Genomic DNA, 144,179 nt, shown 5'->3' with positions numbered 1-144,179 from the left:
AGAGTAACCGGGCAGAGGGCAATTCTGATCTGGAGACTGGCTCATTGTGGGAAGAGTTAAGCCACAAAGTGGTGAAGATCCCGGCCTTGAGGAGGAGGCCTTACAAACCTGTTGATTATGGGCAAAAGTCAGCAGCGGATGGACAAATATACTGAGGCCAAAGACAAGGCGCATGGACAGAATGGCCTGGACCGGCAGTCAGAGGAGAGATCCCTGGAGGGGGAGGGGAGTACAGTAACGTTGGTCTCTCTTATGGAGGCAATACAGGCCTCTAGAGCCTCTCTCCAAGAGAGTATTAAGGAGGTGGGGGTGGATGTTTCCTTGGTGAGAGCGGATCTCCGCAAGGTATGTGAGAGGGTTACGGAAGTGGAGCAAAGGGTTGGTATGGTTGAAGATAACGTCCAGAAGCTTAAAAACCAGGTGACGGGTCTGGTGGGGGTGACGCGAGTACTCGAGGTCGGGGAGGAGGAGGCGGAGGGCCGCTCCAGGCGATGTAACATCCGTTTGGTCAGAATAGCGGAAAGAAAAGAAGGTCTGAGTACAGAGTTGTATGTGGAGAACCTGATCCTGAAGGTATTGCGGATCAAGGGACTATCTAATCTCTTCATGTTGGAGAGGGCCCATAGAGTTCCCGGGTGGCCTCCCCCATCGGGTGCCCCACCAAGGGTGATGGTAGTTAAAATTATGAGTTTCTGGCAGGATGCCATCCTTCAGGACGCCCGCAGAGTGGGGTGCTATGAAATGGGGAGTGTGAAGGTGCGGTCATTTGTGCAGTGCGGGGCCGCTTACGAGAACTCAACTTTAAATATATGATGTTTTTCACAGCGAAGTTAAAGGTGTTGTCCGGAGGGAGGGCGTGGTTCTTTACATCTCCGAGGGAGGGATGGGACTGGTTAGATGCGAGGTCTCAAAAGGATCCCCGCGGGGGCCTGGATGGGTGGGCCCCCGGATGTGGTGGAGCAGGAATGAGACGACATAGGGGTGTGCATGAGTGGTCATTTCAAGACTGATCATCTGTAGTGAAGGAGGAGTGGGCCGGGGGAGTTATGACATAGGTGGGGTGGCACAGGAAGGGTGATGAAAACCCCCCCCTGCTTTAACGACGCTATTGGTTAATGAACCCAGGGGAGAGGTGCGTGAGGGGTTGGGTGAGCCAATGGGTCTACAGTTAAGGGGAGGAAGGGGAGGAGTTCAAGAGGGTTGGTCCCTGACTGGTAGTTGGGGGAGGAGCGGGTGGGAGGGGTGGAGAGTATGGGGGGAGAGAGGGATGTAGTGGAGGGAGGGCGGGAGGTGGGGGGAAGGGGAGTTAGGAGGGGTTATTTGGGGGGTAGAGCACCAGGCTGGGGACAGGCGCGTAGGGGTGGGGGTGGTCCACGAGAAGTGGAGGGAAGCTATGGTAAACTGCAGCAGGGCATGGGGTGTGGATGGAGCCGGTTTTGGGTACAGGTGGTAGGGATGCAAGAAGTGAGGAAGGGATAACCTGAGAGAGGATTGAGGTCTACGATGAGTAGGCTGGGGGATTTGAAGATTGGGACATGGAATATTCGAAGGTTGGGGAGCTACCAGAAGAGGTGGAGAGTGGGTGAGTTTTTGAAGAGGCAGAAGGTACAGGTGGCGCTGATACAGGAGACACATGCGGGGGTGGAAATGTTGGGGAAATTGGAGAAGATGTGGGGTGGACAAGTAATTGGCACAACATACTCAACTCAAGCCAGGGGGGTGCTTATATGGGTGGCGAGAGGAACGCCTCTGACAGTAGAGACGGTACTAAAGGACGAGGTAGGTAGAACGGTATTAGTGCAGGCATTGTGGGAGGGTAAGGTTGTTTGTCTAGTCAATTCATATGCGCCCAACGTGGATGACAGAGATTACTTCCCCTCGGTACTTCGCATGATGGGGACATATAGGGGGGAAATGATAATATGGGGTGGAGATTTTAATTGTCACTTGGATGAACGGTTGGATGGGTCGGGGCTAGAGGTGGACCTAAGAAGCATATGGTGGGGTCACTTCACAGGATAATGCAAGAACTGGATCTAGAGGAGGTCTGGAGGGAGAAACACAGGGAGGAGCGGTGCTATTCCTATTATTCCGGGGTGCATGGTTCATATTCGCGCTTGGACTACATTGTAACTGGTAGGGAGCACTGCCAGCATTTTGGGGAGGTGGAGTATTTGGGTTGCATCTTGTCGGACCACTCCCCCTTAGTGGCTACGTTATTTGGGGTTCATGAGAAGCCACTGCGGTGGCTCTGGCAATTGCATAGGGAGGCATTGCGAGATGGGGCTTTTGTGGGCGAGCTCAGGGAAGATATTAGGGAGTACTTTGAGCTGAACGAGTGTTTGATGGGCTCAAGGGGGGTGTTGTAGGAAGCCTTTAAGGCGACAATAAGAGGGAAGTGTTTGTCTATGATGGCGGGGAGGCATAAGGGCCGCCAAGATACTCTGCAACGTATAGAGGTAAAGGTGGCCGAGCTGAAGGGGGAAGCAGTAGGGGGGGCGGAGGTGGGGGAAGTACTGGCGCGGAAGTTGGAATATTATCAGGAAATCCTGGCGGAGTTGTCGAGTTTTGATAATAGTCGGCGGGATGTTAGATTGAATGGGGAAGGAGATAAGGCGGGTAAGCTGTTGGCTTGGTTGATCGGTAAGGAACACCCAAACCAGGTTATAACTCAGATTAGGACGAGTACGGGGGAGGTAGTTGGGACCCAGAAAGAGATTAATGACATCTTTAGGACATTCTACAGGGAGTTATATACGAGTGAGGGCGGGTATGTTGAGGTGGACGTTGAGGACCTTTTGGAGTCGTTAAGGCTTCCCAAACTGGGGGAGGATATGCGGGAGGGATTGGAGGCTCCGCTTGAGGAGGGGGACATTAGATGGGCGATCCGTACAATTAAGAAGGGCACGGCGCCGGGGAGTGATGGGCTCCCGGTGGAGTTTTACGCCATGTTTGCGGATTTGTTGGTGCCGCAGATCCACAGGGTGTATGAGGAGGCATTTCAGAATGGCTGTCTCCCGGGGTCAATGAGGGAGGCAGTCATCACAGTGCTTTTGAAGGATGGGAAAGACCCGAGGGACTGTGCGGCATATCGTCCCATCTCCCTGCTGAATGTTGATGGGAACATTTTGGGTAAAATTCTAGCCGCAAGACTGGCTGGGGTGGCACTGCTCTTGATCCACCCAGATCAGTGCGGGTTTGTTGGGGGAAGGAACGCATCGGGTAATCTCTCCCGTCTACATCATGTTATGGATCTGGTGAAGCTACAGAGGCGCGACATGGCAATAGCCTCGTTTGACGCCATGAAGGCTTTCGACTCCCTGGAGTGGAGGTGGCTGTTTCGGGTGTTGCAGGAGTTTGGGTTTGGGGAGAACATTTGCAGGTGGTTGGTGCTCCTCTATAAGAAACCGTTGGCAATGGTGAGGATGAATGACTGGGTGCCGGCAACATGGGAGCTGGGGAGAGGGACGCGGCAAGGGTGTGTGGCTTCCCTGATACTATTTGCCCTGGCCCTGGAGCCCGTGGCGGCGTTTTTAAGGCAGGACATGTCAGAGGCTGGTATCGAGGTGGGGGGTCGGAAACACATTCAGGCCGATTCATGGAATAATTAGCGCGGCGCAAGTGGCCAAAAACGTGTGATTCACAGTGGAATAGCGAAAATCGCAGTGCAAGTGCGAAAATCGCACGAAAAGCAGCGCACATCGATTCATGGAAGGCCGTGCGCGAGAAAACCATCGGATGTGCGCTAAAAAAAGTGCGCGGCGCACGTTGGCGCACAGGCCATCTAACGGTGTGCGCCAGGTCACAGCGAAAATCGCACAGGCCACAGCGAAAATCGCACATAGCGCGGCGCACACAACAAAAGTAGGTGGAACACGGGGAATAACACTCGGAATGGGGAACAACTTGCCAAAATGTGGGAGTCACGGGGGAAGTACAGGGTGCAAGTGCGCGGAACGCCCACACGCTCGCCTACAACACGTATTCATGGAATTGAATAGGGCAAAAAAGCGCACGGTCAAACCAGCGCACAGGCACAAACACGACCGCCACAAGAAAGCAGGCGGTAGCGTCTCTGCGCCTGTAATAAATGTGCGCCAAAAGGTGCGCCAACAAATAGCACCTATATACAGCCATGATGAATGTCCTATACTGTGGTCCTCCAGGACAAATGACGTGCAAAGGGGTACCCACAAACACGGACACCCGTTGACTGAAAAATAACGTGTGCGTGTATTCCGGGATGCGTGGGAACTTTCACACGCGATTTGGCAGGGTACGTGGATTTCAGGGGTGAGTGGGAAGTTCCACACGCGATTTGGCCGGGTACGTGTGCGGGAATTTCCACACGCGATTTGGCTGGGTACGTGGATCTCAGGGGTGCGCGGGAAGTCTCACACGCGATTTGGCAGGGTACGTGGATTTCAGGGGTGCGCGGGAAGTTCCACACGCGATTTGGCCGGGTACGTGCGCGGGAATTTCCACACGCGATTTGGCTGGGTACTTGGATCTCAGGGGTGCGCGGGAAGTCTCACACGCCATTTGGCAGGGTACGTGGATTTCAGGGGTGCGCGTGAAGTTCCACACGCGATTTGGCTGGGTACGTGCGCAGGAATTTCCACACGCGATTTGGCTGGGTACGTGGATCTCAGGGGTGCGCGGGAAGTCTCACACGCGATTTGGCAGGGTACGTGGATTTCAGGGGTGCGCGGGAAGTTCCACATGCGATTTGGCCGGGTACGTGCGCGGGAATTTCCACACGTGACTTGGCTGGGTATGTGGATCTCAGGGGTGCGCGGGAAGTCTCACACGCGATTTGGCAGGGTACGTGGATTTCAGGGGTGCGCGGGAAGTCCCACATGCGATTTGGCAGGGTACGTGGATTTCAGGGGTGCGCGGGAAGTTCCACACGCGATTTGGCCGGGTACGTGCGCGGGAATTTCCACACGCGACTTGGCTGGGTACGTGGATCTCAGCGGTGCGCCGGAAGTCCCACACGCGATTTGGCCGGGTACGTGCGCGTGAATTTCCACACGCGATTTGGCTGGGTATGTGTATGACAGGGTTACGCGGGAAATTCTACACGCGATTTGGCTGTGTGCTCCCAGGTATTCCCTGTACACCCTCCACGGCCCCTGCAGGCAGCCGACACCACAGGGGACTACCCTGCACACCTGCTCATGTCACCCAGCACCCCCACCCCCCAGCATCCAGGGGCACCCTCCACCAGGCCCCCACTCATGGCCCCTATCACCCCGACCCCCCAGCAGTGCAGGGGCAGCACCACCAGGCCCCCACTCATGTCCAACTCATGTCTCCCACCACCCCCACCCCCCAGCAGTGCAGGGGCACCCTCCACCAGGCCCCCACTCATGTCCCCCTGCACCCTCAACCCCAGCATCCAGGGGCACCCTCCACCAGGCCCCCACTCATGTCCAACTCATGTCTCCCACCACCCCAACCCCCCAGAAGTGCAGGGGCAGCACCACCAGGCCCCCACTCATGTCTCCCACCACCCCCACCCCCCAGCAGTGCAGGGGCACCCTCCACCAGGCCCCCACTCATGTCTCCCACCACCCCCACCCCCCAGCAGTGCAGGGGCACCCTCCACCAGGCCCCCACTCATGTCTCCCACCACCCACACCCCCCAGCAGTGCAGGGGCACCCTCCACCAGGCCCCCACTCATGGCCCCTATCACCCCCACCCCCCAGCAGTGCAGGGGCACCCTCCACCGGGCCCCCACTCATGTCCCCCTGCACCCCCACCCCCCAGCATCCAGGGGCACCCTCCACCAGGCCCCCACTTATGGCCCCTATCACCCCCAAACCCCAGCAGTGCAGGGGCAGCACCACCAGGCCCCCACTCATGTCCAACTCATGTCTCCCACCACCCCCACCCCCTAGCATCCAGGGGCACCCTCCACCAGGCCCCCACTCATGGCCCCTATCACCCCCACCCCCCAGCAGTGCAGGGGCACCCTCCACCAGGCCCCCACTCATGTCCCCCTGCACCCCCACCCCCCAGCATCCAGGGGCACCCTCCACCAGGCCCCCACTCATGTCTCCCACCACCCCCACCCCCCAGCAGTGCAGGGGCACCCTCCACCAGGCCCCCACTCATGGCCCCTATCACCCCCAACCCCCAGCAGTGCAGGGGCAGCACCACCAAGCCCCCACTCATGTCTCCCACCACCCCCACCCCCCAACAGTGCAGGGGCACCCTCCACCAGGCCCCCACTCATGTCTCCCACCACCCCACCCCCCAGCAGTGCAGGGGCACCCTCCACCAGGCCCCCACTCATGTCTCCCACCACCCCCACCCCCCAGCATCCAGGGGCACCCTCCACCAGGCCCCCACTCATGGCCCCTATCACCCCCACCCCCCAGCAGTGCAGGGTCACCCTCCACCAGGCCCCCACTCATGTCCCGCTGCACCCCCACCCCCCAGCAGTGCAGGGGCACCCTCCACCAGGCCCCCACTCATGTCTCCCACCACCCCCACCCCCCAGCATCCAGGGGCACCCTCCACCAGGCCCCCACTCATGGCCCCTATCACCCCTACCCCAAAGCATCCAGGGGCACCCTCCACCAGGCCCCCACTCATGGCCCCTATCACCCCCACCCCCCAGCAGTGCAGGGGCAGCACCACCAGGCCCCCACTCATGTCTCCCACCACCCCCACCCCCCAGCAGTGCAGGGGCACCCTCCACCAGGCCCCCACTCATGTCTCCCACCACCCCCACCCCCCAGCAGTGCAGGGGCACCCTCCACCAGGCCCCCACTCATGTCTCCCACCACCCCCACCCCCCAGCATCCAGGGGCACCCTCCACCAGGCCCCCACTCATGGCCCCTATCACCCCACCCCCCAGCATCCAGGGGCACCCTCCACCAGGCCCCCACTTATGGCCCCTATCACCCCCACCCCCCAGCAGTGCAGGGGCAGCACCACCAGGCCCCCACTCATGTCTCCCACCACCCCCAGCCCCCAGCAGTGCAGGGGCACCCTCCACCAGGCCCCCACTCATGTCTCCCACCACCCCCACCCCCCAGCAGTGCAGGGGCACCCTCCACCAGGCCCCTACTCATGTCTCCCACCACCCCCACCCCCCCACCCCCCAGCAGTGCAGGGGCACCCTCCACCAGGCCCCCACTCATGTCTCCCACCACCCCCACCCCCCAGCAGTGCAGGGGCACCCTCCACCAGGCCCCACTCATGCCTCCCATCACCCCCACCCCCCAGCATCCAGGGGCACCCTCCACCAGGCCCCCACTCATGGCCCCTATCACCCCCACCCCCGAGCATCCAGGGGCACCCTCCACCAGGCCCCCACTCATGGCCCCTATCACCCCCACCCCCCAGCAGTGCAGGGGCAGCCTCCACCAGGCCCCCACTCATGTCTCCCACCACCCCCACCCCCCAGCCACCAGGGGCAGCCGCCACCAGGCCCCCACTCATGTCGCCCACCCCCCCACCCCCCAGCAGTGCAGGGGCACCCTCCACCAGGCCCCCACTCATGTCCCCCTGCACCCAGGTCCTCACAATCCCCAATCATGTGCGTTATGGTCAGCCTCCACAGCCAAAAGGCCCTACCAAGTAACCCATTCACCCACATGGAAATGGAAATTACATGTTACACCCCCAATGTTCATAAAGCAAATGAACCCATGTCCGTCACACACAATGGTTGCAATTGAATGGGAAAACACCCAACATGACATGCATGAAACCAATGAGATGATACCACACAGTGAAGTATGAAAACAAAATTGTATTAAAAAAAATTGAATGCAAATGAAATGAAACAAACTACAATGGCAATGAAAAAAAGATAAGCTGCACGTCCGTCCAAAAAAATCAAAAATACAAATCCAAATCCAAAAAAATGTTGTCCAAAGTCACATTAAAAATAAAATCAATCCGAGAGAGAAAAATAAATGCAAAGACCATTGCTCCATGGTGAATAAATAAAAAAAAAAAAATCAAACAATCCAATGAAGAACTATGTATAAAACATCCAAGGGTCCATGAGCCCAACTGAACAAAGGAAACCTACAAAAAACCCTAACTAAAATGCAACTATGTACAAAAACTGGAGCAGTGTCCGTCGACTCCAAATCATAAGAAGAAACAAAGGAAACCTAAAACTAAAGAATTATATACAAAGGAGGCGAGCAAGTCCAGCGGCTCACTCCGTGGTGTTCCGGGCCAGTGCATCATCAAACTCCTCGTCTATGTCCCAGAGGCGGTCCTGTTCCATGGCCCCGAGGGTCCGCAGGGACGACGCCATCTGCTCCTCCAACCCCCTGCGGATTGCCTCGAGGCACTCGGCCCGCCTCAGGGCCCTCTGCATGGAGTTCTCCGCCCTGACCATCGTGAGCCGCGCCTCTTCCGCCCGCCGCCGCTCCGCACCTATCTGCTGGCCCAACCGCAGCCACACGGAAGACACTTCCTGTCCTGGGTCCTCCTGCCCTCCGGCCGATGCCTGCCCCTCCGATGTTGATGGCCCGAGCCATGATGCCTCCCACGTTGACTCTGCTGCTGCTTCCGACGCAACTGCCTCTGCCAGCACAACGGCATCCAGGCTGATGGAATCCACTGACGCCGTCGTGCACGTGCCCTGCCTGATGATGCCGGCACATCCTCCATCTTCTGGGGTACAGTTGCTGTGGTGTCCACCCCTGCTGGACCTCCGACTCCCGACTGTGGCAGGGATGGGATTCCCACCGAGCTGGCTGCATTGGTCAGGGCAGGTCCACAGGGGGCCCTGGTGGCATCTGGGCTGGAAGACGGCAAGGAGAACGACCGGCGTATAGCCTCCACAGAGGAGGAGAGGGCCGCCAGATTGGCCGACACATGCAGGAAACCCCCGAACATGGAAGATCCCAATTGGGCCACGTCGGCACGGTGCTCTTCGTGATGACGTGCGTGCTCCTCCCGGGAAGCACGCACGTCAGCACGAATTGCACCCGCGCGCATCGCGACCCCAATCAGGACCTTCTCCATACGGCCATGGGTCCCCTCATCCGCAGGTGGAGGGGAGTCAGGTGACATGGACATCCCCTCTACCTGCGGACGGGCCTGGGACGGGGCATCCCTGCTGGTGCATGGTGGTGCACTCACAGGGTCAGGGACAGCGACATGCATAGGCCCCTCCATGGTGACCTGTGCTGCCTCCTGCCCCTGCCCCTGGACTGCACCACTTGCACCAGCAGGGATGCCCCCACCAGGCCCCATGTGTGCTTCAGTGGCGGCCTCCTCCTCCTCTGTTTAAACCACCAACCTGGATGGCTCCTCACCGTCTTCCGCCGTAGCAGGCCCCTGTGGGGGCTCACCCACCCCTTCCGCTGCAGCCGCGGGGGCATCCCCGCCGCCTTGCTCCACAGCGCCATCTCCGCCCTCTTCTTCACTAGCCACTGCGTAGAGGGAGACATAGAACACAAGCATCAGGGTACTGTTCAATGGTCCCCTAGACAGGAAGCAATAGCAGATGAGTACCACTGTCAAAGTACACTTCCATCATGTCCCTCCACAACACATGGGTCAGTCCAGGCAAAACACACACAGTAACAGGCATGGTGCATGCCATGGACATTTCCATACATGTCCAATGGACTCTTGAAACATACAATGATATGGAACTCACATGCATCATGGGTCATGCCTATCACATGCATACACTACACCTCAGTCACATCCATCTGGCCTCATACACCCCAAACACAGCGGATACAAGGATAACTAGGCTGCATCAGTGAATCTGCGCATTGTCACACACATGTGTCATGCATCCATGGCATTCACAAGTCACAGACACGCAGGTCAGGCACACAGACATGGCTACCATATATGTACCTGGCATCAGCACCCATCCCTCACCCCCACCCATGTCCAGGAACAGAGACTGGCATGCTCTCATGTGTAAAATCTGCATAGGGCTCCCCATGTTGCATTTAAACACATGCAACAACCATGTGGTTCACAAATCACTGGTCGCACATGCATTACCATGATGTCCCTGCACACATACATGCATACATGGCCTATGTCACACATATAGGCAAGTATCAGACAACCAGCACACCACAACATGCCCTGTCTCACACAGCAATGCTTGGCCACTTACCGCTCAACTCCAGACGGGTCTCCCTCTCAAGAATCTGGGCGTGGAGCGCTGGACGTACGCGTTCCAGGACCCTCATCTCGATGGAACTCATGCGGCCCCGGCCCCCCTCCACGAGGCGCTGGGCCTTCACGAGGGTCCTGGACCTCAAGTCCTCCCAGCGCTTCTTGATCTTCTGGACGTCGCGGGTTGCCACCCCCTCCGCGTTGATGGCAACCACACAGTCGGCCCAGATCCTCTCCCTTCCTTCCTTGCTGGCGCGGGACGATCCAAAGAGGGCATCATACTGCCCCAGGACATGCTCCATCAGGACACCAACGTCGGTGGCAGTGAAGCTGGTGCCCCTCTGCCCCTCTGGCCTGGGGTTGGCACTGGTGCCAGATGTGGAAGTGCCCGACATGGCAACCCCAGAGGCAGGAGTGGGTGGGCAACTGGGTCCTGGGGCTGGGTTGTGGAGCGATGTTATCCCAGTCAGGAGTCTTCAGTTCCAGCAGGGGTGGACACAGCAACTGGACCCCTGCAGATGGCTGATGTGCAGGCACCAAATGGCAGGGCACGGTGGCAGCAGGCAGGCAGGCAGGCAACAGCAGCAGATGGCACGTGGGAGGCTGCCCCGGGCACTGGGGGGCAGTAATTCAGCCTTCTGGGCAGGAGAATGGTCTTCCGTGTGTTTTCGCGTGGCCAGCTTGATACGGAGTGATTTGGCACGTGAAAATCCTGCACGTCAGCGTGAAATTCGAGGAAAGGCCCTTAGCGCGTAAGCGCGTCAGCACGCATACGCGAATCTATTGGACCAAAGGCCCTCAGCGCGTAAGCGCCTCTGTGACGTGACCCGCACGGGTGTTTCCCTCATAGCACGTGATGACGGAGCACATGTGGAAAGACTGCACGTCAGAGTGTCATCGCGTGTAATTGGACAAAAGTGCGCGTACATGCGATTGGCCTATGTACGTGTATTTCAGGGGTGCGCGGGCACTTACACATGCGAGTACATCAGCGCACGTGTATTCCGGGGTGCGTGGGAATTTCCACACGCTATTGGCCTGGGTACTGGATTTCAGGGGTGCGCGGGAAGTTTCACACGCTCGCCTACAACACGCGCAAAGAAACACGTATGCCAGTAGGAAGCAGGCATACGTCGACCCGCGACGCAGAAATTTGCGCGAAAAAAAAATAACAAGCTCAGACGCCAGGATGAATATACCGTTCCTAGCAGCAGTGGCCGTGGGCTACCAAAGGAGGAGGAGGAGGATAGTCAGGGCCAGAATATTCACACCCAGAACCAGCCTTTTCGGGATGCCTGATGACCAGGTGTATGGGAGGTACAGGTTTCCACCACACATAATACTGGACCTGGTGAGTGAGTGGGAGGATGACCTCACATCACCCACCCTGTGCTCCCAAGCACTCAGCCCCCTGGAGAAGGTCCTCAATGTACTGCACTTCTTAGCCACTGGATCATTTCAGCGGACAAGTGCCATAGTGGGTGGGGTGTCACAGGCCACGCAGTCACACTGCCTACACCAGGTCTTGAACATCATCACTGCACGCCCATCAGTCCGCAGGCACATATACCTGCCCAGAACACCTGCAGAAAGGCATGCTGCCGCCCTGGATTTTTACGGTGTGGCACGATTCCCCAAAGTGCTAGGTGCCATCGACTGCACCCATGTGGCTCTACGTCCCCCCAGGGCATCTGAGCACATCTATAGGAACCGCAAGCACTGGCATTCCATCAACGTGCAGGTAGTATGTAATGCCAAGGGAATCATCACCTCAGTATATGCCAACTATCCCGGGTCCACGCACGACAGCTTCATTTACCGAATGTCCACCCTAAGCCGGGACCTAGAAGCTGGGCGGCATGGCGATACATGGCTGCTTGGTGAGTATGAATGCCACTGCACATGCATGCATATCAGATACTGAGCAAGGTCACAACCCCACCAATGATACCAATCACCACCTCCACAGGGGACAGTGCCTACCCTCTCAGCCCCCACATGATGACGCCAATTCGGAACCCCACCACGCCACCCGAGGTAAGATATAACACAGCTCACATTGCAACCCGGGGCATAGTGGAGCGCACATTCGGAGTGCTTAAGTCACGCTTTCGCTCCCTTGACCGTTCTGGCGGGCAGCTGTTATACGCTCCCCCAGTAGTGTGCAGGATCATAGTGGCAGCATGTGTCCTGCACAACGTTGCAACACGCCGGGGCCTGGCCGTGGACATGGTGGTGCCCCCACATCCCCAACCACATGCACGCCCGCTGCACATGGGAGGGGAAAGGGCACGGGGGGAGGCAGCCCGTAGACAGCTAGTGGCTAATTACTTCACATAGAAATCACACCCCTGTGGAGTGCACACTGCCCTGGCACATACCATCTGACAATCAATGATGACTCAACTGACACTGATCCTGAATGTCTGGAGAATCAACCGTCAAAACCATATCAGCCTGAGATTGTTCACCTGGAAGTGTTACAATGTGTGCATCCCTACCTACACAGACACCACCAATGCAGTTTAGTGAAAAAACACATTCATGCAGCTAAAATGAATACCCACTTGCAAAATGCAACATGAGGACAGTGCCATGTCACCCAACCCATCCCCAGCACCGCACACGACACACCGTGCCATGTCATGCTATGTGCAGGTAAACAAAGTAATCCCCACAACATGACACAAGTGTCACAATGTAGAGTGTCCCTAATTGAAACTCGCGACACCTGAAATACTCACAGTAATGCAGGACCAACAACACACTTGAGCAGGTATTTAGCAAAAACACTTATCAGCTACTGACCCTCAAAACTACCATTAACATGACATTACGAATGTAAGGAATTAGTAGTCTCACCACCTGGAAATGCCTGCACTCCTACCACTTCCAACTGTATAGTGTTGCCGCCATGTAGAGTTGTAGGTGCACTGCTGCCAACATGGACCCCATCTCCAAAGTAGAGGGCCTTGTGTAGACATGAGGAAAGGACCTGCAAATTAGAAGGTAGACACGGATGATGAGTTACACATCAATGCAACATGCAGTGTACAACACAACAGCAATATGCACTAGGAATGTATACACAGTATTGACTAGACTACCCACACATGTAGTGGGAGTCCAATGTCACCATGTACGTCAATGTCACTTGGGCACACCCTTTGCAAGCCCATGGAAACGGGAAGCAGGAGGGGTGTGTGTGACATAAACCCAAGCATCTGAACCAAATACATGACAAGCCTGCATGTGCCCAGCCACAATGCAGCGTATACCCACGGGAGCCACACAAGGCAACACATTGTCCCAAAAAAAAAAAAAAGAAATTAAAAAAAAAAAATCAAAAATGGCCATTAATGGGCCCGGGGGGGGGGGGGTTGGGGAGGCCACCCAGGAGGTCCGAGGACAGGTTGCCCACCAAAACCCACCTGTGTGGATCTTGCGAAAAAAAAACACCTCCATGGGCTCATGGCCCACACGGCTACCCTATTGTGGGAGTATCACTGCTGTCGCTATTATCACCCTGTGCAGCTGCATCCGGAGGTGGTTGCACTATGGGAGGCAGCCCACACAAGGCCCTAGTCTGTTCCTCCATGGCTGCAAGCATGCGGGTGTGGTAGGTCTCGTTCTGGAGGAGGAGTGTGCGGAGGTCCCCATGCAACAACTCACGGGATGCCTGGACCTCCGCCCTAGTTGCCTGCATCTCAGCTGAGAGCGTACGGGTGAGACGCTCCAGCTGCTGTTCTGTACTTCGGTTTGTTGAAGCCTCAAGCTCAACAAGAGTCGTCCTGAGGTGAAGGAGTTCCAGCCTCAGGGCTTCCCTGTGGCCCTGGGACTCTATGGAGATGGCTTCCTGCAGAGTCGCCAGTGCCGCCCGCCTGTCCCTGTTGGACGCCAACATGTCCTCCCTGTGTGACTGGCAGATGGAGTCGGTTGCCTGCTGTAGTCGCTCCATCAGCCTTTCGGGGGGGACAATGGAAGTGGCCACCCTATCCATGGCCTGAGCCATCATCTCTGATGATGCTGCCTGTTGGGTTGCCATACCGTAAATGGATTGCTCCCATGCGGTATTGCCAGGTGGCGTATGGCCACCACGTCGGCGGGCACCACACCTGTCTTGGGCAAGGCGAACTGTGCCTTGCTGTGCCGGCACTGCCTGAGGCTGCAGGACTGCATTCCCCCTCTGATCTGCTGGCCCAGGAACAGGATCAGATGTCGCAGAGTGTGACCCTGCATCCGTAACCACCAAAGGCGTAGCTGGCAACACTGACATCCCCATTGAGGGTTCTGACCTTGGTGCAGGTGGGTGGGACAGAACAGAATCCCTCCCAGGAACACTCACCTGCGACTGCACGTAGGTCTCATCATCCGAATCAACACCTGAGTACAGCTCGGGGGAGGTGCAGCCAGAGACACCCCTTGAGAGCACGACCTGCAGCAGTTGTGGGTTCTCACCCACCACCACACCACGTCCCTCACTGGTGGTCGGTTGGCCCTCGGACCCCTCCTGGGTCTGCACCATCTCCACAACCCCAGCAGTATCAGGTGCGTCTTCCCCTGCAAAGACATAAAGGCAAACAAATGGAAACAGGCATTAGCACCATGGCACACAATGAGGGCTGAGAAGCAACAGAACCAGTACTTGATTGACACATGTCCCACATGACTAAAACCCTCCCATGCATGCACCCACACTGCGTATGAAGGGCAGGCAAATGGCACACACTGATGACACCAAGATGGAAGGGGAACACATTTTCTGCATGCTGACTGGCAGTGGCATCACACATTGGCCTGTGATTGCCAGGTGAAATACACATGCCATCACACAGATGGCATGTACCATTGCTATTGAGTGAAGATGGAGAGGAGGGCAGCACTTATTCATTCAGTCCAGTTCCCTCATGTAATAGCTTTTCTAATTCAAACAGGTCTGATTTTTCACCTGGAGCTGCCAGTCCAAAATGGTCCGATTGCACAGGGACATGTCTAAACAAATGATATCTAGGTAACAAAGTCACTCCACTTTACCATAGCCATGTCAGACATGTGACTAGAGGACTGAGAAATGCCTAGTAAAAGTGGTGGAATGCAAACAATCTGCCTGAATGAACAGAGAAAAATAAGCAACAATGTTGTTGCAAGGTGACACTTCAAGGGCAACTGGCGTGCTGTTGGGCTATATGTCTACTGTTGGCAGAAGGGATACTGCTATGGCCAAATGCTGCTGCGCAGAATGTATTGCATGAAGCACATGGGTGACCCAAACGACTCAGGCGTACACACCCTCACCTGGCACACAAACAGAAGCCCTCACACACACACCATGCACATGGATGACACACACATGCATGTGCACTCACCGGACAATGCCTCATAATCAGGCAGATCTCCCATGCCTTGGATCTGTTCCTCCGTGACGTAGGTCCCAGCGACTGACTTATGTGGAGTGAGTTCCATGTCTTCTACTGGAGACCCACCTCCAGTCACTAGAGTTGCGGCATGACTTGAGGCCAGCTTATTCTTTGCCCTGCGCTTTAGGTCATTCCAGCGCGTATAGCAATCATTGGCTGTGCGCCTCACGATTCCAAGGGCACTCACGATTTCCGCAACGGTCTGCCAGTGTGCCTGGCGTTGTGCAGGTGTGGTCTTGGATCCTGCAACAATTACCATCTTGTTATCATGTGCGGACACATACTCGACAAGTGCATTCAGTTCGGCATCCGTGAAGCTGGGCTTCCTCGACCGGCCGGACTGTGTAGCCGTGTCTTGGGCATCAGCCTGTGCCGGACGAGCACTCTTCCTCTTCCGCTTGGAAGGTGGTGGTGATCCTGAGTGTCCTACGCCGCTCTGGACACTAGGGGCAGGAGCCCTGGTGGACTCTGTATCAGGAGTTTTGGATTGCACACTCAGCATGGGAGTCGGTGCAGGCATTGGCTCAAGTGTAATGGTGTCAGGGGGAATGTCAGCAGGATGGACTAGGACCGACACTGTCCTGGCTGGGTGTGTGAGAGCTGGGGTGGATGGAGCTGCAGCTGCCCCTGCAGCCTCTCCACCCTGCTTACTTGGGGCAGCAGATGACCTTGCTGCCCCTGATCCACGTGGCCTGATGACATCAACGTGCACCGGCGCACGTGTCATAGGCCTGCTGACCTGGAAGTCAGTCATGGAGTCAGCCAGGTCTGGTGCCACAATGGGCTGGTCCAACAAGGGCTGAGCATGGATGGTGTCAGCCACATCAGCCTCAACCAGGGGGGGGTTATGGGTGCCCTTGACTGGTCCTCCACACATGGGGGGACAGGGTCACCCTGCAAGTAACGGCCACGTCCCCTACCGGATCCACCACGGCCACCACTTGTGGCTCGTCCACCTTTGCCACCCTTACGGATTCCTCGCCTCCCAACCATGGCACTGATGTTAATGTGCATATGGGAGTGGCTGTAAACTATTGTCCTGGGCAATTGGGGGTCAAAGGGGTTGGGTACCAGATGGTAATTGTACCCTAGTGCTCTAGCAAGGCTGAATGTGACCCCTGGGGAAAGATGACGGGTCACGCAACGCACAGGAAGCCCAAAAAAGGGAGATGACGTGCACGCAACCCCTCCTAGACCACGTATGCGGAAAAAAAAACCTGCACTACGCTGTGGCACCCAGTAACACAAGAATGAACGTATGCGTGTCACACGCAGCCTAGAATGACCTCTGAAGGAGTAGGCTACACATGGGGCAAGCACAGATGTTAGATACGTGCGTGACTCACCGTCTGCCAGGAAAAAGAGCGTGAAAAAGAAGCGTGTGTGCGCGTTGGCAACACCCCCGCCAAAAGAAGAATTGTACGCTGTCTGAGGAGACAGGACAACAGTAGAAGGGAACGCTGTTTGAGGGAACAGGCCCAGGAAAACCAGAAAAAGAGAAAAAAGAGAAAAAGATGTCAGAGGTAACAGGGAGTACGAACTTGAAACGCCGTGAAGTAAATCGCGTGTGAAATGACAAAAAGTACAGATTGCACCCACTCGCTCTCCACGAAAAGCACGTACAAGGAAATGGTGTTCTACACATACCTTTTATGCAGGCCCACACGTCCAGCGTCATTTACGCGGCGTGTACGCGCTAGGGCCATTTCCATCAATTACACGCTTTGTCACTTCCGCGTGTAGGGCCATTTCCACCAATTACACGCTTTTTCACTTCCGCGTGTACGCGCTGAGGCCATTTCCACCAATTACACGCTTTGACACTCGGACGTGTCTTTCATTTTTTTAACACGCAACATTTCCAACGTGTGCCATATTCAACGTGCACGTGACTTCATAGACGCGCATACGCTAGTGGCCTTTGGGCCAATGAATGTACAGACGTGTGCTGACGCGTTTACACGCTAAGGGCCTTTCCTCGAATTACACGCAGACGTGTTGGATTTTCACGTGCAAAATCACTCCGTATCAAGCTGGCCACGCGTTCACACACGGAAGACCACGCTCCTGCCCAGAAGGCCAAATTACTCCCCCCAGAGCCCTGAGCATGCTCCCACCTGCCATCTGCTGCTGCCTGACTGCCTGCTGCCCATGTGCCCTGCCATTTGCTGCCTGCACATCAGCCAGGTGTGCTGTTGCTGTGACCACCCCTGCTGGAACCGAAGACTCCCGACTGCTTTTCCATCGCCCCACAGCCCAGCCCCAGGACCCAGTTGCCCACCCACTCCTGCCTCTGGGGTTGCCATGTCGGGCACTGCAACATCTGGCACCAGTGGCAACCCCCGGCCAAGGAGGCAGAGGGGCACCAGCTTCACTGCCACCGAAGTTGGTGTCCTGGTGGAGCATGTCCTGGGGCAGTATGATGCCCTCTTCGGAAGGTTGCGCGCAGACAAGGAAGGACGGACTCGGATCTGGATGGACATCGTGACTGCCATCAACGCGGAGGAGGTGGCAGTCTGCGACTACGAACGTGTCAGGAAGCGCTGGGAGGACTTCAGGTCCAGGACCCTCAACAAGGCCCGGCGCCCCCTGAAGGCAGCGGATGCTAAGGGGCGCCGGGGCCACTTGTCGGAAGATCAGATGAGGGTCCTGGAACGCATATCCCCAGCGCTCTACATCCAGGTCCTTGAGAAGCAGACCCGTCTGGAGTCGAGCGGTAAGTGTACATGCATACTGATTGTAAGCTGTGCGTGTGGTGGTGTGCCAGGAGTGTGCAGGTTGAACATGTATTTTTATGTGGGCAAGTAGGGGGGGTTACAGGGCCGTGAGGGTGACACATGCGAGGGGTCTCATGTGTGACACATGGATGGTGCTTGTGTGTGTGGGCTTGCATGGCACAGGTTGTGGAGGAATGATTGTCAGGTGTGACATGGATGTCGATCAAAACACTGCGAAGTTGGCGGAGGTGTACACATGCATGCAAGTTTGGTGGTGTGTGTGCATGTGTAGTGTACTCCCTATGTTGCATGTGATGTGTGGATGACCTTTGGCTGCTCATGCTGTTGTATGTGAATGGATGGTGCTGGCTGTTGCAATATGGCTGTGGTATGGCTCATGTGTGCAAGTTGAAATGACATGTGTGTTGGGGATTGTGATGCCATGTCTGAGGTTTACCAATGCCACTCACGTATAACTGTCATGTGTGTATGAGTCCATTTTACAGTGCCCTGATGCCTGTGTTTTCTTTCTCCCTGTCTGCAGCGTCAACTGATGAAGAGGGCGGAGAAGGTGCTGTGGAGCACAGTGGCAGGGGTCGCACCACCAGCCGGAGACGCAAGGCCCGGATCCCCTCCCAGGTTGTGATCTCGTCGGGGAGTGAGGAGTCTGGTGCCGTGTCCCAGGCCGCAGCTGCCGAGGGGAGGTCCAAGAGGTGGAGGTTGGAGTTGGACTCCTCGGCAGCAGAAGGGGCAGCTGGGACCCCACAGGGCCCAACGGAGGAAGATGGCACGGAGTCATCCAGGTTGGTGGGGGGTTTGGTGGAGGAGGAGGCCGTGCAAGCGACAGAGGCGGGGTCTGGAGGTGGGGTGCAGGATCAGGGACAGGAGGCAGCACAGGCCGCCGCGGAGGTGCCTGTGTGCAATCCTGTCCCTGCTCCTGTCACTGCATCATCTTGCACCAGCGGGGATGCCTACCTTCAGACCCGTTCTCAGGGAGAGGATTGGCTTACAACACCTGGCCTTCCTCTCCCTGCGGATGTGGCTATCCTGCACCAGGTTGAGCCTGTCCAGGGTGGGGTGGCGTTGCGTCAACGGGCCATGCGAGCTGACCTGCAGTCTTTTCATGATGAGTCTGCACGTCTTCTCGCATGGCTCGTTGACCGCGTTGACCCACTGGGACAGCTCACCAGGGCTGGATTCCTCCGTTTCCTGGACCTTGTTCCGACCCCCTTCTCCACAGAACCCTCTATGCCCCAGTCGTCCTCCATGCCATCTTCCCACCCATGTGTCACCTGGGTGCCCTGTGGAGCTGCCTCCGACCGTGCGGCCAGGCTGGTGGACAACAGATCCCTGCCACAGTCGGGAGTCGGACGTCCAGCAGGGGTGGCCACATCAACGACTGCACCCCAGCTGGAGGAGGATGTGCAGGCACCATCGGACAGGGTACATGGACAGCAGCAGCTGCAGCAGCAGGAGGCTGTAGGTGGGAGCCACGATAGCTCGGGGCCTTCAACATCGGAGGGGCAGGCATCGGCCGGAGGGCAGGAGGACCCTGGACGGGCAGTGTCTTCCGTGTGGCTGCGGTTGGGCCACGCCATAGATGCGGAGCGGCGGCGGGCGGAAGAGGCGCGGCTCATGATGGTCAGGGCGGAGAACTCCATGCGGAGGGCCCTGAGGCGGGCCGAGTGCCTCGAGGCAATCCGCAGGGAGTTGGAGCTGAACATGTCGGCGTCCCTGCGGACCCTCGGGCCATGGAACAGGACCGCCTCCGGGACATAGACGAGGAGTTCGATGATGCCCTGGCCCGGAACACAACTGAGTGAGCCGCTGGACTGGCCCGCCGCCATTGTATATAATTATTTAGTGATAGGTTTCCTTTATTGTTTATTTTTATTTGGAGTTGACGGACACTGCTTCACCTTTTGTATATAGTTCCATTTTAGATTAGGTTTTTTTGTAGGTTTCATTTCTTCTGTTGGGATGATGGACCCTGAATACTTTGTACATAGTTGAACTTTGCATTTGGATATTTTTTTTACTATGAATATTTTTTTCCATGGAGCAATGGTTTTCTATTTCTTTTTTCCCTTCATTTCCTTTTTATGGACTTGAACTTTGGAAGACATTTTTTTGGATTATCATTTATTGATTTTAATTTGAAAAGGGACAGCCAGCTTAATTTGCTTTATTTTATACTTGTGTATATTGTTTAATTTTGATTGCCATTACTGTTGTTTTTAATACATTATTTTGATTTTTTCATTCTTCAATGTGTGGTTTCATCTCATTGTTTTCATGCATGTCATGATATGGGTTTTCAGGTTCACTTGCAACCATTGTGTGTGTGTGAGACACATGTGTTCATTTACATTGTTTCCATTGGAGTAGTATCATGGGCGCATGTAATACTTGGCTGTGTCTTTGGGCTGTGGTGGCTGGCCATGAGGCCCATGCTTGAGGATTGTCAGGGCCTGTGGGCAGGGGGACATGAGTGGGGGCCTGGTGGAGGCTGCCCCTGCACTGCTGGGGGGTGGGGGTGGTGGGAGACATGAGTTGGACATGAGTGGGGGCCTGGTGGAGGGTGCCCCTGCACTGCAGGGGGGTGGTGGTGGTGGGAGACATGAGTGGGGGCCTGTTGGAGGCTGCCCCTGACTGCTGGGGGAGGGTGGGGGGTGGGAGACATGTGTGGGGGCCTGGTGGAGGGTGTTCCTGCACTGATGGGGGTGGGGGTGGTGGGAGACATGAGTGGGGGCCTGGTGGAGGGTGCCCCTGCACTGCTGGGGGGTGGGGGTGGTGGGAGACATGAGTGGGGGCCTGGTGGAGGCTGCCCCTGCACTGCTGGGGGTGGGGGTGGTGGGAGACATGAGTTGGACACGAGGAGTGGGGGCCTGGTGGAGGGTACCCAGCACTGCTGGGGGGTGGGGGTGGTGGGAGACATGAGTGGGGGCCTGTTGGAGGCTGCCCCTGACTGCTGGGGGGGTGGGGGGTGGGAGACATGTGTGGGGGCCTGGTGGAGGCTGCCCCTGCACTGCTAGGGGGTGGGGGTGGTGGGGGACATGAGTGGGGGCCTGGTGGAGGGTGCCCCTGCACTGCTGGGGGGCGGGGGTGATGGGAGACATGAGTGGGGGCCTGGTGGTGCTGCCCCTGCACTGCTAGGGGGTGGGACTGATAGGGGACATGAGTGGGTGCCTGGTGGCGGCTGCCCCTGGTGGCTGGGGGGTGGGGGTGGTGGGGGACATGAGTGGGGGCCTGGTGGAGGCTGCCCCTGGCGGCTGGGGGGTGGGGGTGGTGGGAGACATGAGTGGGGGCCTGGTGGAGGGTGCCCCTGCACTGCTAGGGGGTGGGGGTGGTGGGAGACATGAGTGGGGGCCTGGTGGAAGCTGCCCCTGCACTGCTGGGGGTGGGGGTGGTGGGAGACATGAGTTGGACATGAGTGGGGGCCTGGTGGAGGGCGCCCCTGCACTGCTAGGGGGTGGGGGTGGTGGAAGACATGAGTGGGGGCCTGGTGGAGGATGCCCCTGCACTGCTGGGGGTGGGGGTGGTGGGAGACATGAGTTGGACATGAGTGGGGGCCTGGTGGAGGGTGCCCCTGCACTGTTGGGGGGTGGGGGTGGTGGGAGACATGAGTGGGGGCCTGGTGGAGGCTGCCCCTGACTGCTGGGGGAGGTGGGGGTGGGAGACATGAGTGGGGGCCTGGTGGAGGGTGTCCCTGCACTGCTAGGGGGTGGGGGCGGTGGGAGACATGAGTGGGGGGCTGGTGGTGCTGCCCCTGCACTGCTAGGGGGTGGGGGTGATAGGGGACATGAGTGGGTGCCTGGTGGCGGCTGCCCCTGGTGGCTGGGGGGTGGGGGTGGTGGGGGACATGAGTGGGGGCCTGATGGAGGGTGTCCCTGCACTGCTAGGGGGTGGGGGTGGTGGGAGACATGAGTGGGGGCCTGGTGGAGGCTGCCCCTGCACTGCTGGGGGTGGGGGTGGTGGGGGACAGGAGTGGGGGCCTGGTGGAGGCTGCCCCTGCACTGCTGGGGGGTGGGGGTGATGGGAGACATGAGTGGGGGCCTGGTGGTGCTGCCCCTGCACTGCTAGGGGGTGGGGTGATAGGGGACATGTGTGGGTGCCTGGTGGAGGGTGCCCCTGCACTGCTAGGGGGTGGGGGTGGTGGGAGACATGAGTGGGGGCCTAGTGGAGGCTGCCCCTGCACTGCTGGGGGTGGGGGTGATGGGAGACATGAGTTGGACATGGGTGGGGGCCTGGTGGAGGGTGCACCTGCACTGCTGGGGGTGGGGGTGGTGGGAGACATGAGTTGGACATGATTGGGGGCCTGGTGGAGGGTGCCCCTGCACTGCTGGGGGGTGGGGGTGGTGGGAGACATGAGTGGGGGCCTGGTGGTGCTGCCCCTGCACTGCTGGGGGTTGGGGGTGAAGTGGAGGGAAGCTATGGTAAGCTGCAGCAGGGCATGGGGTGTGGATGGAGCCGGTTTTGGGTACAGGTGGTAGGGATGCAGGAAGTGAGGAAGGGATAACCTGAGAGAGGATTGAGGTCTACGATGAGTAGGCTGGGGGATTTGAAGATTGGGACATGGAATATTCGAGGGTTGGGGAGCTACCAGAAGAGGTGGAGAGTGGGTGAGTTTTTGAAGAGGCAGAAGGTACAGGTGGCGCTGATACAGGAGACACATGCGGGGGTGGAAATGTTGGGGAAATTGGAGAAGATGTGGGGTGGACAAGTAATTGGCACAACGTACTCAACTCAAGCCAGGGGGGTGCTTATATAGGTGGCGAGAGGAACGCCTCTGACAGTAGAGACGGTACTAAAGGACGAGGTAGGTAGAACGGTATTAGTGCAGGCATTGTGGGAGGGTAAGGTTGTTTGTCTAGTCAATTCATATGCGCCCAACGTGGATGACAGAGATTACTTCCCCTCGGTACTTCGCATGATGAGGACATATAGGGGGGAAATGATAATATGGGGTGGAGATTTTAAGTGTCACTTGGATGAACGGTTGGATGGGTCGGGGCTAGAGGTGGACCTAAGAAGCATATGGTGGGGTCGCTTCACAGGATAATGCAAGAACTGGATCTAGAGGAGGTCTGGAGGGAGAAACACAGGGAGGAGCGGTGCTATTCCTATTATTCCGGGGTGCATGGTTCATATTCGCGCTTGGACTACATTGTAACTGGTAGGGAGCACTGCCAGCATTTTGGGGAGGTGGAGTATTTGGGTTGCATCTTATCGGACCACTCCCCCTTAGTGGCTACGTTATTTGGGGTTCATGAGAAGCCACTGCGGTGGCTCTGGCAATTGCATAGGGAGGCATTGCGAGATGGGGCTTTTGTGGGTGAGCTCAGGGAAGATATTAGGGAGTACTTTGAGCTGAACGAGTGTTTGATGGGCTCAAGGGGGGTGTTGTAGGAAGCCTTTAAGGCGACAATAAGAGGGAAGAGTTTGTCTATGATGGCTGGGAGGCGTAAGGGCCGCCAAGACACTCTGCAACGTATAGAGGTAAAGGTGGCCGAGCTGGAGGGGGAAGCAGTAGGGGGGGCGGAGGTGGGGGAAGTACTGGCGCAGAAGTTGGAATATTATCAGGAAATCCTGGCGGAGTTGTCGAGTTTTGATAATAGTCGGCGGGATGTTAGATTGAATGGGGAAGGAGATAAGGCGGGTAAGCTGTTGGCTTGGTTGATCGGTAAGGAACACCCGAACCAGGTTATAACTCAGATTAGGACGAGTACGGGGGAGGTAGTTGGGACCCAGAAAGAGATTAATGACATCTTTAGGACATTCTACAGGGAGTTATATACGAGTGAGGGCGGGTATGTTGAGGTGGACGTTGAGGACCTTTTGGAGTCGTTAAGGCTTCCCAAACTGTGGGAGGATATGCGGGAGGGATTGGAGGCTCCGATTGAGGAGGGGGACATTAGATGGGCGATCCGTACAATGAAGAAGGGCACGGCGCCGGGCAGTGATGGGCTCCCGGTGGAGTTTTACGCAATGTTTGCGGATTTGTTGGTGCCGCAGATCCACAGGGTGTATGAGGAGGCATTTCAGAATGGCTGTCTCCCGGGGTCAATGAGGGAGGCAGTCATCACAGTGCTTTTGAAGGATGGGAAAGACCCGAGGGACTGTGCGGCATATCGTCCCATCTCCCTGCTGAATGTTGATGGGAACATTTTGGGTAAAATTCTAGCGACCCTCATCTGGATGGAACTCATGCGGCCCCGGCCCCCCTCCATGAGGCGCTGGGCCTTCAAGAGGGTCCTGGACCTCAAGTCCTCCCAGCGCTTCTTGATCTTCTGGACGTCGCGGGTTGCCACCCCCTCCGCGTTGATGGCAACCACACAGTCGGCCCAGATCCTCTCCCTTCCTTCCTTGCTGGCGCGGGACGATCCAAAGAGGGCATCATACTGCCCCAGGACATGCTCCACCAGGACACCAACTTCGGTGGCAGTGAAGCTGGTGCCCCTCTGCCCCTCTGGCCTGGGGTTGGCACTGGTGCCAGATGTGGAAGTGCCCGACATGGCAACCCCAGAGGCAGGAGTGGGTGGGCAACTGGGTCCTGGGGCTGGGCTGTGGAGCGATGTTATCCCAGTCGGGAGTCTTCAGTTCCAGCAGGGGTGGACACAGCAACTGGACCCCTGCAGATGGCTGATGTGCAGGCACCAAATGGCAGGGCACGGTGGCAGCAGGCAGGCAGGCAGGCAGGCAACAGCAGCAGATGGCACGTGGGAGGCTGCTCCGGGCACTGGGGGGCAGTAATTCAGCCTTCTGGGCAGGAGAATGGTCTTCCGTGTGTTTTCGCGTGGCCAGCTTGATACGGAGTGATTTGGCATGTGAAAATCCTGCACGTCAGCGTGAAATTCGAGGAAAGGCCCGTAGCGCGTAAGCGCGTCAGCACGCATACGCAAATCTATTGGACCAAAGGCCCTCAGCGCGTAAGCACGGGTGTTTCCCTCATAGCACGTGATGACGGAGCACACGTGGAAAGACTGCACGTCAGAGTGTCATCGCGTGTAATTGGACAAAAGTGCGCGTACATGCGATTGGCCTATGTACGTGTATTTCAGGGGTGCGCGGGCACTTACACATGCGAGTACATCAGCGCACGTGTATTCCGGGGTGCGCGGGAATTTCCACACGCTATTGGCCTGGGTACTGGATTTCAGGGGTGCGCGGGACGTTTCACACGCTCGCCTACAACACGCGCAAAGAAACATGTACGCCAGTAGGAAGCAGGCATACGTCGACCCGCGACGCATAAATTTGCGCGAAAAAAAAATAACAAGCTCAGACGCCAGGATGAATATACCGTTCCTAGCAGCAGTGGCCGTGGGCTACCAAAAGAGGAGGAGGAGGATAGTCAGGGCCAGAATATTCACACCCAGAACCAGCCTTTTCGGGATGCCTGATGACCAGGTGTATGGGAGGTACAGGTTTCCACCACACATAATACTGGACCTGGTGAGTGAGTGGGAGGATGACCTCACATCACCCACCCTGTGCTCCCAAGCACTCAGCCCCCTGGAGAAGGTCCTCAATGTACTGCACTTCTTAGCCACTGGATCATTTCAGCGGACAAGTGCCATAGTGGGTGGGGTGTCACAGGCCACGCAGTCACGCTGCCTACACCAGGTCTTGAACATCATCACTGCACGCCCATCAGTCCGCAGGCACATATACCTGCCCAGAACACCTGCAGAAAGGCATGCTGCCGCCCTGGATTTTTACGGTGTGGCACGATTCCCCAAAGTGCTAGGTGCCATCGACTGCACCCATGTGGCTCTACGTCCCCCCAGGGCATCTGAGCACATCTATAGGAACCGCAAGCACTGGCATTCCATCAACGTGCAGGTAGTATGTAATGCCAAGGGAATCATCACCTCAGTATATGCCAACTATCCCGGGTCCACCCACGACAGCTTCATTTACCGAATGTCCACCCTAAGCTGGGACCTAGAAGCTGGGCGGCATGGCGATACATGGCTGCTTGGTGAGTATGAATGCCACTGCACATGCATGCATGTCAGATACTGAGCAAGGTCACAACCCCACCAATGATACCAATCATCACCTCCACAGGGGACAGTGCCTACCCTCTCAGCCCCCACATGATGACGCCAATTCGGAACCCCTCCACGCCACCCGAGGTAAGATATAACACAGCTCACATTGCAACCCGGGGCATAGTGGAGCGCACATTCGGAGTGCTTAAGTCACGCTTTCGCTCCCTTGACCGTTCTGGCGGGCAGCTGTTATACGCTCCCCCAGTAGTGTGCAGGATCATAGTGGCAGCATGTGTCCTGCACAACGTTGCAACACGCCGGGGCCTGGCCGTGGACATGGTGGTGCCCCCACATCCCCAACCACATGCACGCCCGCTGCACATGGGAGGGGAAAGGGCACGGGGGGAGGCAGCCCGTACACAGCTAGTGGCTAATTACTTCACATAGAAATCACACCCCTGTGGAGTGCACACTGCCCTGGCACATACCATCTGACAATCAATGATGACTCAACTGACACTGATCCTGAATGTCTGGAGAATCAACCGTCAAAACCATATCAGCCTGAGATTGTTCACCTGGAAGTGTTACAATGTGTGCATCCCTACCTACACAGACGCCACCAATGCAGTTTAGTGAAAAAACACATTCATGCAGCTAAAATGAATACCCACTTGCAAAATGCAACATGAGGACAGTGCCATGTCACCCAACCCATCCCCAGCACCGCCACACGACACACCGTGCCATGTCATGCTATGTGCAGGTAAACAAAGTAATCCCCACAACATGACACAAGTGTCACAATGTACAGTGTCCCTAATTGAAACTCGTGACACCTGAAATGCTCACAGTAATGCAGGACCAACAACACACTTGAGCAGGTATTTAGCAAAAACACTTATCAGCTACTGACCCTCAAAACTACCATTAACATGACATTACGAATGTAAGGAATTAGTAGTCTCACCACCTGGAAATGCCTGCACTCCTACCACTTCCAACTGTATAGTGTTGCCGCCATGTAGAGTTGCAGGTGCACTGCTGCCAACATGGACCCCATCTCCAAAGTAGAGGGCCTTGTGTAGACATGAGGAAAGGACCTGCAAATTAGGAGGTAGACACGGATGATGAGTTACACATCAATGCAACATGCAGTGTACAACACAACAGCAATATGCACTAGGAATGTATACACAGTATTGACTAGACTACCCACACATGTAGTGGGAGTCCAATGTCACCATGTACGTCAATGTCACTTGGGCACACCCTTTGCAAGCCCATGGAAACGGGAAGCAGGAGGGGTGTGTGACATAAACCCAAGCATCTGAACCAAATACATGACAAGCCTGCATGTGCCCAGCCACAATGCAGCGTATGCCCACGGGAGCCACACAAGGCAACACATTGTCCCAAAAAAACAAAAAAAGAAATTTAAAAAAAAAAAATCAAAAATGGCCATTAATGGGCCCGGGGGGGTTGGGGAGGCCACCCAGGAGGTCCGAGGACAGGGTGCACACCAAAACCCACCTGTGTGGATCTTGCGAAAAAAAACACCTCCATGGGCTCATGGCCCCCACGGCTACCCTATTGTGGGAGTATCACTGCTGTCGCTATTATCACCCTGTGCAGCTGCATCCGGAGGTGGTTGCACTATGGGAGGCAGCCCACGCAAGGCCCTAGTCTGTTCCTCCATGGCTGCAAGCATGCGGGTGTGGTAGGTCTCGTTCTGGAGGATGAGTGTGCGGAGGTCCCCATGCAACAACTCACGGGATGCCCGGACCTCCGCCCTAGTTGCCTGCATCTCAGCTGAGAGCGTACGGGTGAGACGCTCCAGCTGCTGTTCTGTCCTTCGGTTTGTTGAAGCCTCAAGCTCAACAAGAGTCGTCCTGAGGTGAAGGAGTTCCAGCCTCAGGGCTTCCCTGTGGCCCTGGGACTCTATGGAGATGGCTTCCTGCAGAGTCGCCAGTGCCGCCCGCCTGTCCCTTTTGGACGCCAACATGTCCTCCCTGTGTGACTGGCAGATGGAGTCGGTTGCCTGCTGTAGTCGCTCCATCAGCCTTTCCGGGGGGACAATGGAAGTGGCCACCCTATCCATGGCCTGAGCCATCATCTCTGATGATGCTGCCTGTTGGGTTGCCATACCGTAAATGGATTGCTCCCATGCGGTATTGCCAGGTGGCGTATGGCCACCACGTCGGCGGGCACCACACCTGTCTGGGGCAAGGCGAACTGTGCCTTGCTGTGCCGGCACTGCCTGAGGCTGCAGGACTGCATTCCCCCTCTGATCTGCTGGCCCAGGAACAGGATCAGATGTCGCGGAGTGTGACCCTGCATCCGTAACCACCAAAGGCGTAGCTGGCAACACTGACATCCCCATTGAGGGTTCTGACCTTGGTGCAGGTGGGTGGGACAGAACAGAATCCCTCCCAGGAACACTCACCTGCGACTGCACGTAGGTCTCATCATCCGAATCAACACCTGAGTACAGCTCGGGGGAGGTGCAGCCAGAGACACCCCTTGAGAGCACGACCTGCAGCAGTTGTGGGTTCTCACCCACCACCACACCACGTCCCTCACTGGTGGTCGGTCAGCCCTCGGACCCCTCCTGGGTCTGCACCATCTCCACAACCCCAGCAGTATCAGGTGCGTCTTCCCCTGCAAAGACATAAAAGCAAACAAATGGAAACAGGCATTAGCACCATGGCACACAATGAGGGCTGAGAAGCAACAGAACCAGTACTTGATTGACACATGTCCCACATGACTAAAACCCTCCCATGCATGCACCCTCACTGCGTATGAAGGGCAGGCAAATGGCACACACTGATGACACCAAGATGGAAGGGGAACACATTTTCTGCATGCTGACTGGCAGTGGCATCACACATTGGCCTGTGATTGCCAGGTGAAATACACATGCCATCACACAGATGGCATGTACCATTGCTATTGAGTGAAGATGGAGAGGAGGGCAGCACTTATTCATTCAGTCCAGTTCCCTCATGTAATAGCTTTTCTAATTCAAACAGGTCTGATTTTTCACCTGGAGCTGCCAGTCCAAAATGGTCCGATTGCACAGGGACATGTCTAAACAAATGATATCCAGGTAACAAAGTCACTCCACTTTACCATAGCCATGTCAGACATGTGACTAGAGGACTGAGAAATGCCTAGTTAAAGTGGTGGAATGCAAACAATCTGCCTGAATGAACAGAGAAAAATAAGCAACAATGTTGTTGCAAGGTGACACTTCAAGGGCAACTGGCGTGCTGTTGGGCTATATGTCTACTGTTGGCAGAAGGGATACTGCTATGGCCAAATGCTGCTGCGCAGAATGTATTGCATGAAGCACATGGGTGACCCAAACGACTCAGGCGTACACACCCTCACCTGGCACACAAACAGAAGCCCTCACACACACACCATGCACATGGATGACACACACATGCATGTGCACTCACCGGACAATGCCTCATAATCAGGCAGTTCTCCCACGCCTTGGATCTGTTCCTCCGTGACGTAGGTCCCAGCGACTGACTCATGTGGAGTGAGTTCCATGTCTTCTACTGGAGACCCACCTCCAGTCACTAGAGTTGCGGCATGACTTGAGGCCAGCTTATTCTTTGCCCTGCGCTTTAGGTCATTCCAGCGCGTATAGCAATCATTGGCTGTGCGCCTCACGATTCCAAGGGCACTCACGATGTCCGCAACGGTCTGCCAGTGTGCCTGGCGTTGTGCAGGTGTGGTCTTGGATCCTGCAACAATGACCATCTCGTTATCATGTGCGGACACATACTCGACAAGTGCATTCAGTTCGGCATCCGTGAAGCTGGGCTTCCTCGACCGGCCGGACTGTGTAGCCGTGTCTTGGGCATCAGCCTGTGCCGGACGAGCACTCTTCCTCTTCCGCTTGGAAGGTGGTGGTGATCCTGAGTGTCCTACGCTGCTCTGGACACTAGGGGCAGGAGCCCTGGTGGACTCTGTATCAGGAGTGTTGGATTGCACACTCAGCATGGGAGTTGGTGCAGGCATTGGCTCAAGTGTAATGGTGTCAGGGGGAATGTCAGCAGGATGGACTAGGACCGACACTGTCCTGGCTGGGTGTGTGAGAGCTGGGGTGGATGGAGCTGCAGCTGCCCCTGCAGCCTCTCCACCCTGCCTACTTGGGGCAGCAGATGACCTTGCTGCCCCTGATCCACGTGGCCTGATGACATCAACGTGCACCGGCGCACGTGTCATAGGCCTGCTGACCTGGAAGTCAGTCATGGAGTTAGCCAGGTCTGGTGCCACAATGGGCTGGTCCAACAAGGGCTGAGCATGGATGGTGTCAGCCACATCAGCCTCAACCAGGGGGGGGGGGGTTATGGGTGCCCTTGACTGGTCCTCCACACATGGGGGGACAGGGTCACCCTACAAGTAACGGCCACGTCCCCTACCGGATCCACCACGGCCACCACTTGTGGCTCGTCCACCTTTGCCACCCTTACGGATTCCTCGCCTCCCAACCATGGCACTGATGTTAATGTGCATATGGGAGTGGCTGTAAACTATTGTCCTGGGCAATTGGGGGTCAAAGGGGTTGGGTACCAGATGGTAATTGTACCCTAGTGCTCTAGCAAGGCTGAATGTGACCCCTGGGGAAAGATGACGGTTCACGCAACGCACAGGAAGCCCAAAAAAGGGAGATGACGTGCACGCAACCCCTCCTAGACCACGTATGCGGAAAAAAAAACCTGCACTACGCTGTGGCACCCAGTAACACAAGAATGAACGTATCCGTGTCACACGCAGCCTAGAATGACCTCTGAAGGAGTAGGCTACACATGGGGCAAGCACAGATGTTAGATACGTGCGTGACTCACCGTCTGCCAGGAAAAAGAGCGTGAAAAAGAAGCGTGTGTGCGCGTTGGCAAAACCCCCGCCAAAAGAAGAATTGTACGCTGTCTGAGGAGACAGGACAACAGTAGAAGGGAACGCTGTTTGAGGGAACAGGCCCAGGAAAACCAGAAAAAGAGAAAAAAGAGAAAAAGATGTCAGAGGTAACAGGGAGTACGAACTTGAAACGCCGTGAAGTAAATCGCGTGTGAAATGACAAGAAGTACAGATTGCACCCACTCGCTCTCCACGAAAAGCACGTACAAGAAAATGGTGTTCTACACGTACCTTTTGTGCAGGCCCACACGTCCAGCGTCATTTACGCGGCGTGTACACGCTAGGGCCATTTCCACCAATTACACGCTTTGTCACTTCCGCGTGTAGGGCCATTTCCACCAATTACACGCTTTGACACTCGGACGTGTCTTTCATTTTTTTAACACGCAACATTTCCAACGTGTGCCATATTCAACGTGCACGTGACTTCATAGACGCGCATACGCTAGTGGCCTTTGGGCCAATGAATGTACAGACGTGTGCTGACGCGTTTACACACTAAGGGCCTTTCCTCGAATTACACGCAGACGTGTTGGATTTTCACGTGCAAAATCACTCCGTATCAAGCTGGCCACGCGTTCACACACGGAAGACCACGCTCCTGCCCAGAAGGCCAAATTACTCCCCCCAGAGCCCTGAGCACGCTCCCACCTGCCATCTGCGGCTGCCTGACTGCCTGCTGCCCATGTGCCCTGCCATTTGCTGCCTGCACATCAGCCAGGGGTGCTGTTGCTGTGACCACCCCTGCTGGAACCGAAGACTCCCGACTGCTTTTCCATCGCCCCACAGCCCAGCCCCAGGACCCAGTTGCCCACCCACTCCTGCCTCTGGGGTTGCCATGTCGGGCACTGCAACATCTGGCACCAGTGGCAACCCCCGGCCAAGGAGGCAGAGGGGCACCAGCTTCACTGCCACCGAAGTTGGTGTCCTGGTGGAGCATGTCCTGGGGCAGTATGATGCCCTCTTCGGAAGGTTGCGCGCAGACAAGGAAGGACGGACTCGGATCTGGATGGACATCGTGACTGCCATCAACGCGGAGGAGGTGGCAGTCTGCTTCTACGAACGTGTCAGGAAGCGCTGGGAGGACTTCAGGTCCAGGACCCTCAACAAGGCCCGGCGCCTCCTGAAGGCAGCGGATGCTAAGGGGCGCCGGGGCCACTTGTCGGAAGATCAGATGAGGGTCCTGGAACGCATATCCCCAGCGCTCTACATCCAGGTCCTTGAGAAGCAGACCCGTCTGGAGTCGAGCGGTAAGTGTACATGCATACTGATTGTAAGCTGTGCGTGTGGTGGTGTGCCAGGAGTGTGCAGGTTGAACATGTATTTTTATGTGGGCAAGTAGGGGGGGTTACAGGGCCGTGAGGGTGACACATGCGAGGGGTCTCATGTTTGACACATGGATGGTGCTTGTGTGTGTGGGCTTGCATGGCACAGGTTGTGGAGGAATGATTGTCAGGTGTGACATGGATGTCGATCAAAACACTGTGGAGGTGTACACATGCATGCAAGTTTGGTGGTGTGTGTGCATGTGTAGTGTACTCCCTATGTTGCATGTGATGTGTGGATGACCTTTGGCTGCTCATGCTGTTGTATGTGAATGGATGGTGCTGGCTGTTGCAATATGGCTGTGGTATGGCTCATGTGTGCAAGTTGAAATGACATGTGTGTTGGGGATTGTGATGCCATGTCTGAGGTTTACCAATGCCACTCACGTATAACTGTCATGTGTGTATGAGTCCATTTTACAGTGCCCTGATGCCTGTGTTTTCTTTCTCCCTGTCTGCAGCGTCAACTGATGAAGAGGGCGGAGAAGGTGCTGTGGAGCACAGCGGCAGGGGTCGCACCACCAGCCGGAGACGCAAGGCCCGGATCCCCTCCCAGGTTGTGATCTCGTCGGGGAGTGAGGAGTCCGGTGCCGTGTCCCAGACCGCAGCTGCCGAGGGGAGGTCCAAGCGGTGGAGGTTGGAGTTGGACTCGGCAGCAGAAGGGGCAGCTGGGACCCCACAGGGCCCAACGGAGGAAGATGGCACGGAGTCATCCAGGTTGGTGGGGGGTTTGGTGGAGGAGGAGGCCGTGCAAGCGACAGAGGCGGGGTCTGGAGGTGGGGATTCCACTGGTGCTAGTGGTGCAGTGCAGGATCAGGGACAGGAGGCAGCACAGGCCGCCGCGGAGGTGCCTGTGTGCAATCCTGTCCCTGCTCCTGTCACTGCATCATCTTGCACCAGCGGGGATGCCTACCTTCAGACCCGTTCTCAGGGAGAGGATTGACTTACAACACCAGGCCTTCCTCTCACTGCGGATGTGGCTATCCTGCACCAGGTTGAGCCTGTCCAGGGTGGGGTGGCGTTGCGTCAACGGGCCATGCGAGCTGACCTGCAGTCTTTTCATGATGAGACTGCACGTCTTCTCGCATGGCTCGTTGACCGCGTTGACCCACTGGGACAGCTCACCAGGGCTGGATTCCTCCGTTTCCTGGACCTTGTTCCGACCCCCTTCTCCACAGAACCCTCTATGCCCCAGTCGTCCTCCATGCCATCTTCCCACCCATGTGTCACCTGGGTGCCCTGTGGAGCTGCCTCCGACCGTGCGGCCAGGCTGGTGGACAACAGATCCCTGCCACAGTCGGGAGTCGGACGTCCAGCAGGGGTGGCCACATCAACGACTGCACCCCAGCTGGAGGAGGATGTGCAGGCACCATCGGACAGGGTACATGGACAGCAGCAGCTGCAGCAGCAGGAGGCTGTAGGTGGGAGCCACGATAGCTCGGGGCCTTCAACATCGGAGGGGCAGGCATCGGCCGGAGGGCAGGAGGACCCTGGACGGGCAGTGTCTTCCGTGTGGCAGCGGTTGGGCCACGCCATAGATGCGGAGCGGCGGCGGGCGGAAGAGGCGCGGCTCACGATGGTCAGGGCGGAGAACTCCATGCGGAGGGCCCTGAGGCGGGCCGAGTGCCTCGAGGCAATCCGCAGGGAGTTGGAGGTGAACATGTCGGCGTCCCTGCGGACCCTCGGGGCCATGGAACAGGACCGCCTCCGGGACATAGACGAGGAGTTCGATGATGCCCTTGCCCGGAACACAACTGAGTGAGCCGCTGGACTGGCCCGCCGCCATTGTATATAATTATTTAGTGATAGGTTTCCTTTATTGTTTATTTTTATTTGGAGTTGACGGACACTGCTTCACCTTTTATATATAGTTCCATTTTAGATAGGTTTTTTTGTAGGTTTCATTTCTTCTGTTGGGATGATGGACCCTGAATACTTTGTACATAGTTGGACTTTGCATTTGGATATTTTTTTTACTATGAATATTTTTTTCCATGGAGCAATAGTTTCTATTTCTTTTTTCCCTTCATTTCCTTTTTATGGACTTGAACTTTGGAAGACATTTTTTTGGATTATCATTTATTGATTTTAATTTGAAAAGGGACAGCCAGCTTAATTTGCTTTATTTTATACTTGTGTATATTGTTTAATTTTGATTGCCATTACTGTTGTTTTTAATACATTATTTTGATTTTTTCATTCTTCAATGTGTGGTTTCATCTCATTGTTTTCATGCATGTCATGATATGGGGTTTCAGGTTCACTTGCAACCATTGTGTGTGTGTGAGACACATGTGTTCATTTACATTGTTTCCATTGGAGTAGTATCATGGGCGCATGTAATACTTGGCTGTGTCTTTGGGCTGTGGTGGCTGGCCATGAGGCCCATGCTTGAGGATTGTCAGGGCCTGTGGGCAGGGGGACAGGAGTGGGGGCCTGGTGGAGGCTGCCCCTGCACTGCTGGGGGTTGGGGGTGGTGGGAGACATGAGTTGGACATGAGTGGGGGCCTGGTGGAGGGTGCCCCTGCACTGCTGGGGGGTGGGGGTGGTGGGAGACATGAGTTGGACATGAGGAGTGGGGGCCTGGTGGAGGGTGCCCCTGCACTGCTGGGGGGTGGGGGTGGTGGGAGACATGAGTGGGGGCCTGTTGGAGGCTGCCCCTGACTGCTGGGAGGGTGGTGGGTGGGAGACATGTGTGGGGGCCTGGTGGAGGGTGTCCCTGCACTGCTGGGGGTGGGGGTGGTGGGAGACATGAGTGGGGGCCTGGTGGAGGGTGCCCCTGCACTGCTGGGGGGTGGGGGTGGTGGGAGACATGAGTGGGGGCCTGGTGGAGGCTGCCCCTGCACTGCTGGGGGTGGGGGTGGTGGGAGACATGAGTTGGACATGAGGAGTGGGGGCCTGGTGGAGGGTGCCCCTGCACTGCTGGGGGGTGGGGGTGGTGGGAGACATGAGTGGGGGCCTGTTGGAGGCTGCCCCTGACTGCTGGGGAGGGGTGGGGGGTGGGAGACATGTGTGGGGGCCTGGTGGAGGCTGCCCCTGCACTGCTAGGGGGTGGGGGTGGTGGGGGACATGAGTGGGGGCCTGGTGGAGGGTGCCCCTGCACTACTGGGGGGTGGGGGTGAGGGGAGACATGAGTGGGGGCCTGGTGGTGCTGCCCCTGCACTGCTAGGGGGTGGGGGTGATAGGGACATGAGTGGGTGCCTGGTGGCGGCTGCCCCTGGTGGCTGGGGGTGGGGGTGGTGGGGGACATGAGTGGGGGCCTGGTGGAGGCTGCCCCTGGTGGCTGGGCGGTGGGGGTGGTGGGAGACATGAGTGGGGGCCTGGTGGAGGGTGCCCCTGCACTGCTAGGGGGTGGGGGTGGTGGGAGACATGAGTGGGGGCCTGGTGGAGGCTGCCCCTGCACTGCTGGGGGTGGGGGTGGTGGGAGACATGAGTTGGACATGAGTGGGGGCCTGGTGGAGGGTGCCCCTGCACTACTAGGGGGTGGGGGTGGTGGGAGACATGAGTGGGGGCCTGGTGGAGGATGCCCCTGCACTGCTGGGGGTGGGGGTGGTGGGAGACATGAGTTGGACATGAGTGGGGGCCTGGTGGAGGGTGCCCCTGCACTGTTGGGGGGTGGGGGTGGTGGGAGACATGAGTGGGGGCCTGGTGGAGGCTGCCCCTGACTGCTGGGGGAGGTGGGGGTGGGAGACATGAGTGGGGGCCTGGTGGAGGGTGTCCCTGCACTGCTAGGGGGTGGGGGTGGTGGGAGACATGAGTGGGGGCCTGGTGGTGCTGCCCCTGCACTGCTAGGGGGTGGGGGTGATAGGGGACATGAGTGGGTGCCTGGTGGCGGCTGCCCCTGGTGGCTGGGTGGTGGGGGTGGTGGGGGACATGAGTGGGGGTCTGATGGAGGGTGCCCCTGCACTGCTAGGGGGTGGGGGTGGTGGGAGACATGAGTGGGGGCCTGGTGGAGGCTGCCCCTGCACTGCTGGGGGTGGTGGGGGACAGGAGTGGGGGCCTGGTGGAGGCTGCCCCTGCACTACTGGGGGGTGGGGGTGATGGGAGACATGAGTGGGGGCCTGGTGGTGCTGCCCCTGCACTGCTAGGGGGTGGGGTGATAGGGGACATGAGTGGGTGCCTGGTGGAGGGTGCCCCTGCACTGCTAGGGCGAGGGGGTGGTGGGAGACATGAGTTTGGGCCTAGTGGAGGCTGCCCCTGCACTGCTGGGGGTGGGGGTGGTGGGAGACATGAGTTGGACATGGGTGGGGGCCTGGTGGAGGGTGCACCTGCACTGCTGGGGGTGGGGGTGGTGGGAGACATGAGTTGGACATGATTGGGGGCCTGGTGGAGGGTGCCCCTGCACTGCTAGGGGGCGGGGGTGGTGGGAGACATGAGTGGGGGCCTGGTGGTGCTGCCCCTGCACTGCTAGGGGTTGGGGGTGATAGGGTACATGAGTGGGTGCCTGGTGGCGGCTGCCCCTTGTGGCTGGGGGGTGGGGGTGGTGGGGGACATGAGTGGGGGCCTGGTGGAGGGTGCCCCTGCACTGCTAGGGGGTGGGGGTGGTGGGAGACATGAGTGGGGCCTGGTGAAGGCTGCCCCTGCACTGCTGGGGGTGGGGGTGTTGGGGGACATGAGTGGGGGCCTGGTGGAGGCTGCCCCTGCACTGCTGGGGGGTGGGGGTGATGGGAGACATGAGTGGGGGCCTGGTGGCGCTGCCCCTGCACTGCTAGGGGGTGGGGGTGATAGGGGACATGAGTGGGTGCCTGGTGGAGGGTGCCCCTGCACTGCTAGGGGGTGGGGGTGGTGGGAGACATGAGTGGGGACCTGGTGGAGGATGCCCCTGCACTGCTGGGGGTGGGGGTGGTGGGAGACATGAGTTGGACATGAGTGGGGGCCTGGTGGAGGGTGCACCTGCACTGCTGGGGGTGGGGGTGGTGGGAGACATGAGTTGGACATGAGTGGGGGCCTGGTGGAGGGTGCCCCTGCACTGCTGGGGGTGGGGGGGTGGTAGACATGAGTGGGGGCCTGGTGGAGGGTGCCCCTGCACTGCTGGGGGGTGGGGGTGGTGGGAGACATGAGTGGGGGCCTGGTTGAGGCTGCCCCTGCACTGCTGGGGGTGGGGGTGGTGGGAGACATGAGTTGGACATGAGTGGGGGCCTGGTGGAGGGTGCCCCTGCACTGCTAAGGGGTGGGGGTGGTGGGAGACATGAGTGGGGGCCTGGTGGAGGCTGCCCCTGCACTGCTAGGGGGTGGGGGTGGTGGGGGACATGAGTGGGGGCCTGGTGGAGGGTGCCCCTGCACTACTGGGGGGTGGGGGTGATGGGAGACATGAGTGGGGGCCTGGTGGTGCTGCCCTTGCACTGCTGGGGGGTGGGGGTGATAGGGGACATGAGTGGGTGCCTGGTGGCGGCTGCCCCTGGTGGCTGGGGGGTGGGGGTGGTTTGGGACATTAGTGGGGGCCTGGTGGAGGCTGCCCCTAGTGGCTGGGGGGTGGTGGGAGACATGAGTGGGGGCCTGGTGGAGGGTGCCCCTGCACTGCTAGGGGGTGGGGGTGGTGGGAGACATGAGTGGGGGCCTGGTGGAGGCTGCCCCTGCACTGCTGGGGGTGGGGGTGGTGGGAGACATGAGTTGGACATGAGTGGGGGCCTGGTGGAGGGTGCCCCTGCACTGCTAGGGGTGGGGGTGGTGGGAGACATGAGTTGGACATGAGTGGGGGCCTGGTGGAGGGTGCCCCTGCACTGCTGGGGGGTGGGGGTGGTGGGAGACATGAGTGGGGGCCTGGTGGAGGCTGCCCCTGACTGCTGGGGGGGGCGGGGGGTGGGAGACATGAGTGGGGGCCTGGTGGAGGGTGTCCCTGCACTGCTAGGGGGTGGGGGTGGTGGGAGACATGAGTGGGGGCCTGGTGGAGGCTGCCCCTGGTGGCTGGGGGTGGGGGTGGTGGGAGACATGAGTGGGGGCCTGGTGGAGGGTGCCCCTGCACTGCTGGGGGGTGGGGGTGGTGGGAGACATGAGTGGGGGCCTGGTGGAGGCTGCCCCTGCACTGCTGGGGGGTGGGGGGGGTGGGAGACATGAGTAGGGGCCTGGTGGAGGCTGCCCCTGCACTGCTGGGGGTGGGGGTGCAGGGGGACATGAGTGGGGGCCTGGTGGAGGGTGCCCCTGCACTGCTGGGGGGTGGGGGTGATGGGGGACATGAGTGGGGGGCTGGTGGTGCTGCCCCTGCACTGCTAAGGGGTGGGGGTGATAGGGGACATGAGTGGGTGCCTGGTGGCGGCTGCCCCTGGTGGCTGGGGGGTGGGGGTGGTGGGGGACATGAGTGGGGGCCTGGTGGAGGGTGCCCCTGCACTGCTAGGGGGTGGGGGTGGTGGGAGACATGAGTGGGGGCCTGGTCGAGGCTGCCCCTGCACTGCTAGGGGGTGGGGGTGGAGGGAGACATGAGTGGGGGCCTGGTGGAGGGTGCCCCTGCACTGCTGGGGGTGGGGGTGGTGGGAGACATGAGTTGGACATGAGTGGGGGCCTGGTGGAGGGTGCCCCTGCACTGCTGGGGGGTGGGGGTGTACAGGGAACACCTGTGAGGACCCACCCAGCCTAATCGCGTGTGTAACTTCCCGCGCACCCCTGTAATACACGTACCCAGCCAAATCGCGTGTGTAACTTCCCGCGCACACCTGTAATACACGTTGCGTGTAAAACTTCACACGTACCCCTGTCATACACGTACCCAGCCAAATCGCGTGTGATAATTCCCGCGTACCCCTGTAATACACCCTGGCTAATCGCGTGTAGGACTTCACGCGTACCCCTGTAATACACGTACCCTGGCTAATCGCGTGTAAAACTTCACGCGTACCCCTGTAATACACGTACCCTGGCTAATCGCGTGTAAAACCTCCCGCGTACCCCTGTAATACACTTACCCTGGCTAATCGCATGTGAAACTTCCCGCGTACCCCTGATATGAATGTTACCCGCTTTGCGTTTCTTGTTTGGCAACCCTGTAAACTGGTCCAGGGTTAGCACAGCCCTTTGCGATGATTTAGCGATTTTGATGGCTTTTCCTTGCGCAAGGGCGTTCTTGGGGGCGTTACTGGCGCTGCTGCAGGGTCGCTGCGATACTCTGCGCCACGGCTGGTTTGGGAGCCTAAAATCCATGAATACGCTGTGCGCGGAAATCGGTTTTGGCGCACGCGCCTGGCGCAGACAATCGCATGCGGACACTCTGCGCCAGCCGCTTGCGACACTTTTCTGCGAAATTCTATGAATTACCCTGATTGTGTCCTACCTTCTGGAGTTTTTGGAAGTACTGCGAAACTTCAGATTTATGTCGGGTTTCTGTATCAATTCGGAAAAGTCGGTGCTGTTTCCGTTAGGGGGTTTGAGAGACCGTCCGTTGGGGGAGTTGCCGAAGCTGGGTATACGATGGGAAAATAAGTCATTTCACTATCTGGGGATCCAGGTATTCCATGAGATAGAGGACACCTTTGTACATAATACAGGGAGGGCTCTGTCTAGGATAGAAGATTCGGTCCGATTCTGGAAGGTTCTTCCCCTCTCCCTGATGGGTAAGGTAGCGTTGTGTAAAATGGTAATTTTGCCACGGTTGTTGTCTTTCTTTGTCAATATACTGTATGTGGTCAAAAGAATCTTCTTTAAGATGCTGGATGTTAGCATTAGGGAGCTCCTCTGGGGGACGGGGAAACGGAGGGTGTCTCTGGACATACTGCGGAGACCTAGAGAGGGGGGTGGGCTGGGCCTCCCAGATTATGAGAAATATTTTGTGGCGGCGCAATTGCAATCAGTGCTGACATGGGACCAGCAAGGGGGGGGGAGAACCTTAAGGGATTGATAGGAGATCAACCATTGAAATGTAGACCGGTGGAATTGCTGTGGCATCCACTGGGTGATAGGGATAGAATGGTAGTGTTTGAGGCGGTGAGGGAGACGTGGAGGAAGTATGTGGGTGGAAAGGGGATCGGAGGGCGTTATGAGGCTGAACTCCCATGGGGTGTGGATCAAAAGCTTTGCCAGGCCATTGGGAGGATCGGAGTACGGAGACTCAGGGAGAAGGGATGTGAGAAGGTGGGGGATCTTTTTGAGGATGGGAAGTTGCTTACTTGTAAGGAATGGTGTCAGAAATTTGGACTACTGCAGGGACTTTTTCTAGCGTATGGGGCGGTGGTTCATAGCTTGGCGGAGATGTGGGTGGGAATCCCAGAGGAGCCAGATTTGTGTCCAGTGCTTCGGGTATTGTTAGATTGGGAGGGGGGTAGATTGCGTGTTTCGCGGATTTACAAGGCCTTGCGGGTGGGGATCGCAGGGGGTGCACTGAAAGTTAAGGGGAAGTGGGAGAGAGATGTGGGGTACCCAATATCAGCAGAGGAATGGGCGCAGGTTTGGGAATTGGTTTGAAAGTCATCGGGGAATGCCCGTTTTCAACTGGTCCAATTTAATATTTTACATAGGACATATTTGACCCCGGTGGTACTTCGGGCAATGAGTGGGGATGTGTCGGAAGAATGTCCCAGATGCGGTGCGGCCCAGGCAGGGTTTTGACATATGGCATGGGAGTGTGGGGTGATAGTAGAGTACTGGGTTGAGGTCCTCAAGGGGGTGAATGGGTTGCTGGGGACGAGTCTGGTGCGCTGTCCGGAAATCTTTCTGTGGGGTAAGCTGCCGGGGGGGGAAGAGGCACAAAGTACGGAATAGGATGGGCCTGTTATTATTGTAGGGAATGAAGTGTTAAGGGAGGAGGGAGGGGATGGAGGTTTGGGGAGGTGGTAAAGTTAGGGGTTGTTTTGGTAGTTGCTGTTTAAAATTCTAATAAAGAGAGTTTTAAAAAAAATTGTATTGGAATCCTGCGGGAATGTCAGACGGCAGCTTCATAAAAACATTTGTCGAACTACTCAATCTTATATCAATGGATATGACAGTCTCCCAATTCATAATTGCGGGGGACTTTAATCTCGAATGTACTATTGAACATGCTACAAAAAACAAATTTAGACTAACAAAATGGTTAACTTTCGCATCCAATCACAATTTGATTCGACTAAATGGAGCCTTTCCGTTCGACATTCCCCCACGACCTACCTGGCACAGTGGGAATAGCTCTTCAACAATTGATTACATATATGTGAATTTGCATATGTTCCATACTACAACCAAGTTCTGCATTTTGGATAATGAATATAGTGATCATAATCAACTTGTTATGCAATGGTTAAGTGCAAACCCCAATGAAATCACTGAGATGAATCTCTTGCACGACAAGTTAATGGTCAATAACAGGGTCAACCGTCTATGATGGTCGGTCAAGTCGCTAATTTCTTTGAATGAGCATTTGGCCACACAATGCCTGGATGATCATGTTGGTTCCTTAGAAAATCAGCCTATTTACTCGGATATGCTACAATATTTCCAATGTACAAGCAACAGAGGTGTGCTTAGTCGTCATACTGTACAATCGAAACTACATATTTATGACGTGGCCACTAGCGATAGGAAGACGGAATTTCATCGGCAAAAAAGAGAAGCCCTTAAAATGACTCCCACACAGAGAGCCCCATTTTTAGCTAACATAAAGACCAAATACAAAAACTGGCTCAAAGCGACCAAAGCTAAAAGATATCAGGTCGATGGAGAAAGTATGTTATCATCAATATACTCAAAAAGTATGGTGGCTACTTGGTCTCTCTTAAATCAAACAGTGTATTATCCACAAGTAATTGTACAAGCTAATAATGTCACTGAACAGGACTGGAGTACGCATCTTTTAGATCTCTATGCAACTCCACCTAATAAAGTTGCTACTAAGAATCAAAATTGGGGACATTTCCATCAAAAATTTGATTTACATGATATTAAATTTTACATAAGTAAGATCAGCAAGTCCGGGGCCTGTGGGCCAGACGGTCTTTCTAACAGAATATTTTAAAAATATCCAGGGCTATGGTCTAACATATTAGTTCACATATTCACGCAAGTCAATGTGTCACAAACTATCCCTGCATCATGGAAACATTTGATAATTGTCCCCATTTATAAAAAAAGGGGACCATTCCCAACCATCCAGTTACAGACCGATAGCATTATTAGATGCTCAGGAGAAAAATCTTTTCTAGACTAGTTTTAAGGGACTTGAACAAATGAATTTCTGTGAATCAACTTCGTGACCCGTATCAAACGGGCTTTGTAGCTGGTTAAGGTACAAGTCCGAATTTGATGGTATTGAGTATGTTGAAATCGAAATATGCCACCAAAAAAACAAAACTTATAGATTGCATACATAGATTTCCGTTCTGCATTTGATTCTATTGATCGACAAATTTTATACAGTAAACTCAAGCAGCACAATTGTCCCCCCTCTATATCCTCTTTGATTATGATACTCCATTCCAACACGTCAGTGCAAGTTAGGTTAACACTATCTGGAAAATTATCCACAATTTTACACACACATCGTGGCGTAAAGCAAGGATGCATATTGGCATCAACAATTTTCAACTTTTTCTTGCTTGACCTAGGTGTTGAATTGCAGTCGGGAACTGTGACTCGCCCAAACTAGGTAAATACACAATTACACATTTACTCTATGCTGACAACCTTATTCTCATATCTCAAACACAAATTGGCCTACAACGTTTGCTCAATAAATTGGACCAGTATGTAGCTAATAACAACTTGGTCATTAATCTTCAAAAAACACAGATCATGGTGTGTCGACCTCATAAAAATACCAAAATAAAATCGTACAATTGGTATCTTCAACAAGAATGCCTAATTAAAGTTCAACAATATAGGTATTTGGGAATGAGCATTCTGAACACTTTATCTACCAAGGCGATTGAATTAGATATGGACAATAAACTACAGTCTTTAATTTGTCAAGCCAAAGTAGGGAAACTTTGGGAAATTCACTCTAACACATATTATGACTTTCTACCAACAGAAGGTAATTCCTAAACTATTGTATGGGGTCGACTCCTTTCGGTGTAAAAATATTAATTGGCAAAAGTTTGAATCCCGATATTGGAAACAATTATTGAACTTACCTGCATCTGTGCCACTACCATTGATTAGGCATGAACTTGGTCTGCTTTCACCTGAAGTACAAGTAAAATGGAGAATGGCTGCTTTACTTAGGAAATGCATTCTAGGTCTAGTTTCCAATAATTTATTGAGAATAATGGCTGAACATCTAATGGCACGAGATGAGAAATGTACCAAAATGTGGTGTGACCTTACTCTACAAGCATTAGCTGATGCCTCAATATCCTTATATCTACTCTTAACCAACCCTGAATGTGCTAAAGTCAAATTGTATCAGAATGACTGGATAGTTAATCGTAACTATGTCTAAGTCATAAAGATTTTTGGTCTAATCCATTCCTGCATAAGCGTTTTTGCGTAATGGCAGAATATCTCATTAAGTTTCCTGTGCCCAACTTGCGCCACCAATATCTCAGGTTTAGGCTGAATCTCTGGCCAACAAGGGAGATTCTGCTGCGAAGAAAACTGATATCGAAAGAATTACATTTTTGTCGATTTTGTGAAAATAAGTCATCAAAAGAGACGCTAGAGCATTGTCTAATGGAATGTCCGAGATTATTTAATTTTAGGAATATCCATTTTAAAAAAGAATGTGCAATGTTATATGGAAATATGGAAATCAGTGTGATATGGCAACATCTTTTTAACAATGCCAAATTAACGGTAGGCATATCGATTGTGCAATTTCTGAATGCAATATTCCCTGAAACTAATGAAAAGTACAAAGCTTAAGTGATCAAGAAGCCCAGTTAAGGAAAAAAGTGCCATGTAGTATGAGTTGATGTGAAAATTGGAGTCATTGATTTAAATTAATATGTTGTCTTTTAGTTAGTTATCTGATTGTATTTAAATTGAATTAATTCTTGTTATGATATGATATGATATGATATGATATCATATGGCATTTGTAACACGCCTATACACAAGTGTTTCAAGGCGTGACGAGGCATGGAGGGGGGAACAAGGGGAGACAGACAACGATCCTACTAGGCCAGGTGTCATTCAGATCGTGCAAGTGCATGGGTAGAGGGGAAGGGAAAAGTGCTGGGGGAAAGGGAGAGAGGAAGTGCAATACAGGGTTAGTAAAAAAAAAAAACAACAAGATAAATAATAAGGGCCAGCTGGTGGCAAGTGCAAGGTAAGTGCAGACAAGTGCTGGGAAGGGGGGCTGTAGGGATACAGAGACAGTGCCGCAGTGCAGGGGTTGCCAGGGAGGCAGTGCAGGGGAGAGTTGCTGGGCCAAGGACCGAGATTGGTGAGTGGCCCAGTTGCAGATTCAGTGCAGTTTCAGTAATTAGCAGGGGAGAGGGGGAGAGAAAGCTGAAGCAAAGAGGAAGGTGTTGAGGTGCTTTCTGAACCGGAGATGGTTCTCCTCAAGTTTCAGGGAGGCAGGAAGGCTGTTCCAGAGGGAGGCCCATGCTGCGGAGAGAGATCTACCCCCAACTCATTGCTTGGAGAAGCGTGTTGTATCACTTGTGAATATTTTCTTATTATTTATTCTCTTCTATTAGTGTTTTCTTTTTCTTTATCATTTCTTTATTCTACATGTTATAATGTTGATGATTTATTCTGTTGAAATGTTTTAAAGTAAATTGTAAAATTTGATTATATTAACTAAAAACAATAAAAGAAAAATAAATGTAAAAAAAAACAATAATGTGCATGACATGATGCTATGACTTAAGGCACACACATTTGTGGGGATTTCATCTAAAACAAATTCTAACAGTTCTGAGATAAGTATAAAAAGCTGTTGCACTTGTAAGCCATCACAAAAATTCAAACCAGCAACTACGGAGTTAGTTTTGTGGTTTCCTCATAGTAGACAAGATAACTGATGAATCGTGCTAAGAACGATAGAGTTTCGCATTAAAATGACTGAGTTATAGTGATTTATAGAAGTATTATTGTCATGCGTTAAGGAATACACTGTGTAGAAGTGCCTTTTAACTGTGAAGGGTAGAAAAGTCTAGTTGAAATTATGAACTGTGAGCCTGCGAGGTGTGCAAGATATTTGATTTTTAGGCAATAACTAATTGCCTAAATTGATTTTTAAAGCAAAAACAGAGCCTGGTGAAATGTTAGTCGAGGTTGTATTTGCGTTTAAATTCAAAAGGATGTTGATAAGGATGTTGTGCTGAAGTGAAACAAGCTGTTTTTTGTTGGAATGTTTTGTTTGGGGTTTGCATGCCGTAGTTTAAAAGATAGTGGGTTTTTATATTTTAATTAGCTTATATTTGTGAGATGACAAAAACATGAATATATTTTGTGTAGCATGAAAAATAAAGTCAGAGTAGCTGCTTGAAAATACGCAGCTGAGAATGAATGTTTAAGCAGGATGCAAATAAGTAATACAAGAGAAAAGAAAAATGCTTTCATTATGGCTCACAAGAGTGAAAGCAGTGATTTATCAAGGCAGGAATGTGCAATGTCAGTTCTTTGAGATAAGCACTGCCAAGCTTAATGATCGCTCCATGGTGAAAGAAAAACAAAATGATCGTGTGTCTTGCAAGGCCGTATTTATCGCACACAAGCGAGTGCAGCAAAAGACAAGCTTTATTTTATTTAGAAGTAATGTGTCAAATACAGATTGCAGATGCGAAGGGTCATTCTGAGCATTGTTGCGCATTATGGAATAGATGCCCACACTTGGAAGTTGGAAAAATTCATAATTGTATTTGCAGCTTACCCAGCGGTAAGGGGATACTTATTAAAGGAGATAGCAGCTGAATATGTTAGTGGGATGGCTGGTAAGCGCAGGGCTCGGATCTGGCTGGGTCATTACATTTTTCATTATGACTCATGGTGGTCATTTTGTAGCAGGGCGGCAAAAAAAAGGACACATTAAAAGGAGCAAAGATGTCATGTCATGGCAGTCATATAGCACCTTACATATTCAGTGGTATTATTTTAAAGCACTGATGGGTTGAACACCCTCGAGAACCATAGATTAAGTGAGTCGAGAGAGACAGCAGTGCATGATGCATGGGAGGTATCAGCTATGTGTACAGCTGATGTAATTGTTAACCTATTCCAGTGAACTGGAAGATGCTCAAGTGAGTGTGTTTTATACATTGCATTTATTTTTGAAAATAAAGTGTATTACATGCAAAATGAATTTGTTGACAGGGGCGAGTAAGTGAGCGTACATGTAGGCTCAGCAATATGCAAACACAGATTACACAGAGACACCTGGGAATAAAAGGCGTCAACCTAAAAATGAGGAGTATTTTTGCAAAGCAGGAAAATTAATGTGTTTCACGGTAGGACAGCCTCAGAGGTTGACTGGATGGGTGTCAGGTCAAATGTTCGAATGCATTTGATCGAATGACAAAATGCTCGAGTCAATTTGACCGAAAACAAAAAGGTCAAATTTTTTTTAAAAAGTATATATTTATTTTTTGCTATAGTTTTAACAACAAAAAAATTCCACCCTTTTTTTTGGTCAAATTGACTCGAGCATATTGTCATTCGATCAAATACATTCGAGCATTTGACCTATTACCGATGTGCTTAGAAGAGTTAAGTGGCACTAGGGTTTTGGAATGCAAGGAGAAATATGGCAAGAAAAAACGCTTTTGGTGTGATGATAGACATTGGGACTATGTATCAATGGAACACAGACAGCTTTTAAGATTACAGATGTGGTAGTCTTTTGAGGAAAATGTGTCAGTTGTGGTGGGGTTTAAATAGGCACCTTTCAGAGGTAGTTATTTAACGTGTAGGCGCACATTAGCCCAGGGGCATTTTTTAGCGTGAGTACAGAGGATGCAATGGTACAGGTACAGGAATACATTGAACAAGAGAAGAATTAGCACATGGATGGCATTGTTGTAGCCAGCCTAGCTATTTAACATGATGAGACTTGGAAGGGGCTTGATTGCACATTAATGCTTTCAGCATGTTGAGGAAGGAAATGCAAGATTCTTTCATTTTTAGTGCTGGTGGGTGGACATTCCAGTTTTTAGGACCCGGGTGGCCAGAGCTGGACCCCCAGTTGGGATTTTTAAAGGTGGGCATAAATATTGGACTGTCCAGGAGGGTCTGATGGACTAACAAGAGTGATTCACTCTGATAAGTATGGAAGGGTGAGGACAAAAAGGCATCTTTTGTGTGTTGCCCATGAGTTTAATAAAGGAATGCATTTGTTTATTGATAGCCAGTGCGCTTTTCTCCTGGCTTATGAGAGACTTCTGTATGGGAATTTTCAGTATTGCCTAAAGGCATTATTCTGTGTGATTCATATTTTTTATTTTATTGAGGAGTTGTCCATGAGTGCCCGGAGAAGGGGCATTGTATTGATCCAATAGTAGTGCCTATTGTAGTTTGGTAAAGAATGAGCGATTCCTAGTAGAAAGGAAAGGTTTGAATGCATGAAAAAACCCTTTAGTTATTTATTTATTAGAATTCATGGAGCACACAGAAGCCCTTAGGCATTGTGGTGCTGTTACAAAGAAAAGGCTTGCAGATTATAATTAATGAAAAGGGCATACACAATAGGACAGATAAATACATATTGTAGTTACAATGGATGAGTTACATATTTAGCGTACATTGGATAGAGTAGAAATTGAGTAAACACATGGCATGGAGGTTAATTAAGCAGCAGGGGGATGCGTATAGACACCACTGGGGGAACTGATAGGGGTAGTTAACCAAGGTAGTTTTGAGGGTTTTTGGAGAAAAAATGAGGAGGGATGGTTCTGCTCTAAGTTCGCTAGAGGAAGCATTCCAAGGTTTGGGAACAAGACGGGGAAGTTTAGCCCCTGGCATTAGCTCCATTGGTTAGTGGGACTTGTAGTTGAGTGACATGGTGACTTCTTTTGAGTTAGGCTGAACTGACTATATTAACAGCATCAGGTAGATATACTGGTGCTGTGTGAGACATACATTTGTGAATAATGGTTAGGATTTTAAATTAACCGTTCCTTCATGGGTAGCCAGTGACCAGCTTGCATGGCATGAGTAATGTATATCCTTTTGGGAATACTGAGAGTTGCACACACCATCACTCCGCACTTTTAGAGCCTGTGAAGATTTTGTGATAGAATGTCTGCAAGGATGGTAGTGTAGTAATCCAATTTAATTCTGATAATGACACGGGAAATTAATGAGCAGTTTCTGCAAGTATTGTAGGAAAAGGAAAGGGCCGGTGGCATTAGTAAATGTGGTAGTGAAGCGGAAGCAATGGCACTCAAATGATAAGTGCAACAGAACAGATTGTAGCATGTAATTTGGCATGGCATGAACAAGGGTGATATGATATGATATGATATGGTATTTGTAACGCGCCTATACACAAGTGTTTCAAGGCGCGACGAGGCAGGGAGGGAGGGAAACAAGGGGAAGACAGACAAACGATCCTACTAGGCCAGGTGTCATTCAGGTCGCGCAAGTGCAGAGGTAAGGGGAAAAGGAGAAAGTGCAGGGGGAGGAGGTGGGGGGAAAGTGCAGTACAAGGTAAGTAGCGTAATAAAAAATAAATAATAAATGATAAATAAAAAGGGCCAGCTGGTGGCAAGTGCGAGGTAAGTGCAGAGCAAGTGCTGGGAAGTGCTGGGAAGGGGGCTGTAGGGATACAGTGACAGTCCCACAGTGCAGGGGGAGCCAGGGAGGCAGTGCAAGTGGAGAGTGGCTGGGCCCTGGACCGAGGTCGCTGAGAGTGGCCCAGATGCAGGTTTAGTGCAGAATTCAGTGGGGAGTTAAGAAGGTTTAGCAGGGGAGAGGGAGAGAAAAGGCAGAAGCGAAGAGGAAGGTTTTGAGGTACTCCCGGAACCGGAGATGGTTCTCCTCAAGTTTCAGGGAGGCAGGAAGGCTGTTCCAGAGGGAGGCCCCTGCTGCGGAGAGAGATCTACCCCCAGCTCGTTGCTTAGAGAAGCGGCTGACCATGAGGGAGTTGGAGACGGATGAGCGAAGGGCTCGTGAAGGAAGATATTTAGGAAGAGAGAGTTGAAGGTATTTAGGCCCCAGGCCCCAGAAGGCCTTGTGGACAATGCAGAGGGTTTTGAACTTAATCCTCGCAGCCACTGGGAGCCAGTGAAGAGATTTCAGTCCTGGAGAGATACGGTCCCTGGGCTTGAGGCCAAGGACAAGTCTCGCAGTTCTGTTCTGGATAAGTTGCAGAGGGCGGAGAGTGGAGGCAGGCAGATTAAGATAGAGGCTGTTGCAATAGTCCAGCCTTGAGAGAACCAGGGCTCGGGAGACAGTGAGCTTCTGGGGGAAGGAGAGGAAGGGAAGAATACCTCTGAGGAGGTGCAGCTGGTAGTGTGACTTCTTAGAGACGCCAGATATATGAGGAGAGAAGGAGAGTGTGGAGTCGAAGATGACCCCAAGGTTTTTAGCCTTGCAGGTAGGGGCCGGAAGGGGGCCAAGGGAGGCCGGCCAGAGAGCTGCAGGGAAGGAGGGAGTGGGTGCGCCGATGAGTAGAATCTCAGTCTTACTGGCGTTAAGGCAGAGGTCATTGGCGGCACACCATTCCTGGATAGCAGACAGACAGTCAGAGATGAGGGAAGGAGAGGAGGAGGCCGAGGGTAGCCTGAAAATGAGCTGGGTATCGTCCGCATAGCACTGGAAGTGGGGGCAGAGAGCGGCGATGCGGTGGGCAAGGAGTGCCAGATACTGGTTGAAAAGCCAGGGAGAGAGGTTGGATCCCTGGGGGACACCACAGGTGGAGAAAAAGATGTCAGAGAGGAAGGAGCCCATTTGGACCTGGGAGGGTCGACCGGAAAGGAAAGAGGTCAGCCATGCCAGAGCCTGACCAGTGATACCCAGGTTATCACGGAGACGGTTGAGCAGGATGGCATGGTTGACAGTGTCAAAGGCAGAGGAGAGATCGAGCAGAATGAGAACACAGGGAGTGTTGGAATCGAGGTTCAGGAGCAGGTCCTCACGGATGTTCAGGAGAGCAGTTTCCGTGCTTCTGGCCGCTCTGAAGCCGGATTGATGGTCATGAAGATTACCAACAGATTCAGCATGGAGGTTAAGCTGGGAGATGGCCAGTTTCTCCAGGAGCTTGCCCAGGAAGGGAGTAATGGAGATTGGGCGATAGTTGGCCGGGCAGGAGGGGTCGGAAGAGGGTTTCTTGAGGAGGGGGTGCACAAGGGAGTGCTTGAGGGGGGATGGGAAGACTCCAGAGGCGAATGAGTGGTTGCAAAAGTCAGCCAGGGCAGGAGCCAGGGAGTCGATGTGGTCCTTGATGGTTTTGGAGGAACAGGGGTGAACCTGTTTAGACGAGGCTTTCATAGATCGGACTTGTCTGGAAACCTCATCAGCAGAAAAAGGTGGAAAAGCAGAGAAGGAGGGCGGAGGGGCGGCTGCAAGAGAGCAAGAGGAAGAGCCGGGAAGAGAGGGAGGGAGGAGAGAGGAGGAGAGCGAGGACAGGATGTCCTGAGTTTTTGAGATGAAGTGCGAGGCCAGTGCAGTGCAGAGGGCCTGGGAGGGGACAGGAGAGGTAGAGACTGCAGCAGGGTTGGCCAGCTCCTTGCAGATTTTAAAGAGTTCGGCCGAGTTGTTGGATGCCTCAGAGATGCGGGCTTGGATAAGGGCTCTCTTCTTGGTGAGAACGGAGAGCCGGTATTGCCTTTGGAGCAGGCGGCAGGCCAGTTTGTCAGAGGATGAACATGAAGCACGCCATTTCCTCTCTGCCACCCTGCACTTGCGTTTTAGGGTGACGAGATCCGAGTCATACCAGGAGTTACATTTGGCTTTGGGCTTCAGGCGGATTCTCATGACGGGTGAGTGGAGGAACACTCCTAAAGGTTGTTTTACAGCTGCAGAAATAGTGTTGGGATTGAAGGAGGTATTGGTGAACGTTATGAGATGTAGAGCAAGTGATTTTATACAGGTTTTTTAAACTAACATGTGGGCAGGGGCAGGCATTGCCTTGTAGCTGAATGGTCCAATGTTATTCATGTTTTCTATTTTTTTTACTTAATATGCCCTCTGAAGTTGAAGGGGGTTATCGGATCCACTGTGTCCTGCTTTTTGGGGAATTTTGAGGATAGCGCAAATTTATTGAATGGGGGTTTTTGGAGTGCTCAGAAGGTCTTTTGTCAGGAGCTCCACCGTGCATGATAGGACAGCCTGAATGGTGTTATGCCAGGGGTGGTATTTTATCATTTTTGAGGCCTTGGCGGCTGGCGTGGAGAAAAACCTTTTTGAAAAATAGTGAAAAACCATTTTGATTCAGGACAATCAGTTGAGATTCTATTATTATAGGATTTAGATGGTTGAAGAAAGGATTGAATGACAAAGCATAAAAGCATGATGATGGTGTTTAGTTTACCAAGGAAAGCATGTTTGTTTATTTGGGACATGCCCCATTTAGACACAAGCACAATTTTGAAGACATGAAAACGGCAGAAGGCCAATGAGAATGTTTGGGTGAAAATTAAAAGATTTTATTATTGTAGCAGCATGATAAATATAGCCAGCTGTATGACCTGGTGGAGAAATAATAAAAATATTGTATAAAATCAGGCGCAGGCCATGACCATTTATGAACATTTATGAACAAGAGGCAAGAGATGGATGACCTCCAGGAAATTAGAGGCAGCCATAACGTAGGGAAACATGGCAAATGATTAAGAAGCAAACAGAATGAAATAAGAATCATGAAGGACAGTAATGATTCAGATAAAAAAATTTACGTTAAACAATGTCATAGATAACAATACAGCCATATAGGGCTTAATGGAGTATGAAATGGTACTTTCCTTACAGCATCAAGCAGAAATGAAAAATAAGAGTGTTTTAGTATACATGAAAAACAAAATAATAATGAAATAAATGCCCAACATAAACAAGAGATGATTAGAATAAAGGATTAAAAACGTTAGGGTGGCTTCGGGCCTCTGTTAGACAGGATCAGGAATAACGAAATAAATAAATAAATAAACCGGGAAAAGATGAAAATGATTGATTATCTTGAATAAAAAATTAATAAAAGAAAAATTGAGGAAGGGAACAATTGGGAACATGAATAAAAGGATAGAGAATAAACTCAAAAGAATAAAACGGACCAAAAATTAAAAATTGGAAAACAAATAGCACTTATGAGGTTTCCTTGCCAACAGAAAAAAGGGAGCCTAGGGCAATAAAAAGCATCAGAGACCATGAAGACCAAGAAAAGGAGTATGGCTGACAAAAAATTGGGTCAACCAAACAAGGGAAAATCACACACAAGACATTTTAAGAAAATATAGTGAGGTAAGTAAAAAACAATTTTTTGAGTGCCTGTAACGATTTTGATTTATTTTACAGACAAAAGTTATGGACCTTTGCGTGGAAGCACGAGAAATGTCTGCATGGCCTTAATTAGGGAGAAAAAGAAAAAGGTAAGTACTAGTTCACACTAAAAGGGTGTGGGCACACAATTGATCAACACTAAAAGTAAGAGGATCCAGGTGAGTAACAGGAAAAGAAGTAGTAAGAGACACAATGCCTTCAAGTGTTTAGCTGTTTTTCCCAAGATAGGTGCAATCCGGTGTGGAAAGAGTAGAACATAGATGACAACATGGCCATTTCAGACAGCCACAGAAAACAGAAGTTAAATTGAAGGTGAGTAATTATTTTTGTGCTCAGAATGTCAAAGAAGGTTGATATGGTAGGGGTATGCAATCATTAGAAGAGGTAAACATTGTTGGGTACGATAAAAAATGCAGCCATATAGTAAGAATGGGTGCCATCGTCTCGAAAAACAGGGGTAGGATAGATTAAGTTAGGCAGGGACGGTGTGCAGCGAAACGTCTCTCTGTTTTGTCGCCATAGGATGAATGCAAAGCACAAACAAAGGCCATGGTCCAACAAAGACAAGAAGAGAAAAGGAAGAATGGCTGCTGAACTGAGGAAGCACTTGCAGCTAACCAGCAAGTATTTACTGCTAACCAGGAAGCACGTGCAGCTATGTTGAGCAAAGAGCCAAGCCTAAACTAAATATCCTGTGGGGTGGTTGGAAAATAGTTCTTTATGTGCACCGACGAGTAGGGGAGAATGATCCAGAAAGTATTTTATTGATAGCAGAAAAGGAAGAAAGGGTTGAAGTTGGGAAGAAAACCTGACCCATTACCAGTGCCCGAATGACTTTTGTTCCTATTTTGACTTTCTACAGACGACGGGGATCCCCAAGGACGTTTATGTCATCTGCTACGGACATGTCTAGAAGACCAGAAAGGAAGAAGACGTCTTTCTTTAATTGTTATTTTTGTCTCCTTAGGAAAAGGAAAAAAAGAGACAATGGACTCCTGGTCTAAGCATCAAAGGAACCTGGGAGACTGACTGTGAAAACAGCTTAAAGGGAAGGACAAACGCGACAGGACACAGACGGTCCACCTATGCCAAACTAAGATTATTAAAGTGGAAGATACGGAAGAAGAAAATGTGTGGAACAAGAGGGAAGGACACAGTTAACAAATGATATGGATATGCATGGGCAGAAGAAGAATACCAAGGAGAGATTGTATTTTGTAGGTGTGGGAGTTGCAGACAAGATATGACATACGAAGAGACAATGGGCTAATAGGTTATCTCAAAGCTTGACCAACCTCTCGAGTCTCACAATGGCTGTGAAATTATCTGAGGCATACAGTTAGTTTAAAGCAAATGGAGACAGGAAGTGGGGCTTAAATGGAAGAAGATAAAAATAGTTTAGAGACACACACGTTTTGTTTTAAGAATAACAATACGTTAGTATGTGACAAATTGTAGGATTGTGATAGGATGTTTTTTAAATAAGTATCAAGGAGGGTGGACATGGATATGGTTGAAAGTTATTGTTTTAACAAACAAAGAACTTTAAAGAGAGGGAAATTTAATGGAGGTGCATAAATGAAGATAATGTACCTACAACTGAATGCAGTAGGGGTCAGCCCCCCTACTTAAAGCCAGGCCGAGAAATGTGTATGGAATGATTTTGTATTGTAAATGTGTAAAAATAGAATTTGTACAAAGTTTGGTTTAGTAAGTAGGCAAGGTACAGAATGAATATTATAAAATTGAGTAGGAAAAAGATTAAGGGTTTTTTCTATAACCAGACAGAAAAGAACTCTGCCATTTATATAACTGACAATGCCTTTATCTGACAATGCATTTAACTGATAATGCTGCTAAATGGGTGAAACGAAGAAATGCTGCAGAGCGTGGCAGCATGAGTCAGTTCTGAAGTTGAAACATTCAAGGCCACCGTGCCTTCATAAACCAGACAGTTAATTGGGATGTGTCTAAGGGAAACCAGCTGCATGACCATATTTGGGGCAGAACCACGGGGAAAACCCTAGGAAGTGTGCCAGAATGTATTTCATTTTTGAAGGTTTAAACAAGATAATAAATAATTTCCCAGTGCGCAAATGTTTAACGAAGAGTTTGCCTGGACATGTTCAGAAAAGGTGGGGGTTTGAATCCTCTTACTCTGACAAGATATAAAAGGGAGCTCCATTTTTAGCTAGGTGGAGGAGTTTGTGTACTTGACAACGATGCTGTTTGTGCTCTGTGTCAGCCTGGAATGAAATAAAACCTGATGAACTTGACTCTGCCTCCCTGCCTGCTGCCTGAATTGCTTTTGCTGAGATGCCAGAGGGTCCCAGAGGGTAACAGAGAGCCTAGAAGAGCAACAGAGGGCCCCAGGACGTCCATGGGAGCATAATAGGATGGACGAGGTGAAAAAGAGCATGGTTTGGGTCTTGGCACCTCCTCTTCACAACGATACAAGGCCCCCTCAGAGATAGGCCTGCCATTCCGTCCACGTTACCAAAATTGGACATGGAGATCTTATAATTTACTTATATTCCAATCTGTTCGGATCCGTTCTGGTGTACTAGAGGTGTGGGGTTGATTGATGGTTTAGTGATCGATATTCATCCCTGGACCACTGGTGCCCCACAAATTGTTCGGTCACAGTGTTGGAAATGAAAAACTGAATAGAAGGCTCTTTCTCAATGGAACTCCTGAAAATGTGACTGTTAATATGTGACTGTAGGCATGAGCTGAAACCTGCAGCTCTCTAGATATTTTACAATGTCAATGTTATCTTACCATTAACTAGGCTGTCTGGGACTGATGGGAGCTGTAGTGCAAAACATCTGGAAAGCCAATTGTTGCAAACACCCAAATGTTGCAAACACCTAAATGTAAGACAAATGTTAGATAAGAATCTTAACTGCAACTGCAGATGATTTCACACTTAATTAACAATATCTTTTGTTCTGGCAACTGGAAAATAGAAAATTCTGCTTGGGGTTTGACAATGTAAGGTAGGGAACTCATCCAGCCTACGACAAACTCCCCATCATCAAAGGAAACTCCATTCAATGAGAATGTGACTTTAGTGGGGATTTCTCCTCTTGACTAATTCTGCATATGATGCAATGTTTCTGATTAGAATAGTTGTTTGTTGAATGGATACAGGCCCCCCCAAGGCCACCCTCTGGCCCCCCTAGAAAGTAGGCCATTCCAGTGGGACCTGAGGGAACATGGGTGTGGGGGTGGATTTCACTCTACACATGCAGCAGCAACCTCAGAGATATTCTGAGTAGCTGAACTGCAGGAGGTCAGCAAGGATTTGTTTTCATGCCCTAGACAATGTATGCCCCACATCCATGAGATGACCAGGGAGATGGAGGGCCATTCACACCTATACCTGAGGTAGCATACTTATTCAAGCTGGCTGCCAACAACTATTTTCTCAAACCTAAAATCACAGTTTTGCTTTCTGTAATTTAAAGCATGTTTATCTTTTGTGAGAATGTAGCGTTTTTTTGCATCATGCTTAATAAAATGGGTAACTATATCAAACAATAAATGACAGATGTTGCTTGAACACAGATTTCTGCAGAAGGTGCATCATCTAAATGGGTGACCTTACAAATTATATTCAAAGTATTTATTCTGCTGCATTAACTACTTGAGTATAAGTAAAAATATTAGGTTCATAGTAACACAAATGTAATTCTGGAGTGTAGTAAAATAAAAAGTGATAGATGCAAGTCTTTGAATTAAACATTACCACTACTGTTGCTCTGCTCAACATTCCATGCCATATTTCTGTAGTATGTCTGTGCCATTACAGAAGAGGACAAGCCATTAGCAAATGACTCTTCGTGCTGCCACCAAAAGGTGCTGTCCAATCTCAATTGCTAGGCCACGACCCCTCTGCATTGGAACACAAGCAACCACATGCATTTTTAGTCCTTGTGGTCTAACAGTTTGGGAAGGGCTTCTTGCATTGGTGAATGGGCCAAGGTCGGTTTGCAAACAATGGTAAAGAAGACCGGCCAGTGCAATGCCAGTGGGTATAATTTATTCAGACTTTTCCTATTCGGTTCAAGACAGAACAGACAGAACTCATTCAGTGGAACACAGATAGGATGGAGATAAAATGTAAGGAGACACACACATCCTATGGGTGTATTTGGTCATTTACCCATCCAACGACTAGCATTGGCTATGTTAGAGCCCATGGCATTACCACCAACTACCTGCCTCTTGCCACCAAAATGTAACCTTTCTGGAACTCTTTGAGCAAGCTCTATCACAAAGTTACACCAAACGTATTGCTATTTAGGGCCTGCCAGTGTGATATCTCAGCATTCTTTTAGTGTTTAATTACTTAATTGCCACTGTAAATGAGCTCCTTGTATGATAAAAAAACCTCTTAATGTGTGTCTTCAGCCAGTTGATTTTATAAGCAATATCTTTGTCAATGCCTCTGCCTAAAGCACTGTTTTAAACAAGCATTCGCAAAGCCAACAGGTTTTACTTGTGTAAAGGTATTAGACACTTGCCATGCAATACCATCATATGCCGAGGTTCACGCACCGTTTTCCTGCTGTTCCCATTTTATGGCCAGGTGGTACCCTTATGGCAGTGCCTGGCAAATGCCTATCCATGTCTGATCAAAAGCCCAAGCTCTTTGCTTTGTCAATGCATGTTGGTTTCTGTTTGTCTCCCGAAGTGAACATGTATATGCCCAAATGTGAGTGCCTTGCTTGCTACATCTAGGTAATCAAGCTGCACCCCTCTGAGTTGGTCCAACACGGCCCTACCTGAAAATGATAAGGCTAGCGTAGCAAGTATGGACCAGTTTCAGATCGTCTCATGCATACTTAACAGCGGGGGTCCGACCTAAATAGAACGTATCTTGGTCTGTGTGGAAGCCTAGGCTAGTCTGCCAGAACATTTCATGATTCAAACTAAGTACCGACTTGATAAGCTCATACTGTTTGAGTAACTTAACAGAGTTTGCATTCCAACAGAATACATCATGTACATTGTGGGTCTTGTTTGGAAAGTAGTATGTAAATCTTGGGTGCTGGGTGTTTAGGCCATGCCGGAATCCCTTAAAGAGCACCTTTAAAATAACACGAGAGAGGAGCATTTCCTATAATGCTGCATGCAAAGTATAAAAGGTGTACATCTTTTAAAACTAAAAAGCAGCACTGAAATATTTCCTAAAGAGTGCAATCAGAGGTTGATTTAACATTTGAACCTGTGACAAATGCCCATGCCCCCCTGCTCTGCCTCTCTCCCAAATACAAACAGCCAGGGCTGCACAAGCCTTCCCACTGAGGTCGTGTCTTTTTAATCTTTCTCAGAGGCAACTTATTTACAACAGGAAGTGATTAACAGAAAGTAATTAGAGATGAGAAGAGGTAACAGATAGTGACCATTGCTGTGGCACTTTAAAAAAAAAATTATATAGGATTTTAACAAGCTATTTAAGTGTGATTGTTGGGTGATTAGGATACAGAACAAGCTGTGTGAAACAATGATCTTGTCATGAATTTCAATTCACTTTGTATCTGTATGAGATTGTTTGCAAATTCACATTAATGTCTCTGCTGGAGCCTATATGCTTCCATTCAGGGTGGGGAAAACAAAGCTACAATCATAGGGGGTCATTTTCCAAGCAAAGCGAATTGCATGAAGTGGTGATAAATGCATTTATCTCCACTTATTATGACCTACAGGATTTTGTATGATTTGGCATGGGAGGTTGGAGACCAGAGGTTCCCCTGGCAAATCAGATTGTTTTTCCACCAGCATGCATTTTTATGTTGGCAGAAAACCAATGCATTCCTCTGGGATCTGTCTGACATTTACACTGGGTAGATGCAGGCAGATTCCAAAGGAATCCATTGTGGTTGGCTGCCACAATCATTAATTGTGGAAGTGATTTACACTTTCCCAGACACGTAGTGGAAATGTATAGAGCAAAGGTGATTTTCACCTGTGTTTTACACATTACTTTTCCAGTACTTGGTTGAAACAATTACAATTAATGAATTGCCCCTTTTGCAAAAAGTGCAAATAGGAGTGGCCCCTTCCTGTGCAATTTAGGATTCAAAACAGAATTCCCCTCTTACTCTTTTCATCAACACGTTTCTAGAATGATGAATACATTGTCAGGTTGATTTATCATTTGACTTGTGCATTTTTAAAGGAATCTGTATAAAATTAAGTATTATTGTAGGTATTCAAAACCAAATTCAACACATAATTGTAACAAGTTGCGCTTGGAAGATGCATGGTCGAGTATCTACATTTCAGGCTGGGCTCAAATTCTGGCTTTATCACTCAACCAAAGTGGGTGTTCCTGTATAAATCATTTAATTTCATTATGTCGTACCTGCTAAAATTAGGTGCCCCTAGAAGTGATTCATTTTGCATTATAAGCTATTCCAAAGGCCCAAACATGGGTTAATAGATGGGGAGCACAAGCATTGGAACCCGCCAAGAACACACACATCTTTCTTTAAAAATAGCAGGCTGCATTTATTGAACAACAATGTGTTATTCAATAGCAAATCATAGTAAACACAATAAACAAAAAGTCATCATGGACAATTGCATATTAAAACCAGTATGTACCAAACAATGATATAAAGGGGCAAGGCAGGGGAGCAAGGCCCTCTCCTCCCTGCCACACCCACCAGGAGTGATACCAGGAGGGTGGAAACACCTAAATCTACACAGTCGGCCTCCTCATGCAGGTCCCTCAGCCCTGGCATTCTCTCCTACATGCTAGCACTCCCTCATGCCCTCAACTCAATTAAAATGTGCTACAAAAATGCAACATAATTTTCTAAGAAACACAATCTCCTATTCCTTACTTCAGTATTTTGGGGGGTCTATCTGTCACATAGGATGGAGGGACCACAAGCACCACCTCTGGGGCCTCTTGGGAGTAGCCACAGTGTTCGGTAAGACATTGTTGGGTGAACACCATCCTCTGAGTTGGTACAAAGACTGGCGGCCTCAGGATGTGGTACCCTCGATGTTCCCCAGCCAGGCTAAGAAAGACATGCTGGGGGCTGGCCGGAGTAGGTGGGAGTGGAGGTAAATGGGAATGGTGATTAGGGGAGCTGAAGGAAGGTGACTGGGGTGAAAGATGGAGACGGATAGGATATAATAGCAAAGGAGTCCTTGCTTCTCCTTTTGTTCTGTACTGTTTTTTTATAGAGCGGTGCACATGTATTTTTCCAGATCTGGGAAGATGTTTTTGCAGGGTCACAGATCAGTGAAATCTGGATCGATGCAAGCACTTTCTTTAGGGTGCGCCTAGACCCAAACCCAATGGAATTTGGGCCCCCTTATCACAAACCTGGGCCACCCAGATGAATAGTCCTGGAGCCATGGGCGTAATTTTAGGGTGGCCGGGGGTGTTTGCCCCCCCAACTTTCATGGCACACCATTTTGTCCCCATTAATTTGGCTGGGGAACCTTTTCTTCAGATGTCATGTCCCCCCCAACATTTTCAGCAAGGTTAATCCACTGCCTGGAGCCGGGCCTGACTGGATAGCAGCCTGTATGATGTTCCCTCTCTGCACTAAAAACAAGAGAAAATGTTAACTAGTGCTGGAAAGGCAGGAACTATTCAATTCTGCTTCGCTAGAAGCAGGGAATGGTTCCTGGTCCACAATCTACACTCTATCATCATCTTGATTATATGTGCAGAGTATGCTCTAATATGCCATATAACTCTAAGGAGAAGCCTTTGCCTGTCCGCCAGTCCTTCCTATCAACTGATGCTGCCTTGATATATGAACACTCTCAACCCTGAGACACTCTCAACTCTCTACTTTGGATCAGAAGCATTGTCTTGTTGCACCATCTTGAATTTCTATCCTGTGGGAATCTCTTCAAGAATGCCAAGTCTACATTTCTACCCCTTAGAGTGTTCAGACATAATCATTGATTGGGCCTGGTTAGCTCTTTGCAACATCTTTTGGAGTAAATCTCACATGCTAGATGTTAATAAATGCTTGATTTTGCAATACCAGGCACATCTGCATGCAGTCCCGAAGAAAGCTCTGTTGTTTTAATCCCGCATGTGGCAATTGGGAGACCCAAAGTATGTGGTGCCGTCTCAGTGTGCCTTGAAGCTTTACCTGTTTGTCCCAGTCTCCCTGGTGTCAGAATAGCTGCAAAGCACTCGATTTGATTGGGGCATTATGTTCTACAACAGGCTTAGCCAACCTGTCACCTTCCAGATGTTTTTGCCTACGCCTACATTTCCAATCATCGCCCATCACTGACAATGCTAACTGAGGCTGGTGAGTGGGACTTGTAGACCACAATGTCTGGAGGATAACAGATTACCCACCCCCGGTTCTGTATCCTAAGAACTGTCCATGTCCAGAATAGATCCTAGTAGATTTGTGAACAGCACGCACACTCTCTCTTTTTGTGCACATTGCTTTGGATGCAATGACAAAGCAATTTCAGTATCACTGGAACATCCTACAAAGGCTCTGTTAATGTGCAAGCCTGGGATTTACAACCTTTGGCTCTTGATATGTTTTGGACTACAGCCACATTATCGCTCTCCAGCATAGTCATTGGTCACGGCATAGGTTACAGGGTGCTTAAGCTTCTGGTTACAGAGAGGAAAACAGGTGAAATACATGCATACATAGAAAATACAGGCGTTACATGGGTGACAAGTTTACGTAATTGATTAACATTGCTATAGTTACATATGTGGGGAGAAACTTTCTCAGAATCAGGTTAGTAGTGCACAATAAGAGCATAGTTGGTTTGGGTGTCAAGTCCTTCAAACCTAGTGTGGTAACTTCTTAGATTTAGTATTTGTTAAAAAGCCAAGTTTTAGTCGTTTTTTTGATGGGAAGGTGCATTTCTGGTGTGCATAGGGAGGGAGTTCCAGAATTTGGGTGCCAATACTGGGAAACTACTTCCTCCTGCCTTAGAGAGTTTGAATCGTGGGACGAACAACCAGATAGAGTTGTTAGATCTAAGAGTTCTAGGGGCACTATTAATGGTGGTGGCATTGTTAAGATATGTAGGTGCTGTCTTGGAAAGGCATTTGTGTGTGATACAGAGTGTTTTGAAGTTGATTCTTGCTTTCACAGGTAGCCAGTGAACTTCCCTTCTGATCTTGGTTATGTGATCATACTTTTTTATTCTTAGTGTTGCCCGCAGTGCTTTGTCAAGCAGAAGACCAACAAATAAATTCAGAACTGACGGGGCGCATGGGCTTATAATTATATACATTTCCTCCCAATATTATTTTTAAATTTAGGACCACACTGCACACCTTGATCACTAGAAGCACACAGGTGGCAATTTCGCACCCGTGAATCTGCCACGGCACTCTTCTGCAGGGTATTTGATGAAAATCTCATTATTCACAAAACCACAAACTGAACCCCCTTGTCCAAGTTGCACTACACATCTCACTTGGAAGGCTTTGTTGCCCATTCAGAAGCCCAGAGACGTCTGCCCCGTCCAGCAGGAGTTGGTAAACAGATCAAGACTTTCAGGGTACCTTTTTGCAAGAGCCCTGTTATTCCACTCTCAAGCACTTCGTCTCGCTCCGAAGACTGAAGACGATTGGTCAGTCCCTAGCTGTGGACCCAGAGCAGCCTGGGCTTTTGGGGCAAGGATCATTGAATGGTGCTGTTATGTGCCTCGCAGGGTAATGCACATGCGGTTCAGACTTCAGAGTTTGGAGGTGGCTTGTTCAGAGATCTGCAGATAAATGATCCAGATAAATGATCCAGCATCTAGAACCTTCTGCAGATACATGCTGGTGCGAATTCTGAGTCCGTGGAGCATATACACAACATCCTCGGTCGCCACGTTTCCGGATGCCCCGTGTGCTTATCGACAGCCTGCAAAGCCAGCCACAGAGGAGTCCACCACACTCACACCCATCTGTAAAGCCATCAGGATGTTGGCAAGCGCCTGGCCATAAGTATCATGGCAGTGGACAGCAAACTTCCCCACTGGCACCTCACGTATAACTGTTGCAAGCATCTCCTGCATATCGCTAGGTGTGCCAATGCCGATGGAATCACCCAGTGAGATCTCGTAGCAGCCCATCGAGTACATCTTCTTAGCAACCTCTGCCACTTTTTCAGCGAGCCTTTCCTTCATATGGACATCCAAGAACACAGGAGACATACCCTCGTACGGTGATGCTGGCTTCTTTCGATGCCTTCAAGACTTTCGTCAATGGAACAGTTGATATTCTTCTTACTGAAAAGTTCGGAGGTGGATTCAAATATGGAAACTTCCCGTGCTCCAGACACCACCGCTGCATGAAATCCCTTCAGATTTGGGGGCAGCACCGGGTAGCTAACACTGGGGAACCTCTGAATCCCCTGCATAAATTCCACCTGGTCTGACATCTGAGGGACCCACTTGGGGGAGACGAAACTTGATGCCTCTATGACAGAGATTCCAGCTTCAGAAAGTCAGTCAATCAAGCAGATTTTCACTTCGGTTGGCACCATCTTCTTCTCATTCTGCAATCCATTTCTGGGTCCGACCTCAACAATTTTAACAAACTTTGGATGTGAAGCACTGGACGATGTATTGACCGAGCGCAGCCCCAGCACCAGCGAGTGGAAAAGGCGCCCTGGTTCCGCACAAGGGCCGCCAGCTTTCGCAAACCTCAGAGTCAAGTGTCCATCGTTACTCGGGGTGTAGGGCTAGGGCCACTGCAAGGTCCGAAGGCAGGTTTGAGGCAGAACATCGGCCATGTTGGACCATAGTCCAAAACATCTGGAGGGCTGGTGCAAGTGAATGCCCACCATTTCCATTGACCCGCGGACTACAACCTTTAGTTATCCGATATCTTGAACTGCAACTCTCATTAGCCCTACATAGCATAGTCAATGGCAAGGGCGTATGGGTGTTGTTGTTCAAAACATCTGCAGAGTGCTATGCTCCCTCTTTCTTGGGCTTATACAAAGCTGGCTCTCGGTTGTTGTACCACAACTGAACAAAGACTACCAGAAGGTTTGTTAGCCTCCAACTTGAATAGGAATGCATCACAGACCTATTATTTTTTGGAGAGTTCAGCAGAAGACATTATTAACCTCTTTTACATGAGAGGAATGTTGTGGGGACATATTCCTGTATTTTGTATTCAAATCCCTTTTTCAATATTGTTCTTAGGAATGGTTGCAGCTTTAAATATTTTTGCTTATGTATTATTAGTCAGTGACTATATTATGAATAAATGTATAGATTTTTATAACAGCCTGCAACAACCATAACTGTTAATTGAGATATTTCTGTGTGTAATGATCTAGGTCTAACCCACTCAACTGACCTCTACAAAGCACACCCTCTTTGTCAGGTCTCTTATAAAACCCTGTTTTACTTTGTTCTCTTCTGTTATGTTATGTTAGGTTCCTTGCCTTTGTGTACTGCAGTAACCTGCCATTGGTATAGTCTCTCAGGGCTTTTGAGAGGGTCTACAACCATGTGTTAGCTCACTGTACCCTTCAGAGAGAACAAATAACATTTCCAGATCAGTCTGGTCCCACTGACCTGGCAGTCCAGCACTGAAATGCTAGGCCATTCTCCTCTGAGCAAGAGTACCAACTGCACCCCAGACACGTGTTTTGGCCTAGTCGGGCCTCATCAGGAAGCTCTGCCTCTCTAAGCAATGAACCAAGGAAAGGAATAAAGATGCACCCGAGGTTTGGAGCAGATGGGTTGATTAATTTGGTAACCTCTTTATGCCAAACCTCTACATAACCAAAAAGAATTCATGCAAATTGCATTCAACCATTTGACAGGAAAAAGAAACACCTGGTGGCCAAGAAATCTGAATTAATTCTGTATTCAGTTAAACAAACAGGCAAGAGGCTGTTGGACAAATACAATATAAAAAACAAACATTCAAATAGTGTGTACCAATGCAGAGATTAACAGTTTGCTAGAAAAAAATCTAAATACATATGTTCAAAAATCATGAAATATTAACCCGAAACAGAAAGAGAAAAGGCGAAGCAAGGGGGAACAGACATGTAGAGAAAATGAAATTTGCAGATCTATAGAAAACCTAAAAAGAACATGGCAATGGAGGAAGACAAAATCAATGCATCATTTCCATGTCTAATGAACAAAATGCTGGTCTAAGCACTGAATATGTAGCTCATAGTCTCGGTTGTCACTTGTCAATCCTGATGATTGTAATGTGAACATAGGTTTAAAACATACGAAAACAATATGTCTCGGGACGACTTAATTTCCCCGAGGCCAAATCTGCCAAGTCTGCCAGCGCAGTGGGTTAGCTGAATGGAGGCATGGTCTTGTGTGATTATGTAGAGAAAAACCTTCAAGCCCCTCACAAATGTTGCGTTTCGGCGGGAAAGGCCAAAATGTGGAAAGTGAAAAGTTCCGCCTTCATCAAGGCCTCAGTCATGAAATCCTCTACAGGAAATGAGCATCTAGGAGGAGCCGGAGGAGATGGTGCCACATCTTCGGGTGCTCCTGTTGTGTGGTCCGAAAAGGCCAGAGATACAAGGCAGCTGCCTGAAATTGGTGCAAGTTGCCAAAAACAGCCTTGATTTGGACCACTGGGTTCCAAGCTTTGAAGTATTTGTCGGGGCCGGTGGAGAAATGTATGTTCTGGCTCGAATGCCTCTGCAGGGCGTCACAGTAGGAGGAACCTATGGGTGAGCGCTGGCTAACGCGTCTGCAGCTGACTCTAAGCACAATGAGCAAAGGGTCTACATCTGGATTACCCTGGGTAACGTATGGTGAAACCCCAAGTCCCTAAATATATATAGAAAGGTATGGGAGCCTCCCTACTAAGAACGAACAGAGAAAAATAACTTATTCTCTGGCTAGGTTCCCACTCACGAGGGTCTACAACCCCGTTTTAACTCACTGTACCTTTCACAGAGAGGACATTTCCAATTTGCATATCAGTCTGGTCTCAGCCACTGGGGCAGGCCAGCACCGAAATGCAGGGCAATTCTCCTCTGAACCAGAGTACCAAAAGCAACCTCAGACATGTGTTTCGGCCTAGTCTGGCCTCATCACTGAGGTGAATTTTGCTATGGTTGTTAGGACAAGGTGGGTAACGAGACTCGTAACCTCTTGCAATAGTCACATGATTGTACTTTAGCATTTGCAGCATGTGTTTTTCGTTATTTTACTGCTTGGTTGTAATCGCGGGCTTAGCCAGACAACTTCCAACATATATACCTTGGCTCGCAGATTGCAAATGCATTTCACAATAATAGTGCATTATGAAAATGAAACAGTGCTTTATCTGCTAGCCATTACCTTTATCTTACAGCAGTGAGGCAATTACCATGTGCAGGTTATGATTTGATGCAAGCTTCGATATGTCAATTGTTCATGCTGGATGTGTGATTGGCTGAGTAGCGTGTGACCTAGTGGGATAATTACATGACAATGCGATATTCAAGGTAGATGTTTTTACTATAAACATGCTGTTTAGGTCTTTGGTTACAATTGTCATCAATTGTGGGCTAGAAGGCTTCATTAACATTATTTATTGCCAAATATGTTATGTGTGGGCCAGTGGCAAAGCACACAATTTGGTAGCCCCCCTGCGAAACATGCTGAGGGCTACGCCCCCCTAGCTCGGCAACATATCACAGGTCGCACCACACACCAGGCCTGCCTACACTACCATGCTTGCTAAATACACACAATGATCATTCTGATGCAGCAGCATGCCGCACACTGCACTAGGAGAAAGAGAGAAATGTGTGTGTTAATGCATTATACAGCACACTTTCTGAGAAAAATTGGCTAAAAAGCCAGAGCGTTTGCAATTGTTTTGTAGGGTAACAACAATCCACAAATCCAATACATGCTAGTTACCATCTGTGCACAGGAACATTACTGCTTTAATTAATGTAATGCTTTTCTATTACAAATCCCATGCCACAATGAAAACATGCCTAACGGTTTGCACAATGTAGAGCAGTCTAGGCACATAATAAACATACTACAGTAAAACAATCCACACCACATTAAGACATCCCTAGACTGGTTGCACCAAAATGCCAGTCGAAGCAATAACACTTATTATGGTTATTTTATCACGCAAACTCCAGGTAGGACAAGGAAGAAAAAGAATATGTTTAAAAGCTCAAACCTCTCCTACATGGCCAACAAATTAGATAGTCTGACTAAAAAACATAAAGACATCTCGGATTTTAGAGGCCTTTCATGCTGAGAACATCTCACACAACAAGTGGCGCCCCAAACCTCGACACTTAAAAAAATCAGTGAAAAAAAATTACTCTGTAAAGACCTGAAAGAAATCATGGCAAAGAAGGATCCAGGAATACACCAACAACTGAAAAAAAGGAAACAAAAAAGTAAAAACGGCGTTGAAGGCAATGAGGGCCCAACATGATGCAGAACTAATGTTATTGGCCATCGGAAATAGGAACACCAGAGAGCTCTGGGAACTCATCAACAATGACGGCAGATTTCAATCAGCCATTCAAGCAACCAACGTATCAGAGGAGTTATGGATAACCCATTTCACAAAGTTTTTTGCACCTGAACATACAGAGCCCAATATCCAAAGGACCGTGGTCATTTGAGTGCTTCACTTCAGACATCCTAAAAACAATCAAGAACTTAAACTCCTCCCGATGGCCTCACAAACATTGTGCTGAAAGAGCACAGTGAACTTTGGGCAGGATTTATATTCCTACTTTTCAATCAGATCAAACGCTCATGAACCATTTCATTGTCCTGGAAAAGGGCAATTATAATTCCCATCTTCAAAAAAGGGAACAGAGAAGATCCACAGAACTATCGCCCGATAGCCCTACTAGAGGTCACAGGCAAATTATTTGAGTAAGTTCTCTTGCAACGCCTTAACAAATGGGCCACTGAAAGTGGAAAGCTTGATAGCAGACAAGCTGGTTTCGTGAAAAGAGTCGGCACAGCTCTGAACCTTTTCATCCTAAACATATTAAAACTTCAGGCCTTTAAACAAAAAACATGCTAATACCTAGCCTTCATCAACCTAGAGCAGGCGTTCGACTCCATCAACACAGATAAACTATGGCACAAACTAATACATGGGGATGCCCAAAAGATATTTGGCAGGCGATCATGGCAATGTATTCCAGCACGATGATTGAAGTAAGATTATCAAAAAACAGTGATTTGACCAAACAAATACCGACACATCGCGAACTCAAACAAGCATTCCCCTTAGCAGTGACGCTATTTTCCTTATACATATCCGACATGCAATTTGCTCAAAAAAAGTAATAGCCTACCCTCCGAAAATCCAAGTCAAAGCGGTCCTGTGGCTGCTTTACGCTGATGATCTGGTCTTCATGGATAAAACCCTGATAGGCCTACAGCGCAGATTGAATAGGCTCTTAAAATACGCTGACAAAAATGATTTGAAGATAAACGTTTAGAAAATGTACATAATGGACCTCACAAGTCTTGCGCTACGACCACAGAAAAGAAAGGGAGGCGTCACTTGGAAATTGAAAAAGCTTACTCGGTAACATACCTAGGAGTACTATAGAACAAATCAAGAAGTGACACAGAATGGAACACTGTGCTAAGAACAAAAATCAAGTGCCTATTAGCACAAGCCAAGGCCAAACTTAGGTGATATGAATCCTATTCGATAACCCTAGTAATAACATTCTACACAAGGTACTACCAATAATTACATATGGAGCAGAAACAGCCCTAGCCTTACCATGGCAAATCTGGGACATCCTTGAAGGTATATTCTGGAGTGGAGTCCTAAAATTACCGACCAGCCTCCCAATAGCTTTGAACAGATACCAGCTTGGCGTACAATCAATTGAATCCAATGAACGTTGGAAAGCAATATCCCTCTACAGGAAAATCATTATGTCTAATGACGTACCATCTCTGGAAATCATCAGAAACCTGAAGGAACCCAAGCACCGATTCGATAATAAAAGAATGTGAACAGAACTGTGCCCTTTGGATTGAGACCATTGGAACAACACTTGGCACGCTAATTCTCAACCCTACCACAGTCAAAAAGAAACTGAAAAAACATGATTGGATAGCAACCCAAGAACAGCGATTTAAATACAAGCTCATTATCACCCATAATTCCTAAAGACGATCACTTAACATCGTACCTCCCTACCTCTCCAAAATTCCTTCACACCACTTCAGAGATCTATGCCTAAAATTCCAACTTAATATACTACCCACGGCTGAAGTCCTCCAATACCGAACCCAAGACCAGACTTGCATATCATGGTGTCGATTCTACAATGATGGGCGAACTACAGAATCCCTATATCATATCACAATTGAATGCAAACAACTCCACAACATTAGAACAAAACATCTAGGAGTGATTATGAGGAAAACTCTATCATTATCTGAGTCATAATGGTGGGATCTACTCTGCTTGGGAGGAAACACACTTATGATTTTAGCCACAATGAAATTCCTGAAAGAAATTGGACTAACCATCCCCCAGGGAACTCAAACGCACCAAGAAGCACTTGATGCTTAGACAAACAAATATTTGAATCCAAAGGAACCCTAGTGTCTACATGTGTGGCAATAACCTTGCCTGTCTATTCTAGTATTGAAAGGTTTGAAACAAACCAGTAAATTAATACAAAATTTAAAAAAATGTTTATCACAGCTGCCCAGAAAAATGTACAATGCCACAGTAACAAAATGGCCAGACTGGTTGCACCCAAATGCCAGTCGAGCCACTTATAACACATAACATGCCTACTTAGCTTGGACATGGATGACCATAACAATTTAGCAAACTACCCCACCCCACCCCAGGCATCCCCTCTCCCTCCAACCTCCTACCCCAACCCCCAAAATCAGCTCCTCACCCCAGAATTACCTCCTCTTCCCTCTTCCTCATCCCAGGACTTAAGTATGATGCTGTAACGCTCACCTGGCTCCCACGGAGGCGCTGGTCTGGTCTGGGTTGCTGTGGCCTCTTCAAGCGTGATGCGCAGAATTCGGACCACCGATTGAACAGGACCCCCAAATCTTGCTTGTCTGGCCCGTAGGAATATCCTTCTGCAGATGAGAAAGGGGATTAACTGTCTGCTGAATAGTGTGCTTGCTCCCCCCTTTCCCCCTTCGTTCTTCTCTGACTTCCTCCAAAACCCCCGGTTTAAGCTCACCTTATGGTTTGGAAGGATGAACTCTCCATCCTGCTTCTGGTGCAGTGGCGCGCGTTCGTCCAGTTACTTCACTGGTTTTCAGAATGGCGCTGGCAAATCCACTTGACATTTCTGAGCGATACGCCGTAAGTATGAAGATGCAAAAGTTCAAGTGTGAGCCTCCTTTATGTTGTTTTTCCTAACTTGTAGTCTGTCCTTTATTTCAGGTGCAGAACAAAGGCGATGCGTTGAGGGGTTAAATTGCCGGTGGTAAAATCAGGTGAGTTAGTGATGAGGGCGACCCCTCTAAATGTCTTTATAATTCCCCAGTAATGTCTTTTGCCCTTTCCCCATAGGGGCCGGGGTGCGGTACCTGCCAAAGATGCGGCGCCGACCCGAGATGTGGAATGGTTCACCAAGAAAAGCCGGTAAGTAATATGGCTGAAAATTCGGCTTTCCTCTTGTATTCCCTTGCTCACCTTTTGTCTCTTCTTCTCTCCCCTAGGTGCAGAGATGTGGCGACCGGTGCTGAGAGCCGCGATGGAGCCGGGCGGCGTCTCGGGAACAGGTGAGTGAAGCGCAGCGCTGCAGCGAGCAACGCAGTGCTTTTAAATGAAGTCTTCCTTCAGGAATGCTGGCGTGAAGATTCCGGATGCAGGTAAGAAGGTTGAATAAGTTCTTGATTTTTACCTTTCTCTTCTCTTCTTTCCTTACAGGTGTTCCAGGTTCGAGGCGGACGTGGCTGGAGTCCAGATGCAGGAGCAGACACGGTGAGCGTTCAGCTGCTGGGATGCAGAACAACACGAAGCACGTGTGGCTGTCCGGGCGTGGCTTAAATAGCCTTGGAAGAAGTTCCAGGTGAGTATTCTTCCACAGCCCCACCCAAGTAACAAAATAGTTCCTTCAGAAAAATAGTCCCTCCTAAGCCTCATTTGGCTTGGTTCTCTGCATCAGGTGAGTGTGCAGCATGGTCTGCTTCAGGTAAGTGCACCAAACACTTCCCCTTATGAGCCTGGCGCCTATGGCGCCAGGACTGATGTCCAACTTGAGCCTGGCGCCAACGGCGCCAGGACAGAGTCCAAAGAGCCACTAAAAATGGCCGCTGGGCTTTTACTCGGGTGCATGATACCTGCTCCCGGGGGTGCTGGGCCTGGCCTGGTGCTCCGGGGGTAGGCATCATGACAGATGCACCTTGCCTTATAGGTAAGTACTGGGACATGGAAGAGTGGGACTAGAGTAATGAAGATTACAGGTAACTAAGCTAGGCATTACTTCCATGTCCCTCTACCTCTTTCCAGTACTTGTGAATGAGACAAGGTGCCTCATGCATAAGTACTGGGACAAGGAAGAGTAGGGCTAGGAGTAATGAAGATTGCCAGTAAGTAATCCAGACATTAAACAGACCCTCCAGAAAATTGCGGCATGAAATGGAAAATATTGCGGCACAAAAAAGAAAAAAATTGCGGCACCCAACTGCATTTTTTGCGGCATTTTCTAACGTTGAAAAATGTATCATTTAACATCTTTTTTAGCCTAAAACCAAGTAATTGCAAGGCTTTTGTTAGTGAGGAACAAAATGTTTTCTGTCTGGCTGCGCTCTGTAGGACAGCCAGGTCGAGTCACCACAGCCTAACATTTTGGATTGTGGTGGGGGAAGGGGGATACAGCCTGATGAGCTCCAAGGAAATGGTGCTGTGCCACTACTTCCAGGAGACAAGTGGAAAGCAAATAAACAGATAGGCTTGAATTCAAAAGTGTAACCCTGGTTGAAGCCCATAGGTTTGCTTTTCGCTTGTCCTATGACCCCAGGAGAGAGGGGGAACAACTCTACACTTTTCCATGGAAGGAATCCATGAGGCCAAGACACAGGGGCAATGCAGTAGCAGTAACTGCAAGCCCATAATACCTAGCCAAACAATGAACTCTCTTGGGTGGTCATAATTCCTTGGTTATGCCACCCACACATGGTGACTAAACACACCCACAAACAGAAATGAAACATCACAACACTACCAGGGGTCAAGTCCTACAAATTAAAGTGGGGGAGGGAACTCATTAACAAATGCAATGGCATGTGATGTCATCAGAAATTAGCATATCAAGGTGAAATATGCATATATCATTAAATTGGCTTTGCATAACCACCAAAATTGCACAGGACGAATGGCATTTGCCTTTCATAAATTTTAACACCCAATTTTGTGCGTAATTGGTGTCATACAGCCCAGCATTGATTCAAGGCTGGGCTGCATGATACAAACGCTTGTAGCTGTATTCGTTTCAAATTGCTTTACAATTATTGTAAAGCAATTTGAAACGAATACAGCTACGAGAGTCTTCAATTGGCATCATGCAGCCCAGCCTTGATTCAAGGCTGGGCTGCATGATACAAACGCTCGTAGCTGTATTCGTTTTCAAATTGCTTTACAATTGGTATCATGCAGCCAATGATACCAATTGTAAAGCAATTTGAAATTAATACAGCTACGAGAGTCTTCAATTGGTATCATGCAGCCCAGCCTTGAGGCTGGGCTGCATGATACCAATTGTAGACGTCAGGAAGCATTAAGTTTATGCTTTCTTTTCCGGCGCTCGACAGGAAAGTAATTTACTTTCCTGTCGAGCACCGGGAATGAAAACAGTCCAGTGGCCTCTTTGGGTGCTCTGAGTTAGGGGCAGATGAGTGGACAGGCCAGTGCTTACCTGGCTAGCTTCACCAACTGTCAGCTCGGGCACTCAATGAGCATTGGAGGTGCCTGGGGTCACAGCCAAATGCTGTGCATCTCCCAGGCCTGCGTGACCCTCCCCCAATCCTGGGCCTGCAACGCAGAGCCGAGGTGTTAACCCTCAAGCTGCTGCAATCAGCAGCCAGCTGTGTTCGCTCTAAATCATTAAATGAGCGCGAAAAAAGACACACTAAGCTAACGTGTCTTTTTTGCGCTCATTTAATGATTTATAGCGGCAATTGCGGGAAATGGCAAATTTTGCGATTTTTGTGCAAATCGCAAAATCGCCATAAGGTGGATGGTCTGATTAAACACAAGCACACACACATTCACACACCATTCACCATACACTCACATACACGTACACTCAGCCACCTTTACATTTCCACGTGCACCCTTTCATCATACACTCATGCCCAGGCAGCCAGACATACATCATGCACTCACTCATTCACACTCATTACATTATGCGTTACTAGTGGGTGCCACCAAGAGGGACCTGCAACGATGCCAGGTCATGCAGAATGATGCCGTTCGTATTGTCAAGAAAGCCAAATACGGAGAACACATATCGGCTGCAAGGAGAGATCTCCATTGACTCAGAATTGAAGAGAGAGTCAATTTTAAGGCCATGACGATTGTTCATAGATGCCTATATGGCACGGCGCCAAGGTACTTCAAAGAGAAATTTTCACTCTACACACCTGGGAGAAACCTTAGGTCGGCCAATATAGGCCTCCTGGCCACCCCAAGGGCCAAACGAGCAGCAGGTGGAGGCAGATCTTTCCCGATCAGAGCAGCCAATTTCTGGAATAGTCTCCCATGGAACCTAAAATAGGAAGGAAATGTCAGCAATTTCAGGAAATCACTGTAAACCCACATATTTCAATAGCTCCCAGACAATCCAGGACGTCTTCTTTCCTGGGCATTTCACGATAGTCCTGATATGCCTGGTCTCTTAACAATCTTCTCACTCCCCATGCTTTCTTTTTCGTCATCAGGATGTTCTCCGTGCCCTGATGCCTGCGGGCTGTCGGCGCGTTATAAACACATAGAAATAGAAATAGAAATTATATACATACACACATATATACACACAAACACACACACACACGTACACAAAATACATGTTCTTACAATTTTGAATCCCTTAGTCTGAGGAACGAGGCCTCCAGCTCCCTGCAGCAGGAACACTTGTTCCTGTCATGCGCAGAGGAGCTGGAGGCCACCATGTCATGGGGCTGGGAGGTCTCTGACGTCTTAAAGAAATTATTTCCGTTACGGACCGAACCATAATGGAAATAATTTTTAAATCTGAGGACGCCCCCACCCAGGACATGTGGTGGCGGGGCCCACACCACGGGTGGCGGGGAGGGGTTGCTCTGAAGGCCCCCAGTACACCAGTGGTGTGGGTTTGGGATGTGGTGTGTGTTTGGTTGTGACAGTTGCTAGTGGTCGGTAGTAAATGAAGGCTGTGGGTGGTGAGGGAATAGGGTAGGTGTGTGAAAGGATGCAATGCATGGAGGCCGGGAGAGGGGGGGGGGAGAGAAGTTTGAGTGGGCAAAGAGAGGGAAAGAGGAAGAAGAGTGGTGAAGGAGGGGCAACATTGAGATAGGGGGTGGTGAGTAGATGGGCTTCATGCTATGTGTGGTGAAGGAGAAGGAAGTGGCAGACGAGGGTTAGGAGGAATGGTGAATGAAGATGCAGAAAAGGAAGAAAGGTGCGGGACTGGAGGAGAAGAAGGAAGGGTGGACAGTGGGTTAACTGGTGGCAGCCTTGGTTTTTCGCTAGCCTCATGACCAATTCTCATGATTACATACTAAGAGGGGCATCTGATTACATGACCAACCCTGATAAACATAATCATACGAATAGGAGCGTTGTGCCACACCTGGAAAAGTGCCATGTGTAATTTTGGGAAATAATTACACTGGATCTTTTCAAAGAACCTATTATGAAAGCGTTTAGTAAGCATTTGGAAATGATGCTTCTATAGCATTGAACAAATCCATAGAACTCTTTCTAAGAGTACAAGACTTCCAGCCCCCTTCCTGATTTAACAGCACTCTTGTAGCACCGTATTAACTCTGGGACAGGCATAATAATGTGTCCTTCATAAAATGAAAGATAGCCAATCAGAGAGTGTCACTGATTTGGCCTCCATAACTCCCATGCAGTTTGTCCTTCCCCTCCTCTAAGACCCCCTCATCTTTTAACTTTAGAGAATTGTCATTACAAGTATACTCCCCTTGCTTTATTCTCTTCGTCACACCCCCAACCCAGCTGTCATTATCACTGCAATTGCTGATAAAGCCCATGCAACTGCTTTTGACCCCGGACCGCTAAATACAGGGGTCAGAATTGGAATTCATAGAGCAGGAGCTGGAAGAAGCTCCTGAGTGCCAAGATTTTCCTCCGACCAGGAGTTCCTCATCGTAAGCCAGGAGCTATCTGACTTCCACATTAGATGAAATTATAACTTTGTTCACAGTACATATGACCATCCATGTTTATATGTCTTCTAGAAGTTTACTAAAGCGTCTTTTATGCAAATTCCCAGGCAGGGAGTTAACATTCAAATAAGTATGTTTGTGTTCACCCATTGGCTTGGGGAGCCAACAGTAGCTCCTAGTAGCTGTTGGTATCATGCTAACAAGGCTCTTCTAGGCCCTATCCTGGAGCTAAATATATACATGTCTCATATGTGGGATGTCCAAATTGTGTCCGTGTCTCCCCTCCCTGCAGGAGTGTGGCAAGATGTATGTATATGTGCCCCCTTCCATGAGGGAACGTATTACAAACTGTGTAGGACATAAACATTTAGCTGTGTGCCCCCTTCCATGCAGCGTAGCATTAGAAATCATGTGTGTGTCCCATTCCCTGCCAGAGTGTGGCATAAATTAGGCTTTGAAGTGACTCATTTTACTTGTTGCGATAGTTTGTCGAGCAGGGAAATTTCTCGTGTACACATGTACTACATTCTGATTGACATACAAAATGTAACAGACTTGTTAATTCACATTCTGGGGTAATAGGCAAATGGCACGGAGCAATATATGTGTATCATTCACTTATTCATGCTATTGAAGACTCAGACACTTCATTAGTTTCACTGAAGGTACTACGCAGATGATAATGAATATTAGTACCCAGCGAGGGTGGGTGGAGGCCTTTCAGCCACTTAGAAGGCTCAGAATGGGGTTTACCACATGGTAAAACCACCGCTCCGGGCCTCCACAGAGCTGGAGGCCGCCATCTTCCTCCCTTGAGTCCAAGGTAGGTGGCCCCTGCTCGCCCTACACCCCATCCCCACATCCACATATTTAGAACTCCCCGCCCCACTTACCTGGTGCGTTCGTGTCCCTTGCCCGACACGGAAATGGCCTCCATGGAAAGGGAGAAGGAACTACGTGTAGTTCTCTACTCCCCGATCCATGGCGGCTGTCTTGTTTTGTAGTTTTTCTCAAGTTGGGGAACAGCAAACATGCCGTTTCTCAGCTTGAGAAAAAAAACACTATTAGTACCCCAATACAGAGTGCTGGGCACCTAATAGCAGAAATAACCCTCTCAGGGGGGCATTACCCCTCGGGTAATGCCCCAGGCTAACATTAAAGCCCTAATTTCACTCAGGCTTCTAACCTGTGTCCAGGAGCCTTACCTGACCAGTAATGCCCCCCTGAGAAGGTTTGTATCTTCAATAATGAATAACAGGGAGAAAGTCTACTGTGACTGAAGAGGAGCAGAATGGGCCTAGATGCATTTTCTACTTCCGGTCACCTTCAACAACCAATAGTTCATGATTCAACATAATAAAATGGGAGAGGTGACTGCCATCTACTTGAAAATGGATATAATCCCAGGCTGAAAGGAGATCAGTCTTGATGCCGTGCCTTGAATAGAAGCCAGGTTGATGACATTTCTGTTGATTCTAATAAGCCTTGGAGTTGGCTCTTCACAATCCTGTGGTATCTTTCAAGTACCTTAGATATCCAGGGGAGCGGAGCTATGGGTCGGATGTTACTGCAATTGGGTGGTTTAAGAGGGGGTTTCTTCAGGAGTCATGAATGGCTGTTTAAGTCCCCAGTGACAATTTTGGAAAGAGTGAAACGTTATTATATTTAGCTCCTCGATAGGGCCTACAAGAGGCTGGTTAGCTTGATACCAACAGCTACCAGGAGCTACTGTTGGCTCCCCAGGCCAACTGGTAAACACAAAAATTATTTGAATGTTAACTCTCTGTCTGGGAATTTGCATAAAAGGCACTTTAGTAAACTTCTAGAAGACATATAAACATGGATGGTCATATGTACAGTGAACAATGTTATAATTTCATCTGATTTGGAAGTCAGATAGCTCCTGGGTCACGATGAGGCACTCCTGGTCCGAGGAAAATCTTGGCACTCAGGAGCTTCTTCCAGCTCCTGCTCTATGAATTCCAATTCTGACCCCTGTATTTAGAGGTCCGGGGTCAAAAGCAGTTGCATGGGCTTTATCAGCAATTGCAGTGATAATGACAGTTGGGTTGGGGGTGTGACGAAGAGAATAAAGCAAGGGGAGTATACTTGTAATGACAATTCTCTAAAGTTAAAAGATGAGGGGGTCTTAGAGGAGGGGAAGGACAAACTGCATGGGAGTTATGGAGGCCAAATCAGTGAAACTCTCTGATTGGCTATCTTTCACTTCATGAAGGACACATTATTATGCCTGTCGCAGAGTTAATACGGTGCTACAAGAGTGCTGTTAAATCAGGAAGGGGGCAGGAAGTCTTGTACTCTTAGAAAGAGTTCTATGGATTTGTTGACTGCTATAGAAGCATCATTTCCAAATGCTAATGAAAGCTTTTATAATGGCTTCTTTTGAAAAAATCCAGTGTGATTATTTCAAGGATTTCCTCCTTCTAGTTTCAAGATGCCTGCAAATTCATTTGAGTATAGGCAGGCTAGCGAAAAATCAAGACCAGTGTAGAGGTGGAGCCAAGTACCCCTACCCAAAGCTCCTCCCCCATGTTGCCTATATGTTGGGAGTCAGAGTGTGAGACACGTGCAATACCAGTGAGAGTACCAATACCGAAGAGCATCCTAGAAGTAAGATTCCCATTGAGAAAGTCATACATGCATACACGACAATATGATGGCCATTTGAATGAAATCCTGGAAGAAGCATGAACACTGAGCAATAGAGAAGATTGGTGACATCATAAAGAATAGAGCTGACCCACCCAGAAGAGATGCAGAGACGAGAGAACATAAACATTCTATAGGCACTCCAAAGACGAGATGCCAAAGATGAGCAACATTTTGGGCTTGAGATGAAGATGCACATGCTAACAGAAAGAATGAAGAACATTTCAAGTCATTTTACAATTATAAAGAAGCAGTAAAGGCAAGTAGACAAAGTATTCTTAAAAGTCTAGCTATGTAGTGAATAGATTGCGGATATGCGCCAACGTATATTCATAGGAAACTTATGAACTATGGATGATTCCACAACGCACTTTAGCAGAGCTAGATCCAGTGGAAAGGAAGGTTTTCAGTGTGTTGCAGTTAGAAATCGAAAACTTAACCATGGAGGTGAACCAAGGAAGGGATTGGCTGGCTCAACACCAAGAAGTCAAGGCCACCTTGGACCTGAATGTCTGCACAGTAGTTACAGAACATGTGAAAGAACAGAAAGCCTGTCTTAGATGAGGAGTGAGAACATTGAAGACGTCAGAGGTTCATTATTTAAAAGTATTTTAAATGCAGAAAGAGTCGAAAACATGTTCTGCAGTCACATGGTTGGATGAAAATATACACTGGGACGAGTTGTATCGAAACCAAGAAGACAGAGTATGCCTATACTCCCTCGAATTCTCGAGCGCAGAGAACATTTTCAAAGCCAAGTTCAAAGCTTAATTGACTGGCAAACTGCAAGGGTGATGATGGATGAACAGGATAACTGGTGGGAAGCTATGGTTATGACCAGCCCAGTAGCACCTGGATGTTAGCCAGCATGCTGCTTGCGTAGGTGGAATATTGCAGAGAGGTACAAGGGTGCCAACCAATTATAAAAGGCCACATAATAGAGAGCCCTATAGTTTGTATAACCAATGGGATGTCATGTATTTGATGACGTTCATAGTGACCTGCACTAAGGGAGGGCTTGGTTGTCCACCTGATGTTAGAGACCCAATCACCTTCCCAACAAGTATGGAAAATATACCTAGATGTTCCCTGCAATTCTATCACTTTCCCAAGTAGGTTTTTGTAGTTTGCAATGTAGGTTGACTTCAATGATTGTTTGTTTGTTTGTTTATTTATAGGGCGCCAGAAAACCCTTGGGTAGCTGGGCGCACAGAATAACAAGAATGCTTAGAACCTGGTTACAGGTTGCATATTACAGGTTCTAGGTAACATAAATTGTATACAGTAATTACATTATGTACATTCTATACATGTAAGGGTGGAAAGATAACAAATTATATACAGTAAATACATTATGTACATTTTACATGTAAGAGTGGAGGGGTACGTGCGTCATCAGATCACAATTCTCAGGGTCACCGGTTTCAGAGGTCGTTGTGTCAAAGCCAGGTGCGGGTATGGTTCCTGAAGCTGTTGTAGGGCTGGTCCCTTCTTAGTTCAACTGGTAGGGCATTCCAGTACTGGGCTGCTTGCACAGGGAAGCTATTACCTCCTGTTTTTTTTTGTCGGAATCTAGGGGTTTGGAGGCAGAAAGAGTTGGCTGTTCTGGTTGGTCGTGCAGTGGTTTTTCTTATCATTCTATCCCTAAGGTATGGGGGGCTGCATTGTTCAGACATTTGAATTTTGAAGGTGATCCTATCGCTAATTTTTAACCAGTTGTTTTTTCTCCGCACATTCGAGATGTGCTCTCTAGCTGGGAGGTTCAGGGCCGTTCTGAGCGCGTTGTTTTGTAGGGTTTGAAGTTTATTGATGATGTATTTATTTGTGCCTGCATAAAGTGCATTGCAGTAATTCGGTTTTGAGAGGATTAGTGCATTGGCTAGGATAATGCAGCTAGCTGGTGAGAGGAATGGTCTGCCTCCTTTAATAAGTTTACCGGTATAGGCTGTGGATGAGGCTAGGGAGTTCACTTGTTTCCTTAGGGTCAAAGTGGAGTCCACATAGAAACCGAGGGTTTTCACCTCTTTGGCGACAGGGATCATATTGCCATTGATATTGAAGGAGCTGTAGTTGGAATCGAGTTTTTTTAGGTTGTTGGGTGAGCCTAGAATGAGCATCTCTGTTTTTTCATCATTCAGGCAGAGGCCATGGGTTGCCATCCATGCCTGAATGAGGGTGTACATTTTGTTTACTAAAGCTGTATCCGTAGTGAAATTGCCCGAAAGGGGGATCTGGGTGTCGTCTGCATAATTTGTGTAGGTGATACCCAGTCTGTCCAATTTGTCAAATAGAGGTTTAGTAAAGATATTATACATTGTTGGTGAGACACAAGAGCCCTGTGGAACTCCACATGTTGTCTGGATAGGGTCTGCAGATTTTAAGGTGGAGAAGACTTGCATGCTTCTGTTGTTGAGAAAGGATTGGATCCAGGCTATGGCTTCACTTGAAAAGTGGGTGGCTGATGCTAGGTGTTTGCAGAGTACTGCGTGGTCCACTAGGTCAAAAGCCGCCGACAGATCAAGGAGGAGTAGCATAGCTGTGTTTCCTATATCGTTGAGCTCGTCAATTTGGTCTTTCAGATCTATAAGGGCGGTCTCAGTGCTGTGTTGCGGTCTGAAGCCCGATTGACGAGTGCCGAGGAGTTGGTTGGTCTCCAGGTATTTTTGGATTTGGAGATAGACCACTCTGTCAATGATCTTCAGGAGGAAAGAGACAGTAGTGATGAGCCTATAGTTGATGGGGATGGAGGGGTCTAAGGTTTGTTTTTTTAAGCAGTGGGAGAACCCAGGACTCTTTTAAGCTACTTGGGACTGTGCTAAATGAGAAGGAGGCATTTATGAGTTTAGTGACAAAGGGGGCAAGGTCTCTGGCGGCATCCTTGATTATCTGGGCTGGGCAGGAATCGCCTTGCAATTGGATGGTTTTAGTGAGCCAATGATTTTTTCAGTTTCATGAGTGGAAACTTTAGAGAATTTGAAGGGTGTTAGGCTAGTTTTGATCGAGGGTGTGCTGGGAATTTCACTGAGAGGGAGCAAGGCTTTTTTAGCAATTTTTGATTGTAGTGTTTTTACTTTATTTGCGAGGGCATTTTGGATATTGGTACACCATTGCTTGTCTTTGGGTACGTTATCAGGTGGTAATATGGGGGATTTGAGTTCTCGCAAGATTGCGAATAGTTCCTTTATATTGGAGCATGCTTTGGAAATTCAGTCGTTATAGACTTCTTTTTTAGTTTGGATGATTGCTTTTTTATAATTCATAGCGCACAGTTTGAGTTTAAGTTTATTTTCAGCTGTAAGGGAGTGTTGCAATACAGTTTCAAGCTTCCTTTTTTTCCAGTCTCAGTTCTTTTAGATGGAGGGTGAACCAGGTATTAAGGTGGGATTGTTGTTTAGTTTTACAGTTTTTCAGTGGGGTGATGGTGTCCATGGCTATGGCCATGGTGTCGTTGTATAGTTTAACCATGGTTTCTGGGTCAGAATCAAATGGCAAGGCATTGATGGTTGGGAGGAGCAGGGGTAGGATATTGTCTGGTGTGATGTTTTTTCTGGATCTAGTGGGAACAGATGGTGCCATTGTTTTTTTAATTCTGGGCATCTTGTTAAGTGTTAAGTAGAAATTGATGAGGAAGTGGTCAGTCCAAGGCTGGGGTGTAATTTTAGTGATAGTAGTAGGGCAGTTGGAAGTGGCTACCCAGTCTAGTATTTTCCCTTTGTCGTGGGTGGGTGTGAGGACTTTTTGAGTGATGCCATGCCCTTCAAGCATGGTAACAATGGCTTGCACTTGTTTTTCATTTGGGTTGTTAAGACCTAGGTTAAGGTCGCCAAGGATCATTGTCTGGGATGACTTTTTTGTGTTGCCCGCTAAGAGGGTGGATAATTCCTCTTCAAAAAGGCCTAAGGGCCCTGGTGGCCTATAAATGAGATAGTTAGGGTTTGGCATGGGGATATCGCTAATTTAGCGGCCAGGAGTTCACAGGATTTTAAGGTGGGTAGTGTTGTTAACCTTACATTCAGGTTGGATTTGGCGATGATGGCTAAACCACCACCTCTGGCGTTCGGGCGGTCTAGTCTTAGTAGTTGGTACTCTTTGGGTATTGCTAGGGAGAGGGCTGGACCTGCTGCGTCATGTAGCCAGGTTTCTGTGACTGCTAGGAGGTCAAGGTTATCTAAGGTAAGGAGGTCAGCTATTTCAGTGGCGTGGGCCATGGCTGATCTAGCATTGATCAGTGCTCCTGTTATGGAGGTTGTTTTAGGTAGACAGTTGGTGTTAGAAGTAACCGGGATGGGTTCTTTCATTAAGGTGCTAGCAGGTAATTGTGGTTTAGGTTGCGTTGAGCTCCTAGTCTGGTTTTTGGGTATGGTATGGTGGTTCAAATAAGCGTTGCTAGGTAACTGCGGTTCGTAGAGGGTGGAGAGTCTAGCGCGAAGCCTAGAGTTTCTGTGGAGAGTAGGGCAGGGTGCATGTTTAAATTGGTCCTTAGTTGCCAGTATAAACTGTAATAACAGCAGTGGGGTGTATGTTAATAGGGTTGTGCTAAAATGCATTCTGCTAGAGTTGAGGATATAGTACTATATAATGTGTCGTATAGATAAGTGGGTTGAGAGCACAGGATCCTAAGGCTGGCACAGTAGGTGGTCACTCAATTTGGGCGCAGTGGACTAGGATAAGGCTAAAACAACTATTCAGAGGTTCTAACTTCGCTACTGGGCTAGTCAATAGTCTAGGCAATAGTCAGAGTCAAGTGCTGTAGTCACAGATCGTAGTGGGCAATACAATGTGCTAACACGCATATGTTCTCAGTGGTAAGTAAGCCTGGTAAGGAGCATGGCAAAATGTGGCCTACGAACAGCAAGAGCACAGTCAAGAGGGCAAATGTGGACTATAAGTGACCATAGGTACACTCAAAATGGCAGATGTGGCCTAGGACAGAGCAACATAGGCATATCATATAGTTCAGCTGTGTGAGTGCAGAAAAGCAGTTTTAGCAGGGGGGCTAGATGGGGTTTTGCCAAATGTACTACAGGATACAGCAGTTTCAGCACAGTAGGCAAGTCATACAGTTTGGCTAGCAGAATACTTGGAGGCAGTTCTAGCAGAGGGGCTAAATACAGTTTGCCAAATGTTCAACAAAATACAGTTTCATCACGTGTATACAAGGTAGGCAAAATATGCAATTATGTTACGGTGAATATTATGAAGAGAAACCTTACACGGATAGGCTAGGTGGGAGGCAGTGGTGGGCTAGGTTCCAATTATAATAGAGAGGCATTGCGCTTTGCTCGAGCTACAATCATGGTGGGCAATATTGTGGCTCACAGACAATAAGTTACACCTTTATAGTTCTTTCTAATGAACGGATATGAGGACAAGTATAAGGTACAGAGCGAACCTAAACTCTACTAGAGCATACAATCTACTAATATACTAATAGATAGCACAGGTAGATACTGGAGCACAGGTAAAACAAGACAGTGTAGCGCAAGTAATCAATAATAGAATTGCTAGACTTACGGCGACATGTTTGTATTGATGAGTTTTTAGTATAAAAGTTGCCTTTTTCATGAAATGCATTGAGTGTGAAGATCGAGAAAATTCATCGATGTTCGTTGTAACTCCCTGTTTTAGATAATTGATATTCAAACAGTCATACTTTGCCAACTTCCCGAGTTAGTTTGATTATTGATTTTTGAGTATATTCTGCATCTCCATCCATCTCAAAGTATTGCTAACTCGTCTTAAAGGGCTGGGTCGGACACCCCAGTTCACCACCACCAGTTAACCCACTGACCACCCTTCCTTCTTCTCCTCCAGTCCAGCACCTTTCTTCATTTTCTGCACCTTCACTCACCATACCTCCCAACCCTCGCCCACCACTTCCTTCTCCTTCACCACACATAAATTCAAACCCCATCTACTCATCACATCTCTCTATTTCAATGTTGCCCCTCCTTTACCACTCTCCTTACTCTTTGCCTCTCTTTGCCCACCCATACTTCTCTCCCCACCCCTCTCCTCGCCACCATTCTTTGCATCCTTTCACACATACCATATTCCCCCACCACGACAGCCTTCATTTTCTGCCGAGCACTAGCAACTGTCACAACCAAACACACACCACATCCCAAACCTGCTCTATTGGTGTAGCGGGGGCCTCCACAGCCCCCGCTGTGTAGTGGGCCCCACCACCACATGTCCTGGGGGAGGGGGTGGCATCCTTGGATTTAAAAAATAAATAGTTTATTTTTTAAGTCACTCTGACTTCATATAGAACTGATTTCCATTACGGTTCGGTCCGTTACAGAAATATTTTCTTTAAGAAGTCAGAGTGACTTAAAAAAGAAGGTATTTTTTTAAGTCATGGGGCTTCCCCGACCGCATGACATGGAGGCCTCCAGCTCCTCTGTGCATGATCAGGTGAAACGTTCCTGCTGCAGGGAGATGGAGGCCTCGTTCCTCAGACCAACTGAATCAAAAAGGTACGAAAATGTATTTTGTTTACATGTGGGTGTGTGCGTGTATGTACATGTGTGTGTGCATGTATATAATGTAATATGCGTGAATGAGGGAGTACACGATGTATGTGTGGCTGCCTGGGTGTGAGTATATGGTGTAAGGGTGCACATGTAAATGTATGGGTGGCTGAGTGTGCACGAGTGTATGGTGAATGGTGTGTGAATGGGTGTGTGCTTGTGTTTAATGGACATCTCTGATTAAATAGTCCTGTTAAGTGTAATTACCTGGCTAGATTGGCATTTGGGTGAAGCCAGTCTAGCCATTTGTTACTGCGGCATTGTATATGTTTTGGGTATCTGTGATAAAATAACCATGACAAGTGTTATTGCCTCCACTGGCATTTTGATGCAACCAGTCTAGGCATGTCTTAATGTGGTGTGGCATGTTTTTCTGTAATATGTTTATTACGTGTCTAGACCGCTCTACATTGTGCAGCCAGATTGACATGTTTTCATTGTGGCATGGCATTTTTAATAGCAAAGCATTACATTAATTAAAGCAGTAATGTTCGTGTGCACAGTTGGTGACTTGCATGTATTGGATTTTTGGATTGGTGTTACACTACAAAACAATTGCAAACACTGGCTTTTTCGCCAATTTTTCTCAGAAAGTCTGCTGTATAATGCTTTAAAACACACATGTTTCTCTTTCTCCTAGTGCAGTGAGCGGCATGCTGCTGCTTCAGAATGATCATTGTGTGTATTGAGCAAGCATGGTAGTGTAGGCAGGCCCGGTGTGTGGTGCGCCCTGTGATATGTTGCAAAGCTAGGGGGGCTACCCTCAGCACGTTTCGCAGGGGGCTACCAAATTTTGTGCTTTGCCACTGGCCCACTCATAACATATTTGGCAATAATAATGTTAATGAAGACTTCTAGCCCACAATTGCTGACAGTTGTAAACAAAGACCTAAACAGCATGTTAACACTAAAAACATCTACCTTGAATACCGCAATGTCATGTAATTATCCCACTAGGTCGCACGCTACTCAGCCAATCACATATCCAGCATGAACAATTGACATATCGAAGCTTGCATCAAATCATAACCTGCACATGGTAATTGCCTCACTGCTGTAAAATGAAGGTAATGGCTAGATACAGCACTGTTCATTTTCATAATGCACTATTATTGTGAAAAGCATTTTAAATATGCGGGCCAACATATATATGTTGGAAGTTGTCTGGCTAAATCAGTAATTACAACCAAGCATTAAGATAACGAAAAAACACATTCTGCAAATACTAAGGTAGAATCATGTGACTATTGCAAAAAGTTACCAGTCACATTACCCGCCTCGTCCTAAAACCATAGCCAAAATCACCTCACTGATGAGGCTTGACTAGGCCGAAACACATGTTTGGGGTTGCTGTTGATACTCTTGTTCAGAGGAGAATTACCCAGTATTTCTGTGCTGGACTACCCAGGTGGGTGGGACCAGACTGATATGCAAATGGATATTTCTTCTCTGTGAAAGGACCCCTTGCTCACTGTGCTTAGCAGGGCAGATCTTCACCTCACTGATGAGGCCTGACTAGGCCGAAACACGTGCCTGGGGTTGTGGTTGGTACTCTTGTTCAGAGGAGAATGACCTAGAATTTTGGTGCTGCACTGCCAGGTCAGTGGGACCAGACTGATCTGTAAATATAATATATATTTGTTCTCTGTGAAGGGTACAGTGAGCTAACACGTGGTTGTAGACCCTCCTGAGTCAGAACCTACCCACAGAACAGGTTATTGAGCAGTGTTCGTTCTCAGTGGAGGGGCTGCCAGACCTTTGTATATACGTCCCAACCCTGCACATAGGAATAGCGGCATGACTGTTACTGCAAAGATGAAGATACTAGATAGCCATGTTTCCTGATGCAATTAGATGCAACCTTTGGATGCATTCTTATCTTTTTATTGCACTGTAATTTGTGTTGCAACACATACAATGTAATGTAAATAATGCACTGTTTTCTTGTTTTGCAATATCTAAGTATGGGCTATTGAAAACTCTGGGTCGTGCAGCAATATATTTCAGAAACCCAAAGCCCTGAGAGACTATACCAATGGCAGGTTACTGCAGTACACAAAGGCAAGGAACCTAACATAACATAACAGAAGAGAATAAAGTCAAACAGGGTTTTATAAGAGACCTGACAAAGAGGGTGTGCTTTGTCGAGGTCAGTTGAGTGGGTTAGACTTAGATCATTACACAGAAGTAGTCTCAATTAACAGTCATGGTCGTTGCAACCTGTTATAAAAATCAAAACAGGTATTCATAATATAGTCACTGACTATTAATACGTAAGCTGCAACCATTCCTAATAACGAAAAAAGGTTTATGATACAAAGTACAGGAATATGTCCCCCCAGCATTCCTCTAATGTAAAATAAGCTAATAATGTTTTCTGATGAGCCATCCAAATAAGAATAGGTCTTTAATACATTCTTATTCAAGTTGGAGACTAACAAACCTTCTGGAAGTCTTGGTTCTTTTGTGGTTACAACAACCGAGAGCCAGCTTTGTAAACGCCCAAGACAGAGGGATCATAGCCTAGAGCAAGAGTATGGACCCTGCGCTCTACAGATGTTTTGAACACCAACGCCCATACGCCCTTGCCATTGACTATGCTATTTAGGGCTAATGAAAGCTGTAGATGAACTAAAGGTTGTAGTCCCCAGGTCAATGGAAATGGTGGGCATTCACTTGCACCAGCCCTCCAGATGTTTTGGGCTACGATTCCCATGATCCCACACCAATGACTATGCTGGATAGCGATAATGTGGCTGTAGTCCAAAACATCTCCAAAACATGCCCCATTGATACTAAATTGGCTTTGCCATTGCATCCAAAGCAGAACCGGGGGTGGGTAATCTGTTATCCTCCAGATATTGTCGGCTACAAGTCCCACTCACTAGCCTCAAAAAGCATAGTCAGTGATGGGGGATGATGGGAATTGTGGGCAAAAACACCCGGAAGGTGGCAGGTTGGCTACGCCTGTTGTAGAACATAATGCCCCAATCAAATAGAGTGCTTTGCAGATCTTCAGGCACCAGGTGCACTGGGACAAACAGGTAAGGCTTCAAGGCATACTGAGACGGCACCACATACTTTGTGTCTCCCAATTGCCACATGCAGTTTTAAAACAACAGAGTTTTCTTCACCATAAGGAATGCATGCAGATGTGTCTGGGTATTGCAAAATCAAGCTTTTATCAACATCTAGCATGTGAGATTCACTCCAAAAGATGTTGCAAAGATGTAGTGAAATCTTGCGAGATAGAGAGAGAGGGGGGGTCAAAGAGAGGGAGACACACACGGGGGTTGGGAAAGAGAGACAGAGAGATGTGGTGATTTGGAGGAAGAGAGAGAGGTAGACAGAGAGGAAGAGATAGAAAGACAAATAGAGGACGAGACGAGAGGGTGAGACAGAGAAAGAGATAGATGGAGCAGGATAAAGATAGAGAGAATGTTGGGGAGGAGGGTATGGGACATAGCAAAAATGGGTAAACTGAAGGCACAAGTGTATCAGACTTAACTGACACAGCCAAAAAGATAGTGAGGTAAGTACCCCAAGTCTAAACAGTACCTATGGTTTGAAGAAGAGTGGTCCAGCTGGATTCTGGTACAGTGGTGCAGACCCCATCTTCCTGAGCCTCAATTGTGGGGACAAGAGGGGGGATGTCTGGAGGGCTCCTGTTGCAGTAGTTTGGAGGATGTTGGCAGCTGCGTGCGGTTTTTGGTTCAGCCGCACTTTGAGGTTTCAGCGCTTAGTAAACAGCACTGTCGCAGATCTTGGATAACCGTTGGGCTTCCTTCACTCCTTGGGTCCTGCACTCTGGTGAGGGGAACAGAGCTCTGGTCTTCCTGCTTCTGGAGGGTCCTTAGGAGACTCCTGGAGCTTTTGGCCGGGTTTTAGACGTTGCACTTGACTACAGATATCTCGACCCCTGGCACTTCGTTCTTGCAGCAGCAAAGAAGTACAACCAATCAAGGATGATGGTTCAGTGGAGTTCGTCTTGGGGTTAGTTGGTCCCACTAACTCAATGGAAGAAGTCGTCCCTTCCAGAACTTCTCTGTCGAATTGAAAACAGAGTTTCGGCACAGCAGCAGGGCCTCACCGGGCAATTCAAAGGTCCATGGAGGAAGTTGCAAGCTTTGTTCACGGTTTCTTCATGGGTAGTTCTCCCAGTGGTCGACTCTGCCTCTAGTCCCGAAACCCTCGCCTTTTAAGCAGGTTTCTCCCATTCATGCACAGCCTAGGCTGTCAATCACACAGCAGGAAGCCAGCCAATCAGGACTGGTTGCATTCAGGCACTCAAAGAGACAAAGTACAGGGGCGTTTTCGGGAACCTCCCTCAAATCCTGCCCTTCCAGACACACTGGAGCCAGAGGCTGAAGCCTGCCAAAGGCAAAATGAAAAAACAGCAAAAACAAAAATGAAAAGGTTCAAACCTGGCTCAATGCACAGAGTAAAACCCAAGAAAGACCTCCCAAACAGAAAATGGTGAAAAAAGGAGACGGGCCATTTTGACAAAATCATCACCCATGGGTGCTGTACTGCAGCTGAGGATTCAGCCTGCAGTAAAAAAGCACAATGGTAGGAACATTAAAGCACTGCCAACAGCCATTTAAAGTAGTGAGGGTAACATAAAAATGTTACATGAGAATGTAGGATAAGGGGCGACTAGGTAACCCCCCAGCACTCCACATAAAATGGGGTGTGCTGGACCTACAAAGAGAAAAGGTAAGTAAAGTCAATTTCACTTTACTATTCTTGGGAAGGGTAGTTCACACAATAAAAGTAATTTAAACCTAATGAGAAATCTAAAGGATTTCTCTGTGACACTGCACTGAGACGTCTGTGAGTCACCAATCAAAAAGTAGATGCCTATGTTGTTTGTCAGACTCCAAAAACAGAGGAAACACGTAGTCCAAATTAGGTCAAAACACACGAGGGAGTGAGAAACAGGTCTCACTCAGTCCAGGGTTAAAATTAAAAAGTCCAGCAAAAGAGCTTGGGGTCTCTAAGGTTGAAGGGAATTAGCACAGAAATGAGAATTCTCCCTAATACAAGGTCTTTGTAGCAAAGGTGCAGGTGCCGCTGTGTCTGTGATAGAGTTTGATCAGATACAAAAACAAAGGTGGACTGGGTTTGAAGCAGGGAGAAATGTATTTTGAGGACACTCCGAGCGAGTTTGTTACGCCCACCTGGCTCCCACAGAGGCGTCAATCGGAACTGGACAGCTGCGGTCTCCACCAATGTGACGCGTAGGGCCGAGATGACGGACTGGACTGGCCCACCTAGCTTCGTTTGCTTGGCCCGTAGGAATATTCTTCCGTAAATGGAGAAAGGGAATTAACCACCCGTGGGGTTGAGCATAAATCCTCCCACCCCCGCTGTTCTCCCCAAAGATCACCTTTGATGTCCCCTCTTATAGTCTCACCTGATGGTTTGAAAAGATGAGCTCGCCATCCGTCATTGAGCGCAGGGGCGCCTTTATAGCCAGTTGCTTCACTGGCTCAAAGGAATTGGTGAGTTCCAGAACAATATTGACTCCGAAAAGTATGTAGTTCGTAAGAGTTCACATGTCTGACTTTCACTCTTGTCCGATTCCTTGCAGTTTGCAACTTGACCCCAGCGAAGAGTTCCTCGTGGTAGCTGACGAAGTTCAGGTAAGGATTTGGCTTATCCTACACAGTTCAATAAAATAAAGCCAGAATGTAACCTGTGGCTTGTTCCCTTATAAAGGGTGTGGAGAGAAAATATGAAGTTCGTGGTATAATATCTCCGGCTGTAAAATTAGGTAAGTCTATTGTGGTGAGACTAGTTCCCCTTGTTTGTCCCTTCATCTCACCTTGTTGTCCTTTTGTTCCCCTTAGGGGCCGGGGTACGGCGAGGATGCAATGGAGACTGCGCCGACCCGTGAAGAGGAATAGTACCCCCGGCGGTAATCAGGTAAGTCTATAGGGATAGTTACTATTGCCTCTGTTTATTCCCTTGGCTCACCTTTGCTGTTCTTGTGTTCCCCTTAGGTGCTAGAGTGCGGCGGGAACGTGCAGAAGGATGCGGTGGATCGTGAGAATGCTGCGAAGGCCGGTGAGTTCAGCGCAGCGCTGCAGCAGGCGAAGCGGCACCCGTAAAATGCTTCTTTCTTCCAGCTCGAAGGCGCAGTGGATCTGGAATTCAGGTAAGGATCGAAGGTTTTGCTCTTATTCTAACCTCTTCTCCTTCTGTTCCTCCCTTTTTCTAGGAGCTGCAGACTCGAGGCGGGCGTGTCAGAAGACTGGATGCAGGTTTACAGACACGGTGAGTGTTACACTGCTGGCTGCAGAATAACGCGAAGCGTGTGCTGCCCTTCGGGCGTGGTTTAAATAGCTTCCAAAGTAGTCCCAGGTAAGTATTCCTCCCCAGCCCCACCCGAGTAAAAAATAGTCCCTAGGTAAAATAGTCCCTTCCAAGCCTCATTTGGCTTGGAGCTCTGCAGCATGGTTGCAGCATGGTCTGCATCAGGTAAACTTGCAGCATGGTCTGCCTCAGGTAAGTTCAACTCTATGAGCCTGGCGCCTATGGCGCCAGGACCGCACCCAAACAGCCCCTAGCAGGGGTTTTTGGGCTTGCTCAAAATAACTTGATGCCTGCTTCCGGGGTTGCTGGACCTGGTCTGGCTCCCCGGGGGTAGGCATCATGACAGCACTCCCCCCCAAGGCCCCTCCTAAAGTCGTTCTTCCCCGTGGTTTTGGTTTGTCTGGGAAATTCCGGTGGAATCTCTTCACCAATCGAGGTGCATGCACGTGGTCACTAGGTTCCCAAGATGTTTCCTGTGGTCTGTAACCCTTCCAGTCGATTAAATACAAATATTTTGACTTCACCATCTTGGAGTCCAGGATGTTCTTAACTTCAAATTCGGGTTCCCCGTCTATAAGGATGGGGTCTGGTGGTTTGGTTAGTCTTGCCCCACCGGGTTGATAATGGCCTTAATAGAGTAAGGTCCCAAATATCTAGGGTTAAAGGGCCGCGTTCCCTTGAGAGGTATGTGTTTTGTGGCCAACCATACTTGGTCCCCTATCTGGTACTGTGGAGTATCACTTCTATGCCAATCAGCATCTTTCTTATATTTCTCCTTCGCCTGTTTTAAATGTGCAGTTGCCTCCTTAAAGGCTTGTGTAATCGTAGCGTGTAGATGGTCCACTGAGGGCATTTCTAAGTGTTGGGGTGAGTCAAGGTCTGAGGTTCGAGGGTGGTGCCCATATAAGGTATAAAAGGGGCTTTGTCCAGTTCCAGAATGTACTGAATTATTGTATGCATATTCGGCGATCCAAAGAATGTCCTTCCAATTACTCTCAGTCTGATGTAACATACAACGCAGGTATTGTTCAAGAGTCTGGTTGGTCCTCTACGTTTGACCATCGGTCTGGGGGTGGTGACTGGTCGATAATCTTACACCGATTTGCGCCAATTGACAACATTTCTTCCAGAAATGTGAAATGAATTGACTGCCCCGGTCAGAGACCAACACGGACGGAAATCCATGTATGCAAACAATGTTTTCGAGGAATTCTTTGGTCAGGATTGAGGCTGAAGGTAGTCCTTTTAAAGGAATAAAGTGGGCCATCTTGGAAAAAAGATCCACAATAACTAGAATGGTGTTAAACCCATTACAAGGAGGTAGATCGGTAATAAAGTCTAACGATAAGGTGTGCCATGGTGTGGGCGGAATGTCTAAAGTTTGTACGAGTCCAGCTGGTTTTTTCTTTTAACTTTTGTTTTGGGTGCAAATGCCACAAGACATCACGAATGATTTAATATCCTTTCGCCAGGTGGGCCACCAGAATTGTTTTTTAATTTTAGCTTGAGTTTTTGCAAAACATGGGCGGCCCTCCATTAGGGTATCATGATAACAGGAAATGACTAGCTCTTGTAGTTCCTTGTGTGGCAGAAATAGCCGCCCTTGGTAATAAGGCAGATCATTGGTAACAGAGTAGTCCGGCCCTTTCTTTACCAAGTCCTGCAGGGCTGTAGGATCAAAGAGTTGCTGGATCTTTACCTGAATGTCCTCTAGTGTCAGTAGAGTAGTCATGCCAATAATCCTTTGTTCGGAAATAAAGGTACTGGTTCTGGGTTCACTTCTGCCTCTCCCATCCCTATTCGGGATAAGGCGTCTGCTTTACCATTCTTACAACCTGGTCGATAGGTTATCACAAAATCGAACTCGGCAAAGAACAATGCCCATCGGAGTTGACATGACGATTGGGCCTTGGCTGTTTTTAAATACTGTAAGTTCCGGTGATCGGTGATCACAGTAATAGTATGCCTGGCACCGAGAAGATAGTACTGCCAAGCCTTGAAGGCGGATTTAATGGCTAATAACTCCTTGTTAGTAACCGCATAGTTTAACTCGGGTGCCGAGAATTTTCTGGACCAAAATGCTACTGGGTGAAGCTGGCCAGTTTCAGGGTCCTTTTGAGACAGGACAGCTCCCATGGCTAGACTGGATGCATCAGTTTCCACTATGTATGGAAGTTCAGGGCACGGGTGCTTTAACACAGGTGCAGACGTGAATTTCGCTTTCAGCTCTTGGAAGGCATTTTTAGCATCTTCAGTCCACATAAAGCAGTTATTTTTTCGCAAGAGTACTGTGATGGGATGTACGACATGTGAAAAATCTGGGATGAATCTGCGGTAGAAATTGGCAAAGCCGAGCATGCTTTGTACTCCTTTAATTGAACTTGGTCATGGCCACTTAAGGATTGCGTCCACCTTTCGTGAGTCCATTCGGACTCCCTTTGGGGTCAGGATAAACCCAAGGAATTCCACTTCTGTGGCATGAAAAACGCATTTTTCTAGTTTTGCATATAGTTTGTGCTGGCGCAATTTCTCAAGGACTGCTTGGACATGCTTCACATGGTCAGATTCTGAAGAGGAGTATACTAGAATATCATCGATATACACAACACAAACGCCAATGAGTTTGAGAAGGACATCGTTCATGAAGTATTGGAAGGCTGCTGTTGCATTGCACAACCCGAAAGGGATCACCTGGTATTCGAATAACCCATACTTAGTGCGGAAAGCAGACTTCCAATCATCGCCCTCTTTTACACATACCAGATGGTATGCCCCCGGGAGATCTAATTTAGTGTATATACAAGCGTCCTTCACTTGGTCTAGTAGTTCAGGGATCAGAGGCAACGGGTATCGGTTCTTAACAGTTATCTGGTTCAATGCGTGGTAGTGTATGCACGTTCTGAGGTCACCTTCCTTTTTGGGCACGAAGAACAAAGCTGAAGATGCAGGGGACTTGGATGGGCGAATAAAGCCTTTGGCAAGGTACTGGTCTAAGTATTGTCGTAGGTGAAGGTTCTCAGATTCCGTAAGGGCATAGATCCTGCTACAAGGAGGTTGTGCACCAGGTATGAGATCGATTTGACAATCGTACGATCTGTGAGGAGGTAAGGTGTTTGCCTGTTCCTTTTGGAAGACATGCTGGAATTCTTGGTATTCTGGAGGTAGTTGCATGACTGCTGTGGTTACTGTGGCCAGGCCTGCGTTCTGATTTTTCTTTGGGTAACAGGTTTGTGCACAATCCGGGAAGGTTATTCTCTTCTCTCACCAATCAATACAAGGATTATGTGTTTCCAACCAAGGTATCCCCAGTAATATTTGGAACTGTGGGGCTTTGATTAGATCAAACACAATAGTCTCTCGATGCCCATCCTGACCCAATAGTGTCATCTCTATGGTGGAATGAGTTACAGGCCCAGAGGCTATTTAAGTTCCATCGACTGTGGTGATGACATCTGAGGTGGTTTTTCGGCAGAGAGGTAGATTCATCCTGGAAGCCAATTCATAGTCCACATAGGGCCTCATTACGACCCAGGCGGTAAGTTACCGCCTGGGTCGTACCTTTACCACCATGGCGTAAACTGCGTTTACGCCATGGTGGTTGGCGGACTTACCGCCCCATTCCGAGGTTGGCGGGGCGGTAAGTCCCCAATCCCCATTTACCCTTCCCCATTCCCATTTTTGCCCCATAGGGCATAATGGGAGTGGGGAAGGCGTTAATTACGCCACCGTAAATTACGGTGGCGTAATTAACAACAAGGTCCCTTAGCGCCATGGATTTTAACACCTGCTAGAAGCAGGTGTTAAATCCTCCATGGCGCTAAGGGACCTCGGAATCAGGCGGTAAGGGTCGGCGCTGTTTACGCCGCCGTAAACCCCTTACCGCCTGGGTCCTAATGAGGCCCATAGTTTCCTATGGCCCCTCTATCAATGTATGCCCTTACTGAGTGCATACGCGATGGCTGCCCTGGATCTACGAGGACCATTGGTATGATGAAATGCAAGGTCTGAGTATCCTTCTTTAAGCTCGGCAAGCTTGTCTGGCGTGGTCGTTTCCCGAGTCTAACTCCATATGGCTTTTATCAGCAGATCCTACCACCTTCTTGGGTGGTTTTACAGGGCAATCCCGTAGAAAATGTCCAGAAGTTCCACAATTTAGACACAATTGCATTTGCCATCTACTTTCTCTTTCCTTCTGGGTTAAGGGTCCTTTAACCCCTCCGATTTGCATGGGTTCTGAAGCATCTGCTCCTTTGGGGTTAGCATGGGTTTTGACCAACACCCGATTCTCAAACTTGGTTCGATCAGCCTTTCTGTTCTGAAGCCTGTGATCTAACTGGACCACTAGGTCTATATATTCAGCGCAGTCTTGAGGTGGGTTCACAACTTGAGCCAAGACATCCTTGAGTTCTCCTCGAAGCCATCGATAAAATAACGTGATTCGTTTTACCTCAGGCCATCCAGTTTCCACTATTAACCTATTAAAGGTCGCGATGTAGGATAGAAGGTCCTGGTTACCCTGTCGTTGGGACAAAGGTTTGTTATCCAGGGCCTGTCCTTGGGAGTGCCGGGCAAATAGTCTTTCCATGCTAGTTTGAAAGCCCTGAAAATCCTGAAGAATTGGGTCATCCTGAGTAATTAGTGGAATTGACCAATCAGCTGCACTGCCGCTGAGATATGACAATACAAAGGCTACATTGGCTTGATCGTTTGGGAAGGCTGCAGGTCTGCATAAAAAGTGCAAACGGCATTGGTTCATAAACACGGTGAACCTTTTGGGATCTCCGCAAAGCGTTCGGGTGGGACTAATGGAATATTTCCTGGTAGGTTTATTTGCACAGGGTTACTCGATAACACAGGAGCTGGATTTCCCCCGGAACCAGGTAGGGGTGCTTGTCCAGCCTGGCTTTGCAATAGTTGCCTAGCAAGGTCATCAGTTCGCTCCTTTGACAAAATCAGTTCTCTACTAAGAGCATTGGTTTCTTGACGGGCGGAATGCACTTCAGCCCTCAGTTCCCCTAGTAATTGGGCCAATTGGTCAGTCTCTGAGGTATCCATAGCGCCCGGTTGGGAATTTGTGGGTAGGCTTCGCGTTCTGTTACCCTCACCTGGTTCCCATAGAGGCGTCGATCGGACCTGGACAGCTGCGGTCTCCACCAATGTGACGCGTAGGGGCGAGATGACGGACTGGACTGGCCCACCTAGCTTCATTTGCTTGGCCCGTAGGAATATTCTTCTGTAAATGGAGAAAGGGAATCAACCACCCGTGGGGTTGAGCGTAAATCCCCCCACCCCCGCTGTTCTCCCCACAGATCACCTTTGATGTCCCCTCTTATAGTCTCACCTGATGGTTTGAAAAGATGAGCTCTCCATCCTGCATTGAGCGCAGGGGCGCGTTGATAACCAGTTGCTTGACTGGCTCAAAGGAATTGCTGAGTTCCAGAACAATATTGACTCCGAAAAGTATGTAGTTTGTAAGAGTTCACATGTCTGACTTTCACTCTTGTCCGATTCCTTGCAGTTTGCAGCTTGACCCCAGCGAAGAGTTCCTCGTGGTAGCTGACGAAGTTCAGGTAAGGATTTGGCTTATCCTACACAGTTCAATAAAATAAGGCCAGAATGTAACCTGTGGCTTGTTCCCTTATTCAGGTATGGAGAGAAAATATGAAGTTCGGGGATAATGCCTCCGGCGGTAAAATTAGGTAAGTCTATTGTGGTGAGAAGAGTTCCCCTTTTTTGTCCCTTCGTCTCACCTTGTTGTCCTTTTGTTTCCCTTAGGGGCCGGGGTACGGCGAGGATGCAATGGAGACTGCGCCGACCCATGAAGAGAAATAGTACTGCCGGCGGTAATCAGGTAAGTCTATGGGGGTAGTTACTATTACCTCTGTTTATTCCCTTGGCTCACCTTTGCTGTTCTTGTGTTCCCCTTGCTGCGAAGGCCGGTGAGTTCAGCGCGGCGCTGCAGCAGGCGAGGCGGCGCGCGTAAAATGCTTCTTTCTTCCAGCTCGAAGGCACGGTGGAACCGGAATTCAGGTAAGGATCGAAGGTTTTGCTCTTATTCTAACCTCTTCTCCTTCTGTTCCTCCCTTTTTCTAGGAGCTGCAGACTCGCGGCGGGCGTGGCGGAAGACTGGATGCAGGTTTACAGACACGGTGAGCGTTACATTGCTGGTTGCAGAATAACGCGAAGCGTGTGCTGCTCTTCGGGGGTGGTTTAAATAGCCACCAAAGTAGTCCCAAGTAAGTATTCCTCCCCAGCCCCACCCGAGTAGAAAAATAGTCCCTAGGTAAAATAGTCCCTTCCAAGCCTCATTTGGCTTGGAGCTCTGCAGCATGGTCTGCATCAGGTAAACTTGCAGCATGTTCTGCCTCAGGTAAGTTCAACTCTATGAGCCTGGCGCCTATGGCGCCAGGACTGACTCTCCATATGAGCCTGGCACCATAGGTGCCAGGACCACACCCAAACAGCCCCTAGCAGGGGTTTTTGGACTTGCTCAAAATAACTTGATGCCTGCTTCTGGGGTTGCTGGACCTGGTCTGGTTCCCCAGGGGTAGGCATCATGACACTGTTTTCATCTCTCTGTGGGATACCACTTCAATGGGCTCCCATAAAGTTGAACAATGCGCCAGTGGCGAAATGACCATTGGTCAAATCGTGCTTTTGCCCTCTCCCACCCGCCCCTGCTTAATTTTGGGCTGTGTTGACTTGTTCTGACTTCCTTACAGAGCCGTAGCTACACAGGACAGGCCACAGACAATAAACAGTGTCTGTGGCTTCACAGTTAACAAAGGCTCAGCAATTACTAATATAAAACGTTTCATTGTTAGCAACTGCATTCTTATGCATACATTTTTAGTCAATAGAAATTGTGTTAGGGGTTAGTACTTGCGTGTCAGGGGAGTGATTGGAAGGGTAGGGAGACAGGAGACTGCTCATTCTCACAGCAGTTCTAAAGTGGGGGCTTTCAGACATAAAGGAGAGAGTTAACTGCTTGTAACATTGATGCTAGCCTGCGATTTCTTGGCTAGAGCCGAGTCAGGGTCAAGCCAGGGGATCTGGCCTGACTCTTAGGGCCAAGCATGAGCTGAGCAAGGGAAATGGATGCACAAAACGGGAGAGCTCCGTGTCAGGGGCTGGGGTTGCAAAAAAGGGGTGCAATGGGGCTAGGGCCTGAGAAAAGGTATGCAAGGGCAGTAGGGGCTCAAAAAATGGGTGCAATGGAGTGGGGGCTGAGAATAGGGGTGCAAGGGGGCAGGGGCCTGAAAAAAGAGTTGTGAGGGGCTGGGGCCTGAGAAAAGAATTGCAAAGTGGCTGGGGCACGAGAAGAGGGGTGCGAAGGGCCTGGATGCTGAAAAAAAGATCTGTGAGGGGGCTGGGGATGAGAACGTGGTGTGAGGGGGCTGGGAGCCAAGAAAAGGAGTGAGAAGAGGCTGGGGCTGAGAAAAGGAGTGCGAGGGGCTGGGGCCAAGAAAAGAGGTGCGAGGGGTCTGGGGGCAAGAAAAGTGGTAAGAGGTGGCTGGGGGGGTGAGGAAAGGGATGTGAGGAGACTAGGGGCCCAGAAAGTGGTGTGAGGGGTAGGGGCCTTAAAGAAGGACCTGACGCAGAACCTGGCGGCTAGGGTAGCCATGAATATCCCTTATGGGAATCATATAATGCTGGTTCTTTGCTCCCTTCACTGGCTGCCAGTGGCTAAGTGAATTTAATTCAAGTCTCTTTGCCTAGTGCATCAGGCCTTTTATGGTCTCAGTGCTAGTTACCTTCAGGACAAATGTCTCCATTACCAGCCCACTCGTGCTCTTCTATCTGGCTCGACTTGTCTTCTTACTGTTCCTTCTTCCCGTTGTGTTAGGATCGGCGATTGTGCTTTCTCAGTGGCAGCGGTGAAATTGTGGAATACGCTGCCACTGTCTCTGAGATGCACTATTAACCATCTGGAATTCAGACATCTTTTGAAAACCCTCCTGTTCTAATTAGTTTCATCTGCTCTACCTTTACTGAACCAAGCACCATGATACCCTTGGGTGACAGTGCGCGCTACAAATTCTGTTAACATAACATAACATCACAGAAGAAGTGCGAGGGGGTTGGGGTGAGAAAAAAGAGGTGAGAGGGGCTGGGGCCGAGAAAGCGGCGCAAGAGGTCTGGGGGCCTAGAAAAGGAGTGAGATGTGGCTGGGAATGACAAAAGAGGTGCAAGGGGGCTGGGGCCAAAAACAAATCACTTATCTTTAAATTCACCACCACATAACAGGAGTATGCTCGCCTGACTTTCTGTCCAACCCGGCCACCTGACTTCATGTTGTCGTCACTTCAGAACCGTGGTTTTTTGTAAACATTTTTTTTACAGCAGTGATTGCAGGCAGCTGGATGAGATGGCTGGACCCAGCTTTGGGCAGGCACTGACCCGAGATGAGGGTCAGGCTAGGGTCCAGATTGTGACCCGGGCCGGCACGAGACCCTCTGGCCTCGCCCAGCTCTAATTGAATCTGCACTGTGATAGTACATTAGAATGTGTAACGAAGTAAGATGCCCCACACAAGTATGTTTGTCCCTCCCCACAATCTCTGAAGCTAATGCCTCTCTCAACATGTTAAGTTTCAGCCCCACCTCGACATTTTTGCCTTGGGGTAAGCCCAGTGCTTTAAGGTGCACAGAGCTAGCTGGGCCAGAGCACCTGCAGACTCTGAAAATTTAGTCTGAGATGGGTCCTGCTGGGGCTCCCTAAAGTCCTCTGCTAACCCCAGCCCACTAGAAGCCAAGCTTTATTTTCTAAAGCCTGAAGCTCTCACGTATAAACAAGCACTTTAGGCTTTGGATAAAAAGCCTTGCCTGCCTTTTCATTGTGTCACCGACCCAATGCCCCACACACCCCAGGCAAACACCCCTTTAATTTAAAATGCATCAATCATCATCCTCGCACCAAATTAGTGCCTGGCAAGGGGTCGCTGCCGCAATTAAGTGGCAACACTTACCTTATCTGAATGCTGCCTCTAGGCCAAGGCCCTTTTTGCTAAATCAAACCGAGACTCTTACGGGGACGTAGCGGAACAGTGGCATTCAAGTGAGGCAAATGTTGCCGCTTAATTGAAGCACCGACACACTGCCAGCCATGACCCCCGGCTCTATGTTACAGGCCACTTAAAGCATGGTGACAGTGGGCCTGTGACAAATTGACTTCAGCAGACATAACACTTTGTGGGATATATTTACCCACTCAGCAGTACTTCCCCACATCACCAAGCTATACTTCAGCAGAATCAGCAAAATGGCTGCTCTGGCTCCTGTGAACACCACTGCCTCACACCAAAACTGTGTTTTGCAGCGACAAAATGACGGCTGCACTGTTTTGCCAAGCGCCATTGGGCAAGATGAAACAGGGAGCACCCCGAGAAAGGCTACTAGGGTGTGTACTTGTTTGTCTTAAAGAAATGGAGTGAAAAAGCAGCGTTGTTTTGGCTGCAAGCCCAAAATTCCCATTGAAAATGGGAATAATTCACCTTTAAAATAATGCTAATCCGATGGCTATTTTTCCCTGTTTTCATCAAACTGCTTTTTATGAACAAGACCCTGTCATGCCCAGCCATATTCACATTGTGCTCCATCAGAAAATAGCCTTATTCCTGAATGACAGGCTCTGCCAGCCAAACCTGAGAAAATCAACAAAAGCTTTCCTTTAGCTACACAGGAAACACTTAAATTTTGCTACAAAAGGTCAAAAATCACTGCTTGAAAAGAAAAATCATAGCTTTCTGTGCACATGTCAATTTCATGAAGACTTTTGCCTTGTACAGACTGTTGTGTAAAACAAGCTGACTACAGCTACAAACCCTGTTGGAATCCAGATGGAAGAGCAAAACCGAATTTGAAAGGAATATGCCATCTTTCACCACATGTGTGAGAATGGGCTTTTTTTTTTAATTATATGTTTGATAATACAAACTTTTCATTACAGCATTTCCTTAACGTTTCATTTATAAAAGACTTTAGACTGGTGTTTCGGACTCGTACAAATTGCTGTCCTTGTAGATCGCAGTCCAAAATTTGATTACTGTTAAAATTAGGTATTTGTCGTGGCCTTTTAGACGGTGAGCCCATCGCTCTTGAGTGGTCATCTGTTTCTGGGATATTCTGAAAAAGTCTTTGAACAGGTTTCTTTTTTCCACTAAAGCAGGGCATATCATGATTACATGGAAAAGAGTCTCTTTAGTATTCTCAATCTTGCAAAATCTGCAAGGAGAAGACGTTATGTTTGGATGTTTTATCACAGTTAGATAGTCACTAGTCGGTAGAAGGTTTAGTCGAAGACGTAAAAAGAGATCTCGAGTAAGTCGATCTGGAAAGCATGCTAAGTAGGCTGGAAGTTCGTGGAGGGCCCTTGTTTCAATTATGCATTTCAGGAAACGTTTGTATTTTGTTTGTTCTGTAATCGTTTTAATCAAATGGTTTCTCTGTATTTTGCGTTTTGCATATTGCTGTGTGTTTATTAGCATGTCTTCAGTAATTTCTTCTTCTTTGATTCTTTTCTTTATTTCGTTGGACTAATGATGGAGAGCTGTCACATGTAAAGCATTGTGTTTTTCTTTTAATATTTCTAAAGACGGAATTCGGTCTTGACAAATTATTTTTCTAAAAAGATCCATTTGTTTCCAGACAATTAGTGATTGTAGTGATTGAAGAGCCAATTCAAATTGAATTCTCGGCATCGGAAAAGTTTTAGGTAAAGCCAAAGTTTTCCTCAAAAAAATGGCCTCTTAGAGATGCCATTTCATTGATTGTTTGCTGATCAATGTTTCACCGACATAAGTCAATATTGGCACCGCCTTTTGTTTGTATAGTAGAATTGTAGATTTTATAGAATATGTCCCGAATTTGCAATGAAAGAAACGACCTTGGCGGGCTAGAGATCTTGCTTTCCTCTCGATATGGTCTTTCCATTGTTGTACAGTTGGAGACGAATTTATCATAACAGCTAGATATTTGATTGTATTTATTGCTTCAATCTCTTTGCCTTCAAGATGTCATTTCAGGTTTGTCCAGTTCTTCGTTTTTTGAGTTGATAGCTTCATAAGCTTAGTTTTATTGATGTTGATCTGCAACTCGTTCTTTTTCATGAAAATTGTCACTTTATCGACCTTTACCATGTCACTTATCACTTTTGCAGACCTGACACTGTTTTGTCCATGACAATGATGTCATCAGCATATATTAGGGTTTGTATTGTTTCATTGTTTATCTTTGGAGGATTCGAGAGCGGGTCTTGGATTGCTTTTACAAAATCAAATGTATACAGGTTATATAAGCAGACAGCCAGGGGACACCCTTGCTTCAGTCCATTCCAAGTAGTAGTTGGTTTAGTTACTACGGCATCTTTAGTTAGTCTGACTTGGATTGAAGTGTTAGAATATAGTTGCATGATTGGATTAAGAATGGATAGCGGGCAGCCCCAAGATGTTAATTTCTTCCATAGATTTATTCTATTAACTGAGTCAAATGCCATTTTTAAGTCTATGAAGACAGCATAAACCTGCTGCTTCTTTAGACTTGCATCATATTTGATCATACTCAATAGCAGTAGGTTAACGTTGTTCCTATTTTATTTACAAACCCAGTTTGTCTTTTTTCTTGTTTGCCATTTGCTGCTGCCCATGTATTGAGTTTTTTTAATAAAAAACCTGCGAACAGCTTTCCCAGCGGATCTAATAAAGCTATGGGTCAGTAGTTCTCTGGTTTTTTCCTGTCACCAGTTTTGTAAATTGGAATCAAGATTGCCAGAGTCCAACTACACAGAATTTGTTGAGTTTTCTCAATAAGAATGAGTAGGCGAGCAAAAAAAGCGGCCCTTTCTTCAGGCGCTGATTTTAGATTGGCGTTGGAGAGGCCATGTGTCCCAGGCGCTCGGGACGGATTCAAAGAGCTGATGGTTTTTATGAGATCTTCTCGTTCCCATTTTAGGTCCCACAGAGGTTCTTTTTTCTCTTCTTGCAGCAGGATATCTGTTTTTTTCCTATACAGGTTAGCAAAGTGTTCTGTCCAAGCTTGAGCTTATACTTTTTGGATCATGGTTGATCCTTTAGAGTTTTCGTTTAAGAGGGACCACAATTGTCTCGTGTTTTTCTGTTTTAAGGCCACTTAAATTGCCTCTGCATCTGCTTGGTGCATTAAGGATTCGATTGATTTTATTGAATTTGAGTATTTCTGTTTTTCTTTTTTATCTCAGCTTCAGAAATTGTCGTTTTTTGCTTTTTTAATAGTCGTATTCCTTTGTTGAGGGTTTTTTCATCAACTTAATGTCATTATTGTAGTAATGTTTATGTTTGATGTAAGAATTACCAATGATTTTCCACTCGTAGTTGAGTTTTGGATAGTCTGGGAGAGGAGAGGCGTCGAACTTTGAAAGAAGGTCAGCCATTTGGGATTGTTTTATGCAAAGTTTGTTGAGGCTGTTATTTAATTCAAAATCTGGAAGGATTAATCGTGGGACCTGAGTTCGCAAAGCATTCCATGTTATTAATATTTGGTGATGATCATTGTTAGCTTGGGGATGATTGGCAGTTGCTGTTAATAATTTCCGTATACCTTCTGAAATGTAAATATAATCAATAATTGAGGCAGATTTTTCACATGTCCAGGTTGAAGGCGGCAAACCTTGTTTGTTTAGAGGTTGTTCTGTCAAGGTTAGATTTCGAATGTCGATTTCTTTGGTCCATTCTTTTGCTCTTTGGGACAATTTAGGAAATTCTAATCTAGTACCTTCTGTACTGTATAGATGGATGTTAAGATCTCCAGCTATAATGAACTCTGCCTGATTATAAGTACCAGCAATTGCATCGAATTCATCACATATTGAATCGAGAAATGTATTGTCGTTTATTGCTGTTGGGTTCCAGTAGATATTGAAGATTGTTAAGTAGGTTACATCCGGATTTCGATTAGACTCCTCTGTTGAGGACGTTATACGGATAGTGATGTATTGAGCCCAGGAGTGAATGTTTTTCTTGGCTATAACTGACCAGTTTGGATCTAGTTTACTCAAGATCATCATTCTAGATGATGACCTACCTTGTTGGGAAGTAATCGCTGGGTTCATATAGGTAGGAAACCCCTCACAGTCTACTTCATTGGAGAGCCAGGTTTCCTGGAGACATATTATGGTCATGTCTTTTTGGTTTAAGGAAACTTCATTGAAAAGGTGTTTGAAGCCTCTAGTATTCCAGGAACATAGCGTGATTCCGCTATTAGAGGACTCCTTAGATATTGGTTGTTATAAATAGGTCTTCATTCGCGGGCTTTGAAGGTCACCTTGGGTTGACATATTTCTTTTGTACTGGTGGTTATCATTCATATCCCAGTGCAGGTCTTTCATCCTATTGGTCAAGTGTGGATTCAATTGAATCTTTTTATTTGTGTTGTCTCTGGGCCGCAGATCGTTGTTCGATGGTAGTCTCTTGATGTTCTGCCTTGAATCAAGTTTATTCTGTTTTCTCTGGTCAAGAGTTTCATGAACAGCAGGTATGTTAATTATTTTAAGAGCCATAGATATTGTTAGAAATATTTCTTCTGTCATAAAGCCCCATCTTGCTAACTGCACGTTTGAGGACATAACATGTTGCATCGTTTCTTGGTTGTAGAAATCAATGTGAACTATTTCCATCCAGTTCTTATTAGGGAAGTGTAGCACATCAATATCTCTCGAGATAATTTGAGCCAGGTGAGGGATAGCATTAAACAGACGTAGAATGTTAGCTCTATTCATAATTAAAGATTCAGCAGGTTTTAGGCTGATAGCAGTCAATGACATTCTGAATATATTGTATACCTTTTGCGGATTAACACATTTTGATCTAGTTAGTGATGTTTCTCCTTGGACCACAGGCGTTTCATCAGTCTTGGAACAATGATCGGTTTCTGATGAAGACCAGGCTTCTTCGTTTGAAACAGTTGAGTATACAAAAGAAATAGTAGATGTATTAATTAAGATGGAGTGAGAGGAGTCTGACAGGGTCTCGTAGCATTCATCTAGCACTATCAATAAATCATCTTGAGGATCTGTTGTCGTGTCACTCAGTACAGTTAAATGAGCAGCGGAGCCTGTAGATGTATCAGCGGAGTTCTTTGGCACTTGAGTTGCTGTGTCTTGATCTCTCACAGCTAGAAGTGCATCAAGAGGTTCCTCTTCTGTTGCTCTTACTTCAACAGCTTTGTTTGGTCGAATTGAAACATCATTTTTTTCTTGTTATTGTTTCTTTTTGTTGTTGTCAAGGCAGGTCGAAAGTCTTGCTGTGGATCAACTTGAAGTTTCCCCAAAAAGGCTCGAGAACCTGTCTGTTGTTTTTTTAGATTTTTTTTCTTAGGAATCGAATGATGCCCCAAATGGCCTCGTTTAGTTAGGTCGAAGATGTCAAAGGGAGTACATATTGCAGGTTCAGTATTAGCAGTACTTAGTGGCAGTGGAAAATCCAAAAGCTTTATATGGGGCACTTGAGTTTCATGTTGGGTGGTTTGGTCTCTTTTAGCTATGTCTGTTTGTACTGATTTCTCTGATGGAAGGAGCATTATAGGCAGCGCTAATTTGGTGGTTGGGTGTGGGAGTTTTTTGACTTTATCATCCATGAGTTTCTTTGTGATTGTTGCCAGTGTATCTGTCAAATTTTGTTTGTCGAACCGGTCAATTTTTGTGATTTCTGCAAGGCGAGTTTGCCATATCCTAGTGGCTTCTGCTTCGTAGTTTAGTCGTTCCTGTACGGTGCCTATGAAGCCTTCGAAATTGGTTTGTTTAGTCATTATCCTGGCTAATAAAGTTGCTTGATCTTTTGTAGAGTCAACCTTTGCTTCTTGAATCTTAAGGAAAGGTACCATCGCTATTGATAGGACTGCAACTAACGTGTTCTGGAGGTCAAGCATCGTAGTTGGTATTCTTTCAGGTACTCCTGGACTTTTGGTCGTGGTTTCATCCTTTTTTGATTTAAGTGAGGATTCTAGTTCAGGCTGCTTGAGGCCAGTTGTCAAGGGCTTTAGTTGTTGATCATATTTAGGACAAATGTTTGGGACAAAGTGGCTTTCTTTATTTGCAATAGGCGTAGATGTCTCGGTTGTTACTTCGGGTTTCTTGTTGTGAAGATCTCAGAAGATTTCTTATGTTCGTTCTTGGCAATCCATAATTGCGTCTATTTCTGTTATGTCTAGAGAAATCTGAGCTACCTGTCTTTCCAACTGCTTGTTTGTATTGCCTTGAGGGGAATCTGAAAGGTAGTACATTGACTGCCATTGTTGTTTAGCTGTTTGTGCTCTTTTTTGTAAGGATGGGGTATAAGAGGTGTTTGTATGCACATTTGGATGAATATTTTCAGCTTGCAATTGAGAATGTGCTAGTAGACTAAGTTCTCGTTTTGGGAAAGCAGAGGGTTGTACTGTGCAGGGGGGTTGAATACTAGGTCTGGACGGCAATGTCCGGTTTCTCTCTTGTTCTAACATATCGTGAGAATCTAGATGCTTCGGAGAAGTCAACACATCATTTCTACAACTAGGTAGAATTTGAGAACCTTCAGAAAGTAAAAGCGGTGTGACAGGCTGTGAAGCTTGAAATGGCGACCCGGTTAGTTGTAGTGTTCTTCTTTTCATGCTTCGATGTCAGCATTAATGAAAATTGACCTTGATTTGCTATGGAACGAATTGAGGAATTTTGGTCAATCAATGGTGTCACAATCGACTTAGGCTCATTTTTTATCTTCGCAATAGCATGCAGCGAGGCAGTCGAGGTAGGTATTTTTTTTAATTGTGTTAGATGGATCTTGCAAAAAGTTTAAAGGTAAGTCTGTGAGATTGGTATTTTTCGTGACATTTGCTAATGTCTCTTTGAGCTTCTCTTGCAAACGAGTGTGCGTTTTTTTAGGGTCCATTATACTTTGGGAGTGTAGTTAATTTAGCGTGGTTGGACTCGATGATAGGGGACCCTGTGCTGTAGGATGTTCTGATACCAAATACTTGATCACTTACCACGCAACCAGCTGTAAACAGTGGAAAACAGAGAATGTTCGGCGCCCTTGACTCCTCAGCAGGCTTAACGCCGCAAGGGCAGCTGGTGAATTAATAAATACACACTTCCTGGGGGCGTTGCTCATAGCTTGTAGGTGTCACGTGACTCACTTTCTTATTCTGATCAGCGGTGGCCCGCGCTCACTTCAAACTGCTGTAGCTCCTACAGACTTACACGAATTGGAGCAGGGCACAACAAAGTTCACTTTTGCAGAAGTAGAAGAGGTAGGCTTTAGTTCAACAGAAGTGAGTTTAATTTCTAGCAGGAAAACAGCAAATGTTCGGTGCATATGACTCCTCAGCGGGTTTAACGCTGCAAGGGCAGCCGGTGAATGAATAAATACACATTTCCTAGGGGCGTAGCGCGTAGCTCGTAGGTGTCATGTGACTCACTTTCTGATTCTGATCAGCAGTGGCCCGCGCTCACTTCAAACTGCTGTAGCTCCTACAGACTTACAAGAATTGGAGCAGGGCACAACAAAGTTCACTTTTGCAGAAGTAGAGGAGGTAGGCTCCAGTTCAACAGAAGTGAGTTTAGTTTCCGACAGGAAAACAGCAAATGTTTTGGCACCCTTGACTCCTCGGTGGGTTTAGCAATCACTCTGATGCTGCCTGGAAACTGAAAAAATGAAAGAATGGGCTTTTACAAACCAGAGAAAAAAAATGACTGTTTTAAAAAGTACAATGTTGAATGAAAGCTTGTCCGTCCCTAGCAATGTAAAGGTATTTGTTGCTGGGGAAACATTGATAGGCTGTTTAATTCAACAGGCTTGTTTTGATTCAGGAAACAATTAAAGAAAATAAAACTGTTAAACTGTATTGCCTGGATTTTGCAAGCTCCCTAAACAGGTTATTCCAGTTGGTCAGAGCTAAGGCTTCCCCCAAAAGTAAACACCATAAACTTCCAGGACACAAGCCTGATAATTGCTAGGTTTGAAAACTTTGACTGACCAGGACAAAGAAACTTCACATACTAATCAGACTTGGGTCTGGGCTGAGCCATCTTACAATGGAACTTCTAGGACACGGATTTGCGAAAAAGAAAATCACACCTCCCTGTGCCTTCTACAAGAAGCTACAAAGAAAAACTTCATAACAAACCTTGGGTTTAGAGGGATGGCTTGGAAGCTATGCCCGTATATTGGGACAATACTGACATTTGCCTCCAAGCACTATTTATTAATAAAATGTTTAAGACTTTTATCTCTGCAGCAGGACTTTGCAAATATGTGAAAAGTTAACCGTTTAAATGTGATTTTATGGGCTTTCATTTAAGATGTCATAGACTTCACTGACACCTGGGGAACAGAAATGGAATTGGGTATTACACAGAAAGTGTATAGGATGCCACTGTCAAATTTAACTCCGATATGCCTAATAATAATCTATACACATGTGTAAAGTTATAGAATTTTAAGTAATATAATTCTCACTGAAAAGCGTGAAGAACTGGTAGAAGGGTGAAACAAGGTCCCACAACCGTGAGGATTGGACTGCTATGCTCTACATACAATAGGTAATCTGCCTGTGTGATTTGTTAAAGTGCCACAAATGTATAAATGTGTAAATTAGGTTATGACTGATTTTTGGCAAAAAGGACTGTGGGATGGCTTTTTACCTCAAAAATGCAACCTCATAAACTGGGACTCCTCCTCGAGGAGGCAACCAACATTGATTGTCCTATCCACTCCTTGGAGGTAGGCCTAGCTCAGTTCTACCCACTTTATTTATTTGTCCATTTTCGAGTTTCATTTCATGCCTTTGCAAAGGGTTTAAAATCCTCTCATTCTGTGAGGGAAGGTCAGATTTTTATTCTGTTTTCTGCCCCTTTTTCCTGACTACCTGCTGCGTCTTTCTATCCTCTCAGAATCTGATTAGTTGGGGGTTGAGGGAATGTTGCAGGGGGAAACCTTACCTTGGGTGCTATCTATGCTAATTCAAAAAGTGCTCCTATTCACTTGTGCTTTGTATATGTTCTAGAAGTTTATACAAGTGCATTGCTTCCATTTTCATTGTAATTATCACCCCATTGGTGATTGCTGCCCCATATTAAAATTGTATGATTTCCTTTGAATCTTAAAGTAAATAAAATATTGCATTTTCACCAACCAGCCTGGTTCATGGTCCATTGTGACCCAGGGTATTTTAAAAAGGGGGTGTGAGATGGGTTATGTACCATCTCAAATTGAATCCTCATAAAATATAGAGAGGCATCTAAGTTGTGCGCTACATACTAGGCTGAGACAAAGGTGTGTGTCGCCCGATTGAAATCCTTAACAACTTATGAGCCACTCTCTCACACGCAGCTGACAATGAGTATTCATTGCAACAGTCTGCAAAGTACAACCTTGAACAGAGAAAGCACACCCATTGCATGGGCACTGGCGGTACAACACATTTTGGCATGGCTTTTTTGACATACCCCTGTGGCCGCAGTGCCTATTTTGCAACGGCCACTTTGGCACAAACGCCATTTCAGGTGCAGCTATTTGGCACGATGGTCATTTAGATTCAGCTGTCAATGCAGCCTATGTGCAAACGTCCCTCGTGCCAAACCAACTCCATATAAATAATGGAACGTGCTCAACCAAGCTTTTTTGTTAATGCTTCTATGCCTCATGTTGGCTCCATGTATGAAACACACTGCCACAGCTAGTGCATTGGTCTTGTATGAAGTAGTCAAAGGCGACATGGGAACTTCCATGCACAGATAAACATATTAATGACACTATTGATCATTAGAAACCCCAAAAGTATACGAGAGAAGTTGGCCCTTCACTGTTCAAACCTGTGACCAGCGAGTTGGACACAGAGCTTAGCAGCAGGCACTTAGCCCACTGCACTGTCTTATCGTTAGTTGCTAGGTCTTGAAAAGACTCAAAGCTACGCTGATGTCGGAATTGTTGGGACTGGGGGCTAGCCAGCCTTTTGGTTTTAGGTACTGAGATTCTATCCGGGGCTACAACCAAAAGATCAAGGGCTATAGCCTCCTTCGATCCCCCTCCCTCCCATTCCCTACAAAACCCTATAAGCATAGGGTTTATTTCAGTGTAAGTGTAAGGATGATTATTCTGGGCCCGTGCTGCATCTCACTTTGCATCATCCTGTGGTCACATAGAGTCACCCCTTTTCAATGTCAACGTTGATCCTGGTCACTCGGCAGCCGACACCAAATCATCATAAGTTTAGACTAACTTTCGCAGTGGCGTTTTCTTTACAGCAGTGTCTATAGTGACAGGTAGGTAGACGCAACGTCATGTTTGTGATCTTGCAAACAGACACACATATGTATCCCTCTAAAGAAATCCATAATGAGAGACAAGAATATACCATAAAGCCATCGGTAGCGTAAAGACATGGCCCACTGCGCCCCCTCCCCTGTGGAGCACTATCGATTTTATATGACTAGCTTTAAATAGTACAATTATGAATTTACTGTCACGTGTCCATTATATTTAACTTAAGTACCATGTTCGAAGTACTGGCAGGTAAGATTCTGGCAGGTAAAGGTACAGAAGCACAGCGAGGAATACTGTTTTGCTCAGGATCACACCCTTTGGTCATATGTAGACGGATGCCAGGATTAGACTACTTATCTCACGGTTCCATGGTCAACAACTCTCAGGATCACACCTGTTGGTCATATGTAGAGCAATGCCAGGATTAGACTGCTTATCTCACTGTTCCATGGTCAGCAACTCTCAGGATCACACCCGTTGGTCATATGTAGAACGATGCCAGGATTAGACTGCTTATCTCACGGTTCCATGGTCAGCAAGTCTCAGGATCACACCCGTTGTTCACATGTAGAGGGATGCCGGGATTAGACTGCTCATCTCACGCTTCCATGGTCAGCAACTCTCAGGATCACACCCGTTGGTCATATGTAGAGAGATGCCAGGATTAGACTGCTTATCTCACTGTTCCATGGTCAGCAACTCTCAGGATCACACCCGTTGGTCCTATGTAAAACGATGCCAGGATTAGACTGCTTATCTCACTGTTCCATGGTCAGCAACTCTCAGGATCACTCCCGTTGGTCATATGTAGAGGGATGCCGGGATTAGACTGCTTATCTCACCGTTGCATGGTCAGCAACTTGCCCATGGAACAGATCTCCCTTACCATAAACTATATGCTAATGTAGTGGGATCCATCTTTTAACAACTGCAGTGACTGCGTTTGGTGAATCTTTTAACAAATGCCGTGCCGGGAGTCTATATTTGTTATTATCGCTGATTCACTTTCCTAGCCGACAAGACAAACAATCTGGAAGCCTTTGCGCTGATGGAAATACTGCGTTCTAGATTAGATAAGCAAATGTGTCCTTTTAATGGGGGAGGAGGGATAGCTGAGGGACAACCAACCCTTTGTCTTGGAAGCAAGACAACCAAGCGCAACACAGGTTCTAATACTGTGTGTTATAAAATAACTTGTATTATATCTGGCATGTTTTGTTTCTGTGTGCCGAAACATCCTCGCGTTATAAAAGAACAATTATTATATTATTGTAAATGGCATGTTTTGTTTCTGTGCGCTCAAACTTCCTCGCGCCTAAAGGTCCCTGCGCCCTGTTGGCTGTGTCAAATATGGCGTCCCGGAGCAGGACCTGCGGCTAAACAACCGCACCAAAACGTCCGGCGCCTAAACGTCTGGCTCCGGGGCACTGAATCGCAAATCCTCCTCAATGTGGCTCTGCCTGGAAAAAAGCGGATGAATCATTGATGGTGGATCCAAACTAACTGGTGCATCTCAAGTACACAGAGCTAGGTTTTTCGTAATTCCTGGGCGAGCAGGCCAATCACAGAGCTCGCTGAAAACAAATGCCCAGTTGAAGTGCATGTTATGTTGTTATTTGGCATTCATATAGCGCTCTATATATCATTGGTATGATCTCAAAGCGCTCGTAGGTTGAAGGCACTTGGGGACCGCAGTCCAGATCAGTAGAGAGAGAATGTGTCGTAGGGTGCGTGGGTGCACCAGTTATGTGTGCAGCAGATGTAATTGCCAGAAGGTAGCTGCATGCTCGCGTTTAGGTGTGGTGGTGATGATATCAGTTGAATGTGTGTAGTCTGGTGGGTGGACAGATAGGCTGGGTTCTGGCTGCGTTAGACCTGTAGGGCGCTTATGTGAGCAGCTAGGCTGGATTGTCATGGGATAGCTGCGTTGTATTAGAGTGAAGAGGTATTTCATGGGCTAATGTTCCTATGTGAACAGCTAGGCCGAATTTATCAGGGGTATAGCTGCATTCTAGTTGTGTGATAGTGTAGAGTAGAGAGTAAGCATAATGCTATGGGGTGGGAGTGTGTGCATGGGTTTAGGAACCAATACAGCAGGAGCAATTTCTAGGTTGAAGTTACTGATAATATTTGTTCTTCTATCCAAGTTTGACGCTTGTCGACATTTGTCATACTGTCTAGATGCGATGCAGGCCAATGTTCACAACTCTAATCAGGTGCAGCGTTGCTAGCAATCACAATCTCATCTAGATGCAACGCATGCTAATGTTCACAATACTAATCAGGTGCGGCATGGCATTGCTAAAATTCACAATCCTGTCCGGGTCTGGCACTGGGCAGTGTTTACAAATTCTAACTAGGTGCGTCGCTGCTAACAATCACAATCGATGCAATTCGAAAGTCACCAGTCCATTAATTGTACCCAAATATAAAAAGAGGGAAAGAGTGTATAGATAGATTTGGGATTGGGAGTGGGAGGTTAGAGGAATATGTTTGTGCATTGTCCGAGTGGTGACGGGGAGGGAAAGAGGAAGAGGGGACAGCATGAGAGAGGGGAGGAGATCAGGAGGAGAAGGTAATAGAGGAGCAAAGGAGTGGTTAGGAGAGAGTGAGAAGATAAGGGAGAGGAGGATAGAAGGTTATAGAAGAACAGAGAGAGGAGGATAGAAGGTTAGAGAAGAACAGGGAAGTGGGGAAGAGGTGATGACATAACTGGAGAGAAGGAAAGAGGTGGTGATGGAGGTACGGAGAAGAGGGGCTTAGAGCATTAAGGAGAGAAGAGGTAGAGCGGAACAGGAAAGTAGAGGGAAGGTGGGATGAGCACTAGAGAGAGGAGGCGAGACACAGGTGATAGAGGAGCAGAAGCGTGGTGAGGAGCAGGTGACAGAAGAGCTGCAGAGTGGAGGAGAGGTGGTGAGGAGAATATCAGAGACAGAAGATGGGAAGGAGAGACAACTGGGATAGAATAGAACATAAAGAAGGTGGGGATAGTAGAGCAAAGGAGAGAAGGAGAAGAAAGACGAAATAGAGGAGCAGTCATGAGGTCAATGAAAAGAGCCAGACTAGAACGTGGTGAAATGTAAAAGAGGAAATGAAGAGAGACAATCAGATAGTGGAGGGGCAGAGAAGGACAGTATAGGGGGCAGGAGGAGTGATAAGAAGGACGTGATAAAGAGAAATGGTTCGTCTGGACCTGAGTTTCTGAGCACACTCCTGACTTCGTGGTGGAGACTGAGCTCAGATGGTCTCCATCACCCCGAAAAGCAGTGAATCACAACCCTCCATTGACATGTCAGTACTGCCCAGGACCCACCCTGACAATGCAAAGCCTAGCAGCGGTAATGCCAATAGTAAACAGTTTTAGGAGACTTTTGAAAATCTGCCCCTGTACCTTAGCATGCGCAATGGGCTCACACACTCATCATCTCTTTTTTTCCTTTTTTCTGTTCTTGGTTTCGCACTTTCTAACATGGACAAACACTGCAGCGGAGAGTGTGGGGTGGCAGGCCCACCTCTAACTTATTTTGGTGCAGATCTTGAGCGGATCAGGAGTGAAGGAGAGGGTGCAAAGCTGATTTCTGCAGACAATCTTGGCATCCTGAGAAGAATAACCTCTCAGCTAAGAGGGAACCGAAGGGGACTTAAAACCCCAGACACTGCACCTAACTATTTCTTCAAGGCCAGGTGATAAAAGCCTAAGGGATAGAGAGAAGGACCACAGTCCTGTAAGGTACTTTGATTTTTTTTGCTCAGTCAAATACAGTTCCTTAGTTTTCTGCTGTTATAATAAAAGTTCCTTGGAATTTGAAATCTAGATTTATGTCACCTGTGTAAATTGGTGCTCTGCTCTCTCCTTGACTCATGATCCACTCAAGATTCACACGAACATGGTGGGTGCTCGCCCACTACCAAACACTCTGCAGTGTTGTGTTTGCCCCCAGTACAAAGTGGGCATGGATCCCAAACCTGCTGGACCTAAAGACCCAAGATACACCTCTCTAATAACTCCCAATGAGACCCAAATATGTCTGACCTTGCTTGTGGTCGTGTGCAGAAATGATTTGACCAAGCAGTTTGGGCTGGACTGCCCCTTTTGTAGTGGAACCAAGCCTGCTTTGTGCATGGTCTTCCCCGTTCTGTAATGGCTTGGCAGGCAAAGAACAATGGTCTGGAGGGTTGCCCAGAGCAATGCTGGGGGGTACAATTAATTCAAAACCTTCTAGATATCCTTCCTTTTGTTTTGGTTTTGTCACTCTGGGTGAGACGGATATGCCCAGATGTGGGTCATGTGTCTGCTGGATCTAGAGAACCAAGCCTCATCCACTGATGACGCCCATTGAGGCTGAAACATGTCTGGGGATGCATGTGGTCTCGTGCAGAAGGGATGTGACCAAGCAGTTCGGGATGGACTTCCCCTTTTTCAGTGGGACCAAGCCTGATTTGCATATGGTCTTTACCCTTTTGTAACTGCTTCAAAAGAGAAGAAAGGGGGTCAGGAGGGTTGCCCAGAGCAATGCAAGGGTAAAGAATAATTCTAAACCTTCGAGCCATCACCTCTTGTATTTTTCTTAGTCAGCCCGAGTATGCCTAGAGTCCCAAGCTACTCCTCAATGATGAGTCTGAAAAATGTCTGGGGGTGTTTGTGGTCTCTTGCAGAAGGGATGCCACATGCAGTTATCTACTTCATGATAGACACATCATCTTAAAACCTCATCTCTACTCACTCCCAACCAAAGCATGCTCACACCATGGCCACACACGTCTCCCCTCTGGATACAGATACCTCAAATGCCTGTGACACAAATCACTTAAAGACATACCCACTAAAAGTACCCAGGTACTTTGGACCGGCGAGTACCAACACTACCGATAAGCTACTTGCATGTTCCCTCTGCATCTACTAAGAAAACCCAACCTTCCTCTTTTTCACATCCCAAAGCTTGAAGAGACACTGCAAATGGCAGCAGAGAGTGATATAAAACCCAGTCTGCTCACATAAACCAACTGTTGCATGGCACCCCTCCTGGGAGCATGGTAGCTCCCAGGGTGGCTACTGCCACGTGACCAACCAAATAAAAGGGACGAGCCGTTTCCAGCTCGTCAGTCAGACCACCACCAGGCTCTAGTGTCGTTCTTCAAGCACCATGCTGGTGCCGAACTGCATGCGCTGGGCCCAAGGTCGGGGCCCAGCACAAGCACGGCTCCCCTGCTGGGCAACGCCGTTCCAGGGTGATCCATCTGCCATGTGACCATGACTGATTGAGGCAACCCCGGCCTGGGTGCTCCCAGAGCCGGGGCCGTCGTAGCTGGGTGCCCCCAACCATGTGTAAAGCTCCAGTGACATGGAGCTGTGAAAACAAAACCAAAATATCGAGGCTGAGTACCCCAAAAGGAAATACACCGAACACGGTTACAAAGGAACATACAAAGTACTTTATTTTATACTGAATCCAGTTACAAAAACAGAGCAAAATCAGATAGCTATTGGCCCTCAGTACAACACAACGAACTCCAGCGTGGTTCAGTGTGTTCAGTCAGAGACGCTGTACATTAGAATGCATTGGCTTTTTATACACTTTGTGGGCATGATGTCCAGCCCCACTTCGGGTTAATATTCCACTTAATACATCACCGATCTAGGGTTCATGACAAGTCTCGAACAACCGCATATAACTGGTTTGCTTTTAATACATGTATCAACAAGTCAATACAGCAACTGTATATTCTGGGATTTTCCATGTTAGTCTTCTTAAACAGTAATACAATGTGGTTAAACAAGTGTTCTATGTTCAGTATTTGAATACATTGTTTTTATAGTATACTCGTGGATTAGTTTCTTTACACGAGTAATCCCTTACACACAGGTCAACGAAGGACAAGGTCTCAGTTCACGACCTCAACAAGTGGCCTGCAGGCAAGTTACATATTAGCTACGTACAGAGGTCAAGACGGCCATGTTGTATTTTGGAATGACATCGTCCACCATTTTAACTCACAGGGTGACTTTACAAAGCGAATCCTAAAATGGCGGATTGACCTAAAATGGTGGCTTACATTGATTTTAAGGTCAGGACCTTGCACCACAGATTCTTTCGCAAGCGACTTTCGAGCAGCTTGGCATAGGCCAATATACATATATTCATCGCAATAGAAGGCACAATATAATTTCTCTTTTGACAAACCCTTCTTTTGGCCTATGCCAAGTGCTAAAACTACTTTGGATCTCCTTGCAAGTAACTCCATGCATCATCGTCCATGCGCCCTGAATCACTGTCGGAAATATCTATTGCCATTAGGTAATTTGCTAAAATTTCTTTCAACACATATTCTTTGGAAGTTTTATCTGGGGCATACATTTTATGTCCTATCGAACCTATCGCCTGTGCGCAACATCCCCCTAGCATCGAACACATACCAGGTAGACAATGAATACAACAACAAAGAAACAACAGGATTCCCAAAATAATCAGCAAGACCGAAAGTACCTTCCAACCCCAAGATCGCAAGAAGTCCCAGAACCAAGCGCTAAGATCCCAGTTTACCTCGGGAACATGCACTTCGGAGCTAAGGACATGCAGATTCTGTATTGCCTTGAAGATGTTTGGGGAGGAATCTGGTACGAAAACACAGCAAGCATACCCCACTAATTAACACACTCCACCACGTTCAGCCAGGATGACATCTAATGCCATCCGGTTTTGAAGTGCTATTAGTCTTATCACCTTCTGTTCTAACGTCATATTATAGAGTATGTCCGTGGTCCGGTTGATGGTTCTTTCCAGTACTCTCGCTAGTTTTCTAATATCTTCTGAATTTGCTATCTGCCCCCAAAATGGCACAACTGATTTAGCTATATCTCCCAAGATTTGTGCTGTGGTGTCACCATTCTCGTCCCGTCGTGGACGAGCCTTTGAAACTTCTCTTGTACTAACTATAAACACCCCAGGTAACAGGATCCCTAAATAACAGGTTCCCTGCCAATCCCTGGGCAACCATGGGATTGCTACATTACCGCAGACGAAGTAGGCAGGTTCGCCTACATACAAAGGTCTGTTTTCCCCAGTCAAATTTGCAACGTTGGCACAACCTAGAAAATTTCCCATTGACTGAGTTCCATTCCTCTGTATGCAAAAAGAAACTGAATCGGGGCTATGATTAACAGTGTAAGAAGGAGGCATGGCATCCTTATTGCCTATTGGAGCCATCTTAAAGGAAATCAACTATTGGAAAGGATGAGACAGTTTATCAGAAGGCCTAATAGAAGCAACGTTAGATTTACTCCTGTTTGCGAAAAGCGAGCATCCCAGGGGAGTCAAAACACGTTTCTCAAAACTATTCAAATTGGTGCCATCAATGTTCCCTGAGATGCTATCATTCCAACGGCCAAAGAACAGCGCTCTAAGAGAAGCATAGCAAGCAGTTGTCAAAGGTAAAGGATAAATATACCAACCTAGCCCCTTATCCCCGTGTTGCGGTAAATGTGAGCAGACCCAACAGTTAGACTTATTAAAAATGGCATAGGTAGCATTCATGATAAGTAGTAAAGTGTTATTGTGGTACCTTTGTCTGTGCTGAGAGTCCCTAGGGGATAGAGTATGCAAATGTACAAAGGGAGTAGGAACAATAGGTGTACTTTCAGTAGGTAACAAAAGGTCTAAAGAATGAGGTCCTCAAGGTACCACAATCCTAAGGCAGTGACTATTAAAAACCCAAATATCATTATAAAAATACAGAAATACATTTTCGGGGCCCAGGCATTTTGTCCATTGTCCCGGTTGGTCACTGTAAAGAAGCCGCAAGCCAAGATAAGTAGGAAACAGTTTATTTACTTAGTTTCCAGCAGTAAAGCATAAGACCCCCAACACAGTCAGCATCCAGGGTACAACTGAATAAAGCCAAGCATAAACATTGATGACATATCATTCCAGAATGGTATAAACACAAGGGATCCAATCTAGAATCACAGATGCCCTGCCTGTCAGAACACAGAAAAGGCATTAGCACTTAGCAACAACAATAACAATACATAACGCATTAGTCCCTTTATATAACACATCCCCCTCCCCTATGAAATAAAATTCTTTATTGATAAAAGCAAACAGCAGTAAAATGAACATTAAGAAGAATAAAATGAAATACGAATGCTCTATCACTTTACTTTTGCAATTCTGGACAAACACCATATTTGTCCAGAATAAAATGAAATGCGATTGCTCTATCACTTTACTTTTGCAATTCTGGACAAACACCATATTTGTCCACTTTCCAGACACACAGCATTTTTGAAAACTCGTGTAACTCTAATGGTTCCGTGTAAAGTGGCTCCCCTTTCTTGGAGATGACCGCCTTCCTTATCCTCACCAAATCTCCAGCTTCGACCACAGTGGTTTTCCTAGGATGTCTCTCATTCACTTTTTCCACCCATTTATCCTTTCGAACACCCATCTTTTTCTTTACGGCATCCATAAACACATCTGTCGCTCTTGCCCTGCCCAACCAAGCTGGAGCCACACAGGTATTTGCCTTTCGGCCTCTCATAAGTTCAAATGAACTAATTCCTGTTTCTACTTGCGGAGCCATCCTCAATGCATACAACCTGTCTCTCACTGCAACTCTTTTGTCCAAACCACATGCATTGGCTCCACGAATGGCATCCATAATGCATCGATTCACTCTTTCAATCATGCCGTTGACTTGAGGACAATACAAAGGCGTTCTTTTGTGTTTAATTCCACATTTGTGAAGATACTCCATAAATAACTTCCCCACGAATTGTGGACCGTTGTCAGTGAGTAAACCCTCCCTCTCAAACACATCCTCCATGAATTCAATGATACTCCGGCAAGTAACTTCCCTCAAAATCCTACATTCCGTCCATCTTGAAAACATATCAACCATGACTAAAATGAATCTTCCTCTACCAGCACCCATGTCAACTGGACCTAGCACATCCATGGACAAATCCTGCCACACTCCCTCTGGTATACTTGTTTTTCCCATAGGCTGTGTTACAGCTATCACATTTTTACCTGACTTGATACAATCATTGCACGCACCCACTACCTTCTCAATTTCACGATCAATCCCTGGCCACCAGTAATCAGCTTTAACAACCTCTTTTGTCTTACACACTCCAATATGTCCTTGGTGGGTGCAATTTATTAACTTCTTCCTCAGATTTCCTGGAACCACCAACTTATCCCATCTATATTGAAGCTCTCCTTTTACGGACAGTTTGTTTCTCACTTCCCACATTGCCCTTTCTTCGCCAACTAAAAGTCTTTTCTCTGGCCATCCTTCCACCACAAAAGCCATAATACGCTTCCCCATTTCATTTGATTTAAGAATTTGAATCCACTCTTGTTTCTGTATTATACCTTCCACGGTTGCAAAAACCGTTTAATTCTCACCACACATATTACTTCTTCTGTCATCATCTTTATCTTCCAACTTCATACTCGAGGCATGGTCGGCCTGTACATTCTCTTTACCAGCGACTACTTCTATCTCAAATTTATGACATTGTAGTCTGGTTACCCAGCCCGCAACTCTTCTTGAAACCTTGTCAAGACCTTTACTTTCAAAGATCGCCTTAAGTGGTCTATGATCTGTTCTCAGGATAAAATCTTGACCCCAAACAAAATTTGTCATTTTCTCTATCCCCCAATGGCATGCCAATGCTTCCTTCTCCAGTACCGAATAGTTCAATTCTGCTCCTCTCAACATGCGGGATGCATGCATTACAATCATTTCTGTGCCATCCACATCCGGCTGCAACATAACTACTCCTATTCCTGTGTCACTGGCATCAACAGCCAGATTAGTTTTCTTTCTCGTATCAAACATTGATAAAGGTTTAGCCATGTCAATTTTTTTTTCATTTCTTCGAATTCTTTCTGACATTCGTTACTCCATTAAAATTCAACACCTTTCCTTAACAAAGCTCTTAAATTAATTATGGAGTCAGCAAATCTGTCCACAAATGGGTGATAAAACTCAGTAGTGCCAAGAAATGATCAGCCTTATTCACAGGTGTTTGTGTTTTCAAAATTGATACAACCAAATTTCTTTTCGGTTTTAAACCTTTCTCAGAAATTTCATGACCTAAATAATCCATAGTTTGTGTCATAAAAACACATTTCTCACCCCTCAATGTTATTCCTCTCATTTTGAAAATCTTAAGGACCAGGTTCAATCTTGTCTTCAACTCAGACTCATCCTTCCCACATATCAAAACATCATCCTGAAAGCACCACACTCCACCAACATCCTTCAACAATCTGTCCATAACCTTCTGGAATACAGACGACGCTGATACCAATCCAAATGGCATGCGTCTGAACTGATAGATTCCCTCATAAGTAATAAAAGCTGTCAATTTTCGTGAGTCTTCATCTAAACTGATTTGATGATACGCACTTGCCATATCAAGTTTAGCAAAGTATTTTGCACTCCCTATCCTACTCAATAACTCTCCCATATTGGGAAGAGGATGGCGATCCGCTACCACACATCGATTAAGTTCCCTCAAGTTGATGCATACTCTCAAATCCCCATTACTCTACTTCACCACTACAACAGGGGATATCCATTCTACCGGTCTAGCCGGCTCAGTGATTTCCTCTTTCTCCAGTTTTATCAACTCATCACGCACAGCCTTCCGCATAGATAGAGGCAACGGTCTAAGCTTAGAGGCAACGGGACTGCTCCCTCCTTTTATCTCAATCTTGTGAACCATCCCCTTGAGGCATCCCACTTTGTTAGAGAATACTTCAGGATATCTAGCTACCATCTCACATTTGGCTCTATTGCTGTTAAGCGCAAATGGATCACTTACATTGAGAACTTGCTCCTCACTATTGGGATCTAATTTGATTCCCAAACCCTTTTGTTCCTTCCAACCCAAACCATCTCTTTTTGTGACATATATTTTCCCGTGTGTCATCCTTCCCTTGAACTTGAATTCCGCTACACAACATCCCAAAATTTCTATTTTATCACCATTGTATCCTCCTGGTGTTTTATCGGAGGGAACTAAACGCCTAATATCACCTCCAATTACATTTTCAAAGACCATTTTGGATACCAAGGTAATTTTTGAACATGAATCAGCAAGCATTTTAACTGAATGACCATTTACTTCTATCCACCCTGAGGGATGCTCACATTCATCAGACCCCGAGCACATTACCATGTGGACTGTAACTATCTCGTTCTCAGAAACATCAGCTTCTTCAGACGAGATACCATCATATTCATCAATTAAAAGTATTCCCTTGCCACCACCACATCGATAATTTTTACAGCAATTCTCAAAGTGCCCCCATTTCATACACAAACTACAATTCACACGTCTTCCAGGGCAAATGGGAGATGTGGATAGGTGTTGTGAACTCCCACAGCGAAAACACAATCTATACTCTCTCTTTACATTAAATTGGGTAGTATCTCTTTGAGAACGTTTGTTGGGTTGCTCACCACCTCCACCTTTGGCTTGGGTATTCTCATGACGTTTATTGGGATTGGTTTTAAATTTCTTCTTCTCCTTCGAGCAACCAACCTTCTTGTCGCCAACCCTCAACACTTCAACACCCAGTGATGGCTTATCTTCTTTAAGAGACAGTTTCGCTACAGACTGCAGGGTATGCTCAATTCTCTTCGCTATACTAATAACCTCATCTAAATTGGGATCATCCTTCAACCAAATTTCCTCTCATATTTTATCATTAGAGCAATGAATCATAAATTGATCTCTTATAAGTTCTTCCAGTCCAACCCCAAATTTACAATTTAGTGCTAAATGCCTCAAAGCAGTTACATAGTCTTAACAGATTCTCCCTCATGTTGGCAACTCATGTCAAAGTGATATTGCTCCAATACAGTGCTTGTTTTTGATTCAAAATGCTTATCAAGTTTGATTAATGCTAGATCAAAATCATTTGTCCCCTCTTCCAAATCTAACTCAGCAATATCAGGAAGAGTGTCATATATCCTCTGACCTTCATAGCCCAAGAAATGCATTAACATAGCTACTTTGCGCTCTACTGACATTCCATTTCCGCACGTGGCTTTAACATAATGAAGAAAACCTTTCTTCCAAGGGGCCCACTTGATTTTTGGCGGGCCTGGTGTAGGCATAAACACCTGAGGACCAGGTACCCCATACAAAGCCATGTCTGTCTTTCACTCTTAGAAAGTATGAAAAGCAGTAACTTCTATTGGGATTGGAATGCAAGGGAATGCACTCACTGCACCAGCGTCCAAATATTAACTAGGAACTCGTGGAGGTGTGTCAGATGTCATTGAGAGCCTTAACTCTCCCAATTGAGGAAACTTCCCATGACAGATCCTCTGTGGGACTAGTTTTCCCAGTCAAAAATAGAGTAGTCTTCCAATTTTAAGAACACTTCCTCATCTTAGAAATCACACTTCCTGCAAAATGTTTTAGGCACACTTCCTCATTTGAGAAATCACACTTCCTGCATAAGTAAAGTAGTTTCCCAATTTTAGGAACACTTCCTCATCTGAGAAGTCACACTTCCATCCTCAGGGAACGCACACTTCCTCACCTGCGTTGCATCTGAGTATCATTCAACTCGCTCGCCTTCCCACAGGGGGCCCTGGGCGAGCCTTCGTTATTTTCCTGTATTACGCTACTGCCGGCGCCACATCCACGTTCAGGCAGTCAGACTTTTGAGACTGGCAACTCCGTTTCGAGACAAACTTGAGGCTGGCACGGGGCTCCTCCAAGCCCCGTGTGGCAGGGCTCGCCTAATACCCCTCAGACAAACGTTTCCAGCGTTTGATGGTGTGAGCTAATCCACAAGCTCAGGGGATAGTCCTCCTGGATGCCGGGTCCCACAGGCCACCCTGGACTGTTCTTCTCCAGCACCTCTTTTGGGCAGTTGGGGGTCTTGGCTTCAGCAGGGATTCATCCTTATCCCATCCTTGTCGCCATTGTAAATAAGCCGCAAGCCAAGGTAAGTAGGAAACAGTTTATTTACTTAGTTTCCAGCAGTAAAGCATAAGACCCCCAAAACAGTCAGCATCCAGGGTACAACTGAATAAAGCCAAGCATAAACATTGATGACATATCATTCTAGAATGGTATAAACACAAGGGATCCAATCTAGAATCACAGATGCCCTGCCTGTCAGAACACAGAAAAGGCATTAGCACTTAGCAACAACAATAACAATACATAACGCATTAGTCCCTTTATATAACAGTCACCCCCTTATTTACAAGTCCCATACGAGCGGTAGTCTTCAAACGGATACCCCAATGTTCGTTGCTGGCGACCTCCCGGTCGAGCGACTTCTTAGTCCTTCCACCACCCTAGCCAACAGAGTCCCCTTTCTCAAATTTGGGCAAAAACAAGCAGTCGATGATCCTTTTCTTCTTCAAATGCACAGCCGAACCATGCCGTAAGTCTATCAGATGCACAGCAAAACCGTGCCATACGTCTATTTTCTTGGACCCAGATTGGACCTTACTTTTCCCAGTACTGATTGATCCGGAAACAATATGTTGTCACTTCCTGCTGGAAGCAACGTGTCGGAAACAAGTGAAGATGCCGAATTTGAAATAGCAGTTTCCGGATGCAAAACTTTTGGAGAGTGTGGAGATAAAATGGCAGCTTCCCCAAGCCTCACAGGCTCATAGAGATTCTCAGACACACTCTCAGTGCTACTTAATGCTTTGGGATCGTTGGTTGCAGCATTAGCAAGGGGTTCTGTTTCTTCTGAAACGTGTGGCACAGGGTGAGGAAGTTTCTTGACGTGAGACGCGTGGATCCAGTTCTTTCTCTCAGAGACCCGCATCGCTGTCTGGGTGACCAACAGGACTTGGAATGGCCCATGCCAGTGAGGCGTGAGGCAGGAAGAGCACTCAAATGCTTTGATGAGCACCCAGCTTCCAGGCCGTTTACTGTGGCCAGGGCCCTCGTATCGCACAGGTAAAGCTTCTCGACCTGGTGATAAATCAAATACAGGTTTTTAGTCAACTGGCTGCAATAGTCAGAAAGTAATAAATTTTCAACATTTCTCAATGAATTGCATTTAAGAAGGTTCCAAATATTGGCAGGTCTCCCCATTACCACCTCAAATGGAGAGAGCCCAGTCTTAGTTTTAGGGGTTGTACGCATGGATAACAACACGATCGGTAAGGCGTACGGCCATTTTAGTTTAGTGCCGGCACAAGTCTTAGCGAGCTTGTTCTTGATGATACCGTTGTGTCTTTCTACTAGTCCCGCGCTCTGAGCATGTCTGGCCGAATGGAACCGTTTGTCAATTTGTAATGCCGCGCATATCTGCAGAATTACAGCAGCCACAAAATGGGGACCATTGTCCGACCAGATAACTCTTTGTAGCCCGAACTGCGGGAAGTATTCCCTTAACATGGTTTTTGCAGTAGTCATGGCTGTAGCATCTTTAACAGGGAAAGCCTCAACCCATTTACTAAAAGCGCAGGTAACCACCAGCACATATTTTTTTATTATCACATCGTTCCATTTCAATAAAGTCAAAGTGGATCACTTCAAAGGGGACAGAGGGTGGCCCAAAACTTCCCCTCGGAGTTACTGTCCCCTTTCCCACATTGTTTTGTAGGCAAATCATGCAATCCTGGACGTAGCGCTGGGCAATTTTCAAAATGTTGTCATTTACCCAAACTTTCTCTAACATTTTTGTCATCTTCTGGGCACATACATGCATAGGACCATGGGCCATGATGACCATCATCATTACATATGCGTCAGGGAGTAGCCATTTCCCTTCCACCATATCCACCCAACACCCGTCATCATCAAGTTTCCCCACGCCTTCAGCCCACCTTTTGTATTCTTCTAAAGTGGCATCAGCTTGGATATCCTGTACAGACCCAACACCCTCATCCATTGCATAAGCATTTACAGTCTCCCTTGAAACATACATCTCCGTAAGGGGATCAATAGCAGTTTGTCTAGCTATTTGATCAGCGAAAGCATTCCCTTTCCCTATATCATCTGTAACCTTTCGATGTGCTGCACATTTCATAACTGCTAACCGAGTAGGGAGCGCAAGCGCTGAGAGTAGTTGTACTATTAGGGAGCCGTGTTGGATTTAAGTGTCATGTGAAGTTAGGAACCCTCTTTCTGACCAAAGTCTCCCAAAGTTGTGAACCACCCCAAAGGCATACTGACTATCAGTATATATATTTACTGCAAGCCCTTCGGAAAGTTTACAAGCTCGGGTCAATGCTATAATCTCTGCGGCCTACGCATAATTATGCATGATTCTCTTAGTTTCTACAACCGTGCTTAATGTGGTGATTGCATAAGCAGCTGTGGATGTACCATCTGGAAGTTTGAAACAGGAGCCATCACAAAACAGTTCTCCTTGCGGATTATCCAAAGGAGTGTCTTTTAAATCAATTCGACCCTTTTGTCTCTTGTTCGGTACTATACAGACAATCATGTGACGCTTCATTGCTGCAAGTAGTATCTTGCGGGAAAGGTAGGAGTTCAGCCGGATTAAGAACACAACACCTCTTAATTTGAATGTGAGGAGCAAACAAGATCAATTCATATCTTGTCAACCGTGCAGAAGTGAGATGTTGCGTTTGAGTTCGATTCAGTAGAACATCTACAGAGTGAGGCACCATCAGGGTTAGATCATGGCATAGGACCCTTCCCTCACCCTGTTTTACAGATGCAGCAGCAGCGACAGCTCACAAACATCTTTGCAAAGCGCATGCTACAGGATCAAGGGCGGAAGAAAAGTAACCGCACGGCCTATTCTTCCCTCCATGTTCCTGCTTTAATACAGCCAAAGCACATCCATCACATTACTGCACAAACAACACAAAGGCCTTTTCATAGTTTGGTGTGCCCAAAACTGGTGCAGAGCATAATGCAGTCTTAAACAAGTCAACGGATTGCTGTTGTTCCGCGTTCCATGGCAATGGCGAAGAAATGCCCTTCTTCGTCAAAGCCAATATTGGTTTGATCACTAGTGAAAAATTTGGGATCCACAACCTACAGTAAGAAGCCATACCTATCAAGGCTCTAACTTCCTTCTGTGTATTTGGGACAGACATGCCAAAAATGTGTTTTATTCTTTCAGGTGTCAATCTTCTTCCCTCCTTTGACAGGAGATAGCCTAAATAGGCGACCTCCAGGCAACAATATTGAAATTTGTTAAGCAAAGCTTTGTGACCATGCATAGCTAGATGAATAAACAATAACACAGTGCCCTCCTTACAGGCGCTCTCAGAGTCAGCAGCTAAAAGCAAGTCATCAACGTACTGAAGCAATGTACAGGTAGAGGGCAATTCAAGGGTATCAAGTTGTTCTTTCAAAGCCCTACTATAAATGCTAGGACTCTCTGTGTACCCTTGAGGTGCACGAGTAAATGTGAATGAGCGTACCCCTAAGGTGAACGCGAACAGGTATCTACTATCCTTGTGTATAGGAATACTAAAGAAAGCATTCTTTAGATCCACCACACTAAAGTAAGTAGCTGTAGCTGGAATCATGATTAGGATTGTCGTCACGTCAGGCACAATTGGAAATTGTGGAGCAACGACTTTATTAATGGCACGTAAATCAATTATGAAACGGAATGGAATTGCACTATCGCCTTTCTTGTACACGGGTAAAATCGGACTATTACACAAACTTCCTGAAATTTCTTCAATCACCTAGCGATGCGTGGCAGCTCAATTCCGTGTTTCAAAACTATCTTAACAGGTTCAATCTGTAAAACACCGACATCATTGTCGTCGACAGTGCACAAGCTCTTTGGTACATTAATGAATTCTGGCGGCAAAGTACTAGTCAAGAATTGCGAAACAGAAAATTGCTGTGATGAAATCGTCAAGCGCACTCCATCAGTAGAACAATAAATCACTGCATTTAATTCTTTTAACAGATTTATCCCCAGCAAGTTCTCTCCACAATTCGAAGTCAACAGAAATGGACACTGGTCTGTAAAGGGATCCAAAGAAATAGGTACCGGCGAAGAAACCGGACAAACAACTGGTGTTCCAGAAAACCCTACAGAAACATTGGTTTTCCCTGACAGTGGAATGTTTGGAACCCGTGAATGATCAATGGAGCACTTCTGTGCTCCAGTGTCTATCAAAAACTGATGTTTCCTATTTCCCACCATCATTTCAACGTAGGGACCTTTCTGATTGACGGGAATAGGTGTAGGTTCCAAACCCTGCTTCGGGCAATCCTAACGAAACAGTATGTCATCAAACGGAAGCTCTTCAGATAAATATGCAGCGGAAGGATGATCAAATATGTTCCTGGTGTCCACATTCGAAATCTGATTATCCTGCGAGAAAGGTTGCTGAGGATCCTGTGTAAACTGACCTCTACCAGGGCCCCCTACACCCGGGCGACCTCTGGATCGTCTACCCATATTTCCAAATGTGTTATTTGACCTTGTTGAAGGAAGGGGCATTGTGCTCGCCAATGACCCTCTTGACGACAATAGGCACACTGGTTAATGTTCACAGGACCCAAGGGCACATTCCCTTGCGGGACACACTGACCTCTAATCTGAGAACTGAGAACTACCCCCTCTGGGGCCTCTAACAATTTGCTGCAATAGCACTTTAGTTTTCAAATCACCTTTCGTTTTTGAACTCTATCTTTTTCATTATTGACACGGTTTTCTTAGTACTAAACTATGTGCAGTACTTCTGATTGCGACCTATTAAAGAACTTGGTAGCACCCTCAGACTTCCTTGGACACAGGCCGTAACTTTGTCCCAAATAATTCTTTTCTCTGGAATTATAGTTTTTAATTTTGCAATAATTCTATCAGGCAAAGTTAGTATCACCTGAGGCGGTCTTTCACCAGCTGGCCTTTCTCCATCGAGTCTAGTTATATTCACCCATGTATCTCCCAGCCCTGGTACGTTGTCTATAGTTCTAACTTGCTTCCACAAATCTACGGGCAGGAGTACAGTGAATAACAAATCAATATCACCTAAGGTGAATACTGAGGATTGCGAGACAGACTCTATTTCTTTCCTAATATCAGGAATGGATTGCCTAATAGTATTCACTTCCTGTCTTGAGAACGGGACGTGAACGAACTGTGATACATAATGTGCAGGAATGTTTACAGCAACTATACCCTGTGCAGCATTGGCCGCAACCTCAACCTTCGGGACGAATGTCGGAGGAACCTCTCTCATAGGCAACTGAGAAGTAGGTGACTCCGAACGCTTACTAAGCAACAGAGCTAAATCGAGCGCTAAAGCAGTCGAAGAAGTGTCAAATGAACATGCTCTCTTGTAAATACTCAATAACTCAGTGGGACAACTAATCTTTCTTTTTACACAATCATCCTGTAGGTACTCTATCATTACCTGTATCACTTTCCTCTGCAATTCTGGCGCATACTGACTATACGTGTCATATACTTCAACTGGAGTTATCGACATATCCGAAATCCATCTAAGCGCATCCTTTGTACAAATTCGTGCTTCCTTAGATATCGATTTACGACAAGAAAGGAACCGTTTCTGTACATACATACTTTCCTCCTCATCATCCTCATTCTGCGACTTTTCTAACTCCTTTCTATACTCAAATAACCTCTCGACATGCTCATTTACTTTCTCCACGGTGTCTCTAGAAAACGCTAAAGTATTTAGATCCCTTAACCCTTGCGGGAGATCTGTGTTATTTAACTTTCCCCATATTACACATAACTGAATCCCTAAACCTTCAATAAAAACATTTTTCTCAGGAAAATTATCCATATTACAAAGTGTGGCAAAAACATTAGCTTGATCATCCTTCTCCATACAATACTTAGCCCATGCAATTAACTCATGTTTCTTCTCCGGTGGTACAGTATTGCGAGTGACAATCTTTGACCCTGCACCTCGATCGATTACAATCGGCTCAGGACCACTTGGAAGAGAGGGAGCAGGCAAATTCAATGGAGGTACTGAACATTAGGAGGAGCAGGAACAACGGGAACAACAGCAGGTAGAGCAGGAATAACAGGAGGAAGAGGCACAGCAGCAGGAAGAGGAACATGCAGAGGTGGCGCAGAGGCACCAGGCCTTCCTTCATTTAACAATTTATCTATAAATTCATCGGAAGCATGTAGGTCTTTGGAAGGATATATTTTTTGAATTCCAAATGAGAAAGCCCTATCCATATTCCTAGTTGATTCAGAATGTTTATCTTGGTCATACAATAATGCTTTTTCAGTGTTTGTCTTATGACGTTGCGCATGTTTTTCTCTACTTTTAAGTTGTTGCAACGCTTCTTTTTTCCCATTCTGCAAAACATCAAATGCTGCAGGTCTAGCCTTTTTCTTTAATAGAATTGACTCTAAATACTCAATACGAGGGATTTCAAAACTACCATTGATTGGCCACGGAAGTTCGGAGGCATGTCTGGTTTGTCTGTGCCAAATGTCATTAAATACTGTACTTCCAATGCCATGCTTACAATACATAGTACATGCCGGCGACCCCTCCTGTGGTGCCGGACGGCTAAATTCCAAAGATTGTCTATCGCTGCGGAACAACGGCCTGAAGCAGATAGACAATTTCCCAGGCATATCAAATTATTGGTGTTACCTCGTCAATAATTGTGTCTGCAGATACAATGTGCCAAATTCAAATTTTCAGGGTTGAATTAAGAGTCGGGTCACGACTCACCTGAACAAACCTAAGGAGGTCCGATCGGATTTCAAAGAATCTTGCCTAAATAATCTTACCTCGTGTATGGTGATTTCGGCAAATCTGCCCGCCTCCATAAGTGGACCCTCGTCAAGATGCCGTCTCAGACCACAAGCTAATCGTCCAGGGATCGGGTCATGCAGCGCTGCCGAGGTGTCGCGTCTCGTTCAGTGGGGCCCCTTTTTGTCACACCGTCCGATCCCGGTCAGATAGCGTGTGTCAACCTTCAACAATCCGGCATCAATCTTGAGGGTCCCTATTCGGGCGCCAACTGTGAAAACAAAACCAAAATATCAAGGCTGAGTACCCCAAAAGGAAATACACCGGACACGGGTTACAAAGGAACATACAAAGTACTTTATTTTATACTGAATCCAGTTACGATATGATATGACAAAAACAGAGCAAAATCAGATAGCTATCGGCCCTCAGTACAACACAACGAACTCCAGCGTGGTTCAGTGTGTTCAGTGAGAGACGCTGTACATTAGAATGCATTGGCTTTTTATACACTTTGTGGGCACGATGTCCAGCCCCACTTCGGGTTAATATTCCACTTAATACCTTACCCATCTAGGGTTCATGCCAAGTCTCGAACAACCGCATATAACTGGTTCGCTTTTTATGCATGTATCAACAAGCCTATACAGCAACTGTGTATTCTGGGATTTTCCATGTTAGTCTTCTTAAACATTAATACAATGTGGTTAAACAAGTGTTCTATGTTCAGTATTTGAATACATTGTTTTTATAGTATACTCGTGGAATAGTTTCTTTACATAAGTAATCCCTTACACACAGGTCAACGAAGTACAAGGTCTCAGTTCACGACCTCAACAAGTGGCCTGCAGGCAAGTTACATATTAGCTATGTACAGAGGTCAAGACGGCCATGTTGTATTTTGGAATGACATCGTCCACCATTTTAACTCACAGGGTGACTTTACAAAGCAAATCCTAAAATGGCGGATTGACCTAAAATGGCGGCTTACATTGATTTTAAGGTCAGGACCTTGCAACACGGATTCTTTCGCAAGAGACTTTCGAGCAGCTTGGCGTAGGCCAATATACACATGTTTATCGCAATAGGAGGCACGATATAATTTCTATTTTGACAGCGCGAGTGGGGTGACCCCCACTCCTGGATCCGCGGCGTGATCGCCGCACCAACAGATGGTGTTGGGTGTTCCCGACGTGTACATGGGGCCAGCCCAGTGACCTGGAGCAGCCCCCCAACACCAACGACCCCTGCTCCCTGTGTGTGACAGGAAACATTATAGACAACCTACTGCAGTAATTCCCCCCACAAGCAAAAGGTGTGCTGTTCCAAAGTGAAGAAGCGCCATCTTTGTTATTGGCACAGTGGTGCACCAGGACGACATCAGCATCGGCACTCTGCCACAGTGACGTCACCGTGTATGTGTGCAGACACAAGAGGAAGGGACAGACACTTGGAAGTGAGAATCTGCAAGCCTACCCCTGCCCCCCTTACATAATTTACTAATTGAGATCTGTTGCAAGGGCCCAGGGTCTCCTGAGCTCCCAGATGCTCTGCCCTCCCCCCTCAATAGAAGCATGTCACCTGCCTTGGTCCCCTAATGGGTACCATCACTCAAGAGAGAGCTCTTCAGCTACACACTGGAATCTGTCATCCATTCCCACCATTTATCCTTTGCACTTATGGTCAGGAAGCTCCCCTTTTAAACATGAGATAATAGGCATTTGTCTCCTGGAAATGCAACCTACACGTGTCTGGCTAATTCTGACAAATTAGCCCGGGGAAGCCATCAGGGTGTTATAAAACATGCCAGATAAATGCCTGTGTGTGTGTCACTGGCAGGCCTGGGGGCGGGAAAGCGCACAGCCAGGGATGTAATCCCTGCATGCAGGGAAAGGTCACTCTCATGCAAAGGGCACTTGTTTATATAAAGGTTATTGATTGCAGCTGAAGTCGAGGCAGAGACCTGTCACTTTACCGTTTCAAGTCGCCAATTAATGTCAAATTAAAGAGAGCGAGCTAGAAAGACTCCCCCGGCGTGTGACTGCCCCGGGGTGACCCAGAGGCTTCCACCAGACATGTTACTGACTCACTCCCTGCTAACCTTTCAGAGGCGCCGCCGCTGCGGGTGGGGGGGAGTGGCTAGTTTAGTCACCAATGCTGTGGTGTGCGGAGGCGTGATGCTGCGATTCCTTCCATGAACTTCAGTGGACGTCGCTAAAAAGAAGAGCGCTTAAGTGAAGTGCTAAGAGTGTGCATGTTCGTCCTGAATTCCCATAAAGAATTGTTGTAGGCTCCGCCCACTCCCGCACTTAAGTGGTAGCACTTTCAAGTGGAACAATAGCTAGTTGCTGCTGCGACTGCCGTGCTTTCATGTCCTCCGTTGCATTACCAATATTTGGCAGCTGCATCTCATAATCACATCCAGTGGTCGAAGTGTACCAAAAGAAGTAGTGCAAATGTGTTCCCTACTGGGCTGCCTGCGCTCCCCACAAACCCCATTGCCACGCCCCCTACCACGAACCATACAAGATCCCCTAAACACAGGGCTTTAAGTGGGGTAAGAAATCGAGGGGGGACTCGTTTGGGGGCGTGGCTTGTGGGAGGGGCATGGCCTAAAAGGTACGCATATCGTAGGGTATACACACAAATATATATAAATATATTTGTGTGCGTACCTTACTATGGTTTGTGTACTATGCAAGCCATCTTTTCTAAACAGAGATATGTAACATATTTCTACGTTTATAAAAGATGGCTTGCAAAGTACACAACATTTATATATATTTGTGTGCATACCCTACGGTTTGCCTAGTTTTCAGGCCATCTTTTTTAAACATTTCGGGTTTATAAAAGATGGCTTTGAAAGTACACAATTCAAGCCATCTTTTATAAAGCTTTGACTATGGACAAAATTGTCCGTCGGCAAAGCTTTATAAAAGATGGCTTGAAATGTGTACTTTACAAGCCATCTTTTATAAACCTCGAAATATGTCGAGGAATCCCCAGGGTCGCCGAGGGTTAAAGACACCTCGGCGACCTGGGGAAACAAAGGGACAGTAACTGCCTCTGGTGACCTCTCGCGCGAGGGGATAATGCATCCCGCCAATGTTGCGGTAGGACGGGGGCCCTGGCAGGGCCCCGGCTCAGTCCCACTTTTTGGAGACTGCCGGGGCCCGGGCCCGGCAGGCCCTGGCCCACTTTAAGCACTGCCTAAACACATGCACCTGCTGTTTAAGGGAACGTTCAGTGCAGTCCACTCAAGTGCAAGTTTCAACTTCTTCCTACAATTTATTTTGAAAAGAAAACATTCTGGAAATTTAAAAAAAGTAGAGGAGCACCGCTCCCAGCTGCTCTCGCCCACTTCGACCACTGATCACATTCTATAATGCCTCGCAATTCTGCAGGGCACTCATCAACCACATCGAGCGCCCCTACACACAAACCTACAAAACATGTTGTCATTTTTCGAGAGGTTTCTACATGAGGAGAACTATGGCAGACATGTGAGGTTGCCAGGCGTGAGATGAGGGACAATTCACCCTGTGGTCTATATAAATGGACAACATTATTATTCAATGTCAGGTAAGATAAGTGTTCTTATAGAGTGCCCTTCTGCCAATAAAGTATGCCTCTTTGAACGTGGCTTAGTAAAAGAAAGAGGGTGGGCTAGTGGGGTGTCATTGGGAAAGTTAGGAATGGTCTCCATCACCCCGAAAAGCAGTTAATCACAACGATCCATTGACGTGTCAGTACTGCCCAGGACCCACCCAGACAATGCAAAGCCTAGCAGCGGTGATGCCAATAGTAAACAGTTTTAGAAGACTTTTGAAAATCAGCCCCTGTAACTTAGCCTGCACAATGGGCTCACACACTCATCATCTCTTTTTTTCCTTTTTTTCTGTTCTTGGTTTCATACTTTCTAAGAGGGACAAACACCGCAACAGAGAGCGTGGTGTGGCGGCCCCGCAGGTAACTTATTTTGGTGCGGATCAGGAGTGAAGGAGAGGGTGCAGAGCTGCTTTCTGCAGACAATCTTGGCATGCTGAGAAGAATAACCTCTCAGCTAAGAGGGAACCGAAGGGGACTTAAAACCCCAGACACTGCACCTAACTATTTCTTCAAGGCCAGGGGATAAAAGCCTAAGGGATAGAGAGAAGGACCACAGTCCTGTAAGGTACTTTGATTTGTTTTGCTCAGTCAAATACAGTTCCTTAGTTTTCTGCTGTTATAAAAAAAAGTTCTTTGGAATTTGAAATCTAGATTTATGTCACCTGTGTAAATTGGTGCCCTGCTCTCTCCTTGACTCATGATCCACTCAAGAGTCACACGAAGATGGTGGGTGCTCGCCCACTACCAAACACTCTGCAGTGTTGTGTTTGCCCCCAGTACAAAGTGGGCATGGACCCCAAGCCTGCCACTATCTAGAGGCCCAAGATACACCTCTCTAATAACTCCCAATGAGACCCAAATATGTCTGACCTTGCTTGTGGTCTTGTGCAGAAATGATTTGGCCGAGCAGTTTGGGCTGGACTGCCCCTTTTGTAGTGGAACCAAGCCTGATTTGTGCATGGTCTTCCCCGTTCTGTAATGGCTTGGCAGGCAAAGAACAATGGTCTGGAGGGTTGCCCAGAGCAATGCTGGGGGGTACAATTAATTCAAAACCTTCTAGCCAGCACTCCTTTTGTTTTGGTTTAGTCACTCTGGGTGAGACGGATATGCCCAGATGTGGGTCATGTTTCTGCTGGACCTAGAGAACCAAGCCACATCCACTGATGATGCCCATTAAGGCTGAAACATGTCTGGGGATGCTTGTGGTCTCGTGAAGAAGGGATGTGACCAAGCAGTTTGGGATGGACTTCCCCTTTTGCAGTGGGACCAAGCCTGATTTGCATATGGTCTTTACCCTTTTGTAACGACTTCACAAGAGAAGAAAGGGGGTCAGGAGGGTTGCCCAGAGCAATGCAAGGGTAAAGAATAATTCTAAACCTTCCCGCCATCACCTCTTGTATTTTTCTTAGTCAGCCCGAGTATGCCTAGAGTCCCAAGCTACTCCTCAATGATGAGGCTGAAAAATGTCTGGGGGTGTTTGTGGTCTCTTGCAGAAGGGATGTCACATGCAGTTATCTACTTCATGATAGACACATCATCTTAAAACCTCATCTCTACTCACTCCCAACCAAAGCATGCTCACACCATGGCCACACACGTCTCCCCTCTGGATACAGATACCTCAAATGCCTGTGACACAAATCACTTGAAGACATACTCACTAAAAGTACCCAGGTACTTTGGACCGGCGAGTACCAACACTACCAATAAACTACTTGCATGTTCCCTCTGCATCTACTAAGAAAACCCAACCTTCCACTTTTTCACATACCAAAGCTCGAAGAGACCCTGTAAGTGGCAGCGGAGCGTAATATAAACCCTGGTCTCCTAACATAACCCGACGGCCCCTGCTCCCTGTGTGTGACTGGAAACACTATAGACAAAATACTGCAGTAATTCCCACCTCAAGCAAAAGCTGCGCTGGTCCAAAGTGAAGAAGCGCCATCTTTGTTATTGGCACAGTGGTGCACCAGGACGACATCAGCATCGGCACTCTTCCGCAGTGACGTCGCCGTGTATGTGTGCAGACACAAGAGGAAGGGACAGACACTTGGAAGTGAGAATCTGCCCGTCTACCCTTCCCCCCTTACATAACTTACTAATTGAGCTCTGTTGCAAGGGCCAAGGGCCTCCAGAGGTCCCAGATGCTCTGCCCTCTCCCCTCAATAGAAGCCTGTCGCCTGCCTTGGTCCCCGAATGGGTACCATCACCTCCAGAGAGAGCTCTTCCGCAACACACTGGAGTCTGTCATCCATTCCCGCAATTTATCCTTTGCGCTTAGGGTCAGGAAACCCCCCCTTTAAACATGTGATAATAGGCATTTGTCTCCTGGAAATGCAGCCTACACGTGCCTGGCTAATTCTGACAAATTAGCCCAGGGAAGCCATCAGGGTGTTATAAAACATGCCAGATAAATGCCTGTGTGTGTCACTGGGAGGCCTGGGGGCGGGAAAGCGCACAGCCAGGGATGTAATCCCTGCATGCAGGGAAAGGTCACTCTCATGCAAAGGGCATTTGTTTATATAAAGGTTATTGATTGCAGCTGAGGTCGAGGCAGGGACCTGTCACTTTACCGTTTCAAGTCGCCAATTAATGTCAAATTAACGAGAGAGAGCTGGAAAGACTCCCCTGGCGTGTGACTGCCCCCGGGTGACCCAGAGGCTTCCAGAGGCGCACCAGATATGTTACTGACTTACTCCCTGCTAACCTTTCAGAGGCGCCGCCGCTGCGGTGGGGGGTTAAGGCGGCGCTAGCTTAGGCACCAATGCTGTGGTGTGCGGAGGCGTGATGCGGCGATTCCCTCCATGAACTTCAGTGGACGCTGCTAAAAAGTAGAGCGATTAAGTTAAGTGCTAAGGACTTGTATTTTCGTCCTGAATTCCCATAAGGAATCATTGTAGGCTCTGAAGCACTACCGCACTTAAGTGGTAGCACTTTCAAGTGGAAAAATAGCTAGTTGCTGCTGCGACTGCCGTGCTTTCATGTCCTCCATTGCATTACCAATATTTGGCAGCTGCATCTCATAATCACATCCAGTGGTCGAAGTGTACCAAAAGAAGTAGTGCAAATGTGTTCCCTACTGGCCTGTCCCGGCTACCCACAAACCCCACTGCCACGCCCCCTCCCACGAGCCATACAAACCCCTAACCAAATGCACCTGCTGTTTAAGGGAACATTCAACGCGGGGCACTCAAGTGCACGTTTCAACTTCTTGCTAAATTTTTATTTTAAAAAGAAAGCATTCTGGAACTTTAAAAAAAAGTAGAGGAGCACCGCTCCCAGCTGCTCTCGCCCACTTCGACCACTGATCACATTCTATAATGCCTCGCAATTCTGCAGGGCACTCATCAACCACATCGAGCGCCCCTGCACACAAACCTCCAAAACATGTTATCATTTTTCGAGAGGTTTCTGCAGGAGGAGAACTATGGCTGACATTTGAGGTTGCCATGCGTGAGGTGAGGGACAATTCACCCTGTGGTCTATATAAATGGACAACATTATTATTCAATGTCAGGTAAGGTAAGTGGTTTTATACAGTGCCCTTCTGCCAATAAAGTTTGCCTCTTTGAATGTGGATCAGTAAAAGAAAGAGGGTGGGCTAGTGGGGTGTCATTGGGAAAGTTAGGAAGTCAGGTGCGGAAAACTGTGGTGTTGATGAGTGCACGTGGAAGCAGTGGTATGGCTTCTACTATGTAGAGTGGCAGTGGGTATGCTAGGGCAGGTTAGCCATGAGTGCGGCTGCAGGGTGGAGAGGATATTGATGGGTACATCGGGAAGTGAATGTAAGTAGAGAGGGTAGGAGTGTAGAATGTTAGATCATGCTGGTTGTCTGCTGGGAAATGAAGGAAGGCGGTGTAAGGTTTATAAGATTTTAGTAGTGGGGAGACCAGTGAGTGATATGATATGATATGATATTTATATCGCAATCATACACAAGTGTTTCAGAGCGCAACCAAGCAAAGGGAGGGGAACAAGGGAGAACAAAAATAACGATCTTACTAGGCCCAGTGACTTTAAGAATGCGCAAGTGCATGGAAGAGGGAAAGGGGGAAAGTGCATGGAAGGGGGAGGAGTGGAAAGTGCGGAACAGAAGAGAGAAAAGAATAAATAATAAATGAAATAAATTAATGAACAAAATTTAGTCAAAGTCAGGAAAACCCTGAGAAGGAGGAGTGGGGTCAGGGGAGTTGCTAGGTCTGGAAACGACCCGGGGCTACGATGATGTCGGAACTGTTGGGACTGGGGGCTAGCCAGCCTTTTGGCTGTAGCTCCCGAGATTCTATCCGGGGCTACAACCAAAAGATCAGGGGCTATAGCCCCCTTAGCCCCCCCTAGCAACGCCCCTGAGTGGGGTTAATGCTCAGAGACATCTTCATGTGACGGTAGAATCCTTCCTATGTTTTGCAGATGGAAGACTGTGAAGAAACACTGTTGCGTATTAAACCTTTGATGTGTAAGTGCGTAGTGCACACTTAAACATATCAATTTCATTCAATCTCAATTCTGGCAGAAAAGGAAAATAAAGTGCAGTGATGTACAATGATTTCCCCAGGATCGTTACTTTGGACAAGTGGTGAGGTGGCCTTTCAGTTCAGGTTCCCTGGATTTGTAATTTAGATTTGAAATTTAGATGGTAGTCTGCATATTCTCCCACCTCACCAGCACCAGCGTACAATAGTTCTGTATGATTATCCTCAACTAATATACACTGTTTAATAAAGCTAATTTGCAAAGCAGCAAACTAGCTGGTAAATAAACCTGACAATATACAAGAAGTCTTTAATGAAACGTGTTAGGCAAAATAGTTATCATTCACTGTGAAAATGCAAAAATGCACAATAGAGAATGCATACGCGCAACAAAATTACCAGGCAATCCAGAGTACAAGTTGTGTAGTGGCACATGCATCATTTGCCACACTATAATGTCGTACTCATGGAAAGGACACAGATGACGAACAAATGACCGCTAACACCCACCCTACCGTACTAGAACTGCACCAGATACCTGCTACCCTATCTCTGCCCTACTTTTATCTTGCTACCTTATGGCAGTTTCGGCCTACGTTTCTACCACACTCTCTGTACCTGTTACCCACTGTACTACTTGACTGTATTATGTAATATGTGACCCATAGCACCACGCCACCATTGTAACCTGTAAGTGGTAGCAAGTTATATCTCTGTGAGTCTGTACCCATTGCATTTGCTGTAACTAAGCTTTAAGTATACTTGTCCTGTTGCACCCAGCTACTTAAGGGTTTGGTGCGCATTACCAAATAAATAAACAAACAAACAAACAGATGTGTATATGTTGAAATCAATGAGCTCCACTGAATTACCCTGGGTTACTGATTACATTCTTGAAGAACTTTGTGAGAAAAGCATACTTCCAGCTGCATGTCATTGATTATTATTATTGTGGTTTATTCAACTGTATGCAAGTGCATGTACCTTAATACACAGGCCTGGAAGAACTCGGTAAAAACAGACCCGTGGTAGTTGACGCATCTTTTAGAGAAGATTCACCCCTACTGTGTAACCGGATGTGTATTGGGCGATGGCGAATGCCCGAAACACAGCATCAGGCTTTTGGGTCTCATTCAATGATTGGAGCGGCAGGTCTCTTGACGAATATCGGGTTTATTCATCAGGTTTGATTGGCCGATCACAGCTGTCTCTGGTAAATCGTCACATTTGTCAGAATGCGTGCAGCCAGTCAGAGGCCACAAGCTCACTTCTTGACCCTTCGTGGGTATTGCTAAGCTGTGAGGGAAGGTGCTCACACTTAGAAGGTGGTTGGTGCTTTTGGAGATTTTTAAGAAGTCTTTTGAGAATTTTGGAGGAGTGTTATCTGTGAGTGTTGGTACTTTGTGTAGTTGCTTACTGTTTAGTGTGTTTTTCAACCCATTTTTATGTTCCTAAGTGTTTGGTTAGTGTATGATAGTGTCCTGTATTAGTTCCCTTATGGAAAAACAAAGCAAATGCGTCCTTTTTCTCCTTATACCATTCCTTTTGTGTCCCTTCATAAAAAAAGCCAAAACAAGTTTCACATAACTATGTATTCCCCAAATGACAAAAAAATAAAAAAAAGACTCTTGCACTCATCCACCGCATTAGTTTTCTCTGATAGTATTTACTTGTATTGTTCGGTAGTAGTTGTAGGTTTTGGAGTTTTGAGTAGGATTGTTTTTATTTGTGTCCTTGTTTATGCCCTTATTCGTCCACTTGAGTCACTCAGGGTTAGGCTGGTTGCCTCTGGTTGTCATACACTTTTAGATTCTTGGATTCACACACATACAAGGTTCTCTGCATTTGTCCCAGCTTCTTCTACTCCACCTTGAAACACTTGTGTATAGGCGCGTTACAAATGCCATATCATACCATCTCATATCCCCTCTTGGTGTCACTCGATAGACAGTGTCTTGTCCATTCACCTCAAAAGACGGGCACCGACTGGTGTGTCACCCTCATCCGTGAATAGGTGCTTCTCCCGCTCAGCAAAATCAGGTGAGTGTGACTCCCACAAGGTGCTGTCAGACATTCCAACCTCTTTCATTTCCCTCTCCAAGATTTCCCCAATGGCATGTGTCTTTGTGACGAATCAACTTCCGGGACAGCAGTGGTCCAGGAATAAATATCGGTTTCTAAACCATCAATCAGCCCCACACCTCTAGTACATCAGAAGGGATCCGAACAGATTGGAAATACCAGCAAATTATAAACTTCCTAGTCCAATTTTCGGTAACATGGACGGAACGTCAGGATTATCTCTGCAAGGTCATGGATCGTTGGTTAGTTGCAATACAGCGAAAAAACAATTATACCCAATGATAAAAGGGACTGTCCAGTCAAGGTTGTATAAAAATATCTACTTTCTTAATAACACGACAGTTCTAGCACACTACAAAGTACAACCCACCCTGTAAAGGAATGTAGAGTAATTAATCGCAATAGTTCAAGGATACTTGGTTTTAACACAAAGGGAGCAATGGGTCGCAAAATGTCACTAGGGGCCTTCAGAGAAGGACCACAGGGACAGAACCACAATGTATTTTGTGCTTGTAGATGTTCTTGGTGCTCGACAGTGTACAGTCAGTTTCAGGGTGCTTTGCAGCTTCTGCGACAGAGTTCAAGATGGGAGACAGCTGCGGGTATCAGGTGGCAAGCAGTTCGTCAAGTGTGGCTGGACGGATGGCTGCAGGCTGGCCTACATGGCGGCTCAGGGTCAAGAATTGTTGTCTCAGTGCTGGTTGGCGGGTCTGAAGCACAGTTGTAACAGTCAGTGGTGCGGTCGGTTGCAGCTCGGGGGGTTCGACTGTCTCGAAAATGTCCTATAAAACAGACACTGCTTGATGCTTGTTGATGCACTCCTCCTAGCTTCTTCACTGGGATTGTGTTGTCCTTTAATGCGGACGGCCCAAAGTGGAGGAGAGTATTGCAGGCACTGGCCTTGTCCTAGGTTTGGTTCAGAGACTCTCTGGCACTTCCCACCTAGGAAGCTTGCATGCAGATCCTAGCAGGGCACACTGTGTCCTGGCTGGGTACCGGTTCTGGAGCTGCTGGAGGGTCCTCAGGAATCAGTATCTCCCTCTATTCCCTGGGAGAGGGTTAGGGGAGGGATATTTCATCCATCTTTGGAAATCTTAGCCTTCTTTCACTGGCCGAAGCTGTAAGGCAGACTGTACCTTCAGCCAGGCTCCAAATGAGTTCCTCTTGTTACTCCTTGTGAAGTTTTCAGATGATCTGCCCAAAAGAGGGGCTTGGCCCTCTTTTGTTGCCAGATGGCCCACAGTGATTGGCGTAGGCTAATTCTACCTGGGTCCCCACCAACAATCATCTCCTGTATGCATGAGGTTATAAACAGAGAGCTTTGCAATAAAAAAGGTAAAGGGGTGAAAACATGTAATACTAAGTCCCACCCATCTTACTGTCTGTTGTGGATCAAAGGGTCTCTCTGATGAAAAGAGGCTGGTCTCCCTTGAATCTTCGGCGAGTACAGACTTTCGGTCTCCATCAATCAACATACTCGTACCTTCTGAATGGGGTCCCGGGGTTACTTACTGTGAACCATGAGTCCCAGAAATGACAGGTCACTGCCCTTGATACTGAGATGCGGGAGCTGGCTTCAAGTTGACACAATGTATATTTAACGTTGTTGGGGTTCCTGTCTCTTTTGTTAGCCCTGCAATCAGGTCTCCCATGGGCATGCTTTAATTAACTCTGATTAGTATGCAAAGCTGTCACCAGCAGCTAACAAAGGACAGTGTGTACCCATGGAGCCTTTGTTAATTAGGAACATTTTGCTTTCCCCCTTCTGAGATCCCTTGATGTACTCTTGGCTGTCACATTCCAACTAAATATGACAGGGGGGACGGCGCCTGTAGGCTGTGTCCAACCAGAGTACACAGGCCTATGTGCATGTCATGCAGTGAGCATGAGAAATGTGTGCAGAGTAGCCCTTCACATTTTCCGGAGGTTGATCTACCATCATTCAATTTCATTTAAAATGTATAAAAAGCCCAGGCGAGTGCACACCCACCGTATGGATGGTCGAATTCCTCACAGTCCTGTTCATTTGCTTCAAGAGACCAATACTTACTGGTGTGTCACCCTATTTCTCTAACTGGTCCTGCTCCGTTCCAACAAAATCAGGCGAGTGTGACTCTCCCACAGGCTGCCCCCAGGGATTCCTAGCTCCTGCCCTGTGCTTCCCAATGGCCAAATCTTGTCCACTAACTTCAATAAATAGGAAATTGACTGGTTTATCCACCCACCTCCCTGAATCTCTGTTGCCCCCTCCCAGTAAAATCAAGCTATCATTAGTCTCCCAAAAGCTGACTCTTGTCTCCTCCCACTTCTCATCCCAGGTGTCACTTGATGACATGTGTCTCGTTCACACTCTTCAAGAGATGGACACTGGCTGGTGTGTCACCCGCTGCCTCCTCAAATCTATTCTGCTCCCTCCTAGCAAAATCATTCAAGTGTGACTCTCTGACAAGCTGCCCTCAGGAATTCCCAGCTTCTCCATCCCCTCTGGCTAGGTGTCACTCAATATGTAAATCATGTCTGCTTGCTTCAAGAGAGTGACTCTCACTGATGTGCCACCTGTCACCTCCTCAAATCGCTGCTTTATAATCTGAGAAAAATCAGACCACATTTCTCTTTCACAACCTACCCTCTGGGATTCCCAGCTCCTCCCATTCCTTGTCCCAGATGTCAGTCAATTGAACATGTTTCATTCACTGGCTTCAAGAGACGATGTTGATTGGTGTGTCACCTACCTCCCAGAATCTCTCCTGCTCACTTCCAGCAAAATTAGGCAAGCATGACTCACACTCAAGATGTTTTCAGGGATTGCAGGCTCCTCCCATTTCTCTTCTCAATTGTCACTCAGTAGCACGTGTCTTGGCCACTCGCTTCCCAAGGTGAATGCTGACTGGTTTCACTCCACACTATCTGGCTGGAGACACACTGATTGGCGTGTCTCCCACTTCTCTGCATCTCTACTACTCCTTCCCAGCTAAATTTGGTGAGTGTGACACTCCCACAAGCTACGCTCATGAGTACCCAGCTCATCCCATTTGTCCTCCCAGGAGCCCCCAAATGACACTTGTCTCATCCACTCTCTTCAAGTGACACACACTGACTTGTGTGTCATCCACCTTCCAAAATCTCTAGAGACTGCAATGGTGGTGTTCACTGAATCTAATTCAGTAAACCTGTCACACATTGCTGCATAAGCAAAACCAACCCCAAATCTCACTCTCTGACTACCTCTTCCTGCATCCTCTCTAAATGGTCCCCGGAACGTCCCTAAATGCCCTAAGCCTACATCCAGCCAGGCCTCCTGGCTCACTGAAAGCTTCCTAAGACTAAATGTAAGCTTCACCCACGTGGGGTTCCACTCTAAGCCATGAAGTTCAAAGTTCAGATTGACTTTTACAAAGGTTTGTTCAGGTTTCATCTTTGACAAACCACCTACAATTCAGCTGTTTCAGGCTTGTTGTGGAAACATTCTCCAAGTTCTAAATTACAGGCCCATAGCACAGTATGCTGAAGAGAGTTGTGTTATCTCGAAGTCATAGTTTTGGGTTTTAGTAAGTCCAACATGGCCATCTAAAGTCAATGTAATGTAATGATTATTCTTAATTCGGGCTTTAATAATAGTTCAGCCAGACACTTTGTGGGGGGATTATGTTGGAATTTCCCAACTAGCATTGTGGGGCAGTGGCATACCTTGTATAGCTTAGCCACAAATTAGTAGTAGCACACAAAGTAAATGTCTAGTAAGAACATTTTGAAGGCCAATAAAGTGAATGATGTCAACAAATTCGTGTACACTTTTGTTGTCTAACATTGCTCTTTTATATACCCTCATTTGTCAAGTATACACTGAAACATAGCTTTTGTGTTGTCCCTTGTCAGATTTGAGATCTTCTGCCAGCCCATGTTTTTGCCACACACCCTTTTGCTTTCAGGTACAATATTCTAGTTTAATGTCCCCATTATAAATGCAAGTAGCCGATTTGCAAGCTTATGATCGAATTGGAGTGCATGACTAGAGGAGTGTTTTACACTTGAAATGATCTATCCTGAAAGATCTACATATAGTCGACTAAATTAATTTTAAGACTTTAAGTATACTAAGTGGTCTCGTGACAGTTATGAAACCTCCACCCAACCATGCTGTTACGGTGGGCCGATCTTCTTCCCATCCAACCTGCGTCAGGTCCAGGAGGGCTGGGACAAATGTCTCTTTACATTTGACCTGTGCCAAGTCAGAGCTCAAGTTCCCCGAGTCTGCCCCCTTTCCTCTTGCCCCCAGCAGAATTCTGAGCAACACTGCACCTTTCACAGGTCTGGATAAAAGCAAACGCCACACATTCCATGATCAAGTAATTTTTTTTTAAAACTTTGGTTTTATTAGCATTTTCTTATTGTTCCAAACAGGGTCA

The 144,179-nt window shown here is 47.9% G+C and overlaps 1 pseudogene; it reads right to left on the bottom strand.

The window, feature by feature from the left end:
* Positions 1-62,493: 62,493 nt before the first annotated feature.
* On the bottom strand, positions 62,494-63,256 carry LOC138473607 (hydroxymethylglutaryl-CoA lyase, mitochondrial pseudogene; annotated as a pseudogene).
* Positions 63,257-144,179: the final 80,923 nt, after the last annotated feature.

The sequence above is a fragment of the Ambystoma mexicanum genome, chromosome 8 (genome assembly GCF_040938575.1).
Source record: "Ambystoma mexicanum isolate Mex_15411 chromosome 8, UKY_AmexF1_1, whole genome shotgun sequence".
In the NCBI taxonomy this organism is placed as follows: domain Eukaryota; kingdom Metazoa; phylum Chordata; class Amphibia; order Caudata; family Ambystomatidae; genus Ambystoma; species Ambystoma mexicanum.
The sequence above is the reverse complement of the archived record's forward strand: the minus strand, read 5'-3'. Positions and strand labels throughout refer to the sequence as shown.